At 36.9% G+C, this 134,205-nt stretch overlaps 2 protein-coding genes and 1 pseudogene across 3 annotated transcripts; 1 reads left to right on the top strand and 2 right to left on the bottom strand.

The window, feature by feature from the left end:
- Positions 1-19,513: 19,513 nt before the first annotated feature.
- On the bottom strand, positions 19,514-56,089 carry CAGE1 (cancer antigen 1). The gene is made up of 10 exons (XM_016161015.2): positions 53,754-56,089; positions 51,607-51,688; positions 47,667-48,187; positions 44,477-45,538; positions 42,143-42,268; positions 40,419-40,529; positions 37,159-37,239; positions 36,822-36,929; positions 20,165-20,269; positions 19,514-19,541 (listed from the first exon to the last, which is right to left on the bottom strand). The coding sequence occupies exons 1-10, from the start codon at positions 53,889-53,891 to the stop codon at positions 19,533-19,535; spliced, it is 2,343 nt and encodes a 780-aa protein (XP_016016501.2). The 5' UTR covers positions 53,892-56,089; the 3' UTR covers positions 19,514-19,532.
- Positions 56,090-56,164: 75 nt separating this feature from the next.
- RIOK1 (RIO kinase 1) lies at positions 56,165-80,440 on the top strand. 2 transcript variants are annotated; one of them, XM_016161013.2, is made up of 17 exons: positions 56,165-56,451; positions 59,224-59,434; positions 60,903-60,993; positions 61,884-61,953; positions 63,467-63,509; positions 66,636-66,728; positions 67,514-67,626; positions 67,730-67,810; positions 69,317-69,403; positions 69,803-69,940; positions 70,352-70,455; positions 70,679-70,785; positions 74,286-74,351; positions 75,199-75,318; positions 76,137-76,190; positions 77,488-77,640; positions 78,799-80,440. In XM_016161013.2, exons 1-17 carry the CDS (start codon positions 56,381-56,383, stop codon positions 78,907-78,909), a joined length of 1,713 nt encoding a protein of 570 aa, XP_016016499.2. In that variant the 5' UTR covers positions 56,165-56,380; the 3' UTR covers positions 78,910-80,440. The 2 variants fall into 2 exon arrangements, with proteins under 2 accessions (XP_016016499.2, XP_036093193.1); XM_036237300.1 differs by lacking the exon at positions 56,165-56,451 and adding an exon at positions 56,466-59,139.
- Positions 78,540-78,659, bottom strand: LOC118604471 (annotated as a pseudogene).
- Positions 80,441-134,205: the final 53,765 nt, after the last annotated feature.

The raw sequence follows: 134,205 nt of genomic DNA, 5'->3' as shown, positions 1-134,205 counted from the left end.
CGGCCTGGAGCAAGATGTGCTGCAGCTTGGTTACAGGAGCAGATGTCCACAGGAACAGCAGAAAACGTCCTTGGGAACAGGCACTGCCGAGAGCACTTTAACTGCTTTCCTTATGGCTGCTGACCAGGCAGCCATCTGTCTTCTATGGTACATGGAGGGGCCATGTTCTGAATGAACCCCACTTTCCCTAAGAAGACATCCTCCCTCTTTGCTACTAACTCCCCTGCTATGCACAGCTGCTAAAGTTACCACTCTGTGCCAAAGCCACCAGGACTGCTGACCCCACCTTGATGTATCTGAACCTTGCTAATACTCTACTGGGATAGGAAGAAACTCCCCAACTTTGAGGCATTTTTCATGAGTTTCAAATCAGACCTACTCTAAATTCCTGAGTCTGACAGGTTTTTTGACAAATGCATCCTGCTATTTAACTTGCTGCTGTCACCTAGCACCAGAAAGCAGTGTGGACTGTGAAAAAAAGATACAGACATGCTACTATACTCAAAATCACTTCTCTCCATCACTGGACCAAGAGTCTCTCACTGACTCTTTTTTTTTTCCTTCAGAAGATTAATTTCTGGCAGAGAGGAGTCTCATTCTGTATGTTAAAGTGATTCCTAGTAGTTGGGTCTCTCCAGGTCTCATGACCTGTTTAGACATAGCCTCAACCTGTGAGGATAATCCAGAGTCAGTTTAAACTGGGACTTTCACTTTAATTATGTTATTAAATGATCACTAATGGATTTTATATGGGACTTGAATTTTAGACAACCAGCTACTAAAGGTACAGCAGGGACAAATAAAAGGGTGCCTACTCTGGATGTGACAGATGTGAAGAATAGAAGTTTTTTTTTTCCTTCAGAGTTAAAGTAGAGTTCCAAAACCTAGCTCTTTTTTAGCCCTTGCTAGGTGAAAGAACACTTATGCCCTTGCTATTACAATAAAAAAATGTTTATGGGCCTATCAAAGGCCATCCATCATTTGTGGTTTGGATCCCATCTCCTGCTGAAAACATGTGATTCTGAAATAAGCCCTCTCTTCTGTACCTCTTAGTAAATTTCTACTTCTCTAATTCATTGGTTCCATCAACATACAAATATACTATAATATTGTTCATCTTAAAAAGCAAAATTCTCTGTGGTCCCTGTTCCCCTTGAGCAATAGTCTTATTTCTCTGCTCTCTGACACAGAAAAACTTTGTTAGCCCACCTCTTAATTTTCTTCTCTGCCTATTCCAGTTGGGCTTTTATTTTTACCCCTGCACTAAAATATCTTCATCTTGCTAAATTCGAAAATCCCCATCTGAGCCCTCCCTCCCTCCCCTTCTCCTTTAACACTTGTTTCTCTAGGCTCAATGACAACCATACTCTCCTAGTTTCTTTCTACCTCACTGGCCCCTCCTTTTCTCTGCCTTGCCCCTAAATGTGAGCCTGTTAGAATGAATATGGTACATAGCATAGATATTGTACCTTCTGTGAGAGGGCCTGGAGGTCATTCTGTTTACCAAAGGAATAAGTAATGCACCAGTGAGGGGACTACAGCCTTGCTGAGGCCAGTGGTCAGCTGTCCTCTGTAGACTGGGGCTGAGGCTAAGAGATGCCGTTTATGGAACAGGGCTGATAACAATAGGGATGAAAGGAAGCCAGTGGTACCACTTAACCATCAGAAATAAGGTGGGCACAATTATCACCGTGCGCTGCAAGGTCAGAATAGAAGAGGGGTGATGGGGAATGGATAGGAAGAGTAACTTGTACAGAGCCATGGCAATGGTTAATAAGATAGATGGGCACTCAACTTATTGCTTATTTTATATGATTAAATAAATCAAGAAAGATCACAAAGCTGAGAGCAGTCATTCCAATAAAAAGTCATGATTTCTTCCTCAGCTGGGTCTGAACCAGTTCTCAATCCTAGAACCCAGTAACCAAAGAGAAGCTAGCTTCCGGTGATGAGGAGACCTGGAACACCACAGCAGTTGCCATTCAGCAGTGACTATCCCATACTATGGACATTTACTCACAGTAATCATGCACAAGGAGAGGGAACACTCAGACTTTAAGAAGATTCTTGGACACAAGGTCTGAACTGACATTATATCCAGGATCTGAAGTACCAATAAGGCCCCTTTTAAACCAGGAGTATATAGGAGCTGGGTCCAGGAAACAGGTTATCAGACCTACCCATATTTGGTCCCTGAAAGTACAGATGGAATAGTGGTTGAAAGGCCCCTCACACGGAAGTGGAGAAATGTTTTCTAGTAAGAGCTGTTAATAGTATTAAGAGTATGAAAGACCAGGCGGAAGCTTCTGGAATTGCCTCTTCTACTCCCCTCCCCAAAGAACATAGTAAATTAAAAACACAACCATACCCTGGGGGAATGGTAGAGATGTGTTTTACTCTCAAAGTGCTGGTGGTCTCTGTCAAACTTCAACTTAATTTGCCAAATGGCCACTACAGAAACTAGGTGGATCATGGCAGACAACAAGGAAATACCGAAGCTTTACCAAGCAGTTGTCTCAATGCCTCATGCTCAAACACAGCAGTTGATCATAGTTTGTCCTACTAACCTTTCTCTCGCATGTTCCCCAGAAACAAGACCAACCGGAATGCTGGAGAAATTGGGGTGTAATAGTGGTTGACTGAAAACAAGCTAGAGGAAATTTTTGGAGTGGAGGTGATGAAAGTAGTCTAAAACAAGATGTAGTGATTATTGCATGACTATAAATTTACTAAAACTCATTGACTCATACACTTACAATAGGTGAATTTTATGGTATGTAAATCACCTCTCAATAAAGGGAAGCATATATAATAAAGATCTATTTATTAATTGTAGTAATTCCTCATGTGTTTATATACCTATTTGTGAGATAATCGAAAATAATATATATTGGTCTTTGCCCTGGTTCCTGGCACAGAGGTCCTAAAACACTTGTAAATTCCTAAGTGACAAGAGCACTGGGAGCATCTTTTGTTCTAATGAATGACTATGGGTGGGCTCCTGAATGACTCCTGAATAAGGGCTGGTCACCAGAAAAACCAAGCCATGAGTAGAAGCTTGGAATTTTCAGCCCCACATTCCATTCTCCAAAGAATGGAGAGGAGCTGGAAATGGAGTTAATAATTATGCCTATGTGATGAAGCCTCCATAAAATCCCAAAGGTAAGGGATTCTGGGAGCTTCCCAGTTGGTAAGGTGATGCATCCCAACTCCATAGGAGATAGGACCTCACCTTGTGTATCTCATCAATTGGCTGTTCGTCTGTTTCCTTTAATAAACTGGTAAACATAAGTGCATAAGTATTTCCTTGAGTTCTCTGAGCCACACTAGCAAATTGATGGAACCCAGAGAAGGGATCATTAGGAACCTCTGATTTATAGCTGGTGGGTCAGAAACACAGGTGACGACCTAGACTTGAGATCGGCATCTGAAGTGGGGTGAGGGCAGTCTTGGGGGAATAAGGCCTTGTACTGTGGGATCTGATGCTACATCCAGGTAGATATTGTTAGAATTGAGCTAAATTATGGGACACCCAGCTGATGTTACAGAGAATTGCTTGGTGGGGGAAAACCCACCACAAGTCTGGTATCAGAAGTGTTGTGAATGTGGTAGTAGTAACATGAGAGTAAAAGAGAAACAAAGGAGCGAAAGAACTGAGTTTTTTTCTAAACCTGTCTTTCTAGTACCAAAGCTCTTTAGTTAGAGATTTTTAAATTCTCTAATACAAACTGTAGTGGAGGAATGTATCAGTGGAGTAGTCGTGTTAACTCTTGAAATTCTCTTTTTATAATATCTTTGACCTTGGCCCCATTTTCTATAAGAATTTCCAACTGTATTACAGTGTTGTTGAACTTTCACCACATCATGCTCTAAATTTATAAAATATATATATTCTAAATGTTCTTCATGCAAGTTTGGCCTTGCTAAATATAGGAAGATCTTTTTCCGGTTTCACAACTTACCTGAGTGAGGCACGATTATGAATTCATACCAACTCCCAAAGCCCTATGTATATTTCAGATTTTAATTCTATACGCTACTGACTCATACTAAGAGTTGTATTTTTATAGGAAAATGTTATAATCTTTTAAAGAGAGTCATAATGTACAAAATATTTATATTTTTACATTAATATTAACATAGTCCTATGATTGCTCTTAAGTAGTATATAACTCTTTTAAATTCCTACATTAGCCTAAAAAAAAACAAAACTATGAACTCAATTTCTTACAACAGCTAGTACAGAGGAGCTGGGTCTTGAATCTGAATATCATGATGCTATGTTGCATGCTCTTTTTGCTGTAGCATACTATCTACCAAGTGCTATAATTTAGGGAAGAATATACTAAGTACCATTAAAAAGTCACAGATAAAATAGAGGAGATAGGTATTACTTTCAGAGAAGGATGAGGGTGACATTTAAATTAGGCGTTGAAAAATACAAATGTTTTAAATATGAGGAACTGGGTGATGGAGGTGAAGTGAGGAAGTTTAGCTTAGTTAGGACAGGAAGGACATTTTCAGAAAAGGAAACAATGGGCCAGGGCATACAAGTAATTTCGGGCCAGCGCATGTTAGCAGTGACTGCTGGACTACAAAGTAAAAATTTAAAACCCTGTACATAAAATATGATTAAATAAATTATATATATATGTGCATATATATATATACATATATTCTATGAAATATTATACAGACTTTAAAAATTAGAGTAGCCAATTAAGACTGCCACTACGGAAAAATATTTATCAGAAACACTATGAGTCTGGTCAAGATGATCACTTAAGATAATATGCAAAATGCTTTATAAACGGTTAATAATCTTCCAGAAGGTATAATGGGTAATGAAGAGAGGAATCGTGATAACTTTAGAGGAGAGGAGGATTTGGGAAGGATTTCTCTCTCTTTTTTTTTTTTTAGGGGGATGTAGGAATTCAGTAGAGTTATACACTAAAGATGTGAGAGAGTATCAAAATTATTGATGGAGCAAGTCCTCAAGAAGATGCAGTGAGTCGGAATCAAGGGAATAAGGTCTAGAGGGAAGGAGAAGAAAGTGAATGAAATCGTGAGGTGGAAAGGAAATTGTATCTCCTTGTACTATCCAGCGGCAAGAGCTGAAGCTTTGCTCTGTGAGGGCAGAAGCTGTGGCTATTTCAAACCTTCGCCTCTCCCCTCCTACTGCAAGAAAGTGAAGCTTTCAGCCATGAGCTCTCTCAGCTTATCATATCACAGCTCACAGTCGCCCTGAATGTGCCTATTCTGATTTTCCTTCCTTTCAGTTGCAGAGGAAGAGGTGTCCGTTCCTGTGCTGTGCCGTGGAACTTAGCCCTTCTTCCTTCCTCTGAGACCTTGATTCATCAATTATGCCTATTCTCTCCTTTATCTTCAGTCCCTTCCAAATCCACTGGATCTTCCTCAGCATATATTTAACTACTTAATATCTCCCCAGTGTTTCACAGAGATCTCACACTCATCATATCTTTCCCTGCAAACCAGCTGTCCCTCTTGCATTCTCTCTTTCACTTCACATAACCACCACCCAACTAGAACTCTGCCAGGCTTCCTAGACTCTTTTCTCTTCACTCCTATAGCTAACCAATTCCCAAAATGTTTTCATTTTACCCTAGAAATCACTTTGCATTCATATCTTTCTCTTTATTTCCACTGCCATTATTTTCATTCTGGGCCTCAGTTTTTCTTGCCTGGAGCACTGTAGCAGTTTCTGAACTGGTATGTCTAATTCTAGCACAGCCCACCACCGACCTACCCTTTATATCATTAGGGTGATCCTTCAAAAATGCATGTCTGACCACATTCCTGTATTTAAAATCCTTCAGAGCCTCTTGTAATGATGAAGTTCAAATTTCTTAGCATGGCATATAATTCTGTTTATGATCATCTTCATCTCCTGCCACAGGAAGAATGTGGGTTTTAGACAGGGCTTGTGATTCAGGTAATGTAACAGGGTACCTCAGGCCTCCATGCTTTCAGTGCGCTATTGCTTTCCTCGTCTATCCATCTGAGGAATATCTAGTCAGCTACAATGATCTGGCTCAGGTGTCATCATTTCTGTAAAATCTTCCCTGAGATTTTTTTCACAGGGTCCGGGGCCATTTCATCTATATTTCTAGACCACCATAGGCAGTTATACCTACACCATTCTAGAACAGAGTTTATTTATCTGTCTCTCCCAATAGATTATGTAGGCCTTGGTGATCTTTGCCTGATTTTTCTTTGTATTCTTGGCATCTAACACAGAGGTTGTCACATAATTTACTGAAAGTTACTAAATGTTTACTGAAAGAACTGACTTAGATTTTGCATCCTTGAACCATGCACCAAAGGAGGCACATTCATTCTGAGACAACATGTAGGTAAAAGATCATAAATTTCTAACAGTACATATGGCAAATGTAGCACTTAGGACACAATCCTGTTAGTAGACAACCTGTTAATATTTCTATTCCAACTGTTCCATCACATTTGTGTGCAGATTCAAGATGCTGCATTAGCTATCTTCATGTTAATGTTTGTCTTCCTCCCATTATATTTTAATTTTCACTAGAGGATCCCAAAACACTGATAACTATAACAATGACAATAATAATAATAATAATAATAATAATATTAATGGCTCTTTTTAAAATTTGAATCACTTTCAAAGCTTTCGATGCTTAATTTCCTGAAATGAAACACTGTTATATCTCCGAAATCACTGTGCATTTCTGATGGGTTGTCTTAAATTTTATTGCAACCTTTTGAATTGGAGAAATTAATTTTATGTTTCAAAATTCACATAAGACCTGTCTTACAGAATTTCTCAACAACAACAAAAAAACAATAATAATAATAGCTTTTATTTAATCAGTACTTCCTTCAGGGCCAGATATATATTCTCCATATATTTTTCTCTTGTACTTTCTTGACTAATTTAAGTGCAAAACTAATGTCAGTGAGATAAAATAATTTCTTTCCTTTTACTCAAGGTATATTTTTGATTCAATAATTACACCTCCATCCTGGCTCCAGAATTTATTAAAAGGATACTATGTATGCTATGTTCGTTTATTTTTCTGGTATACTTTACAAAATCAGCTATCTCTGGGTCTTTTGTTTAAATTCAGCACTAATTCCTCAAAACTATGTTAAGGTGGAAATTATAAGGGTTATGTCTCAAAAGACCAGTTCTCTCCTTTTATCTAGGGTTTAATTCCAAAGGTTTTCAAAATTAGTGTCCTTTTAAATTTAATTGGTAGTAGGAAGAGCCCGATTGATTAGAGAGAAAAATAATGCCCTACAGGGGGCAACAACGTGACTATTTTTATGTTTTGTAAAGGCCTGATAATACTGGAGTAGTATTCTGTGAAAATGAGAATAGATATTTGGGGAAAAAGTCACAGTATTCACCTGTTGAAGTAGAATATGTTTGTTTATAAGAAGAAATCAGAAAAAAGTTATCATATTTTTTGGAATGTAAATTTTCACCGTTTATACAATTTTATTGTTATCATTTATGTGAATTGATCTGGGTACTATACTTAGTAGTGACTGCTCCCGGAGTGGTTGACAAAAATAATTAGTGTTTAATCTTCAGTGTTGCTTAATCTAAATAATTTCTATTTCCTTCTAAAATAGTTGGCAACTAAAAATGAAAGGAAAAAAATGTTTTAAGTTTTCAGGAAAGACAGGCATTCAGTGGCAAAACAGCTAATTCTTGATTACATATAAAAAAGTGATATAAGGACAACCTATAGATAGATGAATGTTACAGATAATACCAATAATATATTTTAATTATTATGTTTGTTTGTTTCAATCTTTTTCCTATTAAGGAACAACGTAGGTTGAGTTTCCTCTTTCCTGGTTTGGTTGCCAGCTGGCAGAATGAAGAAAAAAGAATAGAAGCAAGAATATGAAAAATTCATAAAGCAACTCACCAGCATAGTATAACTAAGAATTAGTAGTATAAAGATATCCTTATTACTCAATTATTCCCACAGCTGAGTCTCAAAGGGGCATGTAGAGTAAAAACCTTTGACCTCTCCTCCACAGAGCTATGTCACAAACAGGCCACGGTGTTTATGAATACACACCATGGCCTTGGGTGGGATGTGGGCAGCAGCAGCTGCATCTTCTATTACGAATTACTCCAGCAAGTGTAGCATTGGTCCTGGGTCCCAAGCCAGTCAAATATTCATTCCTATTTAGTACCTTTTATGGGATAGGTGGTTAGGGATACCAAAATGAACATAAGACAATTCCTGCACTAAAGAGTTCTAGTCAAGTCAAGGGACATGAATGCAGAGAACTGGAATGAAATGTTCTAGGTGTTGTATCAAAGGGTATAGTGTGAGCACATGAGAGGAAGCAAGTCCATTCCATCTGGGAGACAGGACAGGAAAGGCTTCATAGAGGAGATGGAGTTTGAGCTGGGAACTGAAGTGAGGGGGAGAAAAGTAGTTGGGAGAGAACATTCTATCTGGGTAAGGGAAACTACATTGGCAATAATAACAAGACATAAAAATAACAGTATATTTAGAAAATTACAAGTGGCTAGATATGGTTGGTATGTATGATGGCAAGGGAGAAGCAGTGAACGAGAAGATTGGATAGGAGGGCAGGGGCTAGATCATAGAGGACGTTATATGCTGTGCTAGGGAGATTGGATTTGATCCTGAATGCAACTGAGAACCGTTGAAGGGGAGGGACATAATCAGATTTTGCTTCTGAGAGATCACTCTCTGCTCCATGGAGGATGAAAGAGGAGCAAAAATGGAGGCAGAAACATCAATTAGGAGATGACCATAACAGGCCAGATGAAAAATGATGAAGGTTCAACATGAAGCAGTAGCTGTGGGGATGAAGCTAAGAAGAAAGTTTCAGAGGAAGGGGCTTCTAATTATAGGAAGAACTATGATCAGAGGCCAAATAGACCCTCATTTGATGACAGAGGGGAAAGCTAAGCTGAACATTATGGAAATGTAACTTTAGGAACTCATTTAATCTTCTTATTATCAAATTACATGAAAATAAAACATTCTTTATAATGATCATCAATATGACCTGCCATGGTCATGGACTTTGGATAATTTTTTAATCTTCTTGGTCTGCAGGAAATAGAAATAGAATAATTAAAAAAAAATAAAAAGAAGTAGTGGTGGCGAGGAGGACTAAAATAGTGAACATAGTGAACAAGTATGCCATTTTTAAATATGTTCTTTCCCTTGTATTCAAGGAGAAATTGTCATTTGGGAGAGAACTATAAGACCCTAAAAGATTAAGATAAAGCTTTTTTGATATGTAATATTTAGATCATTCTCACTGTAATTAAATAAATATATTGAGCCATAGTCTCATTACATTTAAACATTCTTATAGATTTACTTAGGATAAAATTCTGGCTATGACTTGAAAACCTAACAAATTCCCTTGAAAGTGATGAAGAACTAGCGGCAAAATAAGACATCTGAGACTATTAAAGTGCTCACTTTATCTCCCTATTTCCCACAGTTTACAAAAGCAGCATTATACTTTTAAGATGATGCAGAGGTTGTCTAAAGAGCATCCCTATGCTAAATTTATTGAGGTCAATCAGTTAATGGGAGGCTTCATGGATGGTGGCAGCTGAAGGTGATATAAGTCTTAAGTTTTCTAAGAAACAGCCCAGAGGGCTCTTCTGCTCCACCTCACATCCCTTTGCTTCCAAGCCATGTTAAATCTACAGAACCGGGCATCGAATTTGTTGTGAAATTAGGCCACATGTTATTTATACAGTAAACAAGTTGTTTGAACTGGTGAAAAATGTGTACATTTATATGTAAATGTTCTTGTTTTAAAATAATTCTAAAAAAAACAAAAACAAACAAACAGCCCTAAGACTGTAGTATAATAAATAAATAAATAAATAAATAAATAAATAAATAAATAAAATTCTAGAAGAAAATATTTCAAAGTTTCTCTCAGCAACTCAGAAGATTCACATTCAGTTTAAACTAGCAATTACTGAGCATCTGTATTATGCCAGGCATCATATCATACTCTTTTATATTAGGTGGAAAAATGTAGTTAACTTACTACTTTGCAAATACTAGCATAAATCTGCTAAGGGGTTTTGATTTTCAAATTGAATGGTGTGTTGAACAAAAATGACCAATGATAATCAAAATGCAAATTTAATGTCTGCCTCCCACTTCTACTTTAGACCTTTTTCTCTCAGGGAAGCTTTTCCTTTGCCATTGGCTGAATACCGAGCAGGCCCACAGATTTTTTGATCACTCTTAATACCCAGTTGTCATGGTGAAGCATAAACATGGTCTCAATTTAGCAAGCAGTATGTCCAGTCTTAAATATTAATCAATCCTTTAATCTTCATTCAAAAGTGGGACTTCTGCCCCTCTCTCAGCTAAGGCTTTAGTTAGTGGACATCACCTGCCCTTGGAGATCAGTTTCTGCTCTCTCTTTGCTCACAACTTCCTCCATTTACAGCAGGAGGGAGAAGTAAAGTGATAGGATATTCTTACTTGTCTGGGTGGCTACAGAACCTCCGGGCATGGCAAATGGCCAAAGCTGATTCTCTCTCTTTGGAGTTTGCCTTAGCTGAGGACCTCTGTCTTACAGTTCCCTTGACCCAGGCTGATGCCTCTCTCCTCTGGTGATCACTTGATATTTCTTTATTGGCCTCCAAGAATTTGGTGTCCTCTTTCAGCTTCCTGCTGTTGATATCCCTCCAGGTAGTTGGGGCAAGAGCCCCAAATAACTCAACTCTCACCTGGCATGGTTCTTAAAATTGATGACAATTTTAGAGAAGAGGCCATCCCCAGCACAGCCTCTCTGTCATGCTGCTGTGGCTTTCTTCAGTTTTCTGAGGCATGAGTGTTTCCCAATATTTAGGAAAAGCATTTCAAAGCTCTTTAGGTGATCACCTGGAAACCCCCTCACGAGCTTTTAGGTAAAAGAGGTAGAATAACTTGGGGTTAATGGGAACTCACAACATGATAGTCAAAGAAATCTCTTCTTCAATCTTTCCCACTTTCCACATTTTTAATATATTGGATCTGGACAAGGGATATGAGTCATGAAACAAGTTTCTTGAAATTTCCTTCAGAACCTCTACACATGGAAAACTCACTCTCTTTTTGGGAACTAGAAATGTTTTATTAGCACCTCAGGAACTAGGCCAGGAAGAGTCCCATTTTGACATTCTACTATGGCCTTAGGCAATCCCATTAGGGTTGAGAATATGCCTTGTTACATCAAATACTGAGAATCTTCTAAAATAATGGATTATAAGATTTAACATTAGTGTAAGAAAATCTGGTCATGAAATCTGGTTTACTATGTATTTATGCCAGGGTAAGCTGTTTTATTGTAGACAAAATCTTAGCTCGTAATCTTTATAGTGTCTTCCTTAGACGTAATCAGAAGTTCCATGGGGCCAGGGAACCTGGTTTTCCGATTCAGGTCCTACAAAAAACATTTATTAAGCAACTATTTTATTCTAATTAGTCACATAGTTTATCTTGTTTGTCTTAAATTGACATAAGGAAAAAAGTTTTTTAAAAGTATATTACTTATTATATATATATACACACACATATATATTCTAAAGTAAAAGACATTATTATTTAGAAAAAATAAATAAAAACGTACTTTGGTTTTCTGGCTCTCTCTCTGGGTCTCTTAATTAAATTTTCCAAACATTTATTCCTCTCTTCTAAACTGAAAGAAGAAGCAATTAAAATTTATGACTAAAATTGACTTTTCTAAACTAACATTTTGTAAAATTCATTGGAGGATTTGTGTAAATCAATGCAAATGGTGGTCTAGCTTTTTCCACATCATCCATCCATCTCACTGCATGGATATTTGAGATTCATTCTTAGCAACTCAAATGATTTAATCAGTTTTTGCCTTTATAGGTTCCAGGTATAATGAATAAAAGTAGATAGTAGTAAACCTATAACGTGATATCTAGATGTTCTTCTATTTGTTTACACAGTGGGTAGAGAATTGATCACTCTGTATGAATGAACCCAACATGATCCTGGGAGTAACCTGTTACAAACAAAACCTCTGAGCAGTGAACTGCTTTAACATGGGAAGATGTGTAATAGTGTTCCAAGAAGGATCTCAGCATTCAGGTGGCCTGCTAGAGACTTATTTATATTTTTTTATGGCTTTTAGCAAAAGAGATCCTAGTGGGTTCCCTTGTTGCCCCTAGGAGGGCAAATTGAATTAAGATAGTCTTCTCCCAAACTATCCCGTCAAGGAAGGGTATATTAATTTCCTGTGGCTGCTATAACAAATTATCTCAAACTTGGTGGCTTTCTACAACACACATTTATCCTCCCATGTCTTATTATCAGAGAAATATCATGGAATAAATCTTTTATATTTCTGGAGTTGAAAAGAAAGGCTCAACTCTTGGGGGAAGAGGATACCCAAAAAAAGAAAGTGAAAAGTTTTTCCAACTGTGAACAAAGCACCAGTGAAATAATTTCATACACGGTGCTCCTGTGTATAGAGCTGAGGGCTAAAAACTTCAACCTAAGCCCAAGTAAATGGAATCCTTGGTTTTCTGTGGAGTAAGTGATGTCTTCCCTCAGAGGGTACCAACTGCCCATGCAGAAAGCCAAGCAGGCAAAGCAGCACTGCATGGAATGATGGTGCTACCTGAGCCACGCCACCAGGTGGCATGATCTCCCCATTTGGGAGCGAAAATCAGACACCCTCCCAAAGAATCTGTGTTGGCACTAAGGTTTGTTTTTTGTTTTTAAAACATCTTATTAAGTTTTAATTGACATCCAATGAACTGTACATATTTAAAGTGTACAATTCGATGTTTTGACATATGTATACACCCAGGAACAATCACAATTAAGACATGAATATATCCACCATCCTCACAATTTTCCTCATGTACCTTGGTAATCCCTCCTGCCTATCCCTCCTTGCCCCTACATCTCCAAGTAACCACTGATCTGTTTTCTTTCACTATAGATTAGTTTGCATTAGCTAGAATTTTATGTAATGGAATCTTACACTCAGCCAAATTATTTCGAGATTCATCCACGTTGCATGTATCAAGAGTTCATTTATTTATTTATTTACTGCTGAGTAGTATTCCGCTATATGGTTATACCTCAATTTGTGCATCATTTCACCATGTGAGAAACATTGGGTTATTTCTGGTTTCAGATTATTACAAATAAAGCTACTAAAAACATTCATCTTTGAATAAACACATGCTTTCTTTTTTCTTGGATCAACATGCAGGAGTGGGATGGCTGAATCATATAGGGTAGTGTATGCTTAACTTCTAAGAAGCGGCCAAACTTTTGTAAAGTTTTTTTTAAGGTCATGTCATATTACATTCCCACCAGGAGTGAGTGATATGAGTACTTTAGTTGCTCCACATCCTCACCCAAACTGAGTATGGTCAGTCTTTCAGACATTTTAAGAGGTGCGTATTGGTATTCATTGCCGTTTTAATTTGCCTGTTAATTATGTTGAATATCTTTTCATGTGCTTATTTGTCATCCACATATCATATTGGTGAAGTGTCTGTTCGAATCTTTGCCCATTTTTATTGGGTTGTTTTCTTATTCAGTTTTGAGAGTTTCTTATATATTCTGGATAAAATTGCTTTATCAGATGTATGACTTGTAAACATGTTCTTTCAAACAATGGCTAGTCTTTTTACTCTCTTGAGTGTCTTTTGAAGAGCAGAAGTTTTTAATTTTGATGAAGTCCAATTATCAAAATTTTGTTTAATGAATCATGCTTTTAACATCTTACTAAATCATTGCTTAACCCTAAGATAATGGAAATTTTCTCCTGTGTTTTCTTCTAGAAGTTTTATACTTTTAACTCTGACATATAGGTCTATTATCCATTTTGAGTTACTTTTGTATGTGGTACAAGGTATATAAAAAAAAGGTGTTGTTTTTCTTTTTTAGCAAATGGATATCCAAATATTTCAGCACCATTTGTCTAAAAGACTATCCTTTCTCCATTTTATTGCCTTTGTGCACTTGTCAAAACTCAGTCCTCCATATATATGTGGGTCTATATCTGAACTCTCTATTCTGTTCCATTGATTTTCTTCCTATTTTACACTAATGACACACTGTTTTGATTATTGTAGCTTTATAAAAAGTTTTAAAATCTGATTTTCCTCCAATTTTGTCCTTTACTGGAGTACTTTTGACTATTTTATGTCCTTTGAATTTCCATATGAATTTTAGATTCAGCTTGTCAATTTCTATTTAAAAAGTCTGCTGGATTTTGATTGAGATTGCATTGAATTTATAGATTAGCTTGGGGACAAATGAAATCTTAATATTGAGTCTTTTTTAATAATAATTTTTTATTTTTCGCTTATAGTTGGCATATAATATTATATTAATTTCAGGTGTACGATATAGTCATTATACATTTATATGACTTTGAAGTGATTACCCTGATAAGTTTAGTACTCAACCATACATAGTTGTTATAACATTGTTGACTATATTCCCTATGCTGTATTTTACAGCCCCATAGTCATATTTTGTAACTTACAATTTGTACTTCTTAATCCTTTCCCCCTTTTCACCCATCCTCCTCCCATCTGGCACCTCTCAAAATATTCTGTTTATCTACGAGTTTGTTTCTGCTTTGTTTGTTTATTTTGTTCTTTAGATTCCACATTAGTGAAATCATATGACATTTGTCTTTCTCTGTCTGACTTACTCCAGTCAGCACAATACCTTCTAGGTCCATCCATATTTTTGCAGATGGCAAGATTTCATTATTTTAAAATTATTTTTTATGTCTGAATAATATTCCAGTATATTTATGTACCGCTTCTTCTTTATCTATTCATCCATTGATGGACACCCAGGTTGCCTCCATATCTTGGTTATTGTAAGTAATGCTGCAATGAACTTATGGATGCATACATCCTTTCAGAGTACTATTTCTGGTTTCTTTGGGTAGATTATCCAGAAGTGAAATTACTGGGTCCTTGTCTCTTGTTTTAGCCTTTGTTTTAAAGTTTATTTTGTCTGATATAAGTATTGCTACCTCAGACTTTTTTTTCATTTCCATTTTCATGAAATATCTTTTTCCATCTCTTTACTTTCACTCAGTGTGTGTTTTTCCAAATAAAGTGAGTCTCTTGCAGGCAGCATATATAAGGATATTGTTTTCTCATCCATTTAGCCAGTTTATCTTTTGATTGGAGCATTTAATCTTTTTACATTTGAAGTACTCATTGATAAATATGTAGTTATTTCCATTTTATTTTTAATCTTTTTTTTCTTCCTCTTCTTAAAGAAGTCCCTTTAATATTTCTTGTAATACTGGTTTGGTATTGATAAACTCCTTTAGCTTTTTCTTGTCTGGAAATCTTTTTATCTGTCCTTCAATTCTAAATGATAGCTTTGCTGGGTAGTCTAATCTTGGTTGTAGGTCAACAATGTTGAATCTTAAGACCCATGAAAAAAGTATACTCCTCTCTATATTTGTCTTCTTTATTCTCTCTCAGCAAAGTTTAATACTTTTCAGAGTATAACTCTTTCACATTTCTTGTCAAATTTATCCCCATGTGGTTCATATTTTTGGTGCTATTAGAAATGTTTTTATTTTTTAAGCTTAAATTTCTGATTGTTTATCATTTTAGAATTCGCTTGTCAATTTCTATTTTAAAAGTCTGCTGGATTTTGATCGGGACCATACTGAATTTAAGACCATCTATTGTATTGTATATAGAAATACAAAAAATTTTTTATATTGATCTTGTATCCTATACTTTGCTAATCTCACTTAATAGTCCTAGTAGCTTTTTTTTGTAGATTTCATTAGATTTTCTATATAGATTATCATGTCATCCAGAAAATAAATTCATTTTCATTTCTTCTTTTCAAAACTGGATGCCTTTTATTTCTTTCTGATTGCACTGGACATAACTTCCAGTACAATGTGAGGAGAAGCCTTGTTCTTGATCTTGAGAAAGTATTCAGTCTTTCATCATTAAGTATATTAGCATGATTTTTTTTCTGATCTTTATCATATAAAGTTCCCTTCCTCCTTAGTTTGTTTCAAGCTTTTATCAGGTATGGATGTTGGATTTTGTCAAATTCTTCTGTGTTTATTAAAAATGATCAGATGCTTTTTCATATCTAATTTTTAAAATAGGCTAAGATTAATAGAATTACTTTAAGATAAAGCTGATAAATTTTTGCATATATGGTGTCATTCACAGCTTTCAGGGGTTAGGACATGGATATCTTTTAGGGAGGCATTTTTTCAGTCTACTGCAATTATTGTTCTGCCATTGACTTTTACTTCTTTTTTTCATGCCAACCCTTTTTCATTAAAAAAAGAAAAGAAAAAGAAGTCAAGAAATACAATTTGCTTTTATATTTTTATTTTACATTATTTTATTTTTTATATTTATTTTTTACCTTTTTCTTTTACCTCTTCTTTTCTCATACCAATCCTTTTTCATTAAAAAAAAAAGAACTAAAAAGTATGCAATGTGACTATTACTATAAATAGGGCAGTATTAATGTTATTTTATTTTGCTGTATACTTAAGTGTGACTATTTGTGGGGTTTACCAGTTTCAGAGGTAAACAAGTGTTCACCTTACTCTCTATGGTCAAGGTATACAAACTCACAGATTTTTATTTTATTATTTTTTTTAGTCAAGGCAACCCTTGGTTGACCTCAAAGATTGCAAGGACCTTGTCAGCTTACAATCTCTTACTATTTTTTTTTATACCTACAGCACCTGGTCTTCCAGGTGGTCTCCCATCCAAGTACTAACCAGGCCTGATCCTGCTTAGCTTCTGAGATTGGGCTTGTTCAGGGTAGCACGTCACAGCAAACTCATGGATTTTTAATAGGATATTCAAGCCAAACAAATATTGCTAATCACCCTGTACTCGGACTATAATGAAACTTAAGAAGAAAGGTTATAAATTTGCACTCTGATTTTTCTGTGACTTCTAATTTGGTTTTGCATGAAAAAACATTCACAGGGACTTTGTGTAGGTAGAAAATGCAGGTGCTGTGAAAGGTCAGTGGGTAGTTTTCTATGAATTCAGCATCATCTGTGGCAGATATAGCATTGGAAGTATTCTTCTAGGACTCAGTGGGTCTCTGTGGATGGTAAATAGTGAACACATTCATGTGGAGGACTTTAATGAGTACCCGTAACACCTCTAAACTATAATCATGGATCACCTGCTGGCAGACAATGTATTGGAAGATCACCTGGAATAATGAGGAATGAGGCACCATGGCTGGATAAGATGGGATGCCAGGACAGGAAATGAACTGGGATGTTTTTGTTAGAGGGTCCACCTCTCCTCAAGATGATGTCACAGATGTAGGTGGGAGTGGGGTAGAGAAAACAAGTCTGAAATTTTATAGGAATGTGTGTTCCAGAACCAGGAATATGGAGCAGAGACTTCTACACCTGAAACAGATCTGGTCACGACATTGTAGAGAAAGTAGTGCTTGGCAAAAGGATATGTCTGACAAGAATCTCTGCAGCATTGTGGAAAAGCCACGTGACTTAGACTGGGAAAACAGTGAATGTACCTTTAACGAAAGGGCATTTGAGCAGAGATTTGAAGGATAGTGGGTGATAACTGGGGAGCAGGTAGCCTGAACACTCCAGGTGGAGCAACATATGCTAAAGCCCTGAAGCAAAAGGGAATGCAGTCAATTTGAGGATCTCTACTATCTCCAGTGTGGCTGAAAGCAAGGCAGGGAATGGAGAGAGGAAATTGGATAGACAGTCAAGAGTTCTATCATGAAGGAACTAGTTGCCATTCTAAGAATTTTGTTTTTACCTAAAGGTTATAGAAAATTACTAGACTGTTTTAAGGGCATGATTAGATTTATATTTCAGAAAGCTCACTCTGGCTGCTTATACAAAATGGACTTCACTAAGCACCTTCTTTTAGTCTTTTAGAAAAATTAGATATCATTAATGGCTTTTGTAAGTAAGCAGATGTTTCTAAAATCCAAGGTATGTGGATTGAAAACTTACAGGATAGCTTGTGAATGTATTTGAAGAAAGACACTGCAATAATGCTAAATTTTAACAGAATAAACTAGCAGCAATTTAAGGAAACATTGCTCTAACGATGTGTACATTTGATAATTTTTGAAGCAGCATATACCTTTTAAGGAGATCAAAGCTAATTCACTATAATTAAATAAAAATACTGTTATTTGTGAATATAACAGACTGTATTTGATAAAAAAAAATAAATGACAATCCTGATCGCTTAAAGCAAATAAACTCAGATAATATCTTCTGTGGTTCTCAACCTGTCCAGACATTAAAATCGTCTGGTCAACTTTTGAAATATACCTATGTCCAGGTCTACCAGATATTTAAGCTTATTTGATCTAGGAATAAGGCTTGGGCACTGGATATATTTTTAAAAAGCATTCAAGGCAATTCTAATAAGGAGCTACAGGTAACAATCTTTTTAATAAAGTTTATAGAACTCAGACACCAGGTCTCCTCTTGAACACAAATCAAATCAACTCAGCTGAAATATAATTTAAAATTTTTTGAATTTTGAAAATAACTAGGGCAAAGCAATATGGCCAAAGTGATGATTTGATACTGTTCTTAGAGTACTCTTTATATTTACATTCATGAGTCTATGACGATTGGGCTGTTTTCTTGGTTCTAAGCCAGGGAAGGGTTTAGTTTTACCTCTCTTGAGTGTATAATAACATCCCTTTTTCCCTTACGAATTTGAAACTTGCCTGCATTAGTCTGAAAAATAAGCAATTTTTTTAAAACAATTTGTTCTGCTTAAAAACAACAGTGGAAAACAAAGCAGACTTTCCAAGGTACGGATACCTACACCATCTTTCAATTGTCTTATAGTGAGTTGGCCCTACTGGAAGTTCATATTTTGGAGGATGCTTAAGCTCTAGAGATAGTCAGCACAGTACAGATGAAACTGTAGGAAGAAGCATGTGAGAAATGAAGATAATAAATAAGTGGAAAAATTCTGCAGAATTTAAAAACACAAATTTTGGAGTGTTTCAAGCTGGATCTCATTCTAATAAGAAAGTTTACTTTGTACTGATATATGTGTGTATATGTCATTTGGTGTGCATTCAAAAACTTTTTGTGAATAAATTCAAGCATTGAAGGTATTTTACTTGAATACCATGGCAAAATATTCTAAAATTTTTGGCTTTTTCTCATTAATTCTTTCAACCCCCCTGAAATAAAAGGGAACGCTGAGAAAGGAAGCAGAAAATCTGGTTGTTCAAGTAGTCCAGAAATTGAATAGACAAGACTAACTACATTATCGAAGAATGATCTTAATCTGTAAAACTACATTTTCCCTCCTTCTAGGAGTCTAAGAAAAAGTGAATTTAGCAAGCCAGAGAGCAAAATAACATATCAGTAAATGTTTACAAAATTAAAAATTAAGCTTTTCAACTTACAATGCAATCTGGGAGTGAGATATCTTGAGCCTTTGGTCAGCACATTCAATAATTTCTTCATATGATCTAACCTTTGAAAAATAAGGTAAAGAAATTATTCTTGGATAAAGTCTAAAATTTTAATTTAATTTATTTTATTTTTTTCTAAATCTCTACAAGTTGAAGTTCAATTCAATTATATGACTCCTATCAATGAAAATTTTTACAGTAGTCAAAAGATTGTCTTAGATTTTGAAATCAGAAATATGAATAGAAATGGAATTATAATGCGTCTCTTCATCAGGCAGAAAGCGAAGTGTCACAAAAATGGACAGTCGTAATTAGTCAACTGTGATCTGAGTCATAGTCCAGACAAGTGGTATATGTGTCAACTCAGGGATACGATCCATTTGGTTAAAGTTAATGTGCTTTTTAAAAATCTTAAACTAGAACACTGAGTTGGCAGGATTTATAATTACCCTCATGTGAAGTAGCAATACTAAGACCTGAAGTTGCTGACAGCAGAAGAATAGATATACACAATGTTCTTTGCTAGCTTTCAGCTAAAAGGTTAATGGGGACCTTTTATGAAGTAAATCAATATAAATTTGTTATGTCATCCCTCAGAGCCTTTTTAGCTCCAAAATTCTATTATTTTAATATTTGACATAGCTTTTAAGAGACAAATATTGCTGTAAGAAAACTTGTACCTTATGTATTAAGTTCCCTAAATGTTTCTGATATTTGTCATTTTCCTCAATGAGTCTGTTGCAGTGATCTTCTTTTGACTCTAGAAGAGATTCCAATTTTGCAATCTATAAAGAAACATCAGTAAAAATACTAACCTAAGAATTACCACGAAGGCATGAATGCAAAAAACAAATGAGAACACTGAACTAAACTTCATTCCAATATTTTCTCAAACTGAGTTGTACCATAGGTGAATCTAGAGATGCTGTGAACCAGATCCTAGTTAGATTTACTTAGAACAGATAGGCAGAAATTATAATGATGTTTCAGTTTTTTTCTCCAACTTAACACTATGAAACAGCTTTGCAAACAATTAAACAACTATTAATTAATATAAATATTTATTAGCCTCGAATCTGCACTATCTTCTTTCTATATATAACCAATGTAGAGACATATTTGATTCTTTCTGAGGTATAGCACTAATGTACTGGACAATGCATTTTCAGGTTTGATAATTATTCTCAATTGCATAATGACTGCAAGGTTATTTTTTTTAATGTTCAATTCAGCATATGTTATATGCTTACCTATGATCCAATTTTTATTTTCAGAAAAACCATTAAAAATTAAAAACTGGATTGACTTCAGAACCATGTCAGAGTGAGAGATGCCCCCAAATCTCTCCCCTTAAAACAACCATAAGCTGAACATCTAAAACTCAACAAAAAACACCCAAACTGCACACCAGCAAGTCAGAATCCCAGGCGTTGGGCAGTGGACTGGGAGAAACAAAGAAGCTGCCTCTTGCAGCTGGAGCTCCCTGTAGGAGGAAGGGAAAGGGAGAAGGAGCAGTGAGTTTCCTGAACAGCCCTGACTTGGAGAGCTGTGAGCTCCCCGCGGCTGGCGACAGTGCCCACTCATCAGGGCAGAAGGCAGAGAAACAGGACAGTAAAGAAGCAGGGATGACAGAAGAATAACATTTGATTTTTACCAGCCACGGTTCCAAAACCAAAACTGAGCCACAGACCCCATCCCCTAACCCAGAAGGCCCATCCTCCCATACCCTCTGAGACAGAACACCATGGAGCCCAGGGGAATCTGAGCAATGCTACCAAAATGGTCGCTAACACTGACAGGAACTGAGACTAAGGGTAGTGAGCATGATTAAACATCTGCAAGAAAAAAAAAAAGACATTATTAAGACTTTAAATAAAGCAGAAATCCAAGAGGCTTAGATGCCAACTACTGGAAACCAAAAGAAAAACACCTTCTTTGCAATAGGCTAGGGACCATTATATATAAAACTTTTTGGGAAAAAAATCAGAATATACTTCCATTAATGCCCAGGAGGAGAAATAGTCCATTAAACACCATGAATAACTAAGGTGACAAGGTATCTCAGAAAAAAAGAGAAAAATCTCCAGAAAATAAGCTTACAGACATAGAAATATGTGACTTAAATGACAGAAAATTTAGAATGGTACTTCTGAAGAAACTCAATGAGATCCAAAATTAATCATATCAACAATTTCGGGAATTGAAAAAACAACTAGATGAGCAGAATGGGTTCTTTAGCAAGGAGCTTGAAGCCCTCAAAAAGAACCAAATAGACCTTATGGAAATTAAAAAAACACACTGCAAGAGTTGAAAAATGAAATAATAAGCTTGGAAAATAGAGTCAACCAAATGGAGGAAAGGATCAGTGATATCAAAGGCAGAAATCTAGAAATAGATTATAGGAAAGTAGAGAGAAAATGGAGAATCAAAAATAATGAAAGAGAAATACAAGAACTAGTTGGTATCATCAGGAAAGGAAACATAAGAATAATGGAAATTCTCAAAGGGGAGGGAAAAAAAGTAGGGATTAGAAAGCATTTTCAGACTAACAGTTTACAAGAATTTCCCAAAACTAAGGAATTAGCTGGAGCTTGGAATTCAAGAAGTCAATAGAACACCCAATTATCTCAACCCAAAAAGGCCTTCATCAAGACACATCGAATTAAAATTATCAAAAGTCAACAACAAAGACAGAATTCTCAGGGCGGCCAGGGAAAAGATGATGATAATCTATAAAGGAAAACCCACTAGGTTATCGTTAAACTTCTTGGCATAAATCTTACATGCCAGAAAGGAGTAGAATCAAATATTCAAATTATTAAATGAAAGGAACTACCAGCCAAGAATATTGTATCCAGCTAAGCTCTCCTTTAGATATGAAGGAGAAAGTAAGACTTTTCCAGACATACAAAAATTGAGAGAATTCTACACTATGAGGCTTGCACTACAGGAAATACTGAAAAGGGTCAGCTCACCTGAAACAAAATGACAAAAACAAAAAACAAAAAACAAAAATAAAACATAATTAGGAGTAAGGTGACTAGCAGGCAGATAAAAGCAAAAGAGTGCAACTCTTACTTGGAACAGGGCATTACAAGCTTAAAAATAAGAAGAGATTTGCTATAGCAAGGTAGTAATGAACATTCAGCATACATAGGGACAAACTGAGATAACGATGACTGAAAAGGGGAGGAGTCAAAGATCCAAATTTGCAAAAGGGAATGGAGATAAGGCATGCACAGAAAATGGATCACTGTGTGTGTATGTGTGTGTGTGTGTGTATACATACACACACACACACACACACACACTATCCTTTACATATTTGTGATGGTAACCACATACCAAAGATTCAGAACCAAAGTATATAACATAAAACAAGAAAGGGGGAAAACCCACAAAAGCCAACCAAAATAAAGAAAACAGAAACATAAGGACAAGGAAGCAATGGAAACACTGAACTACCAGAAAGCAAAAAATAAATGGTTATAAAAAGGCCTCATATTTCAATAATCTCCCTAAATGTAAATGGACTGAGCTCACCAATAAAAAGGCACAGAATTGCAGAATGGATCAAAAAACAAAACTCAACCATATGCTGCCTCCAGGAGACACATCTCAGTTCCAAAGGCAGATATAGACTTAAAGTGAAAGGGTAGAAAATGATATTTCAAGAAAATGGCATTCAGAAAAAAGCGGAAGTAGTGGTATTAATATCAGATGCAATAGACTTCAAAATAAAAAAAGGTAAAGAAAGATACTGAGGGAATCATGCACCAAGAAGACATAACACTTATTAATATCTATGTTCCTAATCAGGGAACTTCGAAATACTTAAAGCAATTACTAACAGAACTAAAGGGAGAGACAGACCAAAACACTATCACAATAGGGGACCTAAATACCCCACTGTCAGATATAGACAGATCATCCAAACAGAAAATCAGTAAGGAAATAACATCCTTAAATGATACATTAGACAAACTGGACATAATTGACATTTACAGAGCCTTTTACTCCAAAACAGCTGTTATACATTCTTCTCTAGTGCACATGGAACATCTCAAGGATTGACTACATACTGGGATGCAGAGATAGCCTCAACAAATATAAGAGGGTTGAAATCATACCAACCATATTCCCTGATCATAATTCTTTGACACTAGTGATCGACCGTAAAAAGGAAGCGAAAAGAACCACAAATACGTGGAGATTGAAAAACGTGCTACTGAACAATAACTGGGTCAGAGAAGAAATAAAAAGAGAGATCAAGAGATACATGGACACGAATGATAATGATAGTACAACATATCAAAATTTTGGAGACATGACAAAAGCGGTCATATGAGGAAAGTTCATGTCATTACAGGCCTATCTACAAAAACAAGAACGAGCCCAAATAAACTACCTAACGCTTCATCTTAAAAAAATAGAAAAGAAAGAACAAATGAAGCCTAAAGTCAGCAGAAGGAAAGAGATCATCAAAATTAGAGCAGATAAATGAAATTGAAAACAAAAAAACAATAGAAACAATAAAGGCAACAAAGAGCTAGTTCTTTGAAATGTAATAAAATTGACAAATCCCTGGTTAGACTCACTAAAGAAAAAAGAGAAAGGACACAAATAAACAAAATCAAGGATGAAGGAGGGGAAATTATAACAGACTGCAGAAATACAAAGGATCATACAAGAACACTATGAAAAAGTATATAACACCAAATTTAATAACCTAGAAGAAATGGACCAGTACTTAGAAAAATACAACCTTCCTGGACTGAATCAAGAAGAACTGGAAAATCTAAATAAACTGATCAGCAGTATGGAAATTAAAACAAACAGAAAGCCTACCAAAACGTAAAAGTCCAGGACCAGATGGCTTCACCAGTGAATTCTACCAAACATTTAAAGAAGATTTAATACCTATTCTTCTCAAACTCTTCATAAAATCAGAGACGCAGCAATACTTCCCAACTCATTTTATGAGGTCAATATTACCCTGATACCAAACCCTGGTAAAGATAACACATAAAAAGAAAACTACAGACCAATGTCTCTCATAAACACAGATGCAAAAATCCTAAATCAGAGACTAGTGAACCGAATACAGCAACATCTTAAAAAGATTATACACCACGATCTAGTGGGCTTCATCCCAGGGGCACAGGGATGGTTCAACATAAGCAAATCGATAGACTACATAAACAAATTAAAAAATAAGAATCATATGATTATATCACTAGATGCAGAATAAGCCTTCAACAAGATACAGCAGTTATTTATGATCAAAACACTTAACAAAATTGGTATAGAAAGAAAATGCCTTAATATAATAAAGGCCATATATGACAAACCCTCAGCCAACATTATACTTAATGGTGAAAAACTAAAAACCTTTCCTCTAAGATCAGGAACAAGGCAAGGCTGTCCAGTATCACCACTGCTATCCAATATAACATTGGAGGTCCTAGCAAATGCAATCAGGCAAGAGAAAGATATAAAAGCCATCCAAATAGAAAATGAAGAAGTCAAACTGTCACTGTTTGTGGATGACATGATTCTCTATATAAAAAACCCTAAAGACTCCACAAGAACACTACTGGAAACAGTAAGCAAATACAGTAAAGTTTTTAGATACAAAATCAACATTCAAAAATCCATAGTGTTTCTATACTCTAATAATGAAGTGTCAGAAAAAGAAGTTGATAATTAATTCCTTTTGCAATTGCAACAAAAAGAATAAAATACCTAGGAACAAATCTAATGAAACATGTGAAGGACCTATATAATGAAAACTATAAGACCCTGTTAAAAGAAATCAAAGAAGGTACAAAGAAATGGAAAAATATTCCGTGTTCTTGGATTGGAAGAATCAACATAGTTAAAATGATCTTATTACCTAAAGCATTATACAGATTTAATGCAACCCCCATCAAAATCTCATCAGCACTTTTTAAAGAAATGGAACAAAAAAACCCATCAAATTTGTATGGAAGCACAAAAGACCCCGAATTGCCAAAGCCATCTTGAGAAAAAAGAATGACGCTGGAGGCATCACTCTGTTCGACTTCAAATTATACTACAAAGTGACAGTAATCAAAACGGTATGGTTTTGGCAGAAAAACAGGCACACAAACTAGTGGAACAGAATAAAGAGTCCAGAAGTAAGCCCATATTTATATGGGTAAATAATTTTTTGACAAAAAAGCCAAAAACATACAGTGGAGAAAGGAAAGCCTTTTAAATAAATGGTGCCGGTAAAAATAGAAAGCCACCTGCAAAAGAATGAAACTAGACTATTGTCTATCATCATACACCAAAATTAACCCAAAATGGATTAGGAACCTGAATATAAGAACTGAAACAATAAAATGTGTAAAAGAAAACATAGAAATGAAACTCAAGGACCTTAGACTTAAAGAAAATTTTATGAATTTGACCTCAAAGGGAAGTAAAAGCAAAAATAAATAAATGGGACTACATAAAACTAAAAAGCTTCTGCTCAGCAAAAGAAATCATCGACAAGGTAAAGAGGCAACCATCTCAATGGGAAAATATATTTGCAAACAACGCCTCCAATAAGGGCCTAATATCCAAAATATACAAAGAACTCATATGACTCAATAACAACAAAAAAACAAATGATCCAATCAAAAAATGGGCAGAGGACCTGAACATACACTTCTCCCTAGAGGACATACAAATGGCCAACAAATATATCAAAAGATGCTTAATATCGCTAGCTATTAGGAAAATGCAAATCAAAACCACAATGAGATTCCATCTCACACCTGTTAGAATAGCTCTAATCAACAGAACAAGTAATAACAAATATTGGAGAGGATGTGGAGAAAAAGGAACCCTCATACACTGCTGATGGGACTGCAAATTGGTATGGCCACTGTAGAAAACAGTATGAAGCCTCCTTAAAAAACTAAGAATTGATCTACCATATGCTCCAGCAATCCCTCTACTGCGGATTTACCCCAAAGACTTGAAAACATATCCAAAAAGATATTTGTGCACCGATGTTCATAGCATCACTATTCACAGCGGCCAGGACATGGAAACTAATGAAGTGTCCTCTGATAGATGATTGGCTACAGAAGCTGTGGTGCATATATACAATGGAATATTACTCAGCCATAAGAAGAGATGAAATACTGTCATTTGTGACAACCTGGAGGGACCTCGAGATAATCACGCTAAGTGAAATAAGCCAGACAGAAAAAGTTGAAAATCACATATCACTTATATGTGGGATACAAACCTAAAAGCAACAGATGAACAGGACAGAGACTCATGGACATGGACAATGGACTAGTAGTTACTAGAGGGTAGGGGAGAGACTAAAGGGGGGAGGTAGGGGAAAATTTAAATAATTTCTTCAATTAAATAAATAAATATTTTAAAAAAAATTAAAAACTGTACTCTAGAATAACATCCAAGATTATCTGGAAGAGTATTCACAAGTTCCCTTAGCAGTTCTATTTATTTTCAAAGCAGTTATAGAAAAAAAAACACATTGCAATTTCGATTTGCGTTTTTTGACGATTAATGATGCCGAATACCTTTTCATGTACCTGATAGCCATCTGTACGTCTTAATTGTAAAAATGTCTGTTTAGACTTCCTGCCCATTTTTTAATCAAAAAAAAAAATGTTTTGCCATTGAGTTGTATGAGTTCTCTATATATTTTGGATATTAACCCCTTCTCAAGGATTTATGATATGCAAATATTTTCTCTCATTCAGTAGGTTTCCTTTTCATTTTGTTGATGATCTCTTTTGCTGTGCAGAAGTTTTTTAGTTTGATGCAGTCCCACTTGTTTATTTTTGCTTTTGCTGCTTTTACTTTTGATGTCAGATTCAGAATCATCACTAACACCTATGTCAAGGAACTTACTGTTTATGTTTTCTTCTAGGAATTTTATGGTTTCAGGTATTATGTTAAGTATTTAATCCTTTATGAATTGGTTTTTATGTATGATATAAGATAGTGGTCCAGTTTCATTTTTTTGCATGAAGCTGTCAGTTTCCCTAACATTATTTATGGAATGGACTGTTCTTTCTTTCATTGTATATTCTTGGCTCCTTTATCATAAATAAATAAATAAATAAATAAATAAATAAATAAATAAATAAATAAATAAATAAATAAATTGTATATATGTGGGTCTATTTCCAAGCTTTCTATTCCATTAATCTATGTTTCTGTTTTTATGCCAATACTACACTGCTTTAATTACTATAGCTTTGTAATAGAGTTTGAAATTGGGAAGCATGATGTCTCCAGCTTTGTTCTTTCTCAAAATTGCTTTGGTTGTTTGGAGTGTTTTGTGGCTCCATACAAATTTTAGGACTCTTTGTTCTATTTTTGTGAAAAATGTGATTGGAGTTTGATAGGGATTGAATCTGTAGACTGATTTAGATGGTAAAGACATTTTAAAAATATTAATTCTTCCAATCCATGAACATGGGATACTTCTTCATTTATTTGTGTCTTCTTCAATGTCTTTTCTTAATGTTGTCTGGTCAGGTTTTTAATATACATTCTAATAGGTGTGTAGTGGTATTTTCTGTGGTTTTAATTTGCCTCTTAATGATGGTGAGTATCTTTTCATAGGCTTATTTGACATCCATATATCTTCTTAGTGATGTGTCTGTTAAAATCTTTTTGCCCATTTTTTAAATTGGGTTAATTATTTTATTACAATAGAGGTTAGAGGGTTCTTTACATATTTAATACATGTCCTTTATCAGATCTGTGACCTGAAAATATTTTCTCCCAGTCTGTGGTTTTTCTTTTCATTAAGAGCTCTATGTTTTAAAGTTGAAAACAAATTTGAAATTGAAAAGTTTTGGAAGACAGTCTATTAAAGTCAAATCACTGAAAAAGTCTAAACACTTTCATGAAAGTATACCCAAAAGTACTTTGTTATCTGTAAAGTAATATTTATGGAATAATTTAAAGGGTGGAGTGGTGGCAATATTTTATTTTGTAAAGGAGGATACTACAAGATAACCTAGAACATGGTTATTTGGCAAATATTCATGAAAGCTGTTCTTTAACATGGCGTCTTTTCCTCGATATCTCAAAGATGCTGTAATGCTTTGGAGCTGGGTGCTAGGAAACTTGAACCTACTCAATATCTCCACTGATAGCAAGCAGATTTGAATAAAAGAAGAGCAACTGAAGGTTACTAAAGGGACTTTATATGCACTTGGCTTAATACAGCAGGAGATATAAACCATTGTAAGTCAAATAGGTGATAGTTCCGGTGAGGAGCAGCACTCCCAAGCTTTGTTCTTTCCTAGACACTCACAGACAGTTCGTGGAGGTGAGCCTTCTCCACTTGGCTCTATTCTACCTGGCCCTAGATTTCTGGATCCATGGAGGCTGTGCCTGGTGCCCCTACACTCACACCCCAGCTTCCTATGTAGTTGATGATTCTTGAGGCTTCCCTACTAGGTTTTTCACATAACACTTGAACATGGCTTTTGGCCTTGTTTAGTCCTTTGATTTGGGCATCCTCTTTTGCCTCTGGTGAATATCTCACCTTTCGTAGAGAAACCCTTTTTCCTGCCCCTCCCACTACCGGTCACTGCCCATTCCAAAGCAAAGGTGGAAGAGAAGAAATCAGATTTTGGGACAAGCTAAAAGCAAAATTGAAGAAAAAGCAAAAAAAATCTTTAGACGGGTACCAGGCCCAAGAATATGTACTCTGCAAACTTAAAACACTTTGGGTTGAAAAAGCCTTCTTGAGTTCACACATAGTAGATGTCATTTATTCTGTCATAATTCTTATTCTTTGAAAATGTAATGCATTTACAATCTGTGTTAAGTGAGAATTGTTAAAGTCTCATATATTAAAATCTGCAGATGACACTGTCTCACAGATATAATCAGTAAAAGCAACATATTGAAAAATGTTCCGTTTTACTATAAGAATAAATTAAAAGGGCAATAGTGTAGAAAAATTTCTAGTGATAATATTTAATGCTGGCAAGGATTTGGTGAAACAGTACCACTGACACTAATATCTGCAAGGTAAAGTTCAACTCTTTTTAAAATTTATTTGATTATGTACATAAAGATCCACATGCCTATTTATAGCTTTGAAAGTTATAATCCAACTTTCATAATTTATTCTAAGGAAATAACCCACAAAAGAAAAGCATCTCCAGATAAAAATAGAAAGAACTTAAATGTCCAATAAGCAGAATAGCTTATAAAATGATTGTATTTCCATTCTATGGAATATGATGCAGCTATTAAGAATTATATACAATCTATAAGGTCAGCATAGTAATATGTAAAAATGAGTGATATTTAATTAAAACAAAATTTAAGAGTTTATTAACACGATGATTTCAACTCTATAAAAGTGGACAAAGACTGGATGTGTCTAAAATGTTCTATTACGAGCTATGCTTTATTCATATATTAAAATACTATACAGGAGTGAAAATGAGTAAATTACAGTTATACCTACCACAAGAAAGAAACTTGCAATTATAAGGTTGAGGGGGGAAAGTTAGAAAAAAATATACAAGATACAATTAAAAAGATATGCAAAACAATATTATACATTGTTTAAAGATACATATGCATTCAGAAAATAAAAAAAATGCATGGTAAAGGTAAACACCAAAGTTAGGATAATGGTTACCACTAGGTGGAGGGGAGGAAAAATACAACTGAAGAGGGGCCACGGGGGCCTTGAACTATAGTCACATTTTATTTCTTAAACTGGGTGGTAGGTACATGGATATTTGTTACATTAGTTTTACATAGTTTGGTGTGAAATATTTAGAATATTTTTAAAGATAGCATCACAGCCCTTACATACATCGAAACACGTTCTAACAAGAGGTCCCAACCCTGGGTGTTTGAGGGCTGAGAGCAGGTGAATGTTCTACTACTTCACCAGCTCTCCTTTCCTGTGGGGCCCGCCCATGTGAGCTGGAGACATGGCACAGGTGCAGACCCAAAGAAGCTGTGACGGGCCTTGCCAACCATCTTGAAGAAGCAGGCTCCAAGGACAGGGCTGAGTTAGGCAGAGGAAGAGCACCCATGTCTGCCTGGTTCACAGAAACATACACTTGGCCATAGGAGAGGAGAAAATCCTCTTGGAAAGCTGCTCCCCCAAGCTGTGTGGACCACAGGCACTGAGAGGAACTGAAAGGCAGAGAAGCTGGCTGGTTGCAGGTGCTGGATATGGTTCACTCAGTCCAGTTGGGATTACTCAGCCACAATGTCCTCCAGAGGAAGATTTCTGGGTTGCATCCCCTCTATAGTGCCCCTGTTTTCTAGGTATGTGGACACAGTTCCAACTTAATAACATATTCATATGTTATTAATACAATACATAATATTACTATTGTTATTACCCAAGTATGTTATGAGGCACTGAAATCTGCATCTGAGGTCGACACATATCAGATTTCTGTTGCTCCTGTAAGAAATTACCACACACTTAGTGGCTTACAACAAATTTATTATCTTATAGTTCTGTAGGTTAGAGGTCTGACAGGGGTCTCACTTGGCTAAAGTCGAAATGTCAGCAGGGCTGTGTTCCTTTCTGAAGGTTTTAGGGGAGATTGTCCAACTTCGAAAGGCTGCCCAAATTCCTTGGCTTGTGATCCCCTTCCCCCACCTTCAAAGCTAGCAGTGGTGTAGCTCTAACGTTCTTCAGTAGTCGCATCTCCCTCTTACATGGCTAGATGCACGTGATTAGATTGGGCCCATCCTGATAATCTGTTTCCATATCTCAAAGTCCTTGATTTAATTACATCTGCAAAGTGCCTTTTGCCATAAGTGTCTGGATTCCTTATTTTGTTAAGGGGCACAAAGTCCTTTTGCCATATTCTGGGACTAAGTGTGTACATTTATGAGAAGCCATTATTGTACCTATCGCACACCTCTAAGAGGATCACCGAGGCCTCTATCACTTGAGGTGTAAACTTTCGACCATGACAGTAGATGACTCAATTATCATTGTGAACAGCCTTGGAGAATGGGATATCTAAAGGCTGGCTGATTGATTTCCCAATTCTTTAAACAAAGATTTTGAGATTGAATATGTATAATAAAATATAAATAAAAAATAAACAAACCGAATACACAGAACAGGTAAAGAACTACATGTAGATATGAAGACAAGACCTGTACTACAGTGCCATATACTTGCTATTAAACTTCTGGTATTTAAAGCAAAACTGAAATGTAGTCAGTTACTGACTTTCATTATTTATGAAATGAAAACACGCCTGTCTCTAAAGAAAAATTTTTCCTAGTAAGCCTGAGGTCTCAAACAAAGTTCTCATCCAAGTAGCACTAAATGAAACAACAGTCTCTCTGTAGCAAATGGAGAAAGATATTTTTTGGGATTGTTGAGGGCGTAACATCAAAACAACTCAGTAAAAGAATTCTATGAGAACCAAGACAGCATGTTCCAAGTGGAAGCTTTCTGATAATAAACATGATCTAATTTGACTCTTTATTAAGTAGTGAAATGAATTTATGACCAACACACACAAAAAATGAAATAGAACAGAATAATAAAAGCAGTGTTTCTTCTGTGTGGGGGCATAATATGTATTTGATCAAGATGTAAAATGTAATCTTTTTATTTTGGGTTACTACTAGAGGGATGAAAGGACTGTATAGATAACCCTTCGGAGATTCAATAGTTCTTAAACAAGCTCTTGCTAAGAGTTGGTCAGCAGATAGATTTGATGTTATAGCCTTCAACAAGGGTCTACAGTGCAAATACTGTTTTTAGCACTGGAATTAGGATAGGATTTAGAGAAATCAAAACCAAGAAGGTGAAGAATAGGATCAGAGTATCAGAAGAATGCTGGAAACAGATGGTAAGATTGGCATCTTCCTGTGGAAACTGAGGAACTAAGGGTCTGCCCTTCCACCTGTATGATCTGACTTCTAGTGAACCCAGACTCTTCCTTAGGAGGTCAGTCAGTGGCAGAGAGGGCTGGAAACTCTAAAGTGTACTCAGGTAATACTGTGCGCCAAACCAGAAATGGGCGTGTTCTCTCATAGTTCAGAGGGCCCATGAGACACTGGGTTGTAATTGTTTTCTTTTGGCTCAGTTAGGAAATTTTTCCTAGACTAGTAATTTTCTGCTTTGCAAAATATTCTATTCTTATTTTTATGTCTATAGGAGATAAATATGAAAAAAACTTTAAATGCTACCTTTTGAGTATTTTCTTTATAAGTTAACAAACTTCTAACTTAAGAGGCTACCAAAATAATAGATTAGTAAATATTTTATGTAATACGTAAAATTCTATAGTGAAGTGTTATGTTTTAGGATAGTTCTCAGTTCTTAATCTTTGACTATTCTGTAATAACGGCTAAAGGATTTCTTCTATAATACTGGTTAAAAAAATCTTCATTTCATAAAAAGGTTTCTATTTTACTAAAGATGGGATATAGGAGCAATTTAAGGGATCATTACAATAAGCCCAACTTAAACTCTAACATCAATACTGTTAACTGGACTATTGTCTTTTTTCTCTAAAAAATCCACTGAATTTGATGTACCTTATCAAGGGCTTCAATGATGAGGAGACATTTTGTACTCAATAGTTAAACACCCAAAATGGTAGAGCTAGCCAGAAGGCAAAGTTAGGTCAAGGACCCTATCTCAGGAAGGAGGAGATCAGAAGGTGAGTGGAGCAGACAACAGAATCGGAATTGTGAAGAAGAACCAAGAGCAAGGTACCACATGATAAAGAATTAAAGGATGTTTGAGCCATCAAATTTAACTCCAGCAGACCAGGTCTTGCTGGCCTAGAGTTTCTTAGAGTAAGAAGTGAGCTTCCTGGAGCACACTTCTACATTTCAAAAACAAAGAACAGGAACAAAACCCTTTTAATTTTGGAAAATTTCACACACAAAACTAGAGAGAGCAGTATAATGGAGCTATCATCATTTCAACAATTATCAACATTTTCCATTATTTTTGCATCTGTCTCCAACTACACCCCTGACCCCAAACACATACCCACAAACACACACTCTCATTCTGCCATCTTTTTATTTTCCTGGAGTGTTTTAAAGTAGATTTAGTCATCATATTAATTCACTCATCAGTACTTTAAAATGTGTATCATTAACAGATAAGGGCTTTTAAATACACAATGATACCACTATTATATCTATTAAAATTAGTAGTTTCTTAATTTATCTAATACCCAGATTGTTCTCTGTTATCCCACAAACATCTTTTTATAGTGAGTTTGTTCGAATCAGAATCTACACAATTTTTACACACTGTATTTGGTTGATTTGTCTCTTAAGTTTCTATTTTCTTTTAGTCTATAACAGCTATTCCTCACCTCTCCCTCCCTCTTCTAATACCAATTGTTAATTGATTAGAAATTTTCACATTCTGGATTTGTTCTCATGGTGTTTCTTTATCCACTGTCAACTGGTAGTTAGGTTTAGAGGCTTGCTTTCAGGTCCAGTTGTTTTGGTGAGACTACTTCATAGATGATGCTGTGCACATCCTCCTGCATCACATCAGGGAGCACAGGTCTGCTTGTCTCACCTCTAGCGGGATTGAGATTGATCAGTGGGCTCAGGTGTTTTGTCAGTCTGAACCATTCATTAAAAGTTCTTTATCAGTCTTGAACTTAAAGGTTTTAGTAGTCCTTATAATTGCCTAGATTCCTTACCTTATTCAGAGATGCAAAACATAATTTTCTAAATGTACCTTTTCTATTGTTTTTAGTAACTACACTCTTAGACGAAGAACTCCCTCATCAATTATTTGGTTTCTCTGAGACACGGTTTGTACAAGAAAGACTGCAACACGTTTTTAAAGGTGACATAGTGTGTCTGGCATGCTTCCATTTGTGTCCTTTTTCTCATTCCAGCTTCCCAATGTTGGAAAGATTAGGGTCCATTCTCTTCGTCTTTTATGCCTAAGCATAGAAGCTGCTAATGAATTACAGAATTTATTGAGTGCTCTCCTCTGATATCCCTATGCTCAAATTTTACTGGTCCTCAAGGCCCAACTTGCATCCCCTTCACAAAGTCTTCCACATGGATGTCATCTCTTCCTTCCCTGAACTCCAGTCATTCGATGAACATCTCTCCTCTCTTAGATGCGAGTCACTGTATTTCTTTTTAAGAGACTTTTCCTTTACTCCTTATAAATAGGTATTTATGTATTTTATCTTCTCTTCCAGATTCCTTAGAAGCAGGGACTATGTTTTAGTTTTCTATCTCCATAGTGATTAACACTTCTTAACACATTGTGGGAAGTCAATAATTATTTATTTAATGAAAAAAAATTAATGAATTAAAAAAGAAGAAACCTTTAAGACCTCACAGCAATGGAATTTTTATTCTTTTAAAGATAGATGGGTTGCTTCCATGTCCTGGCCACTGTGAATAGTGCTACTATGAACATTGGTGTGCAAATATTTTTTCAGATATGTTTTCAAGTCTTTGGGGTAAATTCCCAGTAGAGGGATTGCTGGAGCATATGGTAGATCAATTCTTAGTTTTTTTAGGAGGCTTTATACTGTTTTCTACAGTGGCTATACCAATTTGCAGTCCCACCAGCTATGTATGAGGGTTCTTTTTTCTCTGCATTCTCTCCAACATTTGTTATTACTTGTTCTGTTGATTAGAGCTATTCTAACAGGTGTGAGATGGAATCTCATTGTGGTTTTGATTTGCATTTTCCTAATAGCTAGCGATGTTGAGCATCTTTTCATGTGTTTGTTGGTCATTTGTATGTCTTCCTGGGAGAAGGGTCTGTTTAGATCTTCTGCCCATTTTTTGATTGTATCATTTGTTTTTTTGTTGTTATTGAGTTGTATGAACTCTTTGTATATTTTGAATATTAGGTCCTTATCGGAGGCATTGCTTGCAAATGTCTTTTCTCATTGAGATGGCTATCTCTTTACCTTGTTGATGGTTCCTTTTGCTGTGTGGAAGTTTTTTTTACCAAAGTGTCCTATGATAGAGGATTGGATAAAGAAAATGTGATACACATATAAAATGGAATATTACTCAGCAATAAGAAGAGATGAAATACTGCCATTTGCGACAACATAGATGGACCTTGAAATAATCATGCCAAGTGAAAAAATCCAGACAGAAAAAATTGAAAACCACACAGTATTACTCATATGTGGGATATAAACCTAAAAGCAACAAACAAACATGATAAACAAACAGAGACTAATTGACATGGACAATAGACTAGTGGTTACCAGAGGATGGGGGAGGAGAGGGGAGGTAGATGGGATAAAAGAGGTCAAATATGTGGTGACAGAAAGAAATCTAACTATGAGTGGTGAACATACAATGTGATATATATAAAACTTACTGCTGAATTATACACTTGAAACTTACTGGTTTTCATTAAACAATTTCACCATGATAAAAAAAAAAAAAGTTTCATAGATAAAGTTTTGAAGCACTGTTGAAACATCTTGATTACTCCTTTCTTATAGTCTTTATTTTTGTCTTTGTTTTCAAAAATTTATACAATGTAAAAATATGGCTTTTATAATATATAAAGATGAATGGGTATGTTATAAATTTAGTACAGAATGCTGAATTTTAGTATTTTAGAAATATGATAGATTTGTTTAATTAACTGCTATTAAAAATAAATTATGTTAATCACCTTTTTATTATAGTGGTATACATCTGAATTATAACTCTGTAACTATCTAGATACCAAGATCATATTTTCATTTCCTTCTAACATATTTTTCCTGTTTTATCTGCCTTAATTTTATTCAGCTTTATTGAGATATAATTGACATATAACACTGTGTAAGTTTAAAAAATACAGCACGTTGATTTGATACACTATATAGTGCAAAATGATCACCACCTTCATATTAGCTAACATCTTTATTAAGTCACATAATTACCACTTCTTTTCTGTGATGATGCCTTTATCTTTAGATGTCATCTAAAGTAAACTATGCGTGCTGTTTCCAAAAGCATCCCTTAATCATGGTAGTTGCAAACAACTTGGTGGTAGCATATGCAACAATATAAATATGTTTCATTTGTCATGAAAAATTGTGCATTTTTTATTTCTATATTTTAAAAGAAATTAATCTGATCAGTCTAAATAGAAGTTAGATGGACAATATATAAAATTTCAGAACCTGAAAATGCAAACTCCAATTCTATACTTTGTGGGTGAAAAATACTGCCACAATGCCAGTGTGTCACCATTTTAATGAGCAAATTTTCATAGGCTAATAATTTCTTAAACTCGTTAATAAAATTGATGTTATGTATAAAAACGATAGCAAAGCAACAAAAGGTCTTTCAAACCAATATATCAACCTCTTCATTTAGACCGTGGTACTTATCCAGTTTGGCTCCCAATAAGATAGGTACATCTCTTACATTCTTGGCTTCATCTGAATCTACGTCCATAACCTGAGCTTAAATACATTTGTGCTCATTTCTAGTACTTTCACACTCCTTGGAATATTTGACAATAAACACTGTATTAGTTAAACAATCAACGAGATCTTCAGTGGCTAGAATAATAGAAGTATAGAACTTAGAGCTAGAAGGATTTAAACAAATTTACCAAAAGACTATAAATATCTGAAATTGTTTTTTGTGTGTGTCAAAAACAGCACATATTAAATGTTAAACTCACCTCAATAACCTGATCTTGAAATGCTTTTTCACTAGCAATTAACTCTCTAAAAGTTGTAATTCTGTCTTTATGGTTCAGTAGCTAAGAAATAAAGCATTTTATATTTCAGAAGAGAGGAAATAAAACTACATTATATAACATAACAAAATCATCAAACCATGCACAGCCCCATCCCTGGTCTCCAAAAGACACACTGTTTTTATAGCTCTTGTCCAGAAAATAATTCACACAGCAGGTCTGAGCCGCTGTCCTTAGAAAGGCCTGCTAGCCAGGCTGCCCCTACCAGCGTCTGGGAACTTGGGTTGTGGGAAGGTTTCCCTCATGCCCTGATATGAACGGCTTGCTGTGCCTAATCTATTTATACAAAGAGTGTGTTTTATGCTGAACACCTGTTTCCATCTGGAGGGTCTAGAATTTTGGTATGTGTTAGGCATAAGTTGCCTATGTGAACGGCCCCTGGTAAAAACCTTGGGCACTGGATCTCTAATGAGCTTCTCTGGTAGATGACATTTCACATGCGTTGTGACAACACTGCCGTGGAAATGAAGCACATCCTGTGTGACTCCACTGGGAGAGGATTCTTGGAAGCTTAAATCTGGTTTCCTCTGGACTTTGCCCCATATGCCTTTTCCCTTTGTTGATTTTTCTCTTTATCCTCTCATTGTAATAATACCTCATAGCTGTGAATATACCCTATGCTGAGCCCCTTGAGTCCTAGTGAATCTTCCAAATTGAGGGTGGGGTTGCAGCCTCCAGGTTGCTCATCCTAATATCCCATTGTTTTTACAGTTAGGCTACTAAAATTCCTTAAAAACAAAACAAAACAAAAAAAAACCCCAACAACTAGCCAATGTTTTTTAATGTAATTTATAATCATTTCTTATTTATTCATTTGTTCCTTCAGTATAATAACAGTGAATCTTAATGTTTGTTCACACTTCTTCAAATATCAGTGAGGCAAAGTGTGCTGCACAGAATTTTTTTTATTATGAACAATTTCTAATATTTAAAATAATAGAGGAAAACCTTTAATGAATCCCATATAATCATCATCTAGCTTCTACCATGAACAGCTAATGACCAATCTTATATCTTTCATATCCCCAACCATTTCTTTCTCCTTCCATCCCCCTTTACAGAATCAAATCACAGACATCATATCATTTCATTTGCTAATATTTCAGTAATTACACAGAAATTTACCAAAAAAAAAATTGTGAAATTGTATTTGGTAACATCCTGCTCCAACCCTCTACTGAGCTTATTTTTGAAGGCTGGTTTAAATATTGGAGGCCAATAATTTCTGTGCATGTTTATTTCTTGATCTTTTTTTTCTACAGGTTAGCTAGAAGAACCACAATAGATATTCTATCCACCTTATTTCAGAGAAGTAATTTCCTAATAGTACGGGACCAAATTTGTTATAATGATCCAAGATCTCCTATTTTAATATGTTTTTATTTCTTGAGCCAGATAAATTTGTCACTTCTGTATTACTCTCAAATTAAAAATGCACAAGTTTACATAGTGTTATCACCTTCCTTATTTAACTTACTCTCTTTATCCCTCAATCTTTGTAGTACTACACCAAGAAAAGAATAATTAAAGAAATTTCTGGAGTCTTTTCCTTTATTCTTATTCCATATGAGAAATAAAATGGTTTATTTTTAGTGTATCCATTATTCCAAGGGATAAAATTTGAAATCACTGTAGAAATGTCAAAATACACAATTCTTCAGGAATAAGAAATGATACGTAAAAGTGAAAAAATATCATACCATTTTTTTTGAGTAGCTGAATGAGACTTTGTAATATAGACTTATATTAAAAAACAAGTCAAATATTGAACAATATATCTCCTTAGTGAGGACCATGTGAAGCTAATATGGTCCATAAAAACAATTCTATTAAAAAATCTCCCATCTGCAAAAGAATGAAACTAGACTGTTGTCTGTCACCACACACCAAAATTAACCCAAAATGGATTAAGGACCTGAATATAAGACCAGAATCAATGAAATGCATAGAAGAAAACATAGGAACTAAACTCAAGGATCTTGGGCTTAAAGAGGATTTTATGAATTTGACTTCAAAGGCAAGGGAAGTAAAAGCAAAAATAAATAAATGGGACTACATAAAACTAAAAAGCTTCTGCTCAGCAAAAGAAACCACCAACAAGGTAAAGAGGCAACCATCCAAATGGGAAAATATATTTGCAAGCAACACCTCCAATAAGGGCCTGATATCCAAAATATACAAAGAACTCACATGACTCAATAACAACAAAAAAACAAATGATCCAATCAAAAAATGGGCAAAGGACCTGAACATACACTTCTCCCTAGAGGACATACAAATGGCCAACAAATATATCAAAGGAGGCTTAATATCGCTAGCTATTAGGAAAATGCAAATCAAAACCACAATGAGATTCATCTCACACCTGTTAGAATAGCTCTAACCAACAGAACAAGTAATAACAAATATTGGAGAGGATGCGGAGAAAAAGGAACCCTCATACACTGCTGATGGGACTGCAAATTGGTACGGCCACTGTAGAAAACAGTATGCTCCAGCAATCCCTCTACTGAGTATTTACCCCAAAGACTTGAAAACATATCCAAAAAGATATTTGTGCACCAATGTTCATAGCATCACTACTCACAGCGGCCAGGACATGGAAACTAATGAAGTGTCCTCTGATAGATGATTGGCTAAAGAAGCTGGGGTACATATATACAATGGAATATTACTCAGCCATAGGAAGAGATGAAATACTGCCATTTGCGACAACCTGGAGGGACCTGGAGATAATCACGCTAAGTGAAATAAGCCAGACAGAAAAAGTTGAAAAATCACACGATATCACTTATATGTGGGATATAAACCTAAAAGCAACAAATGAACAGGACGAACAAAGGCTCAGGGACATGGACAATGAACTAGTGGTTACCAGAGGGTAGGGGGTGGGGAAGGAGGGTCAAATATAGGGGAGTTGGGGTGAAGTGGGTAAAGGGGATCAAATATATGGTAGCTGAAGGAAACTGGGCTCTGGGTGGTAATCACACAATAGAATACATAGATGTCAAATTATAATGTATACTTGAAAATTATATAATTGTATTAACCAATGTTAGTTACCCCAATAAATTTTTAAAAATCCCAATTTTAGTTTTCTTATACTTTTACATTGCCTTTTTCTTTGACTATTTTTTCATGAAAAATGATATAATTTATACAATGAAGAACACATACAGTACCTCTTCATCTAAATTTTTCTTTTTAAGATGGAAGCTCTTCAATTTTTGTATCATTGGGTCACTAACTTTCTCATTTTCTTTGATATGTTCAGCATTGGGAATGTCGATGCCCTAAGGGTAACAATTTCAGAGGCTAGATTAAAAATTTTCCAGTAAAGCTAAAAGGAGGAAAGAAAAAACACAAATGAAACAAACCAACCTCTCAAAATAAGTGACCAAACTAAAGGAAATAAAAATAATATTAAACCCATTCTTCAATTATTCATCATAAGACATCCATTAAAGAGCTAGTGTGGAAAGAATTCATATAGAGTTAATTTGTATATAATTGTTATCAGGCAGATTAGTATAATTGCTGGAAGGTTAATACTCACCTATAAAAACTATATGCTCATGCATTCATACAAATGTTCTCTTTTTGTCTAGTCAGTTTACAAATTCAAATTTAAGATAAATTGTTGTACCTGACACCAGAACAATCAGACATCCTTAACAACACTGAAACTCTAGGTATTTCCAGGATACCTAGAATGAAGGTACTTATACCAATATAAGCTAAAGGTCAAAAGTGCATGCATTGGAGTCAGACTACCTGGGTTTGTATCAGAGTTCTGCCACTTAACCATATGTGAGACTTTGGACAAGAAATTCAGCTATTCTAAACCTTAGTTTGATATTCTGTGTTAAAAACAAAAACAAAAACAAAAACAAAACACAAAATGCCTGATAATACAAACAATGGTGCAATTAGATAAAGAGATAATCCATGAAAAGTAGAACCAATAAATTTAAATGGCTCCAAGGACATATTGGGAAGTCAGCAAGTATTTGTTGAGTGCCTATTGGGGCTTAACCTGTGTCACATTTAAATTCTAATATTTAAAGACAAAACTTTAGGTGGATACAGTCTGTGGGCCACCACTTTGCGCACATCTCTGCTTAAAACACTTAGCTCAGTTTTTAGCATTCAATAAATGCTAGTATTCAACAAATTTTAACTGAAACAAAATAGAAATAAGGTTTGTGTTAGATGAGGAACATCGTAAATTCACTTAAGAAGGAAAGTGGAAGAGAGCCAGCTAATTTGAGAAGCGATCAAGTGTCATCTCCTACGTTCTCTCCTTAAATGTAGTGCTTGTGAGCTCCCAGGGCAGCAGCAAGTATCATCTGCCCTATTTAAGATGAAGAAATGAAGGCTGAGAAAGGTAGAGTTACTTGGCCAGATCACACGGCCAGGAAGTGGTGAAGTCAGGATTCGAATTCACCTGACATCAACTAAATTTTTCATTCTACTAATATACACAGGTCCACCCTGCCCTATCCCTGCCCAAAAGCTGGGCAAATAGTTCATTTATGTGAACAATCGCTAATCACTACAACAGATTGACCCAGAAGATAAAACTATTGCTATTAGAGAACTTTCCTGAAATGTGGGAAGTAATAGATGAAGCTTTTCACTTGATGTCTTTATTTTTTATCTTATTATGTTACCTTACTGTAGACTTGTGGTAATTACGTACTGAAGAAAGATTGATAGAAGTAGTAGAAGGAAGGAAAGGCTGATTGGTTGGTTTAAGGGTCTCCATTTTGTCTTCCAGCTTTTTCTTCCATAATAATTCTGTTACTTTTCATTGCCTCTTTTGGTTTAGCCAATCTTAATATTTCTCCCCCACCTAATAAAAAATATGAATTCTTTTTATTACCTGGCATGTGAGATGTCTTACCATTGGAGCCAAAAGGTTAGAGCCTTTGGAGGCCAGCTGAGTTCTTTTCACATCTGAGGGATTCACGTTCTCTTCTTCACAAGGTGAGCAATGCAGGAACAAATTAGAATGTATCATCTCTGCATCCTATATGTACATAATTAAGATTTGTCACAATAAAGACAAAGAATTTGGATTACTTTTTAAGTAAAATGTTGAATAAAATACCTCTAATAAAAACTTTGAACAGAGATTTTATACTCTTAAAAATTACTGAGGACCTCAAAAACCTTTTTTTGTGTAGTTTATATCTATCAATATTTATTTCATTAGAAATTACGACTGAGAACATTTTAAACTATTTGTTTACTAACTTGCTTAAATAACAATAAATTTATTATGTGTCAATATATGTCAATATAAATAATGATTTAATAAAAAACCACATTTTCCAAAAAAATTAGTGGAGTGGTACTGTTTACATTTCTTGAAAATATTCTATTTATTTATTTATTTGTTTGTTTATTTTAATTTATTTTTTAGGTGAGGCAAACCTTGGTTGACCTCACAGATTGCATGGACCTTGTCAGCTTACAAACTCTTATTTTTTATTTTTTACACCTACAGCACCTAGTCTTCCTAGGTGGTCTCCCATTCAAGTACTAACCAGGCCTGACCCTGCTTAACTTCTGAGATTAGATATTGGGCTTGTTCAGGGTGGCATGGCCATAGACTTTTGCAAATATTTTTAATTCTGGCTTAATAGAAGAGAGCTGGATTCTCATATTTGCTTCAGGCATTGTTATCAGCCGTAAAACAATTACACCATCACACGACACATAGTTTCTGGAAAACTCCAATGTATGCCTGTGAAAGAATGGGCGTGGAAAAGGCAATAATATTTTCATATTACTATGAAAATACTTTTGACCTCACAGACACTCCCAGACCACAGTTTGAGAAAAAGGACCTAGAGTTTAATGAAAAGCAAAACTAAAAGCAGAGTAAGAATGAATTTAGGATGCTAAAGAATTTGATTAGTCAAGATAAAACAAAGAATTATACTAGTTTTTTTTTAAAGAAAGCTCAACGAAATATTATATACTGTAATAAACTTTTATACAGTTATACTAATTCATTCAGAGTTTACCAATTCAAAATTTGTCATGATTTGGTTAGCAGCTAAACTTAAGGTCATCTTTGTTTTGGTTACTGGTTCTCAAAGTGTGGTCCCTGGGCCAACAGCACCAGTGAGACCTCAGAGCTTGTTAGAAGTACACATTCCCAGGCCCCACCACACAACTACTGAATCAGAAACCATGGGGTGGGCCCCAAAGATCTGTATTTTCACAGTTGATAAATACTAAATTAAGATTTGAGAACCACTGGCTTAGATAATCCTTCCTTCTTTCTGGAGAAAAGACCACAGAGAACATTTTTTAACCATAGAGAATAATATTTTCCTAAGAATAATTAAAAATGGTAGAATTATTTACTTGCAAAGAAAACTTATATGTACTGATTACAGATTCATGAAAGAGAGTCCGGTAAGGATATCTTTGAGGCAACATAACAGCTCAGTTCAAATAATTATAAAATATAAAAATAAACATACATTTTTCTAGTTCAGATTAGCCTTCTTTCTAAATAGAGTTAATAAAATCGTACCATAAATATTTTAAGGCAAGCCAATAAAACTGAAATAGATGTGCTCTGGCTTGTGAAATTTCTGTCTTCCAGGACATGCTTCCAGGTTGTCTGCCAAAAACCCCCCGAACTACAGAGAATAGCAAATTACAGCCTCTCCAAAAATATTGATGAGGCTTTCCTCATGTTTTTAACCTATGTTAACTAGACTTATTGTGATCAAATGTCACATCATTATGTCATGCACCTGAAACTAATATGTATCAATTATATCTCAATAAAAAGTCTATAAATTTACAAATTATTATATGTTATAATATGAGTAAACCAAATACGCAATTGAATTATTCACTTCTACTGTTGAATAGGAAGACATGGTATGAAAAGACTGAGATCCCCACTTAGAAGAACCTTTTCTCAAAGAATGCTTCAGAGGTACTCTGGTCAGGGGTACTCACAAAATTCTCATGTTCATTTTCACTTCCACCAAAATAATCATGAGGACAGAAAAGACTGTTCTCTAATGTTAATACCCAAAAACCAAAGAACCTCCTCAAATCTGTAGTGTATTTTCCATTCTATCTCTCTTTTTGGTTAATAATTCTTTCTACAAACAAATTTATGTAAGTGCTATGCCTAAATATGCATTACCAGACTTTTTGAAACTCCTGAAATTCTGCATTAGAGATTCTGAATTTGTAACAATACCTTTGTGATATCTGACTCCATTGCTTCCTCTAAGTGCTCCTTTAATTGAGCTGTCTCAAATTTAGGGACATAATTTTGCTCCTCACTCCTTGCAATCTGCTGCTGAAGTAGTGCATTTTCATTTTTTACTTTGTCGATCTGCTGCTGAAGTTTTATATTCTTAGCCCTTTCACTTTCAGACACGAATTGCAAATTTTTAACTTTTGCTACCAATTTCTCAAGTCTAGATTTCAGTTTCTGTCTTTTTTCCAGGTTTTCATTTTCACGTTTCTGAAATTCTTCCTGTAAAGACAAGAACTCTTGTTCTTGGGCTTCTTTTTCCCTTTTCAACAAGTCCAAAGCAGAAGAGGAGGCCTTTTCCAAGTCTCCTTTGAGTTGCTGCAGCCTCTCTACCTCTTCTTCTTTCTTGCTTAAGGCTTTGTCCATCTCTACGCACTGACTTACAGTTTTATTTTTTTGTTGCATTTCAGTTATGTACCTTTCCCGCAAAGAAACATAATTGTCCTTGATCCTTTTAAGCTCTACCTGTAAGATTTCCTTTTCATTTCTAGATTCCTGAAGATGTTTTTGGGTGTTAGTTAAAATGTCATGCAAATTCTGCAATGTTTTGTCAGTATCATTCTTCTCTAGCATTACTCTGTATTTATCTTCAATTAATGCTTCAGCATTCGCCTTTACTTTTTTTATGATGTCCATGAACACTTGCTGTTTGGTAGTCTTCATCTGTAACAGCTTCTCAACCTTCTTCTCTAAATGCATGTTACTACACTGCAGGTTTTGGATCAGAGTTTGCTGCTTCCGGTTACTATGTTTTAATTTCTTTAAGACTTCATTTAAAGCCTTATCTTCTTCCAGAGGTTGTAAGATTTCCCAGCTTTGCTTTGTGTCAGGTATCTTGCAGTTCTCACCAGATGCTCCACCACTCCAAGAAATGTCCTCAGAAGAACGAGTTGAGAGAAGCCCCGAACTTTCCATGCCCTCCACTGTGACTTCCTTTTGGTGACTGACTGACATCTCAGGAACCTCCCCAGAATTCTGTATTCCTTTTGAAGAAACAGTAATCTGCAAATTATAGTAAAAAGTGTGAAAGAGTAGAATTATCATGAACTTTGAAGTCAGAGCTGACTTTAAATTGTACATCCCTCTTTGGTTTCCTCAGTTGTAACATATCAGTTGTAACATAATAACTATAATATCTACTTCCAATAATAACACTCACTTAACAAAGATACTTACATATTAATTGCTAAATGTATGTATAGCACCTAGTAAGATAGCAGAGCACAAACAATAGGTATATGATAAAGATATGTATCACACTTATTTATACAAAATAAAAATTAAACGTTGATACTCTTTCCATTTTCTATGATGCAAATGTTTCTGGACACATATAAGATACTTATTTTGATCACAGAAATTAAAACAAATTTATCAATTACCCTACAGTCCATGAGGCCTCTTTTGAATAAAGATTTTTTTTTTTAATTCCTCATTAAAACGTTACCTCACTGTGCTACCACTTATGTGAACATCAGAATGCCAGGATGAACGTCTTGTGATTGATTTTTTGGACACAGTACAGGTTTTGGGGGGTTTAAAAGAGACAGTAAGTTGTAGTTTAAAAAAATGCTGAAATGAATATGACATAAAAACCTAGTAAAAGATATGGTAGAAGTAGACTGTATAACTTTCCTAGATATTGGACCTCTGTATTTTAATATTTCTCTGTGTTCTGAGGCAAAGACAACTATCCTTACTGAAGCCTACAAGGTCCTGATATCTGTTTGATCTGAATATCTGATCCATGCTACCTCTCCATCATCATCTACTATATTGCTCTTGCTCCCTCCAACCTAGCAACCCTGGGCTTCCTTCAAGTCCTAATAGGGAGCATGCTCCCTGCAGCCACAGGGTTGTGGTACATATTACTTTTGTGTGGGATGCTCTCCCACCCCTGGTTACCTAATTAACTGCTACTCATCTTTCAGAGCTTGGCTTAGTTCTCACTACATCAGGGCAGCCTTCTCCAAACTCCATCTTACTTTTATTCATAGGACTTATCATAACTGCAAGTTTATACTTAATTTTAGATAATGTTATATATACTTCACATACATTTTATATGTAAGTTTTATTCATGGCACTTACTATAATTGAAAATTTACATTTATTTGTGTGATTATTTGATTAATGTCTATTTCCTCTACCAGGATATTATTTTCATGACTACAAAAATCATGTCTTTTTGTTTTTTCTAATTGTGTTTTTAACCATTATCTAACACATAACACAGGGCCTAGCCCATAATAGATGCTTGAAAGTATTTATTGACTGAATGCAATAGAAATAAGGAATAATCTTGGGAAATTCTAATTAAACATATTTTTAATGTCATTTTCCAGAAATCAACGTAGAGAAATAAAGCTCTCTTTTAAATGCTCTTCCAAATAAATAAACCAACAACAACAAAAAAACCTGGTTATACTTGTAAGTGAAACATAACAGTCATAGCTTTTCTCATCAAACTCACAATGAAAAGGTGTTATTTATTCTATTTTTTATTATATCTCTTTACCCACACAAATTTTTACAATTTTCTTTTTTTGCTCCGAGCACACAGAATTTATTATACCATCGGCATTTTCAGTGTTATTGGGATAATACATGTATGCCCAGAATGAATAAATCAAAAGAGAAATTAATGTTTTTACTTTGGTAAAAAAGAAAAAAAAATTATTTTTGCTAGTCAATACAAATCCCACATGATAGAAAAATCTTAAGCTTTCCTTGTCAAGTAATTTAATACCTCTGCACTTCTTCCTCTGCAAAATTTTTCTTAATGTCAACTCTGAGTTCCAACCAATTGAATATACCAAATACAAAAGCTCATTATAGTCAAGGCACCATGTAGATGCTAACATGCATAAAAGGAGTAAGACAGAGCCCTGATCTTCAAAGAAATTATCATTTGGTAGAGCTAATCTCCAAGTATGGACTGGATTTTATAAGAAAAATTTGTTTCTAAATCGATTGAGATGTGGGAAGGCATTTTCCACAGAGAAGTAATGTTGCTTGTGCTGATTAGATGACTGATCACTACTTGGAAAGTCTCAGATTATATACCTTAAAAAACAAAACAAAACACTCTCAATAGTCTACAGACTATACTGACCATCAAAAATCTTACCTCCTTTGTTTCATAATCAGCTCTCATGTCAAGCAGGTTAAAGCTATTGTCTCTACAAAATGGTTTTTCAACATCACTTTGTATATATTCCTTACACAAGACTTGAGCTTGACCGGGGTTGAAGACAGATTCCTTGGCAGTATTTTTAGCCAGTGACATTTCTGTGAATTTCGGTGTCTCTTCACTGCAGTGGATTGGAGATAGGCTTCTAGGAGGTTGCCTGACACATTCATGAGCAAGTTGGTCTCTGTATATGGAAGTGCCAGTTCCCACTAGATTTTCTTCTTTAAATGAATCTTCCTTTATGTTGTTGTCTTTTGCATAATTATATACATGACTTTGCAATTCTGACTTCTCAGTGTAAGGAAAACCACCTGTCAGATTTTGAAATGTTATCACTTCATCATTAAATGCTTCTGTCCTATGAATTTTGAAAATGGGCTCAAACTGTCTGGAGGAAGAAATGCTGGTGTCAGCTGGCTCAGTTAGTATATCCTGTGAGTAATTTCCATTGTTGACATCTCATTTGAAAGAGAAAGATGGAAATAAGAATTAGTTGACCATTAATGTATGTGTTAACAGTTATACTAACATTTATAAAATAAACTTTTTGAACTTTTTATGAATTATATATAGTTCAACCTTGTGCACTGAGTGAATTTTAGAATGGCTTCATGCTAGCCAACAAAACAACTTTTCACACAGGGAAAAGAAGTTCTCAAGTGACTGTACAAAAGCTTGTTATATATCATTTTGGTCAAATACCATTACAACAAAGTCCAAGATATTTTCACAATTCTTTTGTTGTACTATCATTTCAAAATGCTTCAAAAGAATACAAAAACACAGTGAATAGTATAATAGCAAATACACATGAACTTATTTAATCTCACAACAGTCCCATGAGGTCAGTACTGTTATCCTTGTTTTACAGAGAAAGAAACTGAGACATGAGAGATGTTAAATCACCTGTCTAATGTCATAGAGCTGGTAAGATTTGAGAATATTACTTCTAAATGGTATGCAATATACAGTTTCTCAATAAGACAAATTACAGATCTAATACATTTTTAAAAATCAGAAACAAATAAAGCAAAATAGAAAGAAATAGTGTTGCAAAATTAATGACTCCTCCCTTCTAACTTCCTTCCTTTCTCCCTCCACAGAGGTAACCACTGTTACTGAAGCCTGTATGTATTTATTCTTCCCATTCATATTATTCTACTTTTGTTACTCATGTGTACCCTGAATAATATATATCAAGGTCCCACACTTTCTCATCCTGTGACACCTTAATGTCTCAGTAATTTTTTCACAGAACCCCTAGACCAAAAGAAGTACCCCACAGTTCCAATTATTAAGTAGTTAAGTTCAAACAACAAGTATTTGTCCTAACAACTTAATAAATGTTTCAAAATACGCAAAAATTGGAAGAAAAATGTAATATTTTATTTCATTCTTAGACAACCAAACTTGCTACTTGAATGTACTATTGGGTCCCACATGTCTCAAACATTGGAATCAAATTGAACAGGGCCAACCCTCACTTCCTATTCCACCTTAATTTTTGTGCAAACTTGCTTTTTATCATAGCATCCTACAAAAAAACAGCTTTGCGAATAAGGTGTTATAGAAAGGACTGTTACAGAAATAGTGAACTATCTCAAGCTAGTAGTTTCTGGGGTCCAGCAGATGTCCAGTACCACTGTTTCCTTCAAATTTCAAAATATCTTGCAGTACCCTGGGCAAACTGAATACAGTATTGTTCTCTGTTTTACAATTTTCTGTAAATAGCATCATTATATATATAAATATATATGCATATATACATATACATACATATATATATAATTTTATCTCCCTATTTGTTTAATATATATACGGAACATCTGAAAAACTGGGCTAGACTCAGAGAAAGTAGAAATATCAGTAATTTAAGACATGTAGAGACATCATCTCACTGGCAGAAAGTAGCAATGATTTGAAACAACTTCTGACGAGAGTGAAAGAAGAAAGTGCCAAAGCAGAACTGCATTTGAACATTTAGAAGACAAAAATCATAACTACAGGAAAAATATGCAATTTTAACATAGACAATGGAGATATTGGAATTGTTAAAGATTTTTTTTTACCTTGTTTCAGTCATCAATTTAAATGGAAACTGTAGCTAAGAAATTAAGCGAAAGCTGACTTGAAGGGCAGCAATGAAAGAATTAGGAAAGATCACTAAAAGCAACAATGTGTCATTAGGATACCAAGGCTGAGATCATCCACACCCTCATATTCCCAATTATTATGTATGAATGTGAAAGCTGGACAGTGAAGAAGGCCGATAGGAAAAAAAAATTATTAATTTAATATATGGTGTTGGAGGAGATCTCTACAGATAACCTGAACCATCAGAAAGATGAACAAGTGAGTCCTAGAATAAATTAAGCCTGAAACATCACTAGAGGCAAAAATGACAAAATTGAAGCTGTCCCACTCAGGGTGCATCATGAGAAGGCAGGGTTCTTTGGAAAAGATAATAATGTTGGGGAAAACAGAAAGCTGCAGGAGAAGAGAAAGATCAAATATGAAATAGGCTGACTCCATAAAAGAAGCTATAAGCATGAGTCTATAGGAGCTCAGCAGAGCTTCTGAGGATAGGACATTGTGGGCATTACTCATTTATGGAGTCATCAGGAATTGGAGCTGACCCGATGGCACATAATAACAATACATATATCTGTGTGAATTTATTTCACTTAAAATTTTGCTTTTCATACTTATTCATGTAAATACATGTAGATCTAGTTCATTTTACTGAAGAATTACACTTTATTTCCTTTTTGTTGAACATGTGTTTCTAATTTCAAACAACTCTTAAAAACACTACTGTGAACATCTTTATACATATTTCCTTGTACACTAGTTTAAGAATTTTTGTCTAGGTTTTGGGTATATATCTAGGAGTGGAATTGCTGGAATATAGAAAATACGTATTCTCAACTTTACTAGATATCGTAAAATTACTCTCCAAAATAGTTGAACCAATTTACACTTCTACCAATAGCATGAGTTCCTTCATGCTACATCACTCCAACTTATAGAACTGATATGTATGAAATGGCATTGTGGTTTTTAAATGTACATCCTTTTAGGTATTTAATGATCTTAGAGGTTTTCTTTTCTGTGATCTGCCTCCTAGATAGTGTTATGGACTAAATTATGTCTCAAAATTCACATACTGAAAGCTTAGAATATGACTATATTTGGAAATAGGGCTTAAAGGAGGTAATTTAGGTTAGGTGAGGTTATAAGGGTCAGGTCCTAATACAATGACTGGTGTCCTTACAGAAAAAAAAGATACCAGGGAGACACAGAGTAAAGGCTGTGTGAGGATACAAGATGGCAGCCATCTGTGAGGCCTCAGGAGAAACCAACTCTACAGGCACCTTGATCTTGGACTTCTAGCCTCTAGAACTATGAGAAGATAAATTCAAATTGTTGAAGCCACCCAGTCTGTGGTATTTCTTTATGGCAGCTCTAGCAAACTAATATATATAGGTTGCCTGTTTTTCTATTGAGTTTTATGTCTTTTTCTTATTGGAGTTCTTTACTATTTCTTTGTTAATTGCATATATTACATGTATCTTACTTAGATTGTGGCTTGTTTTTTTACTTTGTTGATTATAATTTGGTCACAATTTTTAAAAATTTTATTATAGTCAAATATGTCGATTATGTATTTCTTGTACTACTCCCTGAGACTCATTTTTCTCATCTTTAAAATGGAGATAAAAACAGCCTTTTTTACAAAAGAAAATAAATGCTCTATTTCATGGGATTGTTTGTGGATTAAATGTGATAATGTATATAAAAAGCTTAGCACACTACCTGGCTATTATTATCACAGGAAATAAAAAAAAATATATTAGTTCTCTGTTTGTATACTCACCATCTAATGTATCATCTAGTGTGCTATAAATTTCTTCAGACAGTTTAGATTCATTTTCCTTTTTTACATTCTTGATTTCATTCTGTATTAATAATAGGCATTAATATTAATACTTCAAAAAACATCGTAAGCCTCTTCTGAAGGTGTAAGTACATTGCTATGTAATTTTTGTTAGTATTTTTTGTTGTACAGGTGGGATGTGCTTCCTAGTATTTTTCCCCACTGCATATTTGACCTCTCTTTTAGAAAAATCATGCTAATAAAGTTACAATATTAAATGAGAATTAAACAGGTATCTTGCTATTTTAACATTTTGGTTTTTTAATAAGTCAAATCATGTTCCTGTAAACATAGCAGTATATGATAACTTGTATAGCTCTTATTGATAACTCTTTGATGTTTGTTAAATTTGGCCTATACATTAAAGCAGTTGTCATTCAAGGCTTTTAACATTAAGATATATCAAACAGGGTTCTAGTAATGAGGTGAAATCTTATTCCAGTAAATATAAATCTATAAAAATTCACGTAGAGTTTATTCTCAGTTACCTTAATGTTATCTAAGTTGAAAGGGTTTATCAATAAATTAATATTATAAATAAGATAGTAAGGAAAATATTTTAAATGTTTAATGAAAATATTGGTTTAATCATGAATAGTGCATCAAGTATGTGGACCTAAATGATGCTCTAAAAATTTATTTCTTATTAAAGTCAGCAGGTTGAAGACCTCCATTCAATATGCTTCTTATAGCATTGTTCCACTTATTGAAATACCTGAAGTACAACAACCAAGTTATATTTTATAACAATCTATCTTTTAGACTTGTTGCTAATTCAGACCATTAATCCTCGATTTTTCAAGTTTCGAGAATAATATACTTGAAAAATAAAATGGTACTATTCACATATATTGATGTTGTTTCTACAAACTTCTTGGAACTCCACTGCTCATTGAATTTCAGAGATCACTTCTAACTCTAGTCTTCTATGACATTACTATTTTTAACTAAAATATGCCTTTTGTGCCTTTGGTCTATAAATTTTTTATAAAGAATAAAATGGTCAGTGAAATCCAAAAGGGAAGATCACCTTACATAAATGATTTAAGACATTCGTTTTTTATAATTTAGTACATAGTATTTTGGACACTGATCAACACCATAATACTATGACCAAATTTTTTTCAAAATGAAAAATTTTTAAAAATTATAAAAAGAATCTTGAATATTGTTTAAAAAGAAAGTAAAATATACTCAAAAGCTTACTACATTGTAAGAAGCATTTTCTCATGTCAACAAATATATATCTAGATTATCATATTTAAGATTTATATATCCACTATACACATATATAATAATTTAACTGGGCCATGAAAATGTAGGTTATTTCCAATGTTATTTATTATGGATAATGTTAGTTATGGATAATTCTTCAAATATCTCATTTGAATACTTCCTAGAGGTAAAATTAAAAATTTTGTTAAATTTGCAGTTAAACTCTTGATTTCCTTCATGAAACAGCCCTTTAGAAAGGTTATGCTAATTTATGGGTTGTACCATATGGAACTGCCAATACTTGTCTGTTTTTGAACTACAAAAAGGTAATTTTATGTCTCAAAACCAAATGGATTCCTATTATTCTCCTACACTCTTGTCAATAATTGTCAAACATTTAGAATAACATTCATGAAGATCCTTGGACATTAAAGTTTCTTTTATTTTGTGACAAATAGCATTAGAAATTTTCATGAAGATAGGAAGTTCTTTACATGGCACTGTCAATGTCATTATGAACAACATTTGAAACATCTGCATGCTGACATAGTGGAAGATGCTTCAGACTAGATTTCAGGCTCCTTGGGTTCTTGTCCTGTCTCAATGACTAAGTTGTTGTGGCATTGTCCCCTAGCTATACTCATGGAACTTCATGAAGAAGCTAAAAAGGATGTTTTAGCGTTCTATTTATAAAATTCTACCTTTCTTGTATACTAGTGGAACTGAGAAAACCAAACCCTGTATTCCCCTATTCTATGCCTCCACTGAAGATTCTTTCATTATTCTTCATACCTGTGAAGAAATTTTCATATGGAAGACAATGTGAATGCTAAGTACATTTGTACTTCCCAGAACTTTTAATCAATGCACACCTGAGACAAGTCTGAAGTAGTAGTGTTGGTTTCCATGTAGAAGGGAGAATTTGAGTGAGTTAAGTCTTGAGAAAAACTGCTAAAATTCATGGCATCCGCTTTTGACATACTTTCTAATTTTTCATAAGAACCACCCATTTCAAAATGTACAGGATCTGCAGGTGATCACCAAACTTTTTGATAGTCCTTGTTCCCATTCGTTGAATGTTGAAGGCCTCTTTAAGAAAAAACATAATTTTAATGTCTATTAGTATATGCAAACAAAAAATTTTCCTTTGTCCCTTGTTAAGGGAGCAGCAAAGTTCACTGTCCTAAATTTTAAAATGTCATTTGTCAAGTTATTGGAAAAATAAAAAAATTTAATCTGAGTACACCATGGTAACTTTGTACAGTAATATGAATTTAGAAAAAAGCAAATCAATACGTATGGCTACTAGTCAGTAATTACCTAAAAGATGTGAGTACCCAGAAGGTGAAGAGAACTCTAAGTTATTTAATCAAAAGATATTCACCAAATATGATCACAGATTAGGTTACACCAAACACTATATTTCTACTTACTTGACACCTGCTATTCCAATCTCTCAAATGCAACATTGTAAACCTATTTTCCTTCACTTCCCTATGCCACACTTATCCTCTTTGGCACTTGGGTTTGAAAACTTGGCATCCTTCTACCTCTCTATCCAGGGGCTATTCAGTTACCAAGTCCTGTCCATTTCTCCTTTAAAAACGTTTTTCATAACTCGTGCTTTCTTTCCATCCCTTATGTCATCGCACTGGTCCATAGTCTCCTGACTCCTCAGGTCTGTCAGGGGATGAGGGTAGAGACAATGTCCAATTACACTGACTTCAACTTCTGCTTGACTTTCTAGGTCTTCCATACCCACCTTAACTACCCAGTACTTCCTCTGCTTTAGTGAGATTAGGCTCACTTCTCTGCGAATAGATCATGCTCCTTACCTCTTCTGTAGTCTGCCCTGTCAAGTGCTTCTCTCTCCTAAAACCTTCCTACTACCTGTTCATCTATTTTTTAAATTCCCACAAGGTCTTTCCACCTCATAATTCAGCACCTATTTGTTTTACTGTTTTAGTATTAACCAGTTTCAAGGGCATCGGTTTGTATTTACAGATTATACATACTTCGAGAAGTCCATTTATAGTTTTTCAATATTCCCTAAAGCAAATGGAGCAGTGTAATATTTACCAGAGTAAATATTAACTTATCAAATCCTGCATCCTCCATTATTTCTATTAAACCTCAATCTATAGTCACTACTCATTTGCCTGGGTTATTTTATTCCATTATCAAATTAGTAAATAATTCATTGAGGATTTTTTCCAACATGTCATCCTTTGGTAAAGTATTAAAAAAGCCACTGGAGGAAGCAGGCTAGTTAGGATTGGTGAATGACTCAACTTTATGGTTATCTTTTTCTTCTTTTCCAACACATTAATGCTACCTGGGTTGTGGTGAATAGGATCTGAAAAAATCCTTGCTGTTTCCAAATGCAAAAACCGCAAGGGCCTTATTTCTTAAATTTTTGTGAACCCAGACCTTACATTTACATTTTTACAACTTTGTTCGTGTGGCACAGACTGCCAATTTACTTTTTTTAAAGTTAGGTTTACTTCGTCCATCTTTCATTCTGATTTACGTTAGACTTTTAAAACATTTATTCATGTTTGGAGAGCTATTCCAGAGACACCGTAAAGCTGTTTTAAGATAGATGTTAAGAGTGTCACTGGAGTTTTTGACCTAAATTCTAAGGTTTTGTTTTTAAATTTCAGTCGTATGACAAACTTTAACTTTCTAAAGGCACTTAACTCATTTTCAACTCGAAACAATGCACCAAACTCTTTAATTCGCAAAAGCGTGCTCAGTTCCAGGATCCATGCAGATTTTTGGATCCACAGTAAGGATTTCGTGCTTCTTCACCCTGCACTGGGTTTTGCGGGAGGGAGAACACTTTTCAGCCTTTCCCACGGACTAAACTCGCAGTTAGGATGCAAGCGCGCTGGAACATCCCTGTGTGACGTCCGCCGACTCCAACCAATCTCGGAGGGGAACCGCGCCAGGTTCCCACGACCATGGCGCGGACGCGGCCAGGAGGTGGGGGAAGGTGGGGGAGGGGTTTCGCAGCTGGGAAGTTACGTGGCTGTGAGCCCCCAGTCCAAATGACCTGTGGGTTGTCTGGCGCGTCCTTCTGCGGTAGGAAACACAAAGCCAGGTATAGAAACTAAAAGCTCCGGGTGGAACTGCCGGTAGAGGTTCAGCAGGTTAGGCAACTAGAGTCGTCCCTCCGACCTGCCCCTCTCAACCGCTGAGCACAAGCTCTATGCTTTCAGTCCGGCGGGGCGGGGGGGGGCGGAACTTCCGGTATGACAAGGTTTCCGGGAGGGGTGGGGCTTCCGCTCGAGCGGGGTTCGGAGTGCCGGGCCTTTAGGTCCTACTGCTCAAAGCACGTGGCGCGCGCTTTAGGCAAGAGGACTTCTGAGCGATTTGCTGAGCAGGCATCCGCGGAGAAGCCGTTAGGTAGGCCGCAGGTGGAACCGTCTCTGTGAGATTCCTGTCACTGCTCAGAGCAGGTGGCCTCCGGTGGCGCAGAAGCTCTGCGCGCTCCATCATGGACTACCGGCGGCTGCTGATGAGTCGGATAGTCCCCGGGCAGTTCGACGACGCGGATTCCTCCGACAGGTAGACGGTGGTTAAATACGACTCCTTTGGGATTTTGCTCTTTCCTTCGCCCGTGGTCCCTTGGAGACTTAACACTCCTTTGTTGGTTTAGAGGGAGACTCGATATTTAATAACTCTGGGGCTCTTCACAACCTTTCGCATCGTTCTCTATCCCAGCGGCGACTTTCATTCCAGTTTATGGTAGTGTTAATGAAAGCTCACTGTCAAGAGAGTCCAGTTTTCCCAGGGTAGTTAGCATCTCCGAGAGGCAATGGGGAAAGCGATTAGAAAACAGATTTTTGCATTTTAGGTATATTCAGCGTTCAAAAAATGTGTGAGCACCTGCTGTATGCCAGGTTCTGTCTATAGTAGTGAACAACACAAACTACATCCCTACTGTCATTGAATTTTACCTTCTTGGGAGGGAGGGCAAGCAGTTAAATACATAGAGGTATTTAAAAAATAAAAAACAGGTGATAGATACATACTATGCAAATAATTAACATCAGTTAATAGACTAAATTATAATTTGGTCAGTGAGGGATTAAGTCCAGGTCTAAACAAGAATGAGTTAACCACCTCAGGAAGAGTAGAGAACAGCCGGTTCAGGAACAGGGCACACACAGCAAGTGCAAAGTCCCTGTGGTGGGCTACGTCTTGACTGAAAGAAAGATCTAGAGGTCATTGTGCCTAGAGCAAAGCTGAGTACTTGAGAGATTTGGAAGGTAACAAACAATATAGAAATGAGATGGAGCCAAATCTTGTAGAACCTTATGAGTGATGGTAGGGAGTTGAGATATTATTCTAGGCCTTATAGAAAGCCATAGGGATTTTAGCAGGGGAGAGAAATCATCAGATTTATAACTTAAAGGAATTGTTCTGCTATAGGGAGGATGGTTTTAGAGGGCAAGAGTGAAAACAGTTTAAAAGTAATAAGGTAATTCAGTTCAAAGATAATGGGAATTGAAGGTCATAGGGATATGTTTTTGAGGTAGAAGTGATTGAATGTGGGGTATGAGGCCAAAGGAATAAAGGATAACTTTTACTTAAAAGCAAATGGAACAATTATTTTGGAATTCCAAGAAAATAGTTTATGTTTACAGTAAGGTTTCAGGACATGTAAATTTTATTAATCTACTGTAGATCTTCTTGTAAATAATTTTATTGATTGCTTTCTGTGTCAGATCTAGTGTTAGTTGGTAGGGATACATTAGTAAATACCACTCTGACATAGAGCTTGCACTCTAGCTGGGGAAATGTATTAAATAAATAATTAGACAAATGGTCTGTATTAGAATTGGATAAATAGTACAAAGGAGAAATGAGTGAAGAGTTGAGAAGACTTCCCTGAGCAGGTGATAGTAAGCTAATACTGGAAGGACAAGTAGGATTTAGCTAGAGAATTGAGAAGCGCTTTCCAGATTGTTCCTAGATGAGCATAAAATGGTTTTAGAGAAGTTAAGGAGAAAGAAGAAACACAGCCATTGTGGCTAGTGAATAGTTAATGAGTGTGTACTGGTTTACCATCTATCAGTGGCTACTATAAAGATAAACCAATGGATTTAGCCTGCACCCCCAAACCCCTAGGGACTTTGGGCAATTCCTGGAGACATTTTTGTTTGTAACAACTGGGGATAGTGGTGCACTAGTAGCATCTGGTAGGTAGAGGCCAAAGATACTGCTAAAAATCCTACAAAGTGCAGGAAAACCTCCCACAAGAAAGAACTGTCCAGCTGAGATTGAGAAGCCCTAGTGCAATTGAAGGTACAACTTTTACATGCCACTCTAGGTTATTGATAAGTGAAAGTTCACTTTTTGGATTATGTTTATGAAATCCTAGTTAATAGCAGGTGCTTAATGATTATTTGTTCTCTTCCCACCCATATCCATTGAGATTTGGAACCCTGTAAGCCATGGCTAATTAATAAGTCAGGATTGATCATCTGAATCAACATAAATTCATATCTGACTTTTTAAGCTGGTAGTGCATATTATCAATTGTTTTATGTGATTTATGTCCTTGTTCTCTACATGAGAGGTCAAAACTGGTAGTACCTCTGTTGAATCTGACCTGCAGACATGTTTTGTTTGGTACGCACAGTGTTTTGTTAAAATTGATTGTGCCGGGTAAGTTCGCACAAAAATCCGGATTTCTGGCTTCTCTTGAAAAACTAAGAAGATATGGTAACACTGCGTCTGAATTCTCAAATGGCAAAAACAGATTCTATTAGTTGTGGTGTCTATTCTGGGCCTGTTCTCTGGGTTTGATAATCCCCACTTCTGTTTAATTATACCCAGCCTACTTCTCTCATTTGTGGTGCTAGTATTCACCATTCCTTCCCTTCACAAACAAGGGTGATTTGATTTCTTTGTGTGTCATGAATCTTAAATACAGCTCCTTTTGTTGTAAAGTGGCATTGCATTCAAGATAATGCTGCTTTAGACTTGTTCTTAAGTTTTGTCAGAAAGCTTTTTTCCCTTCTTGATGAAGTACTGTGAATGATTTTCTTAGAGTCTAGTGTACAGATCAGAGTGAGCTTATTCAGCAAAGAAGCTAACAATATAAATTATAACTTCATTAAGAAAGAAGTGAATTTAATGCCTGTTGTACTTCTTTAGTAGGACCTGGAAAATAAACAAAGAACTGGAACCGAACTCTGAGAAACAGGAGAACTTGGTATTAAGATTGAGTTTCTTGGGAGACATGCTGTAAGGGAACCTTTTAGATTTATTGGCATAGATTTAGTCTATTATAGAGTATGTATAAACACGCTAAAACATTGTTATTTTTAGTGAAAACGTTGACTTGAAGATAATCAAAGAGGAAGATGGAATTCTGTTTGAAGACCTTCGAAATAATATAAATGAGAAGATAAGTGAAGGTGAGGTAGAAAATGAGGAGGAGGAGGAGGAGGAAGATTATGATGACGATGATTGGGACTGGGATGATGGAGTTGGAAAACTCACCAGGGGTTGTAACTCAAGTGGAGGGAGTAATCCACAGGTATTTTATGAATGATTCTGTATACCTTTATGTTATTTATTATGTCTTCTTTTTTTAAAGGATTTTTTGTGATTCTGGAATTGAGTAACTGATTTTCTTCAGGTTATAATCATAATCAGTAAATTTTAAAAGTTATTTAAATGATCCTAAGATAATGAGCTTAAAAATCTGCATGGGAAAGGACAAGAATAGGCAGTTTTCTACAAATGGTTAAGAAACATGGAGAGAAAGTTCAACTTCATTAGTAATTAAAGAAAAGCAAATTAAATATGTAGAAAGACCATTTTTTTACCTATGAAACTGACATAGACACAAAATATGTAATCGATGGTCCAGCAAATAGGTACAATTATTTGGAGGATAAACTGGTATTTAATAAAAGCTTTAAAATAATACTTCGACTCAGCAATAATTCTAAGAGTGTACCAAGACTTGTTACACGAATGATCCTCCATTTTTGTTTCTAGTAGAGGAAGGTTGTAAACAACCTTGATTAAATGCATTATGGGGTTGGTTCACACAATGGGATATTATTGCAGCCATAAAATATGTTATAATGGAAAACTGTATTAATGACATGGAGATGTTTATAATCTACTGTTTTCTACCATATGCAAAACACAAGTTACCAAACCATGTAGAGCCTGCTTCTCAAACTGGAACTACCAAGTGTTAGGTATTTGCAGAACCAGAGGATTAACATGGTACATCTTACTGGAACATAACGGTTTCTGAAAAAATATGGAGGGAGGAAAAATAATAAATATTTCTTTGAAAATTAAAACAGCTGTATTGTGGACTAAAATGCATACATTTGAAAAATAACCAAAGAGATTTTATACCTGTCTTATTTTGGAAACACCTCTGTTGATTGGTAAAACGCAGAGCAATTTCAATGTAGAGTGTCATTTCTCTTAATAAAGCTAGGGAAAAAAGTATATGTGCTTAAATGTTACTATTATCTTTGAGTGCTAGGATTGGAGGTAACTAAAATTTACTCGTGTTTTCTATTGTGAACATGTATTATTTTGATTTAAAATATATTTTAAAAGTTACATTTAATAGAAAAATTTAACAGTTTTATGCAAACAAGAAACAACTCAGCCTTCAAATTCCAGGTGTAGATGGCAAGATTAAATCAGTAAATCTATAAACCAGTCAAATTAGAAAAATGCATTACATTTTAATTTATTATAATAAGAAATATGTTGTAAAGAGGTTTAAAAAAAAAAAACAAAAACAGAATTTGCAGGCTCTCTATTTTTGCCAGTAACTTTAACCTTCTATTTCAAGTGACTTTTTAAAAAATTTCTTTAGCAAATTTGATTGATTCTTGCCTTTCCTTAGGGTACTCCTCTATGTCTCATTTAATAGTTAACTGTGAACCAAGGAAAAAAGCATGTGATGCTGAACCTTAGGTTTATATGTATAACTAGTGCTTCATGTTCTGGAAACTCATTTCTTCTAGGCAAATCGACAGCCTTCCAACTGCAATTCAGCCAAAATGTCTACTCCAGCAGACAAGGTCTTACGGAAATTTGAGAATAAAATTAATCTAGGTGAGTTTGTAAAATACATTTTCTGACTGGGTTAAGAGGAAATTCTTCAAAAACCATGAAGTGTTATAAAATTTCATTAGATCAAGAAATGAATATATTCATTGTTACTGACTGAATAATGCTCAGAGAAAATAAAAACTTAGTAATTTAAAAACATCGCTTCAAGGGAAAGACTTTAGCTTATGCTTTTTTAGTTCTGTTTTTTGCCTGTTGTACAAATATGAAGTTAGATACCAATTCAAGTTATTGTCTGTTTTGTTAAATTTTGTAGTAGGATTATCTCATAGTAAGATGTTGAAAATACAATAATATTGAATATAATTACATTTTGTTTACCAGAGACTTTTCATGTAGTCATTAATCATTTAATGAGCTGCTGGATGCAAGGGATTACAATGTTGATCTGAGCTATCACCTCTTGAAAAATGCAAGGTCATCTTCTCTTGTAGACATTGACTCGTTATAAACTTAGCACAGCATCTTACATTCTATTATCACCTATCATGAACCTTTAATTTGAAATGACATTGAAGTTTTTAGAATTAAACAGAATTCAGACAGTTATATTATCTACATTAATCATACTAAATAGTAAGTATCTGAAATTCAATGTATGAAGGTATAGTATTTTTGAGGGGTTTCTGGATCTAGATTTCTATAGCTCAAAAATTACAGCTATAGTGATGAAAGTGACACTTATTCTTAAGGAAACACAACTTAGTGCTTACCTTTAAAACCATTAAACATTTTTTTGTCACTAAAATATATTCTATGTATAATAAAATGTTTAGAAGATAGAGAAGGAAGAGAGGAGACGTATTCTATTCAGAAAGACCTAATGTCTTTCTCTTTTACATGTTGATTACATTGTGGGTTTTTTCTATTTTTAGATAAGCTAAACATTACTGATTCTGTCATAAATAAAGTCACCGAAAAGTCTAGACAGAAGGAAGCAGATATGTAAGTAATACTTTATCTATAAAACATGGCAGATAGTGACTGATTGTATATAAATTTAGCATTTTGGTCATAATTCTTTTGCAAAGGATGGTTCGTTGTTTTGTATGTTGAACCTTTTCGTTGTATATTGAACCTTTATTTTATTTTTTTAGTTTAAATGGGAGTATTCTATCCCTTTGTAAGTTGAAAATATTAAATGAGTGTTAAGGAATAGGTGGTAAAACTGTAATCTTGTGAAATTTACAAATGTGCTCTCAGGAAGATAATAGTGTTTGTAAATTTCTGTTTAAATGTCTAAACTTAGGACATAGTTCCCATAGTGAGGTGGTTAGCACATCTGCATTACACGCAGAAGGTCCTGGGTTCGCGCCTCAGTGGAGCCACAGTCAATGGTCTACAGCCATGCCACCCTGAAGAACCCCAATATCTGATCTCGGAAGCTAATCAGGGTCGGGCCTGGTTAGTACTTGGATGGGAAACCACCTAGAAAGACGAGGTGTTGTAGGCATAAATAATAATCAAAATAAATAAATAAATGTCTAAACTTAAAAGGTTAAAATCTTAGGGCATAAAAATACTCCCTTTTTAGAATCTATTAAAAATTGTCCTCTTCCATGTTATACTTTTTAAAATTTAAGGGGAGATTTAAAACTAAATAGCAATATAACGGAAAAGAGTTTCCATTTATATTTCTATTTTCAACACCAGTTTTTTAAGATCTGGCTAATTTCTATATATTAATAACTAAGACATTAATAATATATTTTAGCCATACAATTAACAGTGTTAGACCTGAACTTAAAAACTAATTTTCTTCTGAGTAGAAAACAATTTTCTTCTGGTTTAATGCTATGCCCAAGTGATAATAGCTTTTTGAGAAATGCCATAGTCATTTGAAATTTGATTGAAGTGTCTGAATCTTTGTGTTCGCATCTTTACTAGTTTAGGTTAGTGTGCTAATCAAGTCACTTAATTGTGTGAGCGGAAGCTAATCAGAGTCTGCATTTTAGTAGTCTGCCATGATGAAGTAACTACTTGAGCTAAAACTGACCTGAGAGGCTGCATTTTAATACAGAACTCAGTCACGGTCTTAAAATGATGTCTTGTGTCTTTGTAGAAAAGGACTCTATAAAGAGAAAGCCTTATACATGACTTTAATTGTGTACTAATGCAATTATTAATGATTCAAAGGACAGTATAGGTTCAGTGTTTTCTTTTTACCAGCATAGTTCACTTTATCCCAGCTGTACTTTTAATCCTTCTAAAATATGGATAGAATTTTTTTTTTCTTGGCTGCACATATGTTCCTTTTGCCCTAGAGAACTGAATTGCTTATTAAAGGGGAATAAAAGAAGTTTTGCTGATTGATGGAATTACATTGAGATCATGGAATCTATTTTTAAAGAAACTACCAGCTTAGGAATTTAATAGAACTATCTATATAGAAACTTTTTATTTTGGCTTCTCTGACTGGATTTTGAATGTCACCTTTGCTTTTTTTGTTTTTGGTTAGGTATCGCATCAAAGATAAGGCAGACAGAGCAACAGTAGAACAGGTACAATTTTATTATTATTCTATATTAGTTTCAGGTATACAGTACAATGGTTAGACATTTATATAATTATGAAGTGATTCCCCTGATTACTCTAGCACCCATCTGGCACTACACATAGCCATTACAATAATATTGGCCATATTCCCTATGCTGTACTCTATATCCTTGTGACTGTTTTATAATACTAATTTGTACTCCTTTATCCCTTCACATTTTTACCCAGCCTCTCAACCCCACTACTCTCTGGCAATCACCACATTGTTCTCTTTATCTGTGAATTGAACAGTACAATTTAAATAGGTTACAAGTTCTTGTTTAAAAGTAGCATTTCTTTTCTCTTTGAATTGTAGTTTGTTTTCATCTTTCTTGCTTACTGCTATTGTTAACCTAGAATTACTCGTATATAAAATTACTCCTTATCTACATTTAAATAAGTAGTTTAGAGAGCTACATTTTGCTTTATTTCTAATAGGACTATTAATAGACAAATTAAAGTCATGCTGCCTTCCGTGGCCCTGTGAAGCTACCATGTAATGCTTTCATCTTTTAGGGTGAAGCACAACTAATATAAGACCAGGAATCTTCCATCTTAAATAAAGTCTGCAGGAAATTTGTGATCTTTCCTGGAAGATAGGTCAGGTATCTGCCACAAAGCAGGGTGGTAGTTTGTGTGTGAGAGACAGACAGATAATGCTTTAAAATTTTTAGTTAGCATTCCCTTTCTTGGTTTAGAAATTATGCTTGTTTGATTCTTTCTATTCAAGAATGGGGAAAAATCCGTCCCTAGTTTTCCCACATGTAGAGGGTCGTGATTGCATGTTAACATTAACCCAGATCTGTGATGTGAAGAAACTGATTCAAAGGGTCAGAACATTGCTTTTGCCACCTACACCTTTCTCCCCACCAGTATACACATACACGAACACCTTTTGGACTAATAGCCTCTTCGACCTACAGATCCTTAATTTAAGACACAAGCACCCCTTCTGTTGGTTACGTCAGTTCCCAAGGGAGTAACACCCAACATCAGCTCTAGAATCATTTGTGCAATTAAAGAATTTCACATTTAGGCAGGTCTGGGATTTGTGTCTTCATTGTCCTATATTCGTGTGTGTGGTGTGTGCATGTGTGTGTGATTGTAAATAAAATGTGGCTTTAATTTTCTAAAACCATCAAATAACTAGGCAGGAAATCCTTTTTGTTTTTCGAAATTAATTTTGAATGAGAGTATATATACCGAATCTTAAGCTGTCTTTATAAAACGTATTTGTAAGTTTATTCTCCTAGCATATTTCTCTTTCCCTATTTTGTTTTTAAGCCATGTTGGTACTTTGCTCCTTTCTATGTCCCTATCTTGGCTACCTACTAGTTTTGCAGAAGCACAGGTCTCTACCTAGAGTCCTAGGTGCAACCAGCTTACAGCCCTGCTATTTACCTGTGCAGTAAAGGCAGAATACAGTTATTGCCTATGCACTCTTTCCTTTCATTCTCCTTCAGTTGCAATGGTTGTAGTTTGGGTTTTAGTCTTGCAGTCCTTGGTTTTTTGTTTTTTTTTTTTTTTTTTTTTTTGGTGACGGTTAATGAAATCCAATAAGTTTCTCTTTTGGAAACTTTAACAGTAAGGCATATATATATTTACACTGTGTGTTCACCTCCCATAGTTAAATTTCTTTCTGTCATCACATATTTGACCCCTTTTACCCCATCTACCTTCCCCCTCTCCTCTGGTAACCACTAGTCTATTGTGCATGTCCATGAGTCTCTGGTTGTCTTGTTCATTTGTTGCTTCTAGGTTTATATCCCACATATAAGTGATAAGTGATTTTTAACTTTTTCTGTCTGGCTTATTTCGCTTAGCATGATTATCTCATAGTCCATCCATGTTGTCACAAATGGCAGTATTTCATCTCTTCTTATGGCTGAGTAATATTCCATTGTATGTATATACCACAGCTTCTTTATCCAGTCATTTATTGTAGGGCACTTCGATAGTCCTGCAGTCTTTTAAGTTTGTTTATTTCTAATTAACCTTAGGTTTCTGGTATGACCACAGCCACCTCATTGAAAGATAGACCCTAGAACATAATTAGATTTGGCCACTTGACATTGGCTCATTCAAGGGAGGAGAGTCCAGTGAAGTGGGAGGTGAGCATGTAGCGTTGCCAACCTGGATGCAAGGTCTGGTTCCCACACAAAGGCAAGGGAGAAGTCTGGTTCCCACACTACGGGATCTAGGGATTGGGCCCTCCTTGACTTAACAGATATGTGGCCGCATCAATTTCAGGCATGGACAGGAGCAGGCTTTAATTCATTACCTTCTGTTTGTTGAAGAGGACTCTGGGGTCCTTTTTACTCTAAATTGATGGCTCTAACTTTGAGTGAGAACCTGTCCTTTGTTTACTAATGTATAGCAAGAGGCTGCAACCCCTTTCTTTTAAGATTGTGACTCATAATTCTTTTTTTTAACAACTATTTTAAAAGGTAAAAATTATTAGTTTGCAGGCTGCGGCCCGAATTTGACTCATGAGGCGTAGGATGCTGACCCTTGGTTCACAATTGCATATCCAATACAGTGGCCACTGAGCACTTGAAGTAGGGATGGTCTGAATTGACATGTGCTATAAATGTAAATACACACAGGATTTTGAAGACTTAGGGTGAAAAACAGAATATTAACTCTCCAATAACTTTTTTGTATTGAATACATGTTGAAATGATAGTGTTTTAGATGTATCAGATTAAATACAATATAATAAAACTAATTTTACCTGTTACCTTTTACTTTTAATGTGGCGACTAAAAAATGTAAAATTACTTATGTAGTTTGCACTAAATTTCTGTTAATGTTGGTCTAGAGTCAGTTTCTGCTTCCCTTGGACTTGGTAGCCTTTGATTTCCATGACTGAATGAACTTGTTGATTTATTGTCTCTGATTCCTTTGACTTTCACCTGACATTTTATTTACTAAAAATTAGAGAAAATAAAAACACCATAATAGCAACTCTCATTTAGCCAACACAGAATAGCATGGTACAGATAACGCTTTTCAGTTTATTTTCAAATGCTTCAATGAGAAATATTTGGTACTATCTTTATGAACTCTCTATTTTTTGCATTTCTTAATAGGTGTTGGATCCCAGAACACGAATGATACTATTCAAGATGTTGACTAGAGGGATCATATCAGAGATCAATGGCTGCATTAGCACAGGAAAAGAAGTGAGCTTTTCTTTGGATGCCCGAATGTTTGTTTGTTTTTTATATGCTTCAAGATTTTCATGTTAATTTTCTTATTTCAGATACCAAATGAAACTAAGGCACTTAATAAATAAATTATGCCTAAAAAAAAACACAAACAGGACAATTTAATCAGTGTTTCTAAAAATGGCTTTATTAATATTTCTGGCTAGGTAGGAAGTTGTACACATAACTGTGCCTTTTCACTTCCATTACTGTACTGTATTATTGAGTCGAATTAGCTGTGTCCAGCAGTTAGCTTAGACTGTCAGATTACTACAAGCCTTGGTCCCAATTAAATCATTACTAATAGGGGCCGCAGGTGATGGTATAGTTTCTATGAGTCGACAAATGTCTTTCTCATTCTTTTCTTTACATATGGATATGGAGAAAGACAAACATGGTGTTTTTAAGTTAGCAACTCTTTTTGTGGGAAGCAATTTTCAGTATAATTCAGTTCATAAATCATAAGATATAAAAATGTCTTCAAATATTTTCCATATACCTGAGATGAGTGTTTGAAACTACTGATGTGTATTTAGGTTGGATTTTACTCTATATGTAAATTGGAGATATATTTGCTGTACCTTTTGTTATGATGTTTCATATTTTAATTCACATTCAAAAGATGATGGTTTTCCTTATGCATGTTATTTCCATTTACTTTTCACTTTTGAGAATAGAACTAAGTAGATTGAAAAAGTGAGATACTTTTTGTAGTTATTTAATTTAACAAACTTAATTTTCTTGTTTTTAACTTATATTAGGCTAATGTATACCATGCTACCACAACCAATGGAGAGAGCAGAGCAATCAAAATTTATAAAACTTCTATTTTGGTGTTCAAAGATCGGGATAAGTATGTAAGTGGGGAATTCAGGTGAGCTCAGATTTTTTTCCAATTGGCTTAATTTATATTTTCTAAAAAAATTAAAACTAGAATAATGGAATGATTCAAATAGCAAATACTTTTCTTATTCCAGATTTCGTCATGGCTATTGTAAAGGAAACCCCAGAAAAATGGTGAAAACTTGGGCAGAAAAAGAAATGAGGAACTTGATCAGGTGACTCATTGGGGTGTGTGTCTGTATTGTGCCCTGCACATTGCTTGTAACTTTTTCCTATGGGCAGATGTTAGTGTGGTTCTGTCCAAAGACAGGGGCGTGGCAGTGCTGTTCTGTTCCATTAGATCTGCTAAGGTAAGCAGAAGCAGCAAATTTCTGGACAAGTAGGAGCTACCTTATCTTCTGTGTTTAAAGAACCCATTACAGAAGACTTTTGCCATAATTCACATTTATTCAGCAAGGCCGAGTCATTTAAAGAGCCTTTGGAAGGCATGCGAAAACATTTAGAATTTAAACTAATGACAAGGAGTTGTTACAGGATTTTAAGCAGGGGAGTGACTTAATCAAGTGGTGAGAATGTTGTGTAATTTTTTAAATAGGTATTGGAGTTTTAGACAATTTTGTTAGATCCTAAACTCTTTATCAGTTTCCTTTTCTTATCTCAGTCTAGTTGCGGACCTGTTTATACATTTGTTTGCACTGACACCTTTGTATCAGTTAAAGGCATCTTACCTAGCTGAGATTGTTTCCTCAAAAATTTAAAGATTTATTGTGCTATGCGTAGGTTACATACACTGAATGTATTAGTATTAAGCAAGTACTGCTACTTGTTTTGAAAGTCCTTCTGGAAATACTACTCAGCCATAAAAAGAAAAATGAAATCTTCCCATTTACAACAACATGGATAGACCTAAAAGGTATTATACTAAGTGAAATAAGTCAGAGAAAGACAAATATAGTGTAATCTCATTTATATGTGGAATCTAAAGAACAAAATGGAGAAACAAACTGGTGATTGCGAGATGGGAGAGATGTTGGGAAAAAATGTAAAGGGAATAAGAAGTACAAACTGGTGCTACAAGTAGTTACAGGGATGTGAAGTACAGCATAGGGAATATAGTCAATAATATTGTAATAACTATAGCGCCAGGAGTGCTAAACTAGTGGGGCTGGGGTGGGGGGGTCATTTCTTAAATTATATAAATGACTAACCACTATGCTGTATATCTGAAACTAATGTAAAATAATAAGTTGAAAAAAAATAAATTGAAAAATAAATTTCTCAGACTCACCTCCCCTCCAATAAAAAGAAAGTCCTTCTGAAATCTTGTGATCAGTTAGGTGTTAGATATGAGTCCAGCTATTTTTATTAATTGTTGTTCAGGCTCATTAACTTGAAAGGTAATTGCATACATATCTGTGGTATCTCATCAACTTTAAGATGCACATTTTTTTCACAGTTTAACATCTCTGGAATCAGATTAGGTGTTAGAGGCTATGGGTTGTTGTAGTTGAATTGCCAGTGTTTTGTTGTTCTTGGTAGTGCATAGTGGTGCCACTTAAAATCAAGGGTGTCTTAGATTTTATGAACTATAGTAATACAATTGAGAGGCCCTGGTGCTCTTTCCTAACAGCAGTATTAATCTTGTGTATTGTAGCTGTTGTAATTTGTTTTAGAAGCTGTTTTGATTTTCATTTGTCCTTTTATCTGTTTTAATATCATAGGCTAAATACAGCAGGGATCCCATGCCCAGAACCTATCCTGCTAAGAAGTCATGTTCTTGTCATGGGTTTCATTGGTAAAGATGATATGTGAGTATGTGTGACACCTAATGATTATATGCTCAGAATTATATTTTTAAGTGCTCTAAATTATCCAGTATATAAATATTTAGTATTTAAATAGCTTCTTTCATCTTGGGATATTTTTCGTGACTTTATTATGTTAGTGCATAGAGTTATTAATTCTACCTTTTAAAGTCTCAAAACGCTTCAGGAAAACAAAGTTCACCCTGCTTTTGAGGAATATTTTCTATAGTGAGCTGGAGGAGCACCTCTTTTTTGACAACTTCTTGGAATGGTATACCTATAGTGAACCAGATTGTTCAGTTATAAGTTGTAGAAGAGAAGTGTGTGTAACGATGAAGCGTAAAGCAAGAACACTTGTTCTGGGTCAGTTTATCTTAATAATTCATTTTATTTTTATTCAAGGCCAGCACCACTTTTGAAAAACATCCAGTTATCGGAATCCAAGGCTCGGGAGTTGTACCTGCAGGTCATTCAATACATGAGAAGAATGTATCAGGATGCCAGACTTGTCCATGCAGATCTCAGTGAATTTAACATGCTGTGAGTATGTTTGTCCCTTAGGAAGCTCCCATTAGTGATTTCATGCCCTGTAAAAGAATAAAATCCCAATCCAAGATGTCATACTAAATTCTTAAATGTAAAGTTGGCTTCCATGTGGTCACAATATAAGATGTTTCATGCCTATGGTGACTTTAGTCATTGATTCAAGCACTATGATCATAAAGGACTTTGGAAATTTTTACCTTTTGTTAGTCTAAGTGTCCTTTTCTCCATACCCACTTTGTTTATTTTGTAAATTATTTACCTTGCTCTTAAAATAGAATTTTTTAAACAAAAAATGTAGGGAAGTAGTAGTATCCCATAGTCCCCCCATGTCTGGTCCTCACAGCACCGTTGAGGAAGACTGTCCATCACTGACGTGCCTCACAGTCCCTGCTCATCTGGCCACAGGTACAGTGGTGGAGGTGTGTACATCATTGATGTTTCTCAGTCTGTGGAGCATGACCACCCACATGCCTTGGAGTTCTTGAGGAAAGACTGTGCCAATGTTAATGGTGAGTGGAAACTGGAATTTTCTACAAGCTTGATTGTGTATGTTGGTTCGTTATTCTGTTAAGCTGTTGATATAAAATCTTGGCACTAAATCATTTGATGCAGTGATACTTAACACTGTTTTCTGGGAGCAAGTATGTTTTTATTTCTTTGTTTCTCTGTAAAATTGTTGGAATAATAACCTTTTCCCTTGTAAAGCTATCGTCGATGTTTTCCTTCTAACAGATTTCTTCTCGAAGCGCAGTGTTGCTGTGATGACCTTGCGGGAGCTCTTTGAATTTGTCACAGATCCATCAATTACACAAGAGAACATGGACGCTTATCTCTCAAAAGTGAGATGGGGCATGGAAGGGGAGAAAAACAGAATATAGTAGTAGTAATTTGCATTTATGTGGCACTTCTGAGGGACTCAAATTGCTCAGCATAATTTTTGTTCACTTTGACAGTTTTCTGAGACCTTCTCTTTCTGATTTCACAGATGGGAAATCAAAAATATAGTAAAAAGTCAGTGGTGAAGCCAGGTTTTTTGACTTTAATCATTAGGGAAGATTACATAGGCAGCCAAATTTATGAATGTTTAGTAAGAAACCTGTTATTAGCTTTGATCATTAATTCCTTTCCCTTGTTTCTCAGAAGCCTTTTTAAATCACAGAACTTTTTAAATATACAAAGCATAAATTTTACCATTTTAATCATTTTTAAGTGGACAGTTCAATGGTATTAAGTACATTGTTGTGTAACTATTAAAACCATCCATCCACAGAAATTGTTCATCTTGAGAAACAAACTCTATACTCATTAAACACTAACTCCCCATTTCTCCCTTCCCACAACCCATTCTGCTTTCTGCGTATGATGTTGCCTACTCTAGATACCTCATACAAGTGGAATCATACATTATTTGTCTTCTTCTGGCCAACATATTTCATGTAGTATAATGTCCTCAGAGTTCGTTCATGGTATCGCACATGTCAGAATTTCTTTCCTTTCGAAAACCGAATGATAATTCCACTGTGTATATATATATATATATATCACATTTTGTTTATCCATTCATCCATTAATGGATACATGGGTTACATGCACCTTTTTGGCTGTTGTGAATAATGCTACTATGAACATGGGTATATAAATATCTCTTCAAGACCCTGCTTTCAGTTTATTTCAATGTATAATCAAAAGTGGAATTCCTGGATAATATGATAGTTCTACCTTTAATTTTTTGGGTAACTGCACCATTTTACATTTCCATTAACAATGCGCAAGGGTTCCAATTTTTCCACATCTTCACATCCTTGAAAACCCTTGTTTTCTGGTTTTGTTTTATTTTTGTGGGGTTTTTTGTTTTGTTTTGTTTTGTTTTGAGTAGCTATCTTGATGGGTGTGAAGTGGTGTCTCATAGATTTGATGTCCATTTTTCTATGATGATGATATTTAGCATCTTTTCACTTGCTTGTTGGACATTTATATATCTTTGGAGAAATGTCTGTTGAAGTGTTTTCTCCATTTTTAATTAGATTTTTTCTCATTAAAGGAGTACTTTACATATTCTGAATATTAATAACTTATTAAATATGATTTGCAAATTTTTCCTCCCATTCTATAGGCTATCTTTTCACTCTGTTTATTGCGTCATTTAATGCACAGAAGTTATTTATTTTAATGTCCGGTTTTTCTTTTATTACCTCTAAATCGTAGAATGTTGAACAGATGCCATATACATTCCTACAGAAGTTTTTGGGTTTTATCATATCTTTTTATATTTTCCCCTTTGCCTAGAATGCCTTCCATTTCTGTCTTTGCTCATCTTTCTTTGTCTAGTGCAGGGGGCTACACAGCAGGAGGTGAGCAGCAGGCAAGTGAGTGAAGCTTCATCTGTTTTTGCAGCCGCTCCCCAGTGCTAACATCATCACTGCCTCACCTCCACCTCAGATCATCAGGCATTAGATTCTCATAGGAGCACCAGTCCCTGGTGCCAAAATGGTTGGGGACCGCTGGTCTAGTGAACTTTAAAGCTCTGTTCAGAAAGTGTTGTAGAAAAATCCCAAAACCAGTCCCAGGAAAACCAAGCAGTAACTCAGAGAGATGGAGAACTCAAATTTATTATACATGGTCCCAGAGGAGCTAGTGCTCTGAAGATCTGGGCAGTGTGCTCAGTGGCAACATTCCTTATATAAAGAGTTTTTATACAAGCTGATGGGTTTTTATACAAGCTGATGGGTTAGATACAAAGTGGAGGGAGGTGCTTTTAAGTAGTAACATTGACATAAGGGTGGGAGTTGTCTTGGGTTACCAGCCAGTACAAGGTTACAAATTGTTACAGGAAGTGAGAGCTAGCAGGGTACAAAGTGCTACAAGAGATGGGTGCTGCTTAGGGCATAAACAGTTACATTTGTGGAGGAAAGGCAAAAACAGTTACATTTACAGATCGAGCAGAGTGCAAGTGAGCTCTTGCATGCAGCAAGCACTTTTGCAGAAAGCAACCATATTTACAGAAGCAGAATAGAAAGCTGGGTAGTTTTTAATGAAATTCCCCAAGTTTCCTCTTCAAAAGCTTTCTCATGGAGAAATTAGGCAGAAATAATTATTTCCAAAGCTGTACAGTCAACCCTCAGTATCAGAGGAGGATTGGTTCCAGGACCACCCCCCACCCCCCAGAGGATACCCAAATCTGAGGATGCTCAATTCCTCTATATAAAATGGCACAATATTTGCACGTAACCTATACACAGCTCTCGAGATACTTATAATTTCTATTATGATGTAAATAGTTGTTTTATTGTATTGCTTAGGAAATAATGACAAGAAAAAAGTTTGTGCAGGTATAGTACAGATGTGGCCATCATAGGCCTAACTATGTAGTACATGTCAGCAACAATGTAACACTGTTTTTGAATATTTTCTATCCAAAGTTGGTTGAATCTGGGGATGCAGAATCTGCATATACAGATACACAGAGAAGGATACAGATACATGTATACAGATATACAGATATGGAGGGCCAACTGTATTTTCATATTATGTAACTCTATAATAGAAGAATCACTGTATCACTTCTTATTATGTTAAGTTTTTTAAAATTTTGTCACCCCCTACTAGACTGTGAACTCTTAAGGGACAGTTTATTCTTGCATTGCTAGTACCTAATCAGTACCTGATAATGGTAAGTGATCACATATGTTGATGAATAAATATCACATCATTTTTATTCCTAAAATTTCTAACACTAATTTTAGTGTTTGGCCTTAAAAGGTGCCTAGTACTACTGTTCTTTCCTTCTTTCTGTATATTCTGAATAGAGCAGAGAACAAATCTTTGGTTTTACAATTTTACAAGACAGAAGAATCCTATAGAATCTTTGTCACATTCTTAGTCTTAGTCATTGTTTGCTCAAATTGTGTTTTGGGTAGTTTACACTGGCCAACAGCATTAGAGCCATATACTCATGTATTTTTTGATTCCATTCATTGACTGCTTAAGAATTAAGGAATGGCTTTTTAATTCTTTGGGTTTCAGTTTTTCTTTAGTAAATATTTTTGCTAATCATTTAAAAATTAGTAAAAGTAGTACTACTTTTGAGGGAAGGGCTAGAGATCCCTTGAAGCTAGACAAGTTTGATTTATTCTTTTTCTTTGGGGTTGGTGGTAACCTTTTTGGTGAAGTCCAACATGGAGAGCTAACCTGACCACTAGAGGACGCCAAGTCCTTTCTTTCAGGATTATGAAGAGGTGATACCAACAAAGATAACAGCAGGTGTATACTAAAATTGGAAAATGGATGTATATTCTGTAGGTCGAATGTGAAGGAAAGTAATTTTTGTTTTCTTTCCAAGGCCATGGAAATAGCATCTCAAAGGACTAAGGAAGAAAGGTCCAGCCAAGATCATGTGGATGAAGAGGTAAGATTTATTTATCTAATCACAGTCTTAGGAAACACTTGTATTTTGAGATTTTCTTTTTTAATGTTGGGGCATGAATTTGATTTAATAGATAAGCAGGTTTTTTTTAACGATGCTATTTCCTGGGGATATAATATGTTACATAATTGTTGTATAAGTTGCATTCCATTATGTCATTCCACTCAGCCACCTATTAGCCCATTGTCCTACATGGAGAACATTTTAAAGCACCGATTGGAGTATATGATTCAAGAAGAAAAGCCTGTTCTAGCTTGCAAATGTGAATTTTTAAATGATTTAAATGTTGATTCCAGTACCATAGTAGATTTTAAATATTTATGTTTGGTAAAAAAGAAAACTTATTTTAATCTTGGGAATCAGTGTAATTTTTGTAAAGGTGATCCATAGTTGGCTTTTTTTTCTTTAATTCTCATGGCCATCAGTGTGGTGGATGAATATAAGGTACCCTATACTTCACAGCAGTTCTGAACCTTTCTTTACTATAGCACAGTTATAACAGATTAGGACATATTCCTTTGTAAAGCACAGCCAGGCAACTCCGTTCTTTTCCCACTCAGAAAAACTTTTTTGGAATGCAAACGAGAAGAGAGAAGTATTATTGTAAAGGTAACCTTAAAACATATTTCGTTTATCTTTGATAACAAATTACTTTGTAATAGTGTACAGCAGATGCAACACCAGTGTGTGCAGACAGCCTGGCTGAGAACCAGTGTCGTGGATGATAGGGATAGATTTTTTTATGACTGAAGGAGGGCGAGAATGCTGAGCAAATGTGAGAAGTATGTGAATAACAGTTTCAATTTTACTTTTCCTCTGTGTTTCTTAGGTGTTTAAGCGAGCATATATTCCTAGAACTTTGACTGAAGTAAAAAATTATGAGAGGGACATGGATATAATGATGAAATTGAAGGAAGAAGACATGGCCATGAATGCCCAACAAGACAATGTGAGTGGCTTGGTCTGTATATAGCAAGCAAGTTTACAAAGGAAGTTTTCATCCCAAACCTGTGATCTTGAATGTTGGCTTCTAATCTAGTGAGATGGTTGATTCCCTTAATACTGACATATCCTTTGTGCACATTGGATGTTAAGGGAATTCATATGGTGTTTGGACTCATTCATTTGAATGAGTCCAACAGACTATAATTTCAGAAAAAGGAAGATTTGTATAAAGTCGAGCATATAAATGGTTATTATACTAGATTCATTAACATACATATTTCAGGATCCAGAAAATTATTTCTGTTAACAAGTTGATAGTAAATAGTTTAGGCTTTGCAGGCCAAGAAGCAGAATTGAGACTTACGTAGGCTATTATATAAAAAGGGAAAAAAACTTCTAAATTTTTATTGATGAAATTTAAAAACATTTTAGTAATCGAATGTAATTTTTTATGATACAAGTCTACTGATGAGAAAGAAATGGAGTTGTTTTGAGGAGGAGAATACATTTTATTTAATTGAGATTTAAAGTTAGAATTTTCCATCATCAAATCGATTGCAAATGTTTATCAGTAAAACTGTCAGGCTGGGGGCGGGGTTAGATTTGGCTTGTGGGTTGGACTTTGTTGATGCCGGTATGCACAGTGGACTAGAATAACACCTACATTTTAAACTTTTCTTTGTTATGATAACATAAATTTTAGGCACCTTTTTATAATCCCACAAGATATCATTTAGCCTGCAGTGTTCTTTCTTAATATTAGAGTGTTATTTTCTTGTCTAGTTTTACATTGATTTTTCTTTTTTTCTTTTGGGTTACAAGATTCTATACCAAACCGTCACAGGATTGAAGAAAGATTTGTCAGGCGTTCAAAAGGTATAAAGAACATGTATTGCTGTTTGTTTATGTGAAAACTCTTCTAAAGGGTATAAAATTTAATGTAAGGTATTATTAGAATCAAATTCACATTGATCTAGTCGTTAGTATAGATATATTCAAAGTCCATGGGCATTTTCAGAAATACCATCTTTGTATTCATTCTTTTTAACCATAAGACTGAAATATGGAAATTTATGGTTTATTTTGCATTCTGCCTCTGAATTGTTCTGTTATTATAGCTGAGGCATTGATCCTTTTTGTATACTGGTCTTCATTTGTGAAGTTATTGATGATAACCATGTACTTCTTCATGTTTTTACAACCAGCTTTTTAAAAAAATGGAATCTGGTCTTATACGGTATGTATGAAGAGCAATCTCATGAGTTTAGCAGTCTCATAGTACTGGATTCCTCTAATGTTTTTTCTTTAAACAATCTTGTTTTGTTTTACATTTTAGAACGGTAGAGATTATTTCTAATTTAAACAACAATAAAGGTTATTCTTATTTCTTTTAATGTTTTTAATTAACAAGTTAAACACGAAGGATCAGTTTACTTTATGAAAATTTACTGTGTCTTTTATGAGAAGAATTAGGTATTTTGCATTTCTGAATTATATATATAATAGGTATAATAGGGCAGTTCTTTGAATTCCAGAGTATGAGTATTTTGCTAAAACTGACTAGGAAACCTTTTTGTACAATTGCGTTTTAAATGTTTGGGTTTTTTCCTTATAAAAAGAAAACTTCATATTTTAAAAAGTGCTTCCTACTACTTTAGAAACTTCTAAACTTTAGGGGAAAAATGAACATTTCTTTGGTGTAAATATTGTCTTCCCTCTTGAGGGATTACTAAGTGTTTCTTGAGATTTGATTTATAGAAAAACAGCTGTGAAGTTGTCCAAATAAGTATTTTTTATTATGTCTGCATTTCAAAAACAGTCATCACCGTATAACAACATTTCAGTCAACAATGGACTGCATATATGATTGTGGTCCCGTAAGATTATAATGATTGTGGTCCCGTAAGATTATAACAACTCAGTCCTCTCCCTTTGCTGGAGTACAGCATTTTTGTCATTGCTCTAAGTCGCCCAGTAAAGCCCCAGTTTCTTCATTTGGGTATGTTCTTAAGCCTTATTGGAATGGCTGCTCCAGGCTTCCTCCCTCATGTTCATTCTACTTTTCGATATTTCAAAGTATATCTGCAAGGGTAAAATCTGAAGTCTGGCATGAATTCATTTAATAACAATAGATAACTGGTTTAGAATAACATGAGTCTGTAATACTTTCAAGGTCCCTGCACTCCTAGAAAATCAAGTTAAGGAAAAGCCTTGTTCTGATTCAGAAGACGCTGGAAGCTTTGAATGTTCTGACACAGATTCTGAAGAGCAGGGAGACCGTGCCTGCTTCAGGAAACCCACCACTGACCTTGATGTTGATAAAAAGGTTAGCTAAGAGCACAAACTCCCTTGTTATTTAACATGGCAGCATAGCCACTTTCCTGTCTGTTTGCTCAAGTATCTAGATTACGGTGGGTGAAAACATTAGTGGTTAATAAGTACCTCTAATTGTAGTTTCAGTTCCTAAGCATGAACTTTGCTTTTGGTGGTAACATTAGAGATTGGGCTTCTGTTAGGAGCTACTTGGGCACTGCCTAGGGAGAGGACACACTATATTCAGTACAATGATTAAAAATGATTGTCATGCACTTGAAATACAAATGATGTTGAAGTTGCCCCATGGTGAAATACTGAAGAGAGGGGATTAACAGCCCAGCCCAGTGTTTATAGAATCTAAAAGACTGTTTTTTCTCCACCTAGCTATGGACAGAAGAGATACTACTGATTGAGTGACACATGACAGCTTTGTAACCATTGTTCTTCATGCTTAGCTTAATCCTTTAAATTTTGTAAAGTGTGGGTCTTAAGACTTCTGTGATATATACCCAACTTGTTATTACAATTTCTCTCTTTCTCTACTGGAAATAAGTATTTTTTCTTTTTCCAACCTTACATTCTGTTAGAATATGAAACTTGCAAAGAAAAGTAGTTGCAAACATCTTAATACTTCTATTTTACTTTCTTCGAATTTCTATTAAGATACCTTAAAGACAATTTTCACCCCAAATTTCACCACCAAACCATAATCATTTTTATTTTTTCATGTTATACATTTTATCCTTTTACATATATCTTTTTATTTAATTGTAGCAATAATCTGAATACTCCAAATGATTGGAATTTTCTAATGACAAGAAAACCTCATCTTTTAAAACCTCATCATGCTTCCTGCTGCTATAAAAACTGCTAGGCTTCAAAAAAAATTAATTTTTTTTTTTTTTTTTACGCCTACAGCAACTGATCTTCCTAGTTGGTGTCCCATCCAAGTACTAACCAGACCCCGACCCTGCTTAGCTTCCAAGAACAGATGAGATCAGGCACGTTCAGGGTGGCATGACCATAGGCTAAAATTTCTTTAGTTTGATTGGATTAACAATAAGTGTTACTTGAAATTTAATTCATAGGTAAACAGCTGCAAAGTTATTCAAATAAGTCTTTCACTTCTATCTGTATTTCACAGATTTTTAAAATTTTTGTTTTACAGGAAAGAAAAAAGATGGTCAAAGAAGCCCAGAGGGAGAAAAGAAAAAACAAAATTCCTAAACATGTGAAAAAAAGAAAGGAGAAGACAGCCAAGACAAAAAAGGGCAAATAGAATCAGAACTATATTATGTACAGTAATTTTTCATCAATTACTTTTCTTGCCTGCATTCTAAACTGCATCTGGAAGATGGTATATTGATTTTAACCAAATGATTATTATGGCAATGTCTATGGAGACTGATTCATGTTATTATGTAAAAAACTCTAAGTCCTGTTGTTCAGATTATGTCACTGGCACTCTCTGGTATTGACAGAGGGTTTATTTAAGGTATTTTAATGAAGAACTTTGTACAGTTTTTTAATATATTTTTTCTCCTCCAATATGTTTTTGAAGCGTATTAAATGTTTAAATGTAATTAACATCTACAACTTTTATGTAAGTATAAAGGCACTTTGAACAAACTTGGGCAAATTCTGTTTGCTTTGTTTGTACATGCCAAAGACTCATCTGAAATCATTTTATTATAAGGCCATGGTTTCTGTAAAAGAAAGTTTTCCTTGTAAGAGAATTCATTTGGTTGTTAATATAGTCATTCATTGCAACTTTGTTCTGTGTGTATAGATGATCATTTATCAGGTACTCTTCATCTTTAATATTATTGAGCTAAGACCTCCCAGTTTATAAGCTTTTTCATGTTCAACTATTTGGCATTTTCATTCATTCTTCAAATATTTGAGTATTTTGGGTGCTGGGGATATAGTGGTAAATAAAACAAAAATTACTACTTTTAGACAGTTTACCCTTTAATAGGGAGACATTAAATAAAATAGGTCAAAAACAGCGTACCAGCAAGTGATAGATTCTGTAAAGAAATATTGCAAAGACAAGAGAATGCCTGGGTAGATATGAGTTTGCAGTTTCAAAATAGACCACATCAAGAAGCTGTATTTGAGCAACTACTTGAAAAATATGAGTTGTGCATATCAGGAGAGAACAGGATTCTAGGCAAAGCAAACAGCAAGTGCAAAGGCCCTGAGGCAGAAATATGCCTGAAATGTTCCAGAAACAAAAGGCTGGAGTGTCATAAGCGTGGGAGAAAACAGATGAAGTCAATTGGTGTTAGGCTGTTGGAGGATTTTAAGCAGAGGAATGATAATAATCTGCCTCCTGTTTTGAAAGGATCACTATCACTCTGGCCTCTGGAGAACTGACTTGGAAGCAATGGTGGGAGACCAGTTGGGTATTTATTGTAGTAACCCGCAGGAAAGATGATGACGGCTTGATCTAGGATGGTAGCAGTGGACATGGAGAGAAGTGGTTGCATTCTAAATAGAACACAAAGATGGAGTGCATTGGATATGCTAGGGAATATATGAAGACCATGGAGAGTGAAGGATGATGTCAGGGTGTATGACTTAAGCCACTGAGAGACTTGGAATTGTCACTTACTGTGTTTGGAAGGATTGTGGGTAGAGCAGTTTTGTAGGGGGAGGAAATAAGGGTGAGATCGTAACAAAGCACAAATGTTGAAAGAAATGATCATGTATTTATTTTTATCATATACTTTATATTGGAAATGCCTATTTTGGCTCTTGCATCAGAAACAATTTCTATAAATAAACTTAGTTTCCCTTGAATTGAAGCTTGCATCTGCAGGTTCGAGAGTTGGTGGGTTATCGGAGGGTGGGGATATGGAAGTGTCAACTGAGCTTTTAAAATTAAGTTTGTTATGTTCATAGTATCTTCCCTTCCTGACTAAAAAATTTCAGAATGATTTCAATGAAACATAATAGTTACTTCTCTAACCAAAGAGAATACAAAACAAATATAGCAATCCTGTATGTTTTGGGGGATTTTATCTTCAAGATCTTCCAGTTCTTGTATTAGTTTGGTCTTACTCTGACAAGGTGTAATTGAATTAGGTGGTCAAGATCCTCAGAGCTATCTTTTGTGAATCTAATGCAATTCTAAGTTGTATCAGTTTCACTTGGGCAAAAGTAGTGTCAGTAGGATTTAGGGACAATTCATTCTCATTTACATTGCAGCCAGGAGGAAGTGGCTTGTAAAATGCCAGATTTGGGATAGTGGAGGATTCTAATATGAGGAACAATTTTCTCATAACTCTCTTGCTGATGTGGCTGCTTCCCTGTTTGGATTCTGGACCATAGGCTGTGGCAGAGTAGTAACCACTGATAGTATTCTCGCCAAACTTATCTGAAGCTATGTTTCCCTTAATTCTGTCCCCCATCAGAAGGCTTGGAAGGAGCCTATTCTTAGGTAAACTTAGAAGGCCACTTGCTGATTGCAGTCGAATATTAAGTACTTAACAATGAGGTTTTAGTGTCCATGGATTATTGGTTGTACAGTTATTCTACATTTGGAGAGATGAGGTTTGAGTCCCTTGGCCCAAAGGCTGGGACATAATTTTGTCAAGTGTAGATATATTAATTTTCTGTAATATTTTGTTGATTTTTCTAGTCCCTCCAAATAATGCAGGTGTTTCTAAAAGTTTACAGTGAGAAATCCGAATAATTTCTTTGGAGCACAAGATCAGTTATTTCCTATGCTGCTCTAGTTCTTATTCTTCCTTTGATAAAACAGTTTAGGAAGAAAACTCTCACTGGCCCAGAAACTCCAGCATTTGAGCATGGCCTTGGAGTGAAGAAATGGGACCTATGGCAGCTGTTTGCCTAGGTCTCATCAAGTGTGAACCATGGTTCTGGACTGACATCAAGTTTTCTTCAGCTTAACCTATAACTTGAAAGTGGACTCAAGAGGTTGGAAAATTTTATAATTTGATACTACTAAGTTATTTGACAAGATCTCCACTTTTCATAAGTGTTCTGTTGAATTCAGTGCAAGCAGCTTGCTGTTTTTTTGGGTGTAGGCCTATCCTGTTTTGTGGCTGTGATTTCATTAACCTGTTGGCTCAGCAAATGAGTTAGAAAAAAGTTCTTTTGGAAGCTGGTAAAAATTCATTGTAAGGACATCGCAAAGCCATGGATTCTGACAACAGTATTAAAAAATCCTTTTCATTTTCAAAAGCTTGACCGATTCTCTAATTTTTAGTTGTGTATACACATAGTAAATAAGTACTGTGAATAATCAAGCTTTACTCTGATTTCTGGGGTTTACTGTTTGATAATGAAAGAGTTGTAAGGATCAGCAACTAAAGCAAATTCTACTTCTTAAAGTGTAGTTTTCCATGAAGATGTTTTGTGACCACATCAAATGGATAGGTTTTCAACTGTTAGTGATGGTAAAGCAAGAGCTCTCTACTTTCTGTCTCGTAAATTGGATTAGGTTTTCATATTCCCTATATTTCAGTTAGAGTTTTTAACTTCCATATCTTTTGAGTTTGTGTTGCCTTGGACATAAAAGCTTTTATAAATGTTTCTGGGGAAATTGTAATGTCAGATAACAAATCATTTCAGCTAGTTTCCAAAGGAAAAGATGCCTTTTTGCATCTGTGTTCTCCAGAGATCTTGGTCCTGGTCGACAGTATTGCAGAAACCTCTGGGCTTGAATTTGAAGAATCGAGACATGAATTTGTAGAATTCTTGACTGGTTTTCATCTTTCCTTCATTTTTTGTTATCCACATCCTGGCAGGCCGTGATTGTGAGGAGGTGGCCCTCATATAGCCACATAGCGACAAAATTCTTTTTCTCCTTTTTTTTTCAGAATGCCAAGTATGTCATCTGATGTGTAAGCAAGGCTGTCTCTAGATCTCTGAGGGGTTTCCATGTTTTATATCAATGCTACTTTTACTAGTTTTGTTTAAAAGCTGATTATCTTCTTTGGGTGAAATTTTAGCCTTTACAAATTCCGTGTATAGCTATTATGGGGTCATAAGTTTGTCAGTGAAAAATGGCAGGTCCTTAGGGCCAAAGAATTGTTGGAGTCTGGATGCTAGAGAGCATAAGTTGGAGAGACAGGAGGCCAGAGAATGCGATGTGTAAACTTGTACTTACAGAGGCTTGCCCTTGGTGGTAATGTCTAGGGTACAGCCATGGTGTGAGTGGCTGCAGTAGAGTAGCAGACAAAAGCTTTGAAGGCCGGAAGGTCAAGGAACTGAAGCCAAGGTTTTGGAAAGGCCATCTGTGTCAGCACAGGCCTAATTTTAGAGTGTCAGTGAGGGACATGCTTACATCTTCAGGGAGTAAGGAAGAGGTTAGGAAGAGGGGGTAGCATCAATAGCTACAACGTGGAAGGGGAAGTAAGTGGTGTCTGAAGACATGAGAATAAGGGGTCAGCAGAGAAATAGTACCCTCAGGAGAGCTAGAGTTTAAATGGATTAAGGAAAAGGAACACTCAGAGAAGTTGAGGATACATGGCTTTTGGCTGATGTCTAACTATGAGTTCCAAAGGGCACTGTGGGAGCGCGTCAGGAATTAGGAAGGTGGGAAGAGGTCTATTTGAGCTCAGGTGCAGGCCTCATTGTGGGCTGGATGCTTCAGGTTTTCAGAATCTGCTTCCATTAAGTAGGCAAATGCCTGACTACTATGAAGATAATAGTAGGGCCTGCCTCATTGAACTGTTGCGAAAGATGCTGGGGAGAGCTTTGGGGAGCTTGGTAAGGGATGGATCAGGCTGATAACGGAACCCTTTGCTTAGTCATTAAAAGTAGAACAGCCAGACACTTAGACGCTTCTGTTGTGATATAAAAAGAAATGCACAGAACCACCTATAAAGTATTTTGTCTCACCCCACCCCTCCCTCCCCCCCCCCCACACACATTAAATCTGAATTTGTATAGCCTCTAGAGGTAACCAGCATTTACAGGGAATATACAGCACATAGGAATAGAAAAACCAATGCTAGAATAAAAACCAAATTTAGGATAAGAGACCATCTATAAGGAAAAAAAAACAGGAGGTATAAATATTATAATAAGTAAAAGGTGTAAGAGACATATATTCCAATGTGGTAGACTTCATTTGGATCCTGATAAGATTAGACCAGTTGTAAAAAGATGGGCAAATAGGGACAATTAATTATGGAGTATTAGATGATGATAAGACAGTGGTATTGTGCCACTTCAAAAAATTGTTCTCTCAGAGTATAGACTGAAGTCTTTGTGGATGAAATGAACAGGATATCTGGGATTGCTTTAAAATTCTCCATTATCCCAGTGTCTATCCCTAAAGAAAAGTGGTAGTTGAACCAAGAATAGCAGAACATTATTTGCTAAAGCTTGGTAATGCACGTGCAGGATTCATGATACTATTCTCTCTAATGCTTTGTATAAAATTTCTAAAAGAAAAAGGTTTTTTGACGAGTTAAAGTATATTAAATACTCAAAACCGCTTGTCTCACAGTAGTCCTATATTATGTAAGCGTCTATATCTTTATCTTACTTACTATTTTTAAGTAACTTAGCCTTGGCATCGAGGTTTAATTTAATCATGTGGGCCAGAAAGGTAGGTCTAGGCAGAACTGTAATGCCTACTGGTACTGGCCTAGTGAAGTGTCACTTAAAATGTCTTTTGAGTTCTGATATTTAGATTCTACCAGTAGATGCTGTTAGAGAACTTTTATATTGAACAAATGCTGATAGATTTTTAGCTCTGCCAAACCTGATCCTTGTTTTAAAATTCGCCACTTTCTCAGTGCCCTATCCTAAGCATTCTATTTGGAATTGTGGTGTGCCCACTTCCCTACGGCTTCTTTGACACATTATTGCCTTTACATTATTTTTCTATAGCTCCTAAGCAAACTAACTTCCTTACATATTGTATTTACTTATATGTTTTTGATCCACAACTGGGAATTTACATATTAGGGAGACAGCTGTTGTTATTTTCAATTGCGTAGAGGATGGGCACCCCTAACCCCCGCCTCCCTGCTCCCACATTGGTGTTAAGGGTCAACTGTATATATTGTGTGCCCTCCCTCACCTTCCAAACTCTGACTGGAATGTAAAGGCAAGGATTTTTATCATTGTTCAGTCTTTTATCCCAGCACCTAGAATGGTATCTGAAATATAGTAAATGCTCAATAAATATTTAAGCAAATAATATGTTGTGTTTTAAAAATAAACGAGGCTATTACGCCAATTGGATGCATCCCTCATATTCACAAAAATGAAAACTAGGAACGAGCTCATGTGGATTTATTTGTGCCCTCAAGCCCTATCCTTCGGTGACCAGTGACTCCACTTCAAGGTGACTAACTTGAGCTATGTCTGAGTCTACAGTACTGCCACTGCAGCCCAATTCTGTCCTCCGACCCTCGGCATTAGTACAGTACTCGAGCCAATGGAACTGATGCATTTTTAACTAGATTGTCATTTTTACTTTGACCATGTGAAACCATTTGGCTGTCGTACAAAGTGCTCAGCCAAAAATGGATTGACTAATGTAGGGGTCCCCAGAACCCAGGCCCTGGACCAGTACCAGTCCGTGGCGTGTTAGCTACTGGGCCACACCTCAGGAGGTGAGTGGCCGGCAAGCGAAGCTTCATCTGAATTTATAGCTGCTCCCCAGCGCTAGCATCGCCGTCTCAGCTCCACCTCAGATCATCAAGCATTAAATTCTCATAGGAGCACTGGTCCCTGGGGCCAGAAAGGTTGGAGACGGTTGGACTAATGAATTTAATTTCAAATCACCATAATATATTAGAATGGGAAACTTTGAAACCAAGGCTTATAGTCACAAATTTGTCATCTCTTCCCAAATATAGGCTGAAAATTTTTAAGATAAAAGATTTTAAGAGATGGTCCTGAGTTTAAACAAGACTTCTGCTTACTTGGGAAGCTGACGAACTCCCACAGCAAAAGGATCATTATGACACTTTCCTTCAACAGAGCATACAGTAGTACCCCCGCCCCAGGGATTGGCATGATTGTTCATAGATATTTGGTCTTGCCCAACCTGGTTTTTCATTAAATGATACTGATATTGGCAGTAATGTTGGGAGCTTATCTCCTGCTGCCCCAGCTTGCTTGCTCAAGGAGCTGGGGGAGCCACGAGCTGGGGGAGCCACGAGCTTGGGACCCCTCTTGGCTGGGGGAATGAGTAACCCCTTCTCCTTTGGGGGCAGATTTCTCACCTATGGAATGAGAGAATTGGAACAGATGATCATAAATTTCTTTTTTGCAATTAAAAAGTGTAACAGATCAGTGATTTAGAAAAGACCCTTTGAAGGCCAATAGACCAAGTTAGAATTACACCTCTTAAAAGTGTTTGTTTGTTAAAAATATAATAAATGGGTTTAAGTTGCCGGTTATCACACTAGTCACATTTGCTTTATACATTAATCATAATCTCCTAAGACAACTTTTTCCTTAGTGGGTACCATTTTCATTTTGTGATAGGAATTCTTTGCATTGCCCTTGTGGTAATTTTTCCTCCTCTAGAGGGAGATATGCTCTTAAGTTCTAATTATTAACCTGTACTACAAACTGCATAAATGGCGGGGAAGGCTGTTTATTGCTGGCCTTTTAAGACTAAGACTGCACAGGATACATAGAACGAGTCAAGTTGACCTCTTTATCATCTCCTTAAAGAAGGATTAAGTGAACTGATTCTGGTGATAGCGGGAGCATATTTGTTGGTTAATCCTCTAAAATCTCTTGAAGAAATAAGTCCTTAGTACATTTTCTAAAAGTTGTAAGCTCATTTAATCAGTTGTTTGCTTGTTTTACTTTAAAATAATACATATACTTAAAGAAAAAAATAACCACACAAAAATTTATAGACTTCCAAAAGGCCTTCGACTGGGAGTCTGGCATGCTGTTAACTTGCTGAAACTTGCTTCATCTTTCTGTGCCTCAGTTTCCTCATCTATAAAATAGAGATGTTGGAGCGACGAACTCTGATAGTTCTAGAGCTGTGCTTTTCACTATGGTAGTCATGGCCACATGTGACTATTGAGCCCTTGTAATGTGGCTAGTCTAGATTGTAAGTATGAAATACACACTGGATTTTGAAGACAGTATGTAAAAAAGAATGTAAAGTAACTTGGTAATTTTTTAGTATTGATTACAAGTTGAAATAATATTTTGCCTGTATTTGGTCAAATAAAGTATTAAAATTAGTTTCACCTATTTTTACTTTCCTTGTGGGGTAGAAAATTTTAAATTGCATATGTGACTACGTGGTGTGTAGTACAGAGAAACATACAAATGAAGGAATGAGCAAGGTTTTCCCCCATATCTGTCTAAACCAATCTTCTACAGGATATTTTTAAAATTTCATATTCAGGAATACTTATTTCTGAAGGTCAAATTGCTGTTCCAATTGATTTAAATACAGATAATATGTACATTGTGTGAAGGAAAATGAGGATTCTTAAAGATAAAGAAATAAAATGAGATGTTAAATACTTGTTTTTTTCCCCCAACAGTATTTTGTTAGCTTGTTAGTTTCCTTCTCAAATTTTTCTACCAAAGGTATTCTCATTGGGACAGATGAACATGGCCCCAAGATAACTTCTACTCTGCCTCCAGGCGTGACATTTCTTTCAAATCCATAGTTTTAGCTTAAAAAAAAAAAAAAGTCCATGTGAATTTTCACCAAGATCTCCTTTGGAGTAAATTCCTGTGAAAAAGTTTTAGGGAAATTTTGAATGACCATCAAGGAATAATGACGCTTCAGGAAATAGCGATCCGTATTAACCTGACCTTTCTCTGTGGCACATCAAGACATCATAATTATATTTTAAAGTCTATTGCTAGTGAGGATAGTGTGGCAGGAGTTTTGCTTGTAAATTGTAGGATAATAGTATCCATTACTTTGCAGTAAGGATTAAATGTAAGCAGATATAATACTGATAAGTCATTTAGCACAAAATAAATGTTTATTAAAAAAATAAGTATTGGTTGTTATTCTCATTTGGTTCCTATTAGGTACCATTAGAAAATGTTGACAGTACTAGAGGAGCATACTTTTAGTTGTAACATTGTATCAAGGCTGCTGTAGTGTCTGTAAGATACCCATTTCATTTACAGTTTTGTTAATATCTATGCAGGTGTTGGTAGGGGACCATGTGCTGTAACAGAAAAAGACCCAAATTTGAACTAAGAAACCTTGAATTCTAGTCTAGTATCTGTTAATTTTTGTTTTATTTATAATTTATACAGTCTATGAAGAATTTTTAAATGGTTTTCAGTAAACAGCATAGCCAATACTATCAATTAAAAAAAAAAAGTAAAGCCAATTGGAGGAAGAGAGAAGCTACTACAGCAAAAACCTACAGCTTTATATATTCGTTACCTGGCTGTATGTCCTGGGTTGCTAGGATCAGTGAATTTGGCAAAGCCATTCGACATAAGCCCTAGTCTCCACATCTCCATAATGAGGAGGTTGGACTAGGTGGTTGCTAAGACCGCTTCCATTCCTAAGCACTGAACTTGCAAGTTAGACAACCTAGTTCAAATTCCACCTCCAGTGCTATTTGCTAGCTGGATGAACTTAGGCAATCCAAACTTTCTGAACTTGTTTCTCCATCTGAAATGAGGATGGTATGAAAGTCAGTGAAAATACTTAGAAAGTACTCAATTAATGTTGGCGTCCCCTAAGAATGCTAAGAAATTCTAATGCACGCTCACTTGAAGTGTCACCATCTTCCAAAATGAATACATTTTATTTACAAACAGGATCACCTGGAACTTAAAAACTAAGAATAACAGAGCTAGTGGTCTAGACAGCCCCTGTAGAAGTAAGGGGGGATCACTATGAAATGACCTTTACCACCAATGCTCTGCTTCTGGAAAACGTTTTTAAGAACAGATAAGGAGGGTTGTTTTAATTGGAAATAAATTAATGCTAATTTGTGAATGGCTAATTTCCATTGAGCAAATCTTACCAAGGTGGCAGCAATGGAATACCCAAAGGGGGCGTGGAGGGGAATGAATGAAGAGAGATGCACGGAAAGGAGAAGATGGAGAAGTCCAAAAGCCAAACTTCCTGACTCCACAGTTTTACACGGCGCTGGGCCTGCCCTAGCTTGGAATAGTGAGAGGAGAAACTGGTTACCTTTCAGGCCTTCTCATCCTGTTAGGAAAGCACTCCCTGTTTTGGACATGGATCTGAACATGCTGCTTGTGGGCTAAGGTGGAGCTAGCTCAGGGATCTTGCACCCACACCTAGCACCTGAGTGAAAGAAGCCTGGCCTTCCCAGTTAGGTGAAGATGTGCATGCTCATCCCAGATGGGGCTGTGGGGCTGCAACTGGGAAATCAGCTGAGTATCCAACTTTTTTTCACCTTGGGACCCCAGAGTTCCTCAGGGCATACAAGCCAAGTTGTATTTAGGACTCTCAAGTAGAGCTGCGGGTTGGTTTTGCTTTTTGATTTTTTATTTTTGGATGTTTTTTGTTGGTTTCGTTTCATTTTTAGGTTCGTGGCAGCTGTATGGAGCATCTAGTTACCCAGCTCAGTGGAGAGTAGAAAGCCGACAGCCCTTCCTGTTGTTGGAAAGCCCAGCTCTAGCTGGGATTTGCCCCTCCCTCCTGCAGTAGCGTCAGTGCCTCTTTTCAGTTTATGAGCCAGGACACGTTTTATGCTTGCTGCTTTTAGCCTGCGCTCATCAAGGGAAAAAGTGTCCCTACCAAAAAACCAGTGAGCAGTGCTGGGCATTAGCTGGGCTCACTTTCCCAGCATCTCTTCGCAATGCCTTTAACCTTGGGGAGCACTGGGCATGGCTCGGAGTGGGCTTAAATAATCCCGCCTCTGAAGTCTGGGGGTGGAGAACGAAGAGAGTTTTCTGGAGACAGCTTTCCAGAGTGAGGCCGAGTTTCCAAAGATGTCACAAAGATGGAACAGGCTCGTTGCAGACAAGGCAGTCCTGAAAAAGAAAAAAAAAAAAAAATCCTTCAAAGATTGTACTTAAGGATGTGAAAACATTTTTTGTAACAAAGAAAGAACAAGCCCCTACAAGAAGACAAGTGCAGAAAGATCTCTGAATGGTTGGACTCGGAGTTTGAAATTTCAGCTGTTTCTGTCTTCAAGCCCAAGGGAGGCGCCACTCACCGTCAGTGGGTTCTCTCTAGTCCAACCACCTCCTGGGGCCTTCAGCCCTATGTGCATGATGTGCCAGCCAGTATCAGCATCCCAGCAAGCATAGGAGTCTGTTTTCCAAAACAATGTCTGTTGCGGGCAAGAAAAATCAGAGTAGGTATATTAGGGGTGCTTTGAATGCAGCTGTTGGAGTCTGGGTGTGGGTGGGGCTGGCTGTGCTGCCTGGGCCTGAGTGCTGCCATCATGTTGAGGCAGCACATGCATTACCTATGCAAGCGGAAACCCACTGTTTTCAGACAATAAAAGACAATGAAGAAGGCTGCCCAACATATGGGAGCAGGGGTGGTGCAGGATCCATCTGGACCTGAGACTTTTAGGACTGTGCACAGCCAGTGCTTGTGGATGTTCACAGGAATGTAAATGTCAGGCAGAAGCCAGCCTCTGGGCAGCTCCCTAGGTGGGTGGAAGTGGGCGACAATCAGGCATTCTTGGATTTGGTGGTCTCACTTCTTGGGTGCTCTCAGAGCATGTTCTCGCCTTCTTCAGATCACTTCATTAAAGCAGGCGAGGAAGGTCTGGAGGTCCAGGCACTTGGAGAAGCCTTGAGGAACCTCCTGGCCGTCACCCATTTTGTTGAGCCCAGCTTAGGGCAGGGCTGTCATAGAATTTATGCCCTGGATGTGAAAATGGGGTCCATTTTCAAAGGCCTGTTAGGATCTTTCTTTAAATGCTCTTTGTCACACACAAGGAAGACTAGGGGAAAGTGGAAAGTTGTAAACACAATGGTTAGCACTCCGCTCTTGTTCTGAGGACAATAGTCTGACAAATTGCGACAGCTTGATTGTCCTCCCACAGGAGTAGCCAGGCTGCAGGCTGCTCTGGGGCTGCTCCCCGAGTTCAACAGGCCACATAGCTGCTAACAAGCCTCTTTCCTGTCCATGGGTTTGTTCTGGGTTTTATGGTATTGGTTTTTTTTGAAATAAAGAATATGAACAGCAGAATGAAATACCATCGAAAGCCTTCCCTGGACTCTGATCTATATATCATTCATGGTGCATTCTTAGAGAGGCTTTGACCAAATGGAATTGGGTCTGAGGTCACAAAGGAGGTTTGAGAGCTGGCAGTAAATTTTTACAGTAAATATAGGCTTGCATAACTTAGATTTCTTTTCCAATACCCATCCCCCACCAAAAAATAAAAGAAAATAAAAATAAATCCCTTGCGAACAAAATCAGTGAAAATCAACAGTAACCATATAGTTCATTCACTCTTTTTTGCCCCCCTGAAATTAATATTATGTTAAGCCTACTGGTGATATGCTATTGGGAAATATACAAGTGCTATACTTTATTTAGGCCCTGCTCTTAATATTACTGTTTTCTGGTAGAATAAAACACACACACACACACACACACACGCTCATACATAAAATATTTAGAAAATAAAGCAAGACTTTTTAAGTGCTAAATTGTGTGGCACAGGCAATATATGCATATATCTACAGAGTGGGGAGCAAACTATATGAATTGGAGTGGCTGGGTGGGGCTGGGACCTAGATAGAGGGATGGGTGTTTGCGTCGGGGTGTAAGAGTGTGAAAAGCCGAGTTCTGTGGTATAGAGCAGTCCTAGAAGAGATGCTCTGATTGGGTGGGATAGACTGTCAATTTTTGTTATAAGTAAACCCTGAATCATGAGGCTTAAAATAAGGACACAAATTATTTTTTTTTATTGTAAAGCCATTTTTGCATGATTTTTAAGTTTTAACCAATCAGAATAAACCCTGGCCGTGGTGATAGAGTTGGATTCTGGAGGCTTCCGCTGTGATGAGCATTTACACATTGTGGAGGGATATTGGAAAGTATAACAAATAACCAGGGGAGGGATGAGAGACTGGGTGATAGTCACTCAGGGGGTCCTGAACCTCAGCTATTAACAAAGCATCACAGGAATATTTCAACATATTAGAAACCTATATGGCTAGTCCAGTGTTTACCAGCTGAATATGAGTCCTGAACTGGACAAATATACTTCCTCATGGAGAATTTTAGAGGTAGGACTTTTCTGGATGGTTAATCCAGCAGTCTGAGGTCTTCATCAAGGACCAGGTTCTTTATGTTATTCTCTACTGCCATCATTAGTGCATCACATTTGCATGACAATATCCAGAAGTAGAAAAAATGACTTTTTATTTTTTATCAGCCAAGAACATGCTAGCAGACATCTCCCTTCAGATCTTCATGGGGATTCCATTGCACTGCAGTCATTGGCCCAGGAATGGCAAGGATTAATCCCTTGGAATGAAAAATGGGCTACTTCCCCTGAAGTGTATGTTCACCACCCAGAGGAGGATGTACACTTGGAAGAACTTTGGGCTCTCTCAGAGGGAAAAGAGAAAATGGCGTTGGATAACCAATAGTATGTGCCTAGCTAGATGACATGAAGTAAGATGGAACCATTTATAGAAGACCTTTTCCAGGTGGAGAAAAGCTGATTTAAATAGTAAAATCATTAGAGTTATAATAGTGACCCTTTGGTTAGCAGTTAATGTGTACCTCAACATTGTTTTTCATAATGTCTATTTCTTTTGCATTCCCACTGACAGTCCAAGGATTCCAAATGCTTTATATGCATTATCTCATTGAATGCTCATGGACCCCTCAAATGATGTAATAGCACCAGAGGGGTTATATACTCAGCATACTCAGCACAGTTCACACAGGCAGTAAGTGACAGCGGAGAGAGAGAGAGAGAGAGTTTTATTCTACCAGAAAACAGTAATATTAAGTGCAGGACCTAAATAAATGATAGCAGGTGGTGTAATGGAAGTGAGATTTTCCACAGTGGAGTGAGAAATGGATTGGGAGGGAATGGATATCAGTTAGGAAGCTCTGAAAATAATGTTGCTCAGAGATAAGAGTCTGGACCACTATGAAATAAAATTTTGAGCTCCTGTTAAGTGTGAAGCATTTCACCAGGCAGGTTATCTGACTTAATTTCTTTATTATCACTAGAATTCTGTGGAATGGTATCTTTTATTGTGCTGAAAAAACATAATTTTAAATTTGCCATCTTAACCATCTTCAACTGTATAGTTCAGTAGTGTTAAGTATCTGTATTGTTGTGCAACATGTCTCTAGAACTTTTTCATCTTGCAAAACTGAAACTTCATACTAACTAAACACTACCTTCCCCTTCCCCTTTCCCCAGTCCCAAGGCAATATCCCTTTAACTTTCTGTTCTATGATTTTGACTACTTTAGATACTTCATATGAATAGAATAATATAATATTTGCTCTTTCATGACTAGCTTATTTCACTCAGCATAATGTCCTCAGTGTTCATCTATGTTATGGCATGTGACATGAATTTCCTTTAAAAAGGCTATCTAATATTCCATTGTGTGCATATATAATATATATTTTTAATCCATTCTTCTGTCGATGGACATTTGGATTACTTCTACATTTGGGAATTGTGGATAGTAATGCTATGAAAATGGGTGTGCAAATATCTCTTTGAGATGCTGCTTTCAATTCTCTTGGATATATACCCAGAAGTGGGATTGCTGGATCATATAATTCTATTAATATTTACATATAATTTTATGTGATTCTATATGGTTATATGATATATAATCATATAACTCTTATTTTTCATTTTTTGAGGGACCCTCATCCTGTTCTCCATAATGACTATTTTATTTTATACTCCCACTGGCAGTGCAAAATAATTCCAATTTCTCTACATCCTTGCTAACACTTATTTTCTGTTCTTTTGAGAGTAGCCATTCTAATGAGTGTGAGGTGTTATCTCATTGCAATTTTGATTTGCACTTCTCTTATGATTGGTAGTGCTGAACATCTTTTTATATGTTTGTTAGACACTTGTATGTCTTCTTTGGAAAATAATCTATTAAAGTCTTTGCCCATTTTTAAATCAGGTAATTTATTTTTCTGTTTTTAGTTGTAGAAGTTTCTTATATATTTTGGATATTAACCCCTTATCAGATATGTTATTTACAAGTGTTTTCTCCTATTCTGTAGTTACCCTTTTACTTATTGTTTCTGTATGGCAGATATATTTATACTCATTACTGTAATTGCATAAATTAATAATTGGATAAATAGTTAATATGGCTCTATCCTCAAATACACAGTGAAATACTTAAGAGGCTTTTTTGTCTTTGTTATCTCCAGCATCAACACAATGCCTGCCTATGAATGTTTGTTGAATGAGAGAATAGTCTGAGCCTCAGAGGTTACGTGGCTTTCTCAAAGTTGCACCACTACAAGAAGCAGTATAAGAATTTGGATTCGGGGCTTTTGGATCCAACATCGGTTTTCTTTCTACTATACCAGTGATTCTCAAATCGCTCTCAAACGTCTTCCTGATCCAAAAGCTGGAGTCCCCACTTTGATTTTATGGGTAAATGATGCACAATTGCAGCTTTTCATTGTTAAATATGGTGTAGGCTACTTATTAGTAACCTGCTAAAGGAGTTAGCAAATATTACTAAAACATGATATTTATAAACCAAAATTAGCATATCACTTGAAGTTCCTGAGGGCTCAACACCCATGTTTCTCTTAAGAAGTCTGGCTATTGCTCAGTGTTTGGCAAAGTTACAATATTTCTTCTGCATATAAACACATAGGTAGCTGGACCAGGGACTTTGGAAACAGTTCGGCATTTTCTAGTAGAGTTAAAGTTACAATCTGATGACTTGTCAATTCCACTGTTATGTGTATACCTTATACTTGTGCATACAAGTTGATTATGATAAAGATATTTCATTCACATGAAGTTTAAAATCATGGAAAACTCTACTATGTTATTAAGTATAAATAAGTATATTTAATCATGGAAAACTCTACTATGTTATTAAGTATAATTAAGTATAAATAAGTATCCCCTTATTTGCAGGGGATATGTTCTAAGATCTCCAATGGATACCTGAAACTACGATTGTATAAAATCCTATATATTGTTTTTTTCTCTACATACTCTATGATAAAGTTTGATTTACCAATAAGGCATAAAATGAGATTAACTACAGTAACTAATAATAAAATAGAACAATCATAACAATATACCATAATAAAAGATATGTGGGAGACTTCCGGTCAAGATGGCAGAGTTGGTAAATGCTGTGCTTCCCTCCTTCCATGGCCACATCAAAATTACAACTAAAGAACAGAGCCACCATCATTGGGAGGTGTCTAAAGTCTAGCTGAAGTTCTACAACCAGGGAAATGCAGAAGAGGCCCCCTTGAAACTGGTAGCAGGGGCAAAGATATGGAATGGGCTGGTCCCCATACCGGCCTGTGGTGGTTAAGAATTGGGAGGGATATTTCAGCATCAAAGTTTCCCCTAGAGGAACGAGGGGTCTTGGCCCCTCACCAGGCTCCCTAGCCTAGGGTCCCTGTGCTAGGAAGAGAAGTCCTCACAGTGGCTGTGAAACCAGCAGAGATTGTGGCTGAGTGAGACAGAGGGCAGCTAAAGTTGCAGACATTCATCTTAAAGAGACATGCACACAAACTCACTCGCTTACAGACTCACTTTCTCTGAGCTCCAGAGCTGGGGCAGCTGCTCACAAATCACCAGGGACATACAGGGAGGAACTGAATTGTCTAGCATCAGCGTGAGGGCTGGAGGGACAGCTTTCTTCCAGACAGAAGTGTGGGCAGAATCCATCATCTCTTTGTTAAGCCTTCCTTCCTCCCAGCATGCAGATGCAGGTGTCACCATGTCTGAGTCTCCATCAACCTGGCTATCACAGGTCATCCTGTTCAGGTGATTCCGCACCCGATTTACAAGTCCATCCAAGCTACTTCCAGCAGCTTTTCCATACAAATAGCTTGTCTTGGTCCATGCCGTGAACTTTCCAAAAATCTCTCAAAGGTTCACAAAATCCAAACAAGCAGCATCTGCCCTTAGTGTGCCCTATGCCTCTTGCTGGGCAGCTCCAAGCCTGGCACCAATGGCAGCTGGTCTCGGTTCATGGTTTGGCTTCTTGAGACACCTCTAAGCTTAGCATTCTTAGAATGACTCTTTCCAAGTGGCCCTGGGTAGGGCACAGACTGTGGGCTGGACTTGGCCTGTAGCAGACCCCTCGCAAAAGGCCCCAGGGCTGACGGTCCTGGTGGCCACCTTCTGACCCACCTGGAGTACTACCTGGGGCTGCATCCAAGGATGACACACCCAAAGGAGAGTTTGGGCAGGCATCAGAGCCCTATTAAAGTGAATTTTGCTCCATAGGGTTAGCCCCTGCACAACAGCTCCTCCAACAGTTACCAGCCAGTCCTCTTAACCAATCATCTTGAGGGTCAATCCCTTCCATTTATGTGCAAACAACAACCAAATCTCAACTACAACAGGAGGGTATTCACAACCCATACAAGGTACACACCTGGAGCACCTGGCTCAGGTAATCAGGGAGATGAGTCACTGGGCCCCACGGCACACCTACTACATAAGTCCACTCTCTTAAGATGGGGAGCATAGCAGCCCTACCTAATATATAAAACAAATACAGGGAAGCAGTCAAAATGGGGAGACAAAGAAACATGTCCCTAATGAAAGAACAACCAAAACTCAAGAAAAAGAACTAAACGAAATGGAGACAAGCAATCTACCAAATATAGAATTTAAAACACTGGTTTAAAAATGCTTGGTCGGCTTAGGGGAAGAGTAGATGAATTCAGTGAGAACTTTAACAAAGAGATAGAAACCATAAAAATGGAGATTGAAATTATAAAAAAGTACCAGATGAAAATGAAGACTACAATAACTGAAATGAAAAATGCATGAGAGAGAATCAACAGTGATTAGAGCAATTTAGAAGATAACATAGCAGAAGACAGCCATTCAGGACAGCAATTAGAAAAAGAAATCTAAAAAACTGAGCATAGTTTAAGGAGTCTCTGGGACAACATCAAGCGTACTAACATTTGCATCATGGGGTACTGGATGAAGAAGAAAGAGGGCAAACTTGAAGAAATAAAGATGGAAATGTTCCCTAACCTGGCAAAGGAAATAGACATACAAGTTGAGGAAGTGTAGAGAGCACCAAACAAGGTGAACCCAAAGAGGCCCACACCAAGACACATCATAATTTAAATGTCTGAAATTAAAGATAAAGAGAGAATCTTAAAAGCAGCAAGAGAAAAGCAGTTAGTCACCTATATGAGAGCTCCCCAAAACCCGTCAGCTGATTTCTCAACAGAAACTTCTCAGGCCAGAAAGGATTGGCACAAAACATTCGAAATGATGAATAGCAAGGACCCTCAACAAAGATTATTCTATCCAGCAAAGCTATTATTTAGAAGTGAAGGGCAGATAAGGAGCTTCCCAGACAAGAAAAAGCTAAAGAAGTTCATCGACACCAAACCAGCTTTACAAGAAATGTTAAAGGGGCTTCTTTAAGAAGAAGAAGAAAGATAAAAAATATGAATAATAAAATGGCAATAACTACATATCAATAATTGCTTTGAATGGGAATGAACTGAATGCTCCAGTCAAAAGATAGGATGGCCAAATGGGTCAGAAAACAACACCCTTATATATGCTGCCTATAAGACTCACTTCAGATCAAAAGACACACAGACTAAAAGTAAAAGGATGAAAAGATATATTTTATGAAGGAAAAAAAAGGCTGGCGTGGCAATACTTATACCAGGCAAAACAGACTTTAAAATAGGCTATAACGAGAGACAAAAAAGGACCCAGTAATTTCACTTCTGGATATTTATTTGAAGAAACCCAAAATACTACTTTGAAGGGACATGTGAATCCATGTGTTCATTGTAGCATTATTTACAATAGCTAAAATATGGAGGCAACCTGGGTGTTCATCAATGGATGAATGGATAAAGAAAAGGTGGTACATATATACAATAAAATATCATTCAGTCATAAAAAAGAATGAAATCTTGCCATTTGCAACAACGTGGATGGACCTTGAAGGTATTGTACTGAGAGGAGTCAGTCAGACAAAGACAAATGTCACAATTTCTCTGACATGTGGAATCTAAAGAATAAAAAAATAAGCAAAACAGAAACTAACTCACAGATACAGAGAATATTTTGATGACTGCTAGATCAGAGGGGCTTAGATGGAGTAGGTGAAAAGGGGGAAGTTACAAAACAGCATAAAGATATATTCATTAATATTGTAATAACCATGTATAATGCCAGATGGGTACCAGATTTATTAGGATGATCACTTTGTAAGTTGAATAAATGTCTAATTACTATGTTGTACACCTGAAACTAATATAATATTGTGTGCTAACTGCAATTGAAAATTAAAAATTTATTTTAAAAAAGTTATGTGAATGTGATCTCTTGCTCTCTCTGAAAACCAATCTGATAACCAAATGAGCCCTTGGTGACTAACTAGCGGGGAGCTTAAACAGCATGGACATGCTAGACAAAGGGATGATTCACTTCGTGGGCAGGATGGAGCTGGACAGCACGAGATTTCTTCATGTTATGCAGAACAGTGTGCAATTTAAATCTTCTGAAATTTTCCATTTCGATATTTTCAGACCTTGGTTGCAGGTAACTGAAACTGCAGAAAGTGAAACTGTGGATAAGAGAAGACTATTTTATTGTAGCAAAATAGTAAAGAAAAGAAAGAAAATGATTATCCCAATGTTAAGATAATGCTAGGATAGTGGTCCCTTTGTATTTGGTCTTTGTGGAGATCTATGCCAGTGGTTTGGTGAGGAAAATGTTTTTGTTCCCTTAGACTACTGAGAAGGAAGAGAGTAAGACTAATTTTCTTAGTTAATTAATAAATTCATATAAGATTCTTCTAAAGTGCATGGTATAGGCTGATTGTTTGTGTCAGCAACACGCCCCCCTCTCCACCCCGACCCAAATTCCTATATTGAAACCTATCCCCCAATGTGGTAGTACAAGCCTGGGGCTTTGGGAGGGGATTAGGTCATGAGAGTAGAGCCCTCATGAATGGATTTAGTGTCCTTATAAAAGAGACCTCAGAGAGCTTCCTGGACCCTTCCTTCATGTGGGGACATCAAGAAGACTGACAACTCTGAACCAGGAAGTGCACTCTCAGCAGACATTAAATCTACCAGGGCCTTGATCTTAGAGTTTCAGCCTCCAGAACTCTGAGAAATAAATTTCTGTTGTCTATAAACCACCAAGTCTGTGGTATTCTGTTGTAGCAACCTGAGCAGACTAAGACAGGAAGCTATTAGTGTGGGAATTATTTGACATATTATTTTAGATGGTATAATTTACCATTTTCTCTTGATGGAATTATTTTAAAAGTTTACGGGGATTATAGTTATTTTATAGTCCATTTAAAAATAAAATCTCATTTATTCACTTCCTATGGTGAAAGTTTTGCCTCACTTCTTTTTGCCAATCATTTGGGGCAGGAAGAAGGACAGAAACTGATAAATGTGTGTGGCCCAGAGTAAGTGTGAAGTTCCAACAGAATTGCTGATGGATGAAGGACGCTAAAAATGAGTCAATGCTTCTGCCATCAGATACTGTGTTGTCCAGTCTGCACATATCTGTGTGTAGATGGATGTGCTCCTTTGCCCTCTAAGTTAGGTTCCTGGACCCAATTCCAATGTGGGAAAAGGAGAGTTCCCACATCAACAAGTAGTTCTCCAATGCCAGCAGGGTGTCTGAGAATTCAACTCAATGCTGACACTACCTGCAGAAAACATCAGATTCCACAGATTAAGAGCTCAGTCCTTCAAGACCCACCCACCACCCACCCCCACTCCATCCCATCCCACACACATACTTCAGACACCAGCCACAAGCCCAGGCTCTTACCTGTACTTCCAACCAAAGGACAATAGATTGAAGGTTTCCACATGCCCTTCTTGGGTTTGATTAATTTTCTAGAATGGCTCTCAGAACTCTCAGAAACATGTTACTTACTAGATCGCCAGTTTGTTGTGAAAAGATGTGACTCACGAACAGCCAGATGGAAGAGATGCATAGGGCAAGGTATGGAGAATGGATGTAGAGCTTCCATACTCTCTCCAGTTATGCTATTCTCCCTGCATCTCCTTGTGTTCACCAGCCCAGTTACTCTCCAAATCCTCTCCTTTTGGGTTTTTACTGAGGCTCCATTACATAGTCATAATTGATTAAATCATTGACAATTGGCAATTGATTTAACCTCCAGCCTCTCCCAGGAAGTGCGGGGGACTAAAATTTTCAACTCTCTAATCACATAGTTGGTTCTCTTGGCAACCCGCCCCCATCTTAAGGTGCTTCCAAAGGTCACCTCATTCACATAACAAAAGACACCTTTATTACTCTTAACACTTAAGGAATACCAAAGGTTTGTAGGCTGTGAGCCTGAGTGGGGTAGGGGGAGGTTGGAGGAGTAGAAAACTAAATATATATTTCTTATTGTAAATTACAGTATCATACTCACAATATCTTATCCTGAGCTGGGCAGCCACCTGGAGATGTGGGCTTGAACTCAGTACCTAGATCTAACTTGAGGAGTGAGCAACCCTTGACTTCAAGAGTTGCAAGCAACCCAGTTCAGCCCAACAGGATTCTAGAATTGGAGAATTGGAAAATTTTATTTTTTCAGTTAGTATTCTTCAGTTTCTGGATAAAATCATTTCTGTATTTTTGTCAAATGTGCCCTCTGCCTGTAACTCTTGCCTAGACCAAAACATTGGTCAGTGTATGACACGACCATTTCAGGAAGGGAAAGCTTCCAGTTGTCTTTAGTAACACTTGGTTCAACATTGCTAGGAATCTTCCAAGCTGGTCTATTGACCTCACCCTTTCCTCAAATTATTGGAACTGCTTAGTTTTGAATGAGTCCATTAATAATCAATCCCCTTCAGAACACAGCAGAATCCAGCCAATCCTTGTGACCTGACTCAGAGGACAGCGCCCTCACCCTCATCTCTGCTCTGGCTCTGACAGCCAGGAAGGAATGCATTTCTAAGACTCCAGTATGTTTGGACTGAGAACAACTTGTATCTCTTTCCTCTACCTTCCATATGTGTGATCTCCAGTCTCTTTTCTAAAGTGCAAATTACCCAAGAATTAAACAATATTTTTGGTAGCTTTTCTCACACTTTGGCCATCACTTTCTCAATTGTTTTCTATCAAAAGAAAGTGTCATTCTTTGGTTATTTCTCTTTCTTCTCTCTTGGGTATCCTTTAAGATTGTATCACATAGGCCCATAGGAAACACAGATCTTGTCATCAAATGATAAAACTTACCTGAAAACAATAAGGGCACTTGACTCCTGGGCTCACATATAGAATGTTAATAATATTTCAGAGACTCAAGTAACCTTAAAAATTTATAGTGAAGCTTTATTTTTATTATGTGTTTATTTATTTCTTTATTTGGTGACATTGGTTAACAAAATCCAGAAAGTTTCAGGTATGCAATTTAACAGTAAGGGGTGTGTGTGTGTGTGTGTGTGTATTGCATTGCGTGTTCACCTCCCATAGATAGATTTCTTTCTGTCATCACATATTTGACCCCTTTTACCCCACCTCCCTTCCCCCTACCCCCTTCTCCCTACCCTCTGGTAATCACTAGTCTATTGTCCATGTACATGAGTCTCTGTTTGTTTGTCCTCTTCATTTGATTCTTTAAGGTTTATATCTCACATATAAGTGATACCATGCGATTTTCAACTCTTTCTGTCTGGCTTATTTCATTTAGCATGATTATCTCAAGGTCCATCCATGCTATTGCAAATGGCGGGCGGCATTTCCTCTCTTCTTATGGCTGAATAATATTCCATTGCATACATATACCACAGCTTCTTTAGCCTATCATCTATCATGGGACATTTCAGTTGCTTCCATGTCCTGGCCACTATGAATAATGCTGCTATGAACATTGGTGTGCAAATATATTTTTGGATATAAGTTTTCAAGTTTTGGGGGTAAATCCCCAGTAGAGGGATTGCTGGATCATATAGTATATCAAGTCATAGTTTTTTGAGACGCTTTTATACTGTTTTCCATAGTGGTTGTACTAATTTGCAGCCCCACCAGCAACATAGTGAGGGCTTTAAGTCTTCAAAAAGGTAGCATATCTTAATGTTGGAAGGCAGATGAACCCCAGAACTAGCTTAACGTTCTTACAGTTCTGGCATCAGCCTCTAGTTTAAAGGAGAAGAAAGGGAATCATTCTACATACTTTCTCTTGTTATAGAAACAACTCCTCTGAGAAACAGACCCAGGTGACAGATATGTATTTATCCGGATAGGGATGGGGAGCAACATGGGGACAGGAAGGAGGGGGAGCCTTCAGATGAGAGCAACTGAAGTGTACAGAAAGGACAAGCAGTAACAATATGACTGGGTATAGTAGATCTGACCACATTTCTGAGCTAAAAAATGCAAGGTGTGAGGAGGGGGGCAATAAATCCAAAACCTAGTTTAATGTATGTCTTGTTAAAGAACAAAATTCGACTGAGTAAATTTGAGGATCTAATTGGCTTTATTAAATGATTCATGAATCGGGCAGCATCCCATCTAGCAACTGATGTTGGAAAGCTTGACGAGGACGGAAGTCCAATAAAGAACTTGGCCTGAAGCTCTAATGACCAGCAGAAAGAATTTAGCAAGAAATACAGCAAGAAATAATTCAAGGGCAAGCAAACATCAAGCAAGAAAGTGCAAGGTTTATTAAAGCAAAAGTACACACTTAAGCGGGAAGTACAGGCAAACTCAGAGAGTGAGTCACAGTGAAGATATCCGGATTATGGGCTTTTGTTTTTCTTGGAGGTAAGTGCCAGAGATGTGGTGTTAGGTAGCCTCATGTCTCTTCCCAGCAGGTAGAAAACTTGGTTTTCCATTTTTTTTTCTTATTTGGTGTTTCCAGAACTGTCGTGGCATCAGATGTGTGATGGGAGCCAGAGTATTTGCAATGCAGATAACATTATAATGATATTATAATTAGCCAAAGGTCAGGTCTTGGACAAAGATGGCATCTACGCTGAAAAGAACTGGTTTAGGCTTTCTCCCCTTGCTGGAGTTAAAATAGAGAGAAGGCTGAACCAAGGACAAAGGAAAAATACCAGAGCCTTATTCCGGAGGGGAGGGGATGTCCCTAGGCTATCTATCCTGCCTGAACTAGAAATGTGCTTGGAGGAGCTGTACAAAATGGAAGATGTTTGTTTTTGTTTCTGTTCTTTGTTTTTGTTTTTTACATTGTACAATTAATGAATTTTTTCCCAATTATAGTTGACATACATTAGTTTTGGTTGTACAGCATAACGATTAGAGATCTATATAATTCACAAAGTGATCACTCCACTAAATCTAGTATATCTCTTCCCTCTTACATATTGATTATAACATCGTTGACTATTTTCCTGATGCTACACTTTATATCTCCATGACTATTTTGTAACTATCCATCTATACTTCTTAATCTTTTTGCCCTTTTTCACCATCCCCTCATAACCTACCTCCCATCTAGTAGCCCTCAGAATATTCTTTGTATCTGTGAGTTTGTTTTTGTTTTTGCTGTTGTTCATTTTGTTCTTTAGATTCCACATGTATGTAAAAATAATCTAGTATTTGTCTTTGTCTGACTTTCTTCATTCAGCTCAATACCCTCTAGGTCCATCAAGGCAATATCTTTTTCCATCACCTTCCTTTTAATTTGTGTGTGTCTTTTAATCCGAAGTGAGTCTCTTGTAGACAGCATGTAGGGGTCTTGTTTTCTTATCCATTCAGCCACCCTATCTTTTGGTAGGACCTCTTAATTATTTTCCATTTGAAGTGCTCATTGATAGAAATGTAGTTATTACCGTTCTTTATTCCTGTTTTTGATACATGTTTTTTCTTCTTAAAGAAGTCCCTCCAACATTTCCTGTAATACTGGCTTGGTGGTGATAAATTCCTTTAGCTTATTTTCATCTGAAAAGCTCTTTATCTGTTCTTCCACTCTAAATGATACCTTTGCTGGATAAAGTTTTCTTGATTACAGAGCCTGGGTTCTCATCACATTGACTATTTGGTGCTAAGCCCTTCTATTGTGCAAAGTTTCTTTTGAGAAATCAGCTGCCCTTCTTATGGGTGCTTGCTTATATGTAACTAGCTGCTTTTCTCTTGTTGTTTTTAAGACTCTTTCTTTGTATTTAATTAAGATTCTCCCTTGGCATTTTAATTATGATGTGTCTTGGTGTGGACCTCTTTGGATTCATATTTCTGGGACTCTCTGAGCTTCCTGGGGTTGTACGTATATTTCCTTCACTGGGTTAGGGAAGTTTTCCATCATTTTTTCTTCAAATAGCTGTTTAACGTCTTGTTTTCCTTCAGGTACGCTAATGAGACAGATATTTTGACCCTTAATAGTGTTTCTTAAATTATTTTTATAGTTTTGGCACCTTTTTTCTTGCCATTCTAACTGAATGTCCTTGGCTTTACTGTTCTCTAGATAGATCATTTGATCTTCTTCTTTATTCACTTTGTTTATTCCATTTAATACACTTCTCATCTCAGATAACATGTTCCGCATTTCAGAATGGTTCCCTTTTATAATTTCCATTTCCATTTTTATGTTTTTTAAATCTCTTTGTTAAAGTTCTCACTGAATTTATCTACACTTCCCAAAAGTTCATTGAGCATCTTTATAACCAGTGTTTTGAACTCTGCATCTGTTAGATTACTTGACTCCATTATATGTGAATCTCTGTTCTGTTCTCTCATATGGTTTCTGCTTCTTTGTCTTCCCATTTTGGTTGTCTTTCCATATCTGTTTCCATGTATTAAGCAAAGCTCCTAAGTCTCCTGGTCATATTAGCGCGGCTTTGTGTAGTAGGTTTTTAGTGGCTCAGTCCTCTGAAGGGTTCAGCTTCTGGCCAAGTTTAGCCCTAGCTTGTGCCCCTCTGGGGCCACCTGTTAAGATTCAGTAAGCAATCCACAGATGCTGTGCTTAGAGTTGCCTCAAAAGGTCACACCAGAAACTGAGGCCGGCTGCCTTCAGTGTGAGTCTAGGCACTGGTTGGCAAGGAGCACCTGACTCACTGAGGATACACCTGGATGTGATTTGAGTGGGGCTGTGATTTGGGGGAGAAACATTATAATTAAAATGCCAAAGGTTAAATACAAAGAAAGAGTCTTAAAAACAACAAGAGAAAAGCAGCTAGTTAGCTACAAGGGAATACTCATAAGACTGGCAGCTGATTCCTCAAAAAAAAAAAAAAAAAACTATGCAGGACAGAAGGGCTTGGTACAAAATAGTCAATGTGATGAAGATCCAGGATCTATAACCAAGAAAACTTTATCCAGCAAAGGTATCATTTAGAGTGGAAGAACAGATAAAGAGCTTTTCAGATGAAAATAAGCTAAAGGAATTTATCACCACCAAGCCAGTATTACAGGAAATGTTGGAGGGACTTCTTTAAGAAGAAAAAACATGTATCAAAAACAGGAATAAAGAATGGTAACAACTACGTTCCTATCAATGAGCACTTCAAATGGAAAATAATTAAGTGGTCCAACCAAAGGATAGGGTGGCTGAATGGATAAGAAAACAAGACCCCTACATGCTGTCTACAAGAGACTCACTTCGGATTAAAAGACAAACACAAACTAAAAGGAAGGTGATGAAAAAAAATATTACTTTGATGGACCTAGAAGGTGTTTAAGTCAGACAAAGAAAGATACTCTATATGATTCCACTTATATGCGGAATCTAAGGAACAAAAAGAACAAACTAATCAAAAACAGCCTCACAAATATAGTGGACATTTGGTGACAGACATAGGGGAGAGGGAGTTAGGGGCTGAAAGAATGGGGTGAAAGGTTAAAAAAGTACTAATTAGTATCTAATGGATGGTCACAGGGATGAGGAGCACAGCATAGGGAATGCAATTAGCATTAATATGTTGGCTAGGTGGAGGGTCAAGGGAGGGAGCAACTGGGGGGATCATTTTATGAATAATATAGATGTCTAACCAATGTAGTATATACTCAAAACTAATTAAAATAAATAAAATTTTAGAATATCAAATCATTATAGTGTACACCTCAAACTAATATAATATTATTTGTCAATTGTATCTCAATAAAAAGACTTTTTGAAAAAGTCATGAGCTTCTTACAGAAACTAAATAATTCCACTTGTTCGGGGTGAGGAATTTGACTCATTGTAGCGTTAGGCTAAAATAGTGTTATCCAGAGAAGTTTAGTACTTTACTGTTAAAAATGTCTAAACTTTATATTGTCGACCAATCGTTATTTTGCCAATTCAATGCCAAAAGGAATCCTCAATTTGGGGTATGGTGAACAAGGAAACTTTATTCAGGGCAAACAGTTCAATCATGATACAGCACGGCTGTGGAACAGCTCAGTAGTGTTATACCTCAGTTATGAAACAGTAGAGCTGTGCAACACCGTGGCTGTGAGGCAGCCCTGGGGCAAGAACACTCTCCAGCTAGACAGCTCTACTCTGACTGCTCTTCTCTGCTCTAGTACAGTGAGTAAGCCAAATGTCTTTAGTGTTTCAGCTCCAGCTAGGGAAGGGCACTCTGCAGTCTTCAGTGGAAATAGAAAGTGATCTCTTCCAAGTAGAAGGGAGCTGATCTGCATAGAGAGAAGTCCTCGCTCTTTGTCCCTGATTGGTTCATCCTCATGCAAATGAGGACTCCACATCCTTACAGTTTGATTGGTCCAAAAGGCACTATCTTGATAGGTCCGAATGAAGTCTTTCTGATGGTCAGTAAAGAATCTGATGGCCTATTGGTTGAAATAGGATTCCAGGAACTCCTCTATAAAGGGTGGCTCAGATAGCAAGGATACAGTGTAGGCAGACAGTTTAATGTAGGATGCTCCCTAAAGTGCAGCTTTGGTGAGTGGCCCCTGTTTAGAAACACCCGCTAGGCTCTGGGATTTTGTCGCTGTTTATTCGTTTATTTGTTTTTAAATTTGAGCCCAGTTAGCCACAAGAAGCCCTTTCTGGTAGATGTCTTCTTTCTCAGCGTCCACAATAGTAATAAGCTGCTTTAGAATAAACACTTTTTTCCTTTTACAAATAAATCCCATATTTGTTTGTTTCGCTTTTTGTCAAATCTATGTATATTTATTTATTTTAAAAGTCAATTAAACTATCAAGGTTAAAAAAAATTGTCCTAGACCACTTTCCTCATGCTCCCTCTTCCTCTATTTCTCCTTCCCTAGTGTTAGCTGTGTGCTTTTAGTTGATTCTTGTGGTGTATACCTTCATATTTTTAATGAACTAGCTAGTATTACTATTGCTTTATTTTTCAGTTTAAAGTAGTTATTTTTTTTTCTTCCATGAAAGATGAAGATTTAGTTTTTTTCCTCCCTCAGCCCCCTCCCACACATTTACACTTCTTTTCCTCTTCTCCATCCTCTCAATACAATAATATTTTACATTGGTTTCAGTATTCACGCTAGTGGGACTGTCTGCCAACAGGAGAAGAGCTTGAGCTGGATTTCCTGCCTATGCATTAGTTTTCCCCAAATTAACAAATATCTCTCTTTTTTTTAATTGCTTACTTTTTTATGTGGCTATAACTAATTTGATCCCAAACTCTCTGCTAATTTTCTAGGTCCCTTCCCAATGTTCATTTTCATCAAACATACTGTTGCTTTCATCTTCATGAAAGCTCTGTGGGCTGGTTGTCCCTGTGCGGGTGCATGGCTAGCTGTCATCCTGGGATCTCCCTTTACCTCTCTCCTATGTTGTATGACAGTCCCCTGACTTATTTTTCATCTCTTTGCCTTTTGCTCTGGGAAACTTTCAATTTTACCTTGAACTTTTCATTTCTGATATAGTTTTAATTCCTAATAGCACCTCTTTTATTCTCTGAATGAAACTTTTGATGTTATTTCACTCCCTTTCACAAGTACGCTCTCTTCTCTCTATCTCTGTAATATTATTATTTTTTAAATGCTATCTTAAAAAAAAAAATGCTGTCTTGACTCAGTTTTGAGGCCCTAGCAGGAGGCTGGACAGTTCCTGTTATTAATGTTAGAGGAGATTCTGGAAGTATATTCTCCCTGCAGTGTCCTATTTCTTCCAAGTTACTTTCTCCCCTTCTTTGTTTTGGCCTCTTTCATGTTAGAGGCTTTCCTCAAATATCTGCTAACCCCTGATAGCCTGCTTCTAATTAAAAATTGGGACTAAGCCCCTGATTGGGACCTCTGAGAACACAAATAGGGCTTGTTGACTGAGGGTGATATAGAAGGGCCGTTTGATGGGGACCTGCTAAGTCTACATCTTAAGTCTTTCTTTAGGGCTGGTCAGGTTAGGCATGTGCACACATACACATTCACGCGTGCACATACATGCACAAACACACACAGGATAGTGCAGCATCCTGCTTGGAGGTGAGAGACTGACTGCCAGCATCCGGAAGCTGAGAACAGGGAGAAGCTTTAACTGTCTCATTCTTCAGTGTGTAAACAGTCACACCATCCTCCCCCTTATTAGAGTCTCCCCACCCCTAACTGTGCCTGGCATCCTCCAGTCCAGAGAATTTCTTTCCTCTCCTCTGACAACGTATCTCCCACCTTCTGCCGCAGTGGGGGATGGGCAGTCATGCAGTGAGGGAGGGGATCCATGGATTTACTGCTTTTTAAAACACCTTTTACTTTCATCTTCCTTTGATGAAAGTTACACCTTCTTTACCCCTGTTTCCCGAGAACTTTAAGGATCCTGGGGTATAAATCAAGCTGTTTTCAGCTTTCTCCATTTGTTTAACATTCAGCTTTTCATGTCAGCTAACTCATTTACCACTGGTCCATCTGTTTTTCAGCTTCCAAAGTTTTGTTTCCTGTCTCATTCTCCCTGCCCTGTGTGGGTTTTGTATGTTTTGTTTTTAGTATTTCAGGAGGAAATAAAATGAGATGTTTGTGCTTATCACCTATCTTTACACAGAACTACATTCTGTAGTCTAATAGAATTGTTTACTGTATTTAAGGCTACCCAAATTCAGCAGAAATAGCCTAGAAACCTTTTATTTCATTGGTGTAAGCTCTGAAGGGAACCAAAAGTTTTACCATCTCAAAGCTGCCTTTTGGGATACTGATTTTAACCTGTTTATTAAGACACGAAAGACTCAGAACCTTTGACTCCCCTTTCTTTCCTACCCAAGAGATTCAGACAGGAAAAAACAGGCTTGGCTTAATCACCTTAAGAATCTTTACCCCAGCTTTAGCTAGATACCCCATGTCCCATTGTTTCTGAGTTACTAGCAAGAATTTGCCTGCTGTGTGTGTTCTGCTCTTCCTCAACTATCTGTAAATTGCCTATTCTTATTTCTGAAATCTAAGACCCCAGCCCCCACTTTTGTCCTTTGTCCAAAATGTCACATACATCCAATGTTGCCTCACTCTCTTTGCAATTTTCATGTTTGTGTGAATTCTCTATTGACATATATTAAAATTCTGATTTTTTCCTGTGAACCTGTCTGTTAATTTGATTATTGCCCAGCTAGAAGAGCTTAGAAGTTGGGAGGAAATGTTAATTTTTTTAGGCCCTAAGAGAAAAGCATATAAAAATATTATATTTAGATGAATGCATAATTCTTTTATCTCTATATCCTCTTAAGAATCTTTTAAGTAGGCCAAGAAAGGTAAAGAAGAAGGTAGTTTTGAATTGATTGAGCTTTTTCTGTTCTCTCTCTCATTCCTTAATAGATAAAGCTTTAAAGACGCACATAACTTCATTTATGACAAATAAAAGAAAAATTATAAGAGGACAGGTTACTTGGTGGGCAGGGGGACTAGTAGACTTTTACCACTGACTTTGTTTACAATTGCCAGCACATGGTGATAATAGAAACCAGAGGTTTTTAATTAGCTTATTATCACCTTTAAAATCTTCATAGCCAAAATCATCCCTTATTGTTTGCACCTGAGCTAATAGCTCCTTTCCCTTGGTACGCTATTGGTTGGTGGTTTTAGCTAAAGATGCTAGGGAAGAAAGGCTTGTAGTATGACGTGGAGATTTTAGACTTCAGGCAGAAAATGGAAAATTTCTAGAGTTTCAGAAATTTAAAAATTTTAGAAACTAAAAAAAACTGTAGTCCTTCACATTATTCCATCTCTATAAAATTCCATATCTGTGTTAAAAAACAAAATTCAGCCAAATAAATTTGAAAATCTAATTGGTTTTATTGAAGGGTTCCTGAATAGGGCAGCATCTCAACTAGTAAACAGAGACCTGCTGTGAGGATTTATGCAAAATAGAAAGTTCTTATAGGAAACTGTGCAGGATAAGAAGGTGTTTAGCAAAAGAAGAGAAAAAATTGTTTCAGGCAAGCTCACTTGTCTTTGAGGGAAAGGCACAAGGGTCTTATCAGGCAGATTACCTCACTAGCCTTGATCAGGAAATTCCAGTTTTAAATTCCATTCCTGGGAGGGGCTGAAACTGCAATTAAGTTTGGGTTTGCTGTCTTGAGAGTAAGTGACCCCACCTTGGGCCTGTTGTTTCTTCTTCTTTAACGTTTGGAAATAATGTATTTTCTCATATTCATCTTCATTTGGTCATTTAATACGTATATATTATATGTATGTGCCAGCCCTGTGTGGGGAGTTAAGGGATGCAAAGCTACTTAAGACTTCCCTCAGGGAGTTAATCTAGCTGGAGAGACATCTTTTTAAAAAATGAAATATAGGTACAAAGTGATAAGTGATAGAGTAGGGATTTTCTTGATTGTAAGGCATAGAGGAATCTCGGAGGTTGATGGAATTGATTTTGCCTTCAATTGGAGAGGCAAAAGCGGGCAGAAAGAAGCTTTCAGTTGTAGAGGACATCTAGACAGCAGTATGGCAGGGCAGAGAATGGGTGTACCTATGGGAAATGAAACAAGTGTGGCTGAAAAGTGGGATGAGTGTTGGGGCCAAAGTTCTTCCAAGGAATTTGAAGTTGATTCATTTAGCAAGTGATCTTCAAAACCCGGTCCCAACAGCCTACAATGACTCCTTGGAGATACTGACTTAGTACTTTTTTGGTTCCTCTGAATCTCTATTTTTTAAAAGCATCCAGGTCTATAACCAGGTTTAGAAGACACTGCTTTAGACAGTAGGTTCCCAGTGATAGAATTTAAATAGAGAACATAATCAGATTGGCATTTTAAAAATATCCTTTTGGCCACAATTTGGAAGTTGGACTGAGTGAGAGAGAAGCCAAATTTGCAGGCTGAGAGAGAAAGGTGGGGCCTGAACTAAGGTACTTGGAATGGAAAGGGTTGGACTTGACAGCACATGAAACTGTGTAGCTATAGCGAAGAAGGGAGAGGAAGGTCTCAACGACTCCCAGGTTTCTGGCTTTCATGGTAGCAGGGCAGACAGAGCTACAAGCCATCAGGATGGGAAATCAGGGGAAGATCAGATTTGGGGAGAGAGAATGAAATACTTTGGGGGCATAATGATAATGAGTTTGCACTTTCAGCAGGCAAGTGTGTAAATGGATGGAATACTTGGGGATTTTGTCACTGGGGGTGGGTATTTGACACTATAGGAATGAGTAAGTTGCCTGGATAGAGTGTAAAGAGTAGAGAAGGAAAGAGAACATTGCTTTCAATCTTGAATGCAGGTAGGACAGTGGGTGTTGGGGTGGGAGAATGTGGAGGAGAGAGGAAAACTGCTAAGAAGGAGAACATAGTGTCCCTCAAACAGAGAGGACAGCCTTTAAAAAAGAAAGGCGTGATCAACCATGCCCATTTCTCCCTGCATGGCTCCCTTCCATTCTGCACAAGGCATCCTGGGAGCAGGCAGCCGCCCGCCCTCAGGGGAAGGCGAGGAGGGCAAAGTTGTGTATCTTCCTCAATTATTTTTAATCTCCTTGCAAATTTCATCAGTGCTCAGCAGCATTTTCTCCCAGAGACAAAGCTGGAGGCTGCTTGGGTGCAGTTACAGTTGCCATAATTGCTGAGCTTTTCTGTCCCATCTGTGGAGGAGCAGGACTATCCACCCTTCAGGAAAAGGCCAACTCTGAGATGAGCATTGCTTTGTATATTTCTTCTGATTTTGGCAGCATACACCCAGTATTCAGAAATCATTCTAGACACTGCAAAAAAGAGAAATAACACCTAAAGAGGAAAAATAAGCGTTTTCCCCTTTTTCTGTGCTCTTCACTTTTTAAAATTTGAGTTTAAATGAGATGTTATGCTTACAAAAGGAGAGTATTTGGTGCTCTACTTCAAGGTAAACTTTATTTTATTTTATAAGGTTTTTTTTTTTTTCTTTTCCGGCCAACACGATTTAGTGTTTCTCACATCTCATCAGAAACAAATTAATTCATCTATTCAGCACTCCCCACCCCCCAAATAGGAAAGAGCAATTATCTCTGTTTTGTGGAGCTATTTTTTGGACAGATGATTTTGAATAGATAACCAAGTACTATGAGTACATTCCTTCACCTATTCATTCAGCAGATATTTATTGGCTGCCTACTCTGTACAAAATAATGTATATGAAACTATGCCCTGCCCAGAGACATAGCCAGCTGGGGAGACAAGCTATAACACGTACATAAAGTTTAAAAATACTGCAAAGAACAATAGCCTATGCCATTGCTTGCTAAATGGAACGTAGAAGAAGAGATTTTGTTTAGTAGTGATCACTTAGGTCTGTCTGATCCTGGAAGGCTGGTAGAGGAGGTAAGTCTCGAAGCGAGATGTAGCAGAGTGGGTAGGAGTAAGTATTCCTCTGCTACTTGCTGGATCTCAGCCTCCCCCTCTCTAGAATGGGAAGAACTGTGCCTACCTAACAGTTGTTGAGAGCACTCAGTGAATGTGGCCGATGTTTTCTTCCCCATCCTACCTACTCAGCACTGGTTGACTCTTCCCCCAGAACCTTGCTCTCCACCCCTGTAACCCTTCTCACGTTATGTTAGAACTGCCTGATGCCTTTTCTGCTGCCCTTACGTTCTGTGTCACTGAGAAGTCCCACGTCTTGGCTCATAGTAGGGACTTTGTAAATATTTGTTGAATGACAGAATAAAGAGCCTTATAGACAGAGTAGAGAGTGTGGTCTGAGCTGAGGCCAGATGTGCTTGGGGTGTTCAGACGAGAGTGAGTAAACCTGTTTGGTTGCAGTAGAGGGTATGTGTGGGAGGACAGTGAAAGACAGATGGGGACCAAATAGTGGCACATCTTATATATCCATGCACCAGGCTAAGAATTGGGACTTTGTCCTTCTGGTCCCAGGGAGACATGGAATGGTTTTATAATAGGAGTCTGACTGAGAGAGAAATATGAGAGGAGGATCAACCTGTGTCACTCTGTCAATAATGGGACAGGGCAAGGGGAGAAGAGGAGAGAGTAATTAGCACTGCTGTGATAGTTCAGGTGAGAGCAATGCTGACCATTCTCAGAGTGGGAATATAAAGGCAAAAATATAGTTAAAAAAAATCTATGTGTCTATTTTCTACTAAAGAATATTTTAGTTACTGATAGGACAATGGCATTTATAAAAATAAAAAACCAAACAAGTTTCATTCAGGCTGTGACAGAATGACCTCAGCTTCTGAGCAAGGACTGATCTGAAAATCTGATCTTTCATGCCAAAGGATGTCACTCTTGTGAATGAGGCCTGTTCTTTGCACTTGGTGGGAATTCTCTCTGGAGCCTGGATAGATAGGGCAGTAGAAGAATCTGAGTTCTTATCTTATGTTTACTCTGACTCTCAGGGAAGTCCAGACAAAAAGTTTCCTCTGGAGGGAGTATGTGCATGTATGTGTGTGTGTTGGGGGCGGGGTGGGGGAGGAGGAGAGAGAAAGAGAGAGAGAGAGAGAGAGAGAGAGATTGAGACTTCCTTCCTGCATTTCCAAATCTGAGCTGGAGCTAAACTGCTGTCCAGTTGCTGCTGATCCTAATCTCTGTTTAGAGAATCTCTGGAGCTCAGTAAGCCTGGGCTTGAAAAATACCGCAGCTTCACACTTGCAGGACAAGGGGGGCAGGGCAGGTTTCAACAAACCTCTTAGCCTGTAGGCCAAGAGTTAATGGCAAAAATGACTATTCAAAGAAAGCTCGGGTGTGTCAGCTTTTAAATTTTTTCCAGGATGAATTAATTTGACGATGATGATTATACATGTTGGCAAACAGGGGGAAAGAAAAATGCACGGTAAAGGAAGAAAGACGGTAGGAAGTGAGGAGGGAGGGAGCGAGCAATTGGGCATGCACAGAGGAAAATGGCCGCAGAGGGTAGCATCAGACAAAGAAGAGAGGAAAAGACAGAAGAAACAAGGAAGGTGGGTGAGAAGCGCATGAGATGAAAAAGGAAAGATTTGACTTAAATGAAATTTCGACTTTTTCATAGTTGGACCTGATTTAATTCAGATCCCTTCAAGACCTTGAAATCCACCTCTAAGAACCTCACCAAACCCGGCATAAGTCATAACTCTGCCTTAACTGATGCTTTGGGGTCCCAGCCCTTTTACTCTCAGCGCCTCCTTCTTTCCTGCTTCCCCTCCCTCTTCTTTCTGCATGAGAGAGAAGTGTCTCTGTGGTGCTCACATGTTCCTTGATACCTTCTCTTTAAGAGGTGGAGCTTATTTCCCCTCCTCTGGACTGGACCTAGTGACGCTCTTCTATTGAAGAGTGCTGAAGCGATGATATGTGGCTTCCCAAACTAGGTCACGAAAGGCATAAAGGCGGCTTCCTAGCTCTCTATTGAACCCCATGCTCTCGTGTAAGTCAGCTACCATATTGTGAAGACACTCAAGCAGCCTTATGAGGGGGTCCACCTGGTGAAAAAATGAGGCCTCCTGCCCTAACCATATCACTGAGCCATCTCGCAAGTAAGCCCTCCATCCTCAGTCAAGCCTTGAGATGACTGCAGCCCTGGTTGACATCTTAACTACAATCTCATGAGAGACCCTGAACAAGAACTGCCTACCTAAAATGTTCCCAATTTCTTGATGTGCAGAAACTATGAGATAGTAAATGTGTATTGTTGTTTCAAAATGTTAAGTTTGCAGTAATTTGTTATACAGTCTCTATTCTTAGAAATTACAATTGAGACGAATCTCAATCACCTGTAGCTCTTTTCTGGCATCACACATGGCTGGGTATAAATGTGTCAGAAGTAAAACAGCACCCTAAAATTTAAAGCTCTGAAATGATACCTAAGTGATTAGCTTGGAGTACTGGTATTTTCCGAAATTTCCTCTCTTCCCCAGTTATTCCCTTTGGGAGTTAGTGTATAACTTAGGAGTCAGTTTTGTTCACCCATATGATGGAAGCTACCGCCAGCAGCTCTGCAGTCTGTCGGGAATGATGACTTGTCGCCCTTGTGCTGTACTTAGTATTGCTATTGGCAACAGAAACAGCTATAGTTCACCCCCATCACCCTTCCAACCTCTTCAGACTCACTCTCTGTACTCTTTCTTCCTCACCCCTCAGATGAAATTTAGGGCAGATCCTGTGACTTGTCTGGTCACTCTCAGATGATGGGAGTCCCCAATCACTTCAAGTATTGCAAATCAGTTTCGTTTTAGTAATTCAAAGGTCCAGTTTTGTATAAAAGTCAAAGCTTAAAATCTTTGCACTTCATTTAAAATTAAAACCCCTTCTCTCCCACAGTTTTGGTCTGATTTAGGCTGGCTGCCACTGGAGAGACATCGTCACTATTTTCTAACCTTGAGATTCAACCCCTTGTGCCACATCCTGCTAACCATGGGTTGTGATCCTTCCATGATCAAAGAAAGCAAGGTGGGGAGGAGATAGTAGGCTGGAAAGGTAAGGGTGTGGGCAACAAGATAAGTCTTCCTGGAATAGTTCTATCTTGAGTTAGCATCGAAGTTCTCTGGGCTTTGGCAGATGTTAATAGTTGATTTGATCTCATAAAACGCTTTCATGAGATTTTTTTAATGATACTTAATTTCTAAAAATGTTGTAGGAGAGATCCCTGAGGGTCTCTCACCTGAACTTTATTTAGCACAGGTGAATGCATTTCTGCCACCTTGTCTTGGTACCTTCTGTCTGCTGATCTCTCATTGCCCCTCAGGTAACTCTCAAGCAGATTCTGTGACAACTTCAGGGCAGCTTTCTCTAGATAGACCTATCTCTTATCCATTGGAATAGCTCACAATCTCTGGAAGTGCATGCTGCTTCCAGTGTCAGAGATGATTTCTTGCCTTGAGGAGCTCTGAGACATAGTCCTAGTCCAGCATTTGTCCATTGTGTCCCATAAACTTGAGGGGACACAGGTCAAGCTCTCCAATTGGCCCTCTTGAATGTCCTCCCACTGGTCTTGAAGCAAGAGGAAGGTGCCCTTCCCCTCTACTTTCTCCATTGTGGGGAGGAAGTGAGAAATGCCAAAGCACTTCAAGAATTATTTCAAAGAAATTCTCTCTTCAATATCTTACTCCCTTTTGGAGTCTTCGACCTCTTGTACAGTCTTGAGGATGGTGGTGGTCAGCTAAGGAGCACAAAGATGGTCTTTGACCACTTCCTTATAAAAGATAACTTTTGCTAATTTGAAACAATAACAACTACTGCTGTCATGTACTGAGGGGTTTTCTACATGGAAAGCAGTCCATGTTCTCAGTGCATTAGCACATTTAATCCTCATTGCAGCTCGATGAGAGATGCATTATTGTCTTCATTTAGTTCTGAAGTCTGAGCACTTTACACAGTGAATAAATGATAGAGCTCAGATCTGAACCCAGACAGGCTGTCTCCAGAGTTCACCAGCTTAGTCGACGCCTCATCTCTACCCTTTCACTGTCTCCCTGCCCTTTTGTGTAGTCTAGATTTCAAAAGAAAAACACTTTTAGCTATGGCAGAATTCCTAGTACATGCCAAGAACTGGGCTTGATGCTATTTCCTTTAATATTTCCCGTCACAGGAAGTAGCCCTTATTGTGTCAGATTATTGACAGATTGAGGAATTTTAGAGGAAAGTAATTTGCCAAAGGTTACCTTGCTAATAAGTTTCAGAGCCAGGATCCAAACCCAGGTCTGTCTGACTTCAGAACTTTCCCCATCCTTTTCTTCCCACTACTTGTTCGCCTGCCCTTGGGGCAATCTCAAATTCATAGGCATTTGCAAGATGGAGGCTGCACAGGTGACTTCTGGGGCTGAGTAGGTAGGTTTCCTGTCACTTCCCTTCTCTTCCCCTCCTGCTTTCTCAACGTTTCAGTAGTGTTTTCTAGCCTCTTGTTACTCAAATATCCTTCCCAGAACAGCAGCATTCAGATTACTAGGATGGTAGCTTATTGGAAATATTGAACTTCAGGCCTCACCCACCTACACAACCAGAATCTGCCTTTTAACATAATCCCCAGGAGGTTCATATTTACATCAAAGTGTGAGAACCACTGGTCCAGTCACAACTATAAACCCTCCTATCCAGGAACTCCTACAAATGCAACTCCTACAAATAAAGTTATGGGAATCATAATGTAGTTTGTTTGTTTGTTTGTTTGTTTGTTTCTTTCTCTCTCTCTCTCTCTCTCTCTCTCTCTCTCTCTCTCTCTCTCTCTCTCTCTGTGTGTGTGTGTGCGTGTCTGTCTGTCTGTCTTCTTACTCAATCTAGAGTGAAACAGGGGATCCAGTGTCAATAAAGGGAGTGGGGCTGGGCAGGAGTTATCAAATCATTAACTCAACTCACTCCCTTCCAGCTTAAGAATTAAAGTAGATTTATTTAACAAATTAGTCCTAGACTTATATTATAAATTAACAAATATCCTTTTGGCTTCTCTAGATCAACCAATTTAAATTGGAACTGCTTTCCCCCAAAATATTCTTTTTTTTTGTTGTTTGTTGGTTTGTTTGTTTGTTTTTTTGCATTTCATCTTCCTGTTGGAACTATCACTGCTGTCCCCATCCTGGGCATTCCTTTGGCTCCACCTTCCTCTGGATCTCACACATCAGCTATTTGTCAAGGCCCGGCCATGGCCTTTTTCTCTACGCTCCTTCCACTGCTAGCTCACTTGGACAATGGTGTTAGCTCTCAAACTTTCTTCCTAGCCTCTGTGCTCTCTCTAGCACATACTGCCAGACTGCTGATTTTTTCTGCCTTTTGTATTGTGGGGGAGGAAAATTAATTTTCCTTTTACATTTCTAAGTTCTTCTGGCTGGTCTGATAATCAAATTAACATGATATAGATTAACAGGAGAAAATAACCAAATATATGATGTACATACAGATGGAGGTTCCATAAGGATGTTCCACCAGAGGACAAATCAGGCAGTTGAGGATTATAGGCCATCTGCATGAAAGAGAGGGAGACAGGGGTCTGGGACTTCAGAGAGAAAGGCAATTCACAGACAGGTGAAGAGGAGCAAACTTTTGGTAAATGAATTCTTGCTGGTCCACTCAGAAATAATCAGGCAGAGAGGGAAATCTAACAAATAGACTTTACTAGATTTTTCTCTGTCTGTCACAATTAATTTATATTATAATGTGAAGGTGATAGCTACCTTCTTTCCTTCCTTCTTTCCTTCCTTCCTTCCTTCCTTCCTTCCTTCCTTCCTTCCTTCCTTCCTTCTTTCCTTCCTTCCTTCCTTCCTTCCTTTTTCTATTTTTATAGCTCCCTTCCTTTAAGCAGTTTTTTTTTTTTTAATTTGAATTCCTTTAGACAAGTAAGGGAGAGGTTCAAAATTTCTTTCTGAATCTCTTATTTCTTAAAATAACCAGCTTAAAAGAATCAATATGCCAAAAAGCATATTTTGGGGTGGCAAACTCTGCTTCCCCTTAGTATGACTTAGGTCACTCCCTTTTCCTGCTTAAAAACTATTAGTGCCCCACCCTCCTGGCCTCCAGAGCAAAATCAAGATTTTCTCTGATTTGGTTCTCTGCTACTTTTAAAAATTTCCTTCTGGTAGGTCCCTTTCAAACTGAACCTTTCTGAGTCCCACCAAATGGAAGCGCCCGCTGTTGCCTGAGCTTTCCTTTGCTTTCCTCCCTGGGAGCTTTGGCTCCTTGGGTTCTTGGTATGCTCCCCTCCTCTTTCCTCATGTATCTCTCTGAAAGCCGCTCTGATTTCTGTCCCTCTCTCTACCCTGCCACTAGAAGTAAATTTCCCTGCTCCAACCACCTCAGTCCCTTTTCTGTACCTCAAATATGACACTTTCACTATCTTCGTTGGATGTCGAATTTCTCCCACTAAAAGCCCCCAGTCTGCTTTATTTTTTAAGTACTCGACTTATTAGTACTTATGACTTATTAGCACTATGACTTTTTAATGTTAACTGTGGTAAAATACACATAACACAAATTTATCATCTTAACCACGTTTAAGTGTCAAAGATAAAAAAAAAAAAGCTGGATGTTAAAGAGGTAAAAATGAATTTTATTCAGTAACTACTGCTGTAGGGGGAACAGATGAGCTCTTTTGTGATTTACCAGAAATGGCTGGGCATTTTAAAGGGTAACCTAGGGCATAGGGAGGAAGAGTGAGCAGGGACAAGAGAGTGAATGAAAATTACAAAAAGCTAGTAAGAGGGTTGGTCGAGGTAAATACAATTAGGCCTCTGTGTACTCTAAGTGGCATTTATCAAAGTTAGGCTTCTACCCTCCCATAGACACCCGAGCGCCAGAGGCCCTATCCTTCTTGATGATTACATTTAAAAGGAATGGCTTTCATTCCTTCAGAAAGATACTCCAGGATTGTAGCAGAAACATATCCATCTCAAAGGAGGAAAGAATTGCAACTGTAAGCTTTTTTTTTTTTTTTTAATAAATGCTCTAAGAAAGGTATTCACTAAGTAAAGGGTAAATTCTTTTGGCAGCCTTGAGTTTATCCAGACAGGATCTAAGGTGGGACTGGGTCTTTCCAGGGAGCAGACTTTAGGCTGTTAGAAGCCATGCTAGAGTCTGGTCCAGTCTCTCCTTCTCTCTCCCTCTCTCTCTCTGAATTGTATATTCTTAAATAAATATATTTTTAAATATTTTTTTATTTTTTATGGTAATTTTTTTTATTATTATAGTGACATTGGTTAACAAAATCCAGTAAGTTTCAAATGTACAATTCAACAGTAAGACATTTATATTTTGCATTGTATGTTCATCACCCATTGTCAGATTTCTTTCTGTCACCACATATTTGACCCCTTTTACCCCATCTGGCTCCCTTCCTCTGGTAACTACTAGTTTATTGTCCATGTCTATGAATCTCTGTTTGTTTGATAAGTTCTACCTTTTGGCTTTTGCGAATAGTGCTGCTATATATGCGAATATTGCTTCAAGACCCTAATTTCAATTATTTTGCTTATTTACTCTTGCATCTTCCAGGCTGGCCATGTGTTAGCTACTCAATAAATGCCTGTTTAAAATCTTGCTGAATGAGTTTCTTGGCAGGAGGAATGACCCCAGAAGTTTGGCTGAAGCCCACAATGGAGAGATTTACGGAAGTCCAAGTGGAAATTAGGGGTCCTAGACCAGGCCACATAGTCAGTGTCCTGGAGGTAACAGAGAGGGTTGCTTTGATGCGGGGCCCAGCTGGAGAGTTGGGGCTCCTCAGCAGAGGCTTAAGAGCTGAGGTTCAGTCCCAGGGAGCAGTGCGTTCACTCTCTTGTTGACCTCTGAAACCTGCAGCTGCAGTAAGCCTCTGTCTAGCATGCTTCTTCTCCAGTTCTTTCACTTCCTTTAGGTCTCAGATCTCTTATCTCCTCCAAGAGGTCTTCCCCAACCACCAAAGAAGCAATATCCCCATGGCCAAGTTACTCTCTAGCAGGACACCCTGTTTATAACCTTTAGAGCTTTATCATAGATTATAACTGTTGCATTTATTCACATGCTTTCTTTTTTATTGTCTGCTCCCCAAAAGCCCTATTATAAGACATGGGTCTTGTCTGTATCCAAGCAGTGCTTGGCACAAAGCAGGTCATATAAAAAAGGTAGAATGAATAATGATTAGTTTGTTTACTTGAGGAAAGTAGACACCTCTAATTGTAGTTTAAACAGTGCTGGAGAGTGGCCCCACAGTCATCTGAGACCTCACTGACCTGGGGAGAGGGTTGCAGAAGACAGAATGAGAAAGGAATAGAACTCAGGCACTCAGGCAATCTGAGCATGGACTGGTGGTCCAGGCATTCGACACAACAAGGCCCTGGACCCTGACACTGAGTTCAGTCACTAGCCCGCTCATTATAAGAACCAATGAGAGTAGACAGGACTCAAGAAGAACGAGACATGAGGCTAGAATCACCAGACTGAGATTAAACCCAAGGAGTGCTAATGGGAGAACCCAATGAGAGGGCTCAGGACCTGTCTCTCTGTTTTCCCTAATTTTGCAGAGTTGCCCTGGAGCTTGAGTCGAAGGTGAAGAGCCTCAGCATTTTGATTACAGGGCAATGGGAACCAGAAGCAATGAAGGTCATGTAGCAAACATGGCAAATTTTTTAAAAAATGATGCTTCATGGGACACAAAAAACACAGACCATCAAGGAAAGAGCGAAAAAAGTGAATGTTTTTGTCAAAAGACTGCATAAACAAGAAAGTACTTAAACAGATACTTGCACACCCATGTTCATAACGGCATTATTTGCAACAACCAAAACGTGGAAACAATGCAAGTATCCATCAGAAGATGAAAGGATAAACAAAATGTGTTATACATACACAATGAATATAATATCATTCAACCTTAAAAAGAGTGAGCTGAGGAAGCGGTGAGTTATTGTTTGGCAAGATGAAAAGAGTTCTGTGTGTGGATGGTGGTGATGATAGCACAACTGTGTGAATCTACTTAGTTCCACTCAACAGTACACTTAAAAATGCTTAAGATGTTAAATTTCATGTTATTTTACCACAATTAAAATAAAAGGATGACAATTCTGATACATGCTACTACAACACGGATGAACCTTGAAGACACACTCATAGTGAAATATGCCAGTCACAAAAAGACAAATACTGTGTGCTCCCACTTATATGAGGTCCCTAGGGTAGTCAAATTCATAGAGACAGAAAGTAGAATGGTGTTGCCAGGGGCTAAGGGGAGTGGGGAATGGGGAGTTTGTGTTAAGCGGGCACAGAGTTTCCGTTTGGGAAGATGAAAAGCTCTGGAAATGCATAGTGTTGATTGTTACATAACATTGTGAATATATTAATGCCATTGAATTGCACACTAAAAAATAGTTGAAATAGTAATTTTATGTATGTATATTTTACCAAAATGAAAAAAGAAAAAAAGATAGTATAAACAAAAGGAAAAGACAAGCTACGGATTAGGAGAAAGTATCTAAGTTTTTATATCTATATACATTTATTTGCCCTGACTGGTAACAAGAAGTTTCTAGATCAGAGAAGAGACCGATTATTTTCTCATATATTGGTCTTACTGCCAGTTCCTAACAGACAACACGGTGAGAGCCAAATGGACGCTGCATGTGCAGGGCTTGTTACACAGGGAAGAGTTCTAAAACTGTGGATCTCGGCACATGTACAGATGCTGCAGGCACTTCAGTTTTTCCCACTCTGGTGGAGACGAGAGGCCTTTGCTCTTCAATGTAAACAAATGCACTCTGGGGAGAGGAGAGGAAAGTCTCTGGGTTTTTAGAAACATTTGGAATGTAAACGAATGGCTATGGGTTTATCACCTTTACAGAGTAAGGAGTAAGAAGGCCTGTGGAGAAAGGAGGCATTCGCTATCTTTGCAACATGTCCGTATCTGTTGCTCTGCAAGGTCTGGACAGTGCAACAACACTGAGAAATCCAGGGAGGACTGCCTTCCAACAATATCTGTAACATATACAACCAAAGAAGGATTTGTATACAGAATATTTAACTAACTCCTACAAATAAACAAGATAAGCAATTCCATTTAAAAATGGATAAAAGAATGTAAATTGGCAATACCAAATGGCCAATAAGCATATGAAAACCAGGGGAGACTTTCTAGTAATTAGGGAAATTTAAGTTGAAATGGTTACCAACCACATATTGAAATATTTCCCAATGTTAAAGACATGAAACAAATTGTTAAGCTGTCAGGTTGCAGGAATTCGTGAAGAGAATGAAAGCACGATTTCGCTTTCATGAAATGTCCAGAATAGATAGGCAAATCTATAGGAATAGAAAGTACACCAGTGGTTTTCTAGGGCTGGGGATATTGGGAGAGGGGAAGAATGGGGGTGATGACTAAGAGGAGCTGAATTTCTTCAATTTCTTCAATATTCTTCAATTGATTGTGGTGATGGAGGCAAACTCAGTGACTGCACTAAAAGCCACTTAGCTGTACACTTTAACGAGTGAATCGTATGGTATGTAAGGTTGTTTTTAAAAGGGGATGGGAATACCATTTTCTTCCTACCAGACTAACAGAAAGCAAAAATCTTGTAAAGATGTGAAGAGATGGGAAATCTCCTCCTGCTGGTTTAAGTGTAAGCTGGTACACTTTGGAAGACCAAATTGGCAACATCCAGTAAAGCTGAAGATGTGCCTACTGTGTCCCAACAATTCTACTCCTAGATAAAGAATCTGGGACATGTGCACAAAAGAGACTTTACGGGTATGTTCATGGCAACCTTATTTGTAAGAGTGAAAATTTTAGGTGACTTCAATGCCCATGAACAGGAAGAAGAATGGATAAATTGTTTTAAATTCATTTAATAGATTACTATATAGCAAATTAAAATGAATGAACTAGAGTTACATGTATTATCATGGACACATCTCACAAAGATAATGTTTGGTGAAAAAAAAAACAAGTTTTCAAGAAGATGCATACAATAGGATGTCATTTATATAAAGCCATGCAAAACAATAACACATTTTTATTATCACATAACATACGAACTAATAGTGTAAAATATCCATGGGACTGACAAATAGCAAAGTTATGATAACAGCTCTGGAAAGAGGAAGAGAAAGAAAATTGGGGAGGAGTACACGGGGAGGATCAATTGTGCCTGTACATCTGTTTCTTATGTTGTCAGGCTGTAGGAATTTGTGAAGAGAATGAAGATCTGCTGTATAGCAGAAGCCAGAGCTGGAGAAGCTGCTCCCTCGCGCTCCCAGCCGGCCCCTCCCCGCCACGCCAGGTGGAGGCACACTGGATGGACAATCAGCACTGTCCCCACCATCCCCACGCGGAGGTGGCAGGGGTGGCAGTGGTGCTGGTGGTGCTGGTGGGCAGTCGATGTTACCAGATGTACCCTTTGTCTCTATCCTTGATGTCTGGGCTAGAGGAGCCCAGGCAAGGCTTTTGCTATGGTGATTGTTTCCTGTTCCAGGCCAGCCGTGGGGTGAAGTCTCCAGTCTGGGAAGGACCTAGACTTTTCAGTACACCTGATTATTTAGAAATTGCACCCCAGAGCCTATCCCGCTTCTTACAGGGTGACAGGCTGGAAGACTTAAAAAAAATGAGACTGCTTGGATGACTCTGGCATTCCGTGGGTGTTGAGAAGCCACAACTGGTTATCAGTGTTGCCATGGCAAATGTGGGAACATGATTACATGGAGGAGGTGAAAGGTCAGATCAGATACTGATAAGCTTGTGTAAAACTTCTTTTGTGCCTGGACTGGGTACTTCACATGTATTGGATGATTGGTTTCTTACGTTGTCTAATTTTTCTTTTCACCCCAAGTGACCTCCTATTAAGTTTACTCTTCTTTCAGTCAACTGTTGGAATGCTGCTTAGCAAACAATTATAGCTGATATTACTCTTTAAAGGAGCATGTCTATTAACTATGTTAAGTACTATCAGAGATAGTATCCTCGCCCTAATTTGTATAGTCCTCCACCAACCACAAATTTCATACTTCCTTCAAGCACTGTGATATGCTAACATTAGCATGGTTTGCAAATTAGACTCTGAAGAGTCAGAATAATTAAACTCAGAATAATTAAAGAGTCAGAATAATTAAGCTCCCAGAAAGCTGCTGTAAAGGGAAGGAATGGATAGGGTCCACATGATATTTTCTAAGACATGTATTGTCTACAGGTGATTTTCTCTGTCTGGCTACTTGCTATTCAAAGTGTGGTACTTAGACCACCAGCAGCAGCTGAGAGTTTATTAGAAGTCCAGCCTCGGGCCCACCCAGAACTATTGGATCAGATTCTGCAGTTTAAAAAGATTCCCAGGTGATTTTTCTGCACATTAAAGTTTGGGAAACGGTGTTATTGCCTGAGGTTTTCCAAAAAGATGCTGGTATTGGAAGTCATGAGTCCTCAGTGGTCCATCCTCTTGTGTGATATCCAGCATGACTATGACCCTCATTGCGCCTTAGTTTCCTCAACTTTGAAGTAGCCCAGATCATATCCCAGACCTGCCTGAGGATTCACAGTCAATGCTTTTAAAAACTTTGAGGTCCTCAGGCATTGCCCAGACACAGAGTGTTGCTGGGGCCATAGTGTAAGGGCCAACTGACAGCCTCCTTCCATGTGGGGCACAGTGTACCCACTTTCATCTCAGTCCCTGGCTTCCCTGGAGGTGAGGACAGGCAGGGCATATGGGTGGGATGGGAAGATAAAGCAGCTTTGTGTGTGGATGAGTCAGAGGAAGCCTCATTTGTGGTTGGCAGATCCATTACTCACGGGGCCCTGTCATTCCCACTGATGGCTGAGAGGAAGGAATGGGAGCTTCTCTCTGCACTTTGTGATGTGAAGGTGGAGCACATATCCATGTCCCCCAGTCTGACATTATTAAGCACGTAGTGATGGAGGTGAGTAAATAGATGGCTATGACTCTCAAAAGTGATTTTTAGACACAAGCATGAAATAAAATGTCTGTAAATGAGTGACTCTCACAGAATTTCCTTGAAAAAGTGATTATAAATGGGCAGATCCCAGAGCAAAAGTATTTTAGGTATGCATGGGATCAGGTAATTTGATAAACATGAATCTAAATTTCCAAAACAGATTAGGTAGGGAGGGGAAAGAGGTGTGTTCTCACATTATAGAAAAGACCTTGCTTTATAAAGGGACTCATCTATGGGCTCTATTTTGTTTTTTTAATTGTGGAAAATACACTTAAACATAAAACTTCCCATCTAACCCTCTAAAATGTACAGTTCAGTGGCATTAAGCACATTCGCATTGTTGTGCAACTATCACTGTTGTAGCTGCCAGCCCCCGATAGACACAGGGACCACCAGAAATCAGTGAGCTATAGGAAACACACTCTTTATTCAGCCAGCTGGGTCTGCCAGGGGTTCACAGACCCCAAATCAAGCAGCCCCGAAATGTAGAGGTACAGGGTTTTAAAGCCCTAAACGCCTATTCTTCATCCTGTTTGAACACACACGTCTATTTTTCTTCTTTTTACTGTCAACCCACAGGTTGGTCGTGCAAGCGGGTGTCCAGAGCAGAAAGCTTATTGTTAAAGTATTATGTTCCCATGGGCGATAGCCAAGCAGTAATTTTTCAGCCAGCACTTCACCACCATTCATTTCCAGAACTTTTTTATCTTCCTCATTTGAAACTGTGTATCTATTAAACAACAACTCCCCCAGCCCCCAAATATTATAATTCATTGTATATATAGACCACATTTTGTTTATCCACTTATCCATGGGTGGACACTTGGGTTATTTCCACCTTTTTGGCTTTCGAGCGTAAGGTTACTATGAACATGGGTGTTCAAATACCTCCTTGAGTCCCTGCTTTCAATTCTTTTTAGGTTATACCTAATGATGCGAGGAGGCAAGAGAACTAAAAGTTAAATTAAGCTATATTCAGAGACTGTACCTTGCTGATCAGACCTACCGCCATACCACGGGGGAGCACGCAGAACAAAGGAAGATTTCTCCTGGGATTACTAACAAACCAGTTACCCATTTCATGAAGGAAAAACAGAAAAACAGTCTTTCAGTTACTGCCCTACACAAAATAAACACAATGATTCATTCTGTGCAGCTAAAACCTCGGGAACCTGTGGATCAAAGGCTAAGAATTGCCAGCAGGCCTTTCATGCTATATATTCTTACTTTCACACTGTATGTCCATACCGTCAAAGGAAAATGGGTAAACAAAGCCTTTAAACTGTAATTCACAGAAACTAAGACTGATACATAAACTGAATTCCTCAAACACTTGGAGTCCCTCTCAGTGTCTTTTCCTCTGTCCCTCTATTGTCTCTGTCCCTCTGAGTTTCTCTCAGGCTCTGGGAGGAGACAAAAGGAGTGCATTACCCCTTCTCTAATACACTTTGCTTTAACTCTGGCATGCACTCGAATTCTTTCCTGAGCTCAGTTGAGAACACTGTGCAGGGCCATTTAGAGAATTTGCCCTGCCCTGTATGACACCCAGCAGTGAAATTACTGTATCATCTGGTTATTCTATGTTTAATTTTTGAGAAACTGTTACACTGTTTCATTTCCGGTATCTCCCCCTTGCTAACATGTTATTGTCTGTTATTTTTTTTTTAAGGAGGTTCTCTTAAATAGCAATATTTAAAAGTATAAGTCTGTTTATCAGAAAACAATCTATGCCCAACATTTAGATAACTGGAATAAATTAGAGAATATGACAAAATCTGTAGGATCATCCTACAGATTAAAGATGGGATTGATACAGAATGGGTCAAATCTCCTAACTGGGGGGGACTCAGTCCCTCTGCCTGCTGAGAGAGGGTCCTTGACTCTGCACAGGAAAGAATTAAAGCACAAACTATAGTTAAAGACAAAGGGAAAGTTTATTAGAGAAGGAATAAAACTCCATAGACAGAGACATGGTCTCCTCTCAAAGTCAGAGAAATGAGACCCTGAGTGTTTGAGGAATTCTGTTTAGATTTGTTTTCCTTTCATGGTATGGGTCCACAATAGTCAGTAATGTCTGCAGGAATCTTCCTTTGTTCTGTAGGTTCCCATGGTCTGGCCACATGGCTTATCAGCCAGGTTCCCCTGTCTAGCAGCAGGGAGAAGGCTCCGAATACAACCTGGTTTAATAGTCAATTTGTGTCATTCCCAAGCCTCTTTGCTATATCAGGATGAAGCTTAAGGTCCAGAAAGTGAATTCATTATTCTCCTCAGTTTGCGGTGACTCTCATTTTGAGTCTTCCAAGGCCTCTCTCCTATTTATCCCCTCCCCTCGCCCTGCCCCCCATCTGGCCCCCTCCTCTCCTACCACAGACAATGTAATGTCACTGCTAAGGTATTAACACAAGGTTGTAACCAGGAGTCACAATTGTCCTCAAAATATTTTGCAAATAGCTTTTTGTTAATGATTTCACTATTCATCTTTTACTTTTCTCATTCAGGCCACTGTGCTAGGATTGAAAGACTGCTCTTGAGCTCTCAAGAATCATATGGTAAACACCTACCAGCTGATGAGGGCTGTGACTGAAGGCTGGTCGAAGGCCATACGATACATTGGGAACCACTATTCTATTTGTCAGGGAACTGAGGACTCAGAAATGTCTTCCCGGAAGAGTGATTCCTGAACTGGATCCTGAAGATCAAGTGGGGGTAGGTTGGGCAAAGAGGAAAGGGAGAAGGAAGAGTAAAGGTCCAGAGCCAAGAGAGAGCCTGACTTGTGGGAAGAGCCAAAAGTGGTCAGCAGGGCTGGAATTTAGTTTTTGTTTTGGGGGAGGGGTGGTGGGACAGGAGGTAAGTAGGAGATAAAGGGCCTTAAAACCTTGCTAAAGCCTGTACTTAATCTTGTGAGAAATGCATGGTCATTGATTTTAAAGCAGGAAATGAAAGGATTAGGCTTTCTTTTGAGAATGATAATTTGAACCTAAATGGGAAAAATAAATTGAATAAGAGTGTGGGGAGGTCTCTTAGAAATCTGCTTTATCCTGGCAAGAGATTAAAAAAAAGCACAACGAAAAGAAGTACATTTATTTTCTCATTTCTTCATTCATTCAACATTCTTGCTGAACATCTGTCTACTATATGCTAGCATTGTGCTGTGTTGTATGCAAAGAATACAAAGATAAACAAGATAAGCTTGGAGCCTGCCTCCCAGCACTTACACTCACTTGATAGTCCACACAAGTACAAAGGTAAGCACAGTTAGTGTGTAAGTGCTAAAATGGTACAAAGCATTTTTGGAAATATATACTAGGAGCATATTCCAAGAGATCTGGAGCTTCAGAAAGACTTCCCGAAAATCTTCCCTAAAAATGATGTCTAAGTTAAGACGTGAAGGAGGAGCAGGATATGGCCAGGTGACAAGGCATAGAGCGGGTTCGAGGTAAATGGAATAGTAGATGCAACTACCCAGAGGTGAGAGATATCAGGGCTTTTTGAATGAATGAAAAGAAGTTGGGTATGACTGGAACATAGTTACTATTATGGAGTGAGGCTAGTGAGTGAGCAGGGACCCAGTTCCAAAGGGCCTGTGAAGGAGGCTGGGCCCTATTATTATAAGAGCAATGAGATGTTTCAGAGAGACAGGAGCAGATGGACATCTTGGAAAGATCACAGTCTGGAGAATAATTGGATAAATAGTGAAAAGATATAATCGACAGGACTTGGTGACCATTAGATCTGAGACTGTAGAAGAGCATGGAATCTCCCAAGTTTGGGAGGGAAGATAAAAGTTCTATTAGGACATTTTGATTTTGAGGGACGGTCAAGTGAAATTATCCAGCAGGCAGCTGATATTCCCCCTACAGATAGCATGCAGGATATTCAGATGATGCAGAAATCATAACAGAGGGTAAGATCAGATAGGTGAGTCTTCAGTGTGAGAAGAGAAGAGAACCGAGGAGGAAAACCCTGGAAATTCTAACATTTCTAGCTCAGGCAGAGGAGGACTCTGCAGAACAGGCTGGAAAGGGGCAGCCAGGGATACAAGAACTCAGAGGCAGGAACTGTGTACTCTAAAGGCAGAGTTTCAAAGAGGAAGAGGTCACGTGTGCCAAACGCTTTGGAGAAGTTAGGTAAAACTAAGATTAAAAGTGATCATAGAGCTTGGCAAGAATGGTTTCAGTAGCGAGATGGATGTGGGAGCAGATTGCAGTAGGGGGGATGGGGGAAAGTGAGATGAGAAGAGTGTGAATCAATGAAGGAGAAAGCCAATGGGTCCTTGGTGGTAGAGTCAACCAGGGGAGAGTTGGTGGAAGAAGCAGATGTGAAGGCAGATTAAGTCCATGGCTGCAAGAGGAGAAGGCTAGTGGTCAAGAAGGTGAGTGCCAGTTGGAGAACAGAGATGTTTAAATGATTAAAGACCAGTGATTCTGCCTGATAAAGGATGTAGTGCCACTGGCCACATTAATTACTGTTGCTGTTATTAACCTCAAGCTTTGATTATAATCCCCCAGATAGGAACCAAGAGTTCTATAGATGTTATTTAAGCACTCAGTAGATATTTATTGACCATTTACTATGGGCCATGTGTTGGAGTTACAAATATGTCTTTGGAAATGCCTGCATTTAAAAAAGTCATAAAAACTCTAATTTTCACAGCGTCAAAAACAACAAGTAATGTAGATTTTAGTGAAGTCTTACTTGATTTTTGATACATTGGTGCACAGTTGCATGGAGTTTTGCCTTTATAATTTAGATTCTCAAGGTCTAAGGGAGTTAAACAGCACTGAAGGCAAATAGTTAAAACCTGAACCTGGAGTCATGTGTAAGTGGGGCCCCAGTGGGGTCAGAGTGGTTGGAGAAACAGATCACAAGGCAGGGACTCGAAGCCCCAGGCTTGTGGTACTGTGCGAAAAACTCATGACAAAACGTAAGTGGTCTTATCCTACATGGATATAGATTAAGAATGGGAAAATTGCTTTTGATTTATTTGCTGCATAGCTTTTTGGGAAAAACATGATTATACATCAAAATGCTAAAGGAAAATACAACAGAAATGTTAACAGTGGTTATTTCTTGGTGGAGAGATTATAGATTATTTGATTTTCTTCTTCATAACTTTTTATATTTTAAAATTTTATAATGAATAGTGTTAATTTTATACCCTGAAAGAGGGTGCTGTTTTTAAAACATGAAAAGACATGTCAAAAAGAGGCAGGGTGATGAGAACATTGCTTCATTCAAAGAATGGTAAAAAATAGAATAATTAGTAGGAGAAATACTCAGAAACAATACTGGAGAATTAAGAATCACATGACATGCTTAATTTTGTCACAAATGAGGGATAGTTTTAGACATTTTCTTTAATCTATTTATAATAAAATCGAGGAACAATCAATCTAAAAAAGTCTGTGTGATTGTGTGCCAACCTCTGCTCACATTTTCTCTAGAAGAGGAAAATGACCTGCCCGGGCTCGCAGTTATTATCTACATTTTCTCATTATGTGATACGTAATCTTGTCTTGAAATTCTCAAGTAGAAAGTGGAGTATGAGGGTTAATAAGTATTAAGAGTAATAATTCTTAATTGTAACTTTTTTATCCGTGAAAAGAAAAAGATTTGATGTCTCCAATGAGAGCATGACACATTCTAAAATAAGGAAAGGTCACTACTAACTAAAATAGTGTTTTTAAGTTTAATTCATTTGGTAGGAGGGGAGTTAATCTTTTAAAAGTCACACATGGCTATTGTTAAATTAAATTTTAATGAGTATTTGTAGGTAAAGAGAGATGAAAATCATGTTTTAGGTATATACCCTTGTTTTAAATGTAATTCACTTTCATTAACTTCATGAGAAGGGGACCTGGAGATGATTTATATATATATACATATATATATATGTATATATATATATTTGTACTAAATCTCTAAACAAAGGAAGTGTTGGTCCTGCAAGTTGCTGCTTGTGTTGGCAGCTGAATGAATATGCTGCCCCTGATGGAGAAGAGAAGCTTGCTGCTTTCCACACCCATTCCTGAATTACAAGAAAGAAAACCTACCCAGAAGCTGGAAGGAATCCAGAAGACATGGACAAACCCACAGCTTTTCCCTTGAGAGAGAGGAGTGTCCATTCATTTCTCATGTCTATTAAAGCCTGGAGAAGATTAATTAAGGAACTACTCACCTGAGAGGCATTTCACCTAAGGAAGCTGTCTCTATTTGCCACGTTCCAGGCAGTAGGAATACACATTTGGTCACCTCAGTATGTGAAATTCCAAAAACACAGCTATTGATTTTGTAGGCCCTCTCAGCTCTTCAGGGCTAAAGAAATCCAGCAGTGAATAGCTCTGGGTAGGTTTTCCTTTCCTTGTGTATACAAAATAAAATAAGGTGAGCGATCATAGCTAAATTTGAGAGACTATTGGTGCAACTCAATTAAATTCTCTAGATGGAAAAGCAAATTATTTTTCTATAAAACAAAAATCTGAGTTCAGAATCCATCTGAGATTTTTCAGTACCCATGGGGCAACCTAAAAATTCCACTGCCTTTCCTTCCAATGAAGGTTTTCATCAGGGTGTTATGATGGGGTTTTCTCAGCTTGACAAATCTGGCCACAGAGACAAAAATATTGGTAAGATATTGATAAGAAATATTAGTGAAATTTTTGAGATATTTGGCTTCAGTCATTTGCTTGAGTGAAACAAAGCAAAGAACTGTTTAGTCAAGATTTATTCTTTTGTAGATTTTTGGCATTAGGATAGATAATAATTATTTAGCTCCTACATTTAGGCCTATGAATGAATTTTTGTTTATAGCATGAGGTAAGGCTTATAATTTTTTTCCTTGGCATCTCTATTGAAAATCAATTGATCATAAATGTCAGGGTTTATTTCTGGATATTTCTTTCTGTTCTACTGATCCATATATCTATGCTTATGTCAATATAAGATTGTCTTGACCTCTATAGCTTAATAGTAAATTTTGAAATCAGGTAGTAAAAGACATCCAACTTTGTTCTTTTTCATAATTGTTTGGCTTCTCTAGGTTCTTTGCATTTCCATGTAACTTTTAGGGGTCAGGTTATCAAATTCTACAAAAACAACAACAACAACAATGACAACAACAACAACAAAACAAAAGCCTGCTGAGATTTTCAGAGGGATTGTGTGGACTCTGTAGATAAATTTAGAGAGGATTGTCCTCTTAATAATATTAAGCCTTCTGATTGATTTACATGGCATCTCTCCATTTATTCAGATCTTCAGGTAATTATCTCAGTGATGTTTTGTGGGTTTAAATGCATAGTTCTTGTACTTCTTTTATTAAATTTATTCCCAAGTACTTCAGTCTTTTCGATGCTACTATGAATGGAACTGATTTTTAATTTCATTTTTGGATTGCTCATTGTTAGTATATTGAAATACAACTAATTTTGTTTATTGGTTTTGTATTCTGTGGCCTTGCTGATCTGGTTTATTTATTTTAGTAAACTTTTTGGAGAAACCTTAGAAGTTTCTATATAAGATCATGTTGTCTATAAATAAAAGCAGATTGATTTCTGCGTTTCCAATCTATATACCTTTTATTTGTTTTTCTTGCATTATTTCACCGGCTAGAGACTCTAAGACAATGTTGAATAAAAGTGGTAAGAGCAGAGTTATTCTTGCCTTGTTCCCATTCTTATAGGGAAAGCTTACATCCTTTCACTATTTTATTCACTTATTTTTATTTTTTAAATTATAGTGGAATACAAAATTTTGTGACATAAAGTTTACCACTATAATCATTTTTAAGTGTGCAGTTAGTTCAGTGGCATTGTTTATTCACATTGTTGTTCAACCATCACCACCATCCATCTCAAGAACCCTTTCATTTTCCATATTGAAATTTCTGTACCATTAAACATTCCACCCATCTTCTCAGCCCTTGGCAACCACCATTCTACTTTCTGCCCCTATATATCAGACTACTCTAGGTACTTCATATAGGTGAAATCATACAGTACTTATCTTTTTGTGAATGGCTTTTTTCACTTAGCATAATGTCTTTAGGATCCATCCATATTTTAGCATGTATCAGAAGTTTTCACCTTCTGAAAGCTGAATGATATTCCATTGTATGTTCAGTCTTTTGCTAAATATAATGTTAATTGAGGAAGCTTCTTTTTATTCTTAGTTTCTTGAGAGATTATAACATGAATGTAAATTGGATTTTGAGAAATGATTTTTCTGCACCTATTGAGATGACCGTATCCTTATTTTTCTATTAATAGTGAATTACATTAGTTGAATTTGGAGTGTTAAAAAAACTGCATTCCTGGGATAAATTCCACTTGGTCATGGTGTATAAGCCTATGCTTTTTAAAAAAGAGTTGTATAGTTCTAGCTTTTATATTTAGGTCTATGATCCATTTTGAGTTACTTTTTGTATATGATAGAATGAAGGAATCTAAAATCTTTTTTTTTTTTTTCATGTGGATATCCAGTTGTATGAGCACAATTTGGTGAAAAAACTATTCTTTCCCCATTGAATGATTCTAGCATCTTGTTGAAAATCAATTGACTGTAAATGTAAGAGTTTACTTCTGGACTCTCAGTTCTGATCGCTTGATCTATATGTCTTCCTTAAGACACACAATATCGTCTTGATTACTGTAACTTTGTAGTAAAATTTTAAATCAGCAAGTACGAGTTCTCTAACTGTCCTTTTTCAATACTGTTTTGGCTAATTAGGGTTTCATATTTTCTAAAGTCCTTTTTAACTCTACCTCACCTGGAAAGAATTGCCTTCACTTAGTTGTGATTTAGGGTAACACACTATTCCTGTGTCACTTA

Source organism: Rousettus aegyptiacus, unplaced genomic scaffold (assembly GCF_014176215.1).
Source record: "Rousettus aegyptiacus isolate mRouAeg1 unplaced genomic scaffold, mRouAeg1.p scaffold_m13_p_1, whole genome shotgun sequence".
In the NCBI taxonomy this organism is placed as follows: Eukaryota; Metazoa; Chordata; class Mammalia; order Chiroptera; family Pteropodidae; genus Rousettus; species Rousettus aegyptiacus.
Note: the sequence above shows the minus strand (reverse complement) of the source record. Positions and strands in the feature narration are given on the sequence as shown.

Bases quoted from the DNA above. Each gene is read 5' to 3' on its own strand.
- CAGE1 (XM_016161015.2), bottom strand. From the start codon at position 53,891: ATGGGTGGTTCTTATGAAAAATTAGAAAGTATGTCAAAAGCGGATGCC. The intron at 51,689-53,753 runs GTGTGCATTGAT...TTATTAATACAG, and splicing joins CTACTTCAGACTTGTCTCAG to AATGAAATCAAGAATGTAAA. The intron at 20,270-36,821 runs GTTTGAAAGACC...GTTTCTTTATAG, and splicing joins ATGAAGAGGTTGATATATTG to ATTGCAAAATTGGAATCTCT.
- RIOK1 (XM_016161013.2), top strand. From the start codon at position 56,381: ATGGACTACCGGCGGCTGCTGATGAGTCGGATAGTCCCCGGGCAGTTC. The intron at 61,954-63,466 runs GTAAGTAATACT...GTTTTTGGTTAG, and splicing joins AGACAGAAGGAAGCAGATAT to GTATCGCATCAAAGATAAGG. The intron at 63,510-66,635 runs GTACAATTTTAT...ATTTCTTAATAG, and splicing joins ACAGAGCAACAGTAGAACAG to GTGTTGGATCCCAGAACACG.